The following is a 144,179-nucleotide window of genomic DNA, read 5'->3' as shown; positions in this document are numbered from 1 at the left end:
CACACCGTTCCCCATTGTCATCTGCCGCCACAACCTTCTTTTTCTTCCTACCGAAACCCTATTCCCCCAAAAATCATCGCCAATCCCCTCGGTCTCCCGCATCCACCCACTTAGTAAGGACGAACTAATGGCGAAGAGAGACGCCTAGAAGAAAGGCGGGGTCATGGCGAAGGAATGGTGGAAGTCGCGGAGCAATGAGCAGACCATCGAGGACCTTGTCGCCATGGGAGTGCTCCACAACAAGGCACTTGCGGGATGGCGTGCGCCGGAAGGAGAAAGCTTCCCCGATCCACAACCAGGTGAGATTGTGGTCTTTGAAGACTTCTTCAAACGGGGTTTTGGGATTCCAGTGCACCCTTTCCTTCAGGGTCTCTGCTTGTACTACGAGATTGGGATTTGCAATCTGTATCCCAACTTGATTCTTCTTGTCTCCACCTTCATCCATCTCTGCGAGGCTTATGGTGGCTTCCAGCCCCATTTCGACCTCTTTCGCCACCTGTTCTGTCTTCGGAAGAAAGGGAGCGGTGGCTCGAAGATCGCCGGAGGCGCCTACCTGAACCTGCGTGACGGCATGAAGGCTCAATACCTGCACTGCCCCTGGAACACCTCATTGGATGAGTGGTACAAGAAGTGGTTCTACATCCGTGAAGAGCCAAACACCATCACTCTGTGCGATGTGGGGCTAATTCTAGAGAAGAAGAGTAGCTGGTCGGAGAAGCCCGAGAACTTGGAGCAGATCGCTGAACTGCTCGAGATGATCCCGTGGGGAAGGCTTGATGGCCCGAGCGTGGTCGGCAACTTCATCAGCCGAAGAATTCAGCCCTGCCAGAAAAGGATTCATCCTAGCTTCGAGTACCAAGGAGGCGCTGATCCAACGAGGACCAGGAAGGAGCCGCTCGACAAGATGGAGATCAAGGCCAGGATTAGAGAGCTGTTCAACCTGGCCGATCCCAATTATGTTGCACTGAACGCCATCGAGCACGCCTTCAAGCTGGCTCGACCTCCCCCAAAGGTAAATGACACCTCCTTTTAACTGTAGAGTCATGTTGTATCGAGAAAATAACTGTCTTTTCCTTCATTTTGTGTCTCAGTGTAATGGCCGTGACCAGGCAGAAGTGTTCATGTCGCCTCCCCCCGGTGTAGAATGGCCGCAAGCTACCGGCCCAGCCGCCCAGACCAGCACCAAGACCGACGACATTCACTGGGTGGTTCTCGAGACCGTAGAGGACGCCTCGACCAGAGCCGCTGGCAAGCGTCCGGCTGCCAGCAAACGACGTCAAGCCATCTTCCCCCCTGTCGGATGATGAAGCAGAGGACGCGGACATCTTCCGGCTCATCCCCCAAAAGAGGAGAAGGCAGGTGGCACCGACGGAGCAGGGTGGCTCCTCTAGGCCAGCAGTTGTCACAGCACCGACCACTGCAACACAGAGGACAAACGAAGGAAACATGCCACATCATACTCCGACGCCCGTACCAGAGGTTGAAAAAGTCCCGGTGGAAACTGCCGAGGGAGCGGAGCAGGGGCGGTCGAGGAGACGTTCCTTCGCCACATCCTTCCGCAAGTCGAAACTGTAAGTATCTATGTTTTTAATGTAAGCTTGCATTTTGCATTGGATGCTATTATCTTCTGAATTTGTCTCTGAATGCATTAGATCGGCATCCACCGAAAGCCCCGACCAGCTAGCTGGGTGCAGAACGTCCTCACCAACAACGGCGGGACAAACTGCCCAGCACCCAGCTATGGAGGAGCCCATGGCAGGGACTCCGCCTGGGCCTCAGCAGGCGGACGACCAGACACCAGTCCCCGAGCAGCTGGTCAAGAAGACAACCGAGCAGAATACAAGTGCTCCAAGCACGAACCCTGCTGAGGCGGATACCACGGCGCCAAGGGAGCCGGATCTAGCCGAGGGGCAGTAGCCAGAAGTTGCCCAGAACATGGTTGCCGACGCGATGGCTTGTGGGAAAGCCCTGGTGGTCGTGGAGTCTACGAACTCCAGACCAGTGCCGCCTCCCGAACAGGAGCCTGAAGAGGAAGAAGTGGAAGAAATCCTGGGCCATCCCCAAGATAGGCGACAACATGTATATGTGTCGCGCTATCGGAACGACGAATGGGTCATGCACGAGGAAATCCCAGAGGTCGAAGAGACCTTAAGAGTCGAACGGGCGGCCAAGCGTCTGGTGACGGAAGTCCAGGTATATTTGGCTTGAGTTCTTTGACCCTGTTGTGTAGTCGAACCGTCTGACGTAGCTTGTCTGAATGCAGGACTTGATGAAAACTGCAAGATATCGAAAAAGGTGCTTCGACCAGATAGAAGGAATCACAACGACCAATAAGGAGCTGACGGCTGAAGTGGAATGCCTACGGCACCAACTTGAAGCCGCCGACCAGGAGAGGACAGACCGAGAAGCACAGAACCAAAACCTGGTCGGCCAGCTCAAAAACAAAGAGCGGGAGAGAACAGGTAAGTTTTCACCGTATCATAGCAAGTGCGGGACTTGTGTTATTGTGTTCTTGGCAGTAATAGCTGTAATGCAGGTTTAGAAGCTGAAGTGACCTGCCTCCAGGGGGAGAACAGCCGTGTGCTTGCAGAATGTGGTCGCCTGAAGGAGGACAACGAGAAACTGGCACGCAGCCAGTTGGAACTCCAAGACCACACTAACAGAATGAAGGACGACCTGAAAAGTAAGCACTCCAGACCACCTTTCTCATTCTATTGCCCACCTTGCCTTGTCGTGTCATCACGTTTGATGTCTTGTACTGCTTTCAGTTTTGAAAGTCAATGCCAAGAGGCACCTGGAGGCCGTGATCAAGGAGCGTGACGACTGGAAAGCACAATGCCTTAAGGCCACCGAGGAGCGGGACACGTGGAACAAGCGGTGCCAAGAAATGGCAACTGGCATTGTGCCCGTCCTCGACCTTATCGACCCGGCGCTCACAGAGGAAGAGCTAAGGACGCCCAGCTCGGACTGGTCGAGAGATGCAAGCAAGCATGGGGATGGTTCCAAGACTTCGTAAAGGAGGCGGGTGAGTACATGGGTGCCCATGTGCTAAGCATGGTGCGTGCTCACTACCCCCTGATCGATCTCAAACGCTTGGAGGCTGGGTACCCGAAGGAGATAGGCCTAGACAAGGCCAAAGAGCTTCGGACGGCCCAGCTGGATTTGTCGTCAAAGATAATTGGCGATATTAACCTGTGCGGAGGTGGGACAACACCTGTGCAGGGTATGCCATCGACAAGCTAGCTGGAAATGCCATCAGCTGCAAGCCAACCAACGAAGCCTGCAGTCTCGACCAGCCAGGCACCGGCGGGGCCATCCCCTTCAGCTTGACTAGTTCAAGAGTCCCCGAGACTCGAGTAGGGTATCAGAGGCGGCGAGCAGTAAATGCCATGCGCCCCGACCAGCCAATGTAATAGGCTTAGAGCTGTAGAAGGAGGACATAGTTGTGTTATTGTAAACTTGAGCCTTTTCAGGCAAGCTTGTAATAACGTAACTGTATATCATTATAAGCTTTTTTGTTTTATACAAAACGTACTTTAAGCTTGAAATTTTTTGCTGGTGTAACTAAGTGGGAACGTGTTAACGTTCTGTTTAGTTGTACCGTTTTGCTCGACACGTCATCCTAAAAAGTTTGTGCGGCCCTAGTCTGGCATGTGGTCAGAGTGTGAGGTACTATGACCTGTGCACACGTGGACGCAGACAAGTCAAACCAGGGGGGACCTACCGATCACCCGCAACGTAGAGAGTGGATCCCGTGCACGTGTTGGGAGGAACCGGAGACAGGGCCTGCTCCGAAAACCATAGAAGGAGTGGTGGTCGGCTTGTACTGGCTTAAGTTAGAATAACCATAAAATTCGGAGTGACACATTAGAGTGGTCGAAGAAATCATAGTTGCTTCAGTAAAGTAAATCGAAAATACAAGTAGAGTACATATCTCAGTAGTTAAGCATAGAAACGTCTAAGCTTGTCGATGTGCCATGAGTTCGGTACGTCCGTGCCGTCCAGATGAGCTAACCTGGTTCGTCTTCCACTTCAGGACTAAGTCCCCGACCACGAAGAAACGCTCTTTAACGTTCTTGTTGTAGTACCTGCGCAAAACAGCAAGGTATTTGGCCGTGCGTACGCAAGAGTCAAGCCTTTTCTCTTCTGCGCTGTTGACTTCTAGCTCCCGTACTTCATTGACCTTGCCTTCGTCGAAGTTCTCTACCCGTACTAATTTGAAAGCTATATCTGGTGGGAGGACTGCCTCAGCGCCGTAAACCATAAAATATGGTGAGACGCCGGTGTTACGACTGGGCTGAGGCCCCAGACCACAGCTGGTAACTCCTTGAGCCATCTTCCAGGAGCTTTATCATTTTCTCTGTACATCCTCTTCTTCAATGCGTCCAAGATCATGCCATTTGCCCGCTCGACTTATCCATTAGCTCTAGGATGCGCCACCGAGATGTATTTTACAACTATGCTCTTTTCATCGCAGAAGTCCCAAAAAGCGTTCCCGATGAACTGAGTACCCAGATCAGTAATGATGCTGTTGGGCACGCCGAAACGGTGGATGACCTGGTCGAGGAATGTGACAGCTTTCTCTGAGGATGCCTGTACCAGAGGCATGTATTCTATCCACTTAGAAAACTTATCAATTAGCACGAAGACGCATGTAAATTTCCCAGGAGCTGGTTTGAAAGGCCCGATCATGTCCAGTCCCCAGCATGCAAAGGGCCAAGAGGCTGGAATCATCTGGATCTCATGTGCTGGTACATGGATTCTCTTGGAGAAGAACTGACAACCCTCACAGCGGCGGACTAGCTTCTCTGCGTCGGCCACTGCTGATGGCCAATAGAACCCTGCTCGGAAAGCCTTACCGACTAGTGTTCTTGAGGCCGCGTGGTTGCCGCAGGAGCCAGAGTGGATTTGGTCTAGGAGATGCTCGCCTACCTCCTGGGTTATACACTTCATCAGGATTTCCTCCTTAGCGTTTTTGCGCCATAACTTGCCATCGACGAGCAGATACTGCTTACTACGACGCATCAGGCGCTCATTTTCTATTCGATCGATATAACCGCTACCATCTGTTAAGTACTTGATGAAAGGTGTTCTCCAGTCCTTCTCATGAGTGGTCGGAAGCGGCTCGGTTGTGCTCGGCGCCGGAACCGTAGCCACTAATTGCTGGTCTGAAACTTTGTCGGTCGTTGAATCTTCATCTTCAATGGAGGGCATGAGCAGGTCTTGGACGAATACACCATGTGGGATTTTGGCTTGGGATGATCCTAACTTTGACAACGCATCCGCTGCCTGGTTCTTGTCCCGGACCACGTGTATGTACTCGATGCCATAGAACCTGCCTTCTAGCTTTCTTATCGATTTGCAATATGCGTCCATCTTTTCACTGGTCGTGTCCCAGTCCTTGTTGAGTTGGTTGATGACCAGAGCTGAATCTCCATAGACATAGAGACGTTTAACTCCAAGCTCAACCGCAATGCGTAGACCATGCAGGCATGCTTCATACTCGGCGGCATTATTAGATGCTGGGAAATAAATCCTGAGGACGTACCGGAGCTGCTCCTTGGATGGTGACACGAAAAGAACTCCTGCTCCCGCACCATCAATGTTGAGAGAACCGTCGAAGTACATCGTCCAATATTCGTCGGATCCCAGAGAGGCAGGCGTGCTTAAGTCTGTCCACTCGACGATGAAATCGACGAGTGCCTGGGACTTGATTGTAGTACGGCTTGCAAATTCCAAGGAAAAGGGGCATAGCTCCATTGCCCATTTGACGATGCGCCCGTTCGCATCCTTATTGCGAATGATGTCCCCCAAAGGATACTCGGTCATGACCACCACACGATATCCGTCAAAGTAATGTCTCAACTTTCGGGATGTTATCAGTATGGCGTAGAGCAGTTTCTGAATCTGTGGGTACCTGGTCTTGGATTCATTGAGTACCTCACTAATGAAATAAATTGGCCGCTATACCTTGTAGGCGTGGCCCAGCTTGTCGCGCTCGACCACCATTGTAGTGGAAACCACCCGATCGGTTGCCACAATGTAAAGTAGGAGAGTTTCGTCTTCTCTAGGAGCAGTAAGTACCGGAGGTGATGTGAGGTATTGTTTCAGCTACGTGAAGGTAGCGTCTGCTTCCTCCGACCATTCAAACTTCTCGGACGCTTTGATCAGTTTGAAAAACGGTAGTCCTTTTTCTCCTAATCTTGATATGAAACGGCTTAGAGCAGCCATGCAGCCGGTAAGCTTCTAAACATCCTTCACCTTTTTTGGGGGCTTCATGTCTAAGACAGCTTTGACTTTCTCCAGGTTAGGGCGTATGCCGTCATAACTGACGACGTTGCCGAGCAATATGCCAGAAGGGACACCAAAGATGCACTTCTTTGGGTTTAATTTCCATTGGAACGTATTAAGGGCTGCGAAGGTGCGTTCCAGATTGTCAACAAGGGTATGTGCTTCCTTGGTTTTGACAACTACATCGTCGACGTAAGCCTCGACGAGGCCGTCTTTTATCTCGTCGTTGAGGCAGGCCTGTATAGCGCGTTGGTAGGTAGCACCAGCGTTTTTGAGCCCGAACGACATAGTCGTGTAGCAGTAGGCGCCGAAAGGCGTGATGAAAGATGTCTTGATCTGGTCGTCCTTTTTGAGAGCGATCTGGTGATAACCAGAGTAGCAATCGAGAAAGGAAAGCAGCTCGCAACCGGCGGTTGAATCTACGACCTCGTCTATGCGAGGTAAGCCAAAGGGGTCCTTAGGGCAGTGTTTGTTGAGATCAGTGTAATCAACGCACATTCTCCATTCATTATTCTTTTTGCGTACAAGAACCGGGTTGGCTAACCATTCCGGATGATACACTTCTTTGATAAATCCGGCTACCAAAAGCCGTGTAACTTCTACCCTAATCGCCTCCTTTTTATCGCGAGCAAACCGTCGTAGCTTCTGCTTGATTGGTTTGGCCTTGCTGTTGACATTTAAGGAGTGCTCAATCAAGTTCCGAGGTACACCGGGCATGTCGGAAGGTTTCCATGCAAACACATCCACGTTGCCCCTCAAGAACCTGACGAGCGCGTCTTCCTATTTGGGATCCAGGTCGGCCCCGATGAGGGCCGTTTTGCTGGGATCGCCCTCGACCAGCTAGATCGTCTTGTGCTCCTTGGACCTGATGTTCTTGCGCGGAGCCTCGAGCTCTGGGATCTCCAGGTGATCGGCCGAGGTCTTCTTAGCGTCGACCATGGTCTCGGCCATGCGAATAGAGAGGTCGTGGGCCTCTGCTATTTTGAAGCTGTCGTCCTCGCAGGTGTAAGCTGCGTATACGTTGCCCCTGAGGGTTAAAACTCCTTTCTCAGTAGGCATCTTGAGCACTAGATACCTGTAATGAGGTATGGCCATGAACTTGGTGAGCGCCGGTCGACCAAGAATAGCATGGTAGGTGCCGTCGAAATCAGCGACCACGAAGTTGACGTAGTCGGTGTGAAAGTGGTTCGGAGTCCCAAATTGCACAGGTAGCGTGATCTGCCCGAGAGGTGTGGAGCTCTGTCCAGGGAGAACGCCCCAGAACTGTGCCTCGTACGGCTTTAGGTCCGCCTAGGCTATTTTCAGAGCGGGCAGGCTGTTCTTGAACAGTATATCAATGGAGCTGCCACCGTCTATCAGTACCCTGTCGAATTGAACCTTGTTGATACAAGGATCGAGGACCAGGGGAAAACGCCCTGGCTCGGTTATGGCGGCCCATTGGTCCTTCCTGCTGAAGTAGATTTCACGGTGAGACCACGAAGGAAACCACGGATCGGTGAGAAGGTTGTCGGTGTTTGCCACGTTCAAGCAAGCGCGGGCGAGCAGCTTGCGTTCTCGTTTGGTCTCAATGGACACCTTGCCGCCGATGATGGTGTGCACGCGATTAGTCGGCTTGACGTATTTATGATGAGGGTCTGCATCGTCGTCGTCGTTGTCCTCGTTGCGCTGTTCCCCTGCGTCGTTAGGCTTGTCGGACGTATCCGGAGCCTGTTGACGCGTGTAGATAGTCTTGAGGACACGGCAATTCTCCATGGTGTGGTTTGACTTAGGATGGAGCTGGCAGGGCCCCTTCAATGCTTTGGTGTAGTCGTCCTCGTAGTTACGATGTCCGCTGCCCTTTTTCATGGTATTGACCTCGCCGTCGTCTTCCCGAGCACGCTTGCTCCTGTAATCGTCACGGCGGTTGCACCGCTGATTACGTTGATCATGATGGTCACGGGAGTCATTGCGCTGGTTGCGGCGGTCAAAATTGTCGTTCCGACCACGATTGCCGCGGTAATCGTCGCGGTGTGGAGGGTGGTCGGAGCGTGGAACCCTTGCTGCTTCTTCAACGATTATCTTTTTAGCGTCGTCAGCGTTCGCGTATTTCTTAGCGGTGGCCAAAAGCGCTGTTACTGATTCGGGTCTCTTCCGGAGGAGCTTGTCTCTTAGGGCGTCATGGAACCGGAGGCCGGTGACAAAAGCCTCGATTGCTTCGTTGTCGGAGATTGATGGAACCTTGATGCGCATCTCCGAGAAATGCCGAACGTACTCGCGCAGTGGTTCATCCTTCCGATCTCGGATCCGTTGCAGGTCGTACTTGTTGCCGGGTTGTTCACAAGTAGCGATGAAATTGTCGATGAAGGCCTGCCTGAGCTCCTACCAAGAGTCAAAATAGTTCGCTGGCAAGCTAACCAGCCATTGGTGACCTGCATGACCAACAGCGACTGGGAAGTAGTTAGACATGACGTGCTCGTCAGCCATGGCTGAGCGGCACGCAGTTTCGTAGAGTATGACCCATAATTCGGGGTTTTCCTTGCCATCGTACTTCTGAAGTTTCTCGAGTTTGAAATTCTTGGGCCATATGACTTGGCGAAGGTGTGGAGTGAACTGCTTCAAACCCGGCGGGCCATGGGCAGTGTCATATTCCATACGGCGATAGCTTTCATGGGATGCACGATCGTTGGCCCTCTGGTTGATGCGAGCGCGTAGATCACGTCCGACGAGGTAATGGCGGAGATCGTTATTGCCATCGCGGCGATCTCGATTGCCATCTGGATTAGCCCTGCGACCGTGGTTATCACGGCGATTGTCGCGGTTATCTCGGCGGTTGTCGCCTCGAATGTCGTGGCGGTTATCCTCCCGGCGGCGGTTGTCGTCCCGACCACCATCATGACCACCGTTTCCGCCTTGACGGTTGTCCGATGGATCGTTATTGCGCGAGCCACGTTGGTTGAGTGGCTGTGAGCGACTTGAGTATTGGCGGCTGTGGCTTGATTCGACAGAAACGGATGGAGCCCGGGCTTGATTCATCTCTGCGGTCTGGGCCATGGCAGCTGTCAGATAAGCTTGTATGTCATCATGGATCGCTTGGGTCTCGGGAGTGTTGGGCAGCCGCTGTATTGTCGCCATGGCGATGGCTACATTGGTGCTTGGGGTCTTGAAGACTTGTTTGTCCCCCACCCTGTCGAAAGCATTGTTGAGGTCACGTGGTTGGACCCTTATGCGTCGTGCCTCCTGGTCTGCTTCAGCTTCGATTTGCCGGCGATTAAACCGGTCAATATTGCGTGCTTCGCGTGCAGTCTTTTCTTGTTCTGTTTCGCCAACTGCTGGCGGCTCGTCGTTGCTAACAACATGGATCAAATCCCCTCGTCTTGGCGGGAAAGATGGAAATTGGGGGAAACCCGGGGCGTGGTCTGGTAGATCCAGATCGTATTTGACGCCTTCATCTTCGTGACGCTGAAGCTCGGTGTGGACAGATGCGTTGGATGCGATGCTAGATGAGGAGCTGGAGTCACCCTCTTGGACTGTGTGGATGGATCCTTCTTGATAATCTTCAATCCGGACCATGTTGACGATGTTGCATGGCTTCGGCCGAGATCGGTGTATAGGACACAGATCCGAGCGGCGTCGCAGGTTGTTCGCGTAGCAGGAGGCAGCGTTTTGCAGGCCGTAGGGCTGGACCTGGTGGTTCTCCGTCAGGACTTCGTACTCGCAGAGTCGGAGACCCGTCGCGACGGCTGGCCGGCGACGAGCGAAACGCCCCTCAGGAGTTGATACGACCACAAGATCTGTTCCAAGTCGCGCAGGGCGACTGGTCCGAACTGGTCGGATAGATCTGTTGTGGGGAGCTGTTACCTGCTCGTTAGGTTGGCTTTGAATCGTACTTACCAGAGCCAGGGTTTCAGTGAGTTTGATGCCGACCCGATCGATGGAATCGAGCAGGTCGGTGTCGTCGATCTGCTTTCCTCTGTAGCGGGGAAGCGGATGACGGGTTGTCGGCGTGGCTGTAGGCGTGGTCGGAGCCAGATGTACCGTGGTCGGAGCCAGATCCATCGTGGTCGGAGCCGTGTTCACCGTGGTCGGAGCTGTGTTCACCGTGGTCGGAGCCGTGCTCACCGTGGTCGGAGCCATAGCCGATGTAGGTGAAGTAGTCGTCGGCGCGGGTTGAATCCACGCCTCCTCCGCGGTCATGGCGATGGAGACGTCAGGGCCGATGGTCCAAGTGATCAGTCCGACGGTGAACGTGAGGCCGTTGGGCGTAGCCATGGAGCCGGAGATGATGACCATCTTGTTTGCTTGGAGAGCAGTACGCACACCCCCTACCTGGCGCGCCACTGTCGACGAAATATGGTCGGCAGTCTACCTAGGGGTATGCCCAAGGTAGTAGATTATCGGCAGACAGATGTGCAAGCCCCAAACAAGACGGTGACGCAAGACAGACACGGGGTTTTATCCAGGTTCGGCCGTCAAGAAGGCGTAATACCTACGTCCTGCGTCTTATTTGTATTGCTGTATGTCAATGAGAGATGTTTTTTAGAGGGGTCCCCTGCCCGCCTTATATAGTCCGGGGGGCAGGGTTACAGATCTGGAAACTAATCCTAGTCAGTTATAATTGCCATATGTGGCCGGATAAGGATTCCTATTCTAACCGACCAGGATCCTGCTTGGTCGCCAAATCCGTCTTGACTCTTTGTGCGGGACTCCGATCAGGTTAACTGGGCCGCACGTCGTCTTTCGGGTGGACTGAACCCATCAATCCGGACCAGCCCAAGCTTAGCCATAAGGGTATAGGGGTTAATACCCCCACAAGGGGGAGGGGGCGCTGGGGTTCAGATGCTGAGGAAGACGCGAGAAGAGGGTAAGAAGAAGGGAGGGGTTATGAATTTTTCCGTGTGTGCGAATGTTTTTTTTTCTGTGCGTTTTAAATTAACCGACAGAATAATAATATTTTTTCTGTGCGTGTATATATTTTTTCTGTGCGTTTTTAAAGAACCGATAGAATAAGTTGCATTTTTCTGTGAGTGATGATTTTTTCCGTGTGTGTATTGTCACGCACAGAAAAATTATATAATTATTCTGTGGGTTTTCGTATTTTTCTGTCGGGATATTTTGAAACCGACAGAAAAATCATAATTTTTCTGTGCGTGCCGAAAAAAACACACAGAAAAAATCATCACCCACAGAACAATTCGAGTTTCCAGTAGTGGTTGGAATCAAACCAGTTCCAGCCATACCCAATCATAACCAAACCAGAACCCGGTTAGAACTAGACAAGCTTCAAACTAGCTAGTTCCAACTAGGGTCCAGTTTAGTTGCAAAAAATTTTGCAAAATTTTTTAAGATTTCCCGTCACATCGAATCTTTAGACGCATGCATTAAGCATTAAATATAAATAAAAAATAAAACTAATTACACAATTTAGACGAAATTCACGAGACGAATCTTTTAAGTCTAATTAGACTATGATTGGACACTAATTATCAAATAACAACGAAAAGTGTTACAGTAGCATTTTGCAAAAAATTTCGCCATCTAAACAGGCCCTAGACTTGATTCCAACCAGTCAAAACCTAGTTGAAACCAGATTGATGGGAGTTAACTCTTGTGGGTTTTGCGCGACCTGTGTTCAGTCCCGGTCATCCAACAGCGGCTGGAGCACAAATCATAAAACACAATCCAACGTCTCATCGTAGCTTGAAAAGTGCCATCCTTCCATGCATGAAAACCCGTCCCATCGTCGCTTGAAAACAACCACCACCAACAGAATTGGGTCAAAATCGAAATCGGTAGGCGAGTAATATTTGTAGTAGGTAGTATATATAGCTTGTGGTCAAAATGAGACAAAAGTACGTAGTATTGTATGTAAGGTTGTGTTTAGCTGGATGAAATTTAAGAATTTGGCTACTTAGTATTTTCGTTTTTATTTGGCAATTAGTATTCAATCATGCACTAACTAGGCTCAAAACGTTCTTCTCGTGATTTTCAACCAAACTGTGCAATTAGTTTTTTTTCGTCTACATTTAATGCTCTATGCACGTATCGCAAGATTCGATGTGATGAATATTGTAACACTTTTTTGAAAAACTTTTTAAAACTAAACAAGGCCTAAGAGTTGGGAGGTCAAAATTGGACCATCTAATTATATACGCAAAGAAACATCAAGACTTGTGAAACCACACGCACTACTGTATGCTAGTACTGTATACATAGTGTCCCATTTAGTGCTACTTTTTTTCGTCAACGAATAATATTTTTCTTTCATAATAAATCAGACATAAGTACTTTTAGTTATATCTATCAGCCAAACCAAATGGACATAGAAAGAGAGATCCATTTTCCTCAGATAAGGGGCAGAGTGGAGTGTCTTTTTAGAACCCATCGGGTTATTGATTCCAATTTGGACTGAAACTGGACCGCAGCAGCACAGAGAGGCACCCACCACGACAGCGTGCGTTGGCGCTGACGAATTACCGAGCGACAGCGATCGATGCGTAGTCGTTGGCAATTCAGTGGCTGTGTTTAGATCGTAGGAATTTGGATTTTGGGGCTACTGTAGCACGTTCGTTTTTATTTGATAAATAGTGTTTAAATATGGACCAATTAGGCTCAAAACGTTCGTCTCGCAATTTCCCACCAAACTGTGCAATTAGTTTTTCTTTTCGTCTACATTTAATGCTCCATGCACAGGCCGCAAACATTCGATGTGACAGGTACTATAGCAACTTTTTGGAAGTTGGAGTGGAACTAAACCAGGGCTGTATATGCACTGTGCACTCCACTGTTGCTTTAGCAGGTGTTACTAGACTACTCTCGTAGCAGCAGCTTTATTTGCATCCATGGCCTGCCTAACATGCATGCGTGTGTGGCGCCGAAGCGTGCGTGCCGTGTGCTGTGTGCATGGACAATATGCAACAACGAAGAGATGCATGACAAGGCCTTGTTTATATTTCGTCGCTGTACCTAGTAGCCGGCCTGTAGCTACCTGCTACCTCCGCATGTTGCGTGCATTGTCGGCTACAGTTTTATTGGCATAGCAGTGCATGCGAGTGATGATGATCAGATTCTTCAGGGAAGAAGATGAGATCGATGACGAGAAGCCAATTATTTATTTGGTCGTCGTCGTCATTCCATCGCATCGCCACCGGCCTTTTCCTAGGACAGATCGAGACATGCATATGCATATCGCCATGCATGTTGCATGCCACGCGCTCCCACAGTAGTGTGATACAAAGATGCATGCATGAGCCTTTCCTTCCTTATGACAAGTCGCAATGGCCGCGTGCAAAGATGTAAATCGAGGGTGACAACACATATCCACATACGAATCATGTTTCTTTTCTTTTCTTCAAAAAAATAGAGTGCACGTGTATATAAATCATGCATTCCACACCTACACTGCGGTCCTCGTATACATGCAACAACAGGCCGCCGACGCCTACGCGTACGTACTGCATGCACATGTCAGTACATCATCTTCATCTCTCCTTCCAACATTGGCAACCTTTGTGTTTTTACATGTGGAGGGAATCTTCCTGCTGGTTGTTTTTTTTTCTGATCTACTCCCTCAGTTTCAGTTCACACTGCTATACGTACGTACTACTCCCGTAGCAAGAACCATTTGGTCATTTTCTTCAGGGCAGAGAAAGAGAAGGAAATGCGTGGTGTCCTTGTGACATAGCTAGCTACGAAACGTAGGTGCGCAATGAGCCGAGTGTGCACACAGCATGACAGCATGCAGCGCATAGCGACAAGTCAAACATAAGTATACTGGACATGTACGTACTCTGCACTGTTTGTTCAAACACGCAAGGTAAGGTGAAGGGCTAAAGACCAAAGGTAGCTCTTTGCACGTGCGCAATCTGTTCATACATTATTATACTCCATAGATTCCCAATCCCGGCAGGATGGTCTTATCCACTCCTAGCTAGCTAGTTTAGCTTACCCAGGAAAAAGTCAAATATTCTTGTTCCAACCTACGTGTGGACGAAGAAAATTCGAACTTTGTTTTCATGCATCCATCCTATGAAGGTTAGCCCGTGTTTAGTCAAAAAAAACTTTCCAAAAAGTGCTACACTAGCCATCATATCGAATCTCGCGATACGTGCATAGAGCATTAAATGTAGATAAAAAAAACTAATTGCACAGTTTGGTTGGAAATCGCGAGACGAACGTTTTGATCTTAATTAGTCAATGATTAAACACTAATTGTCAAATAAAAACGAAAGTGCTACAATAGCCAAATTCTAACTTTCCCCCAACTAAAGACGCCCTTAATACAAGGTCCTGTTCGGATGGCCTACTAATAAAGTTTAGATGGATAGCTAAAATTTAGGTTGACCATTTTTAGTTAAGTGGTGTTTAGATACATGGACTAAAAGTGAACTAAAAGATAAAAGATTCTCTAGGCATAGACTCATGGACACCTTTCAGCCCATATTAGTCTATATTTGCCCATTCATAGACTAATTGCTAGCTAGGTGTAGAGCTAAAAACTAGTTCACTTTTAGTTATATGTTTAGATGTTCAGACCTAAACTTGACTAAAATTTAGCTAGTGGTACCCAAACAAGCCCTAAATTTACCCATGGGGCATATGCTTCCGTCTCCATAGCCATTTGATATGCATGGGTTATATTATTTATCTTCTGTAGTGTACTCATCCTATGTACATCTAGCGGTGGCTATATATGGTGATAGAAGCACACAAAAAAGTTGTGTCCATCCATATCCTTTTAAATTTTATTTAGGTTATTGTAGTTTTATACTAAGTTATTAAACCTTTTAAACTTTAATTAAATTTACATTTTAAAAAATACATCAATATCTACATCGTGAAATTGATTCCATCAAATCTGATGGCCCCACCATCACACTACGGGAGAACGCAGATTTGTCGAGTGCCGCCAGCTTTGCCGAGTGCCACAGAGTGCCCGGCACTCGGCAAAGGGCGGCACTCAGCAAAAGCCCTCTTTGCCGAGTGCAACACTCGGCAAAAAAAAATAGCACTTGACGGCCGAGCCCGCCCACGCCGTCAAATTTAAAAAAAAATTCTTTGCCGAGTGCCGGCCCTAGCACTCGGCAAAGAGGGCCTTTGCCGAGTGCCAAGGCCCTACACTCGGTAAAGATCCCTTCTTTGCCGAGTGCTTTGCCGAGTGCTAGGGCCGGCACTCGGCAAAAAAAAATTTGGTTTTTTTTACCCATTTTTTTGTGAGGCCTTCCCACATTATTTAAAACTCCATGTTCAAATTTGGGATAATTTTGACTTTTTTGCTATATTTTGTTAGTTTTTTTTGTTTCGTTGAATTTTATGGAATATTTCAAATTTGAACTGCAGGTGCATGGAATAATCGAATTTGGTCGTTCAAAAAATGATATTCATGATATTTGGTGTATGTTGAGGCCGTATCCAGGAACTCACATGAAATTTCGAGCATCTTGTTGACGTAACATGACGAGGTACCTGCGGGAAAAGTATATTTAAATTATATAAAATCCGAACGAAGTCCAAAAATGACGAAACTTGTCGGGGCATCGTGTTATCGCATGTAGAGTCTATGGTAAAAAATTGAGAAGGTTTCGAGCAAGTTACGACATCGGATGCCTAAAACCCAGACATCTCCACATGTGATCACCAATCCAAGGACTATTATGTCACAGTTGTGATCTCCACATGCCCAATCCAAGGACCACCAATACCGGAGTATTTACGCCCGGAGTAGTTACGCCCGGCGAGGAGCAGGAGGACTATTATGGCACAGTTGAAGAAATATACGAGCTCGAATTCCATGGTGAAAAAGCACCTAAGCCAGTCATATTCAAATGCCAGTGGTTTTATCCTGCAGTATCGAAAAAGTCCCCTAAATTTAGGATAGTCGAAACTAGACATGATTCCTTCTATCTAGGAGATGATGTCTATATTGTGGCTCAACAAGCCAGGCAAGTTTATTATTGTCCATATGCTTGCAAAACCGATCCACGTCTTCAGGGTTGGTATATTGTGCACAAGATATCACCACATGGTAAATGTCCTCCCCAAACGATGATGATTACAACTTGAACCCACCCACGCATGACGGGGAGTTCTATCAACAAGACGAGGGGCTACCAGGGATGCTTGAGATAGACTTAACCAGAGAGATTGAAATGGAAGTAGACGAGGAATGGATTGTTGACAAGGAAGCTGCAGATGAGGTGCATGATCCGAGAGACTTGAAAATGCTTGACGGACTTGTACTTGACAATGATAGCGATGAGGATGAGGTTGTTGATTATTTGGAGGCTCTTGATAGTGATGACGATACCTATCGTCCAGATAATCCCGATCATGAAGAATATTAGAAATACATGTAATACTATGTTATTTTGTAATTACATTTTCTTTATTTTGCATCCCTTGCTAAGTACTTCTCGTTTATCTATACTAATACTGGTTTATTCTTTTTAATTGCAGGTGATGGGGCCCACTAGGAGGTGTCAGTCGACTTACTCGAGACCGAGGGACACGCCACCGGCTGAGGACACAGAGGTGGAGACGTCAGAGAGGCAGAGGAGGTCTAGGGGCAGGCCTAGGCGGGAGCCGTTGACTGACCATGACCTTGGCTCCTCCGCACTTCTAGGGACGACGATGTCCCTCTGCCCACGGTGGGCGAGGATGCGGGTCCGTAGATGTACGACGCCGCCGTTCTGCACACATCTAAGGAGGGGGTTCCGCACATGTCCGAGGAGGAGGGAGGGGGTTCGACTTCCTCTTCAGCCTCGAAACCCTACTTGCGAGGTCCCAGCCAGCTCCCAAAGCGACCGATTGCACCCGAACACCGCCCACTGATTGCACCCGAGGGGGATAAGTAAGTAACTTCATATGTTCTTCATTTGATATGTTGAAAAATCATAATAAGAGCTAATGTCAATGGGATCACTTGTGTAGGAACTGGATGCTTATGGAGGAGGGGGTCCCGGCTCGCAATGTCAATGGGATCCTAGGACTTCTGTGCAGGGAACACTTCCTTGGCCTGGTGTGGACGTCAGAGGATGAGGACCTAGAGGTACCCTCGTTCGACCACTACACCCTCGTCGCCACCGATGCTCCGCACAAAAACTTAGCGAATCGGGTGATTTCGGAGTTGTGGGTAAGCCTCAATTCATTGCATTCATTGGACATTCTTCAAATAAAATAATGGATACATCGTGTCTTTATGCAGGACTTCTTCAGATGCCAGCCGGGCCAGGAGGCAAGGGCGTATCAGGTGGCTTACGCTTCCTGTAAAAGGCGTGTCTCGGACTTGTATTACGAGGCCCGCCTCTAGGCGCACGTTGACTACAACGCCACCTACCGTAAGAGAAGAATCAGCAAAACACAGGCGAGGAGACAGACAGAGATTCTGACAAGGGAGCAGTACCGACAGGTAAATAGAAAACATCTCCTGTTGATTTATTTTAAGATTAACTATGCCTAATTTGATCTTCTAATGGCTTGTAGGCGATTCCAAGCTGGTGCACCACCCACCCCGATTGCTGGGCTGCTATAGTGGACAAATGGCTAGACACGGACTGGCAGAAGGAGCACTAGGAGAAAAGCGACCAGCAAGCGCTGATGCTAGGTGCCCCTCACCATCAGGGCAGTGCCAGCCTTAGCAAGTATGCAAAGACATATGTAAGTCTGCACCATTTGTCTAATCTAGTCGCGCTCAATTCTACATGATTTCTAACCACATGTTGTTGTCTTTCTCGCAGTCGGCGGCGCACGGTGGCCAGCCAATTGGCCAACTCACGACGTATGCTCTGGCCCACATGGGCCCCGCAAGGTCCAACATCGAGTACAACCCGGATGCGGGCCCAGAGGCGTACACCAACTCCAGCGTCCACACCCGTCTCACTTCTTACACGGAGGCGGCAAGGTCAGTCCACGGGCCGGCCTACGATCCGAGGACCGAGGAGCGCCTTGATCCTGAGATCGTGATGCGGGTGGGGGAAGGCAAGAAGCATGGACGGTTCTGGCTTAGCGACGGCGTCCTCAACACAGGCTCTACTCCTCCTCTGAACCGCCTCCGAGCAGCGAGCACGAGCTCTAGCGTGCCCATAAGCCAACGGCCGACAACGGTGGCGGCACTCCAGGTAAGTATTCCAGTTTCATTCGTCGTTCTTTGACTTTTACGTTCCTTAGCTCTGCAATATTGAAACAATGGGGTCAAATGTTGCAGGCCGAGCTGCAGCAACTTCGGGCCTAGCAGGAGGCCCAGGAAGCTGAGCGGGCGGCTGAGCGGGTCGAGCGGGAGGCCGAGTGTCAGAGGCTACAAGCTGTTGAGGCCCAGCAAGAAGGTTTGCTCAGGTTCGTGCAACAACTTGGGGAGCAACAAGATTGGCAGATCCCACTACACCTGCTTGCCCCACAGCCACCACCATAGTCTACTCCGGTGAGTATGTTTTACTTTCTGTGCTCATGCTTAGTGTCAAACCTAGAGATGGCCTTCGTTGTGCTGGGTTAGTTGATGTGTCGGACTTCGTGCTGGAAATGTGGTTGTCGGCCTTCGTGCCAACGTTTTTCTTGTAGGTTTTGAAAACGTCCCTGTGTAGGGGAGGTGCTGCCGAAATTTTCAACTTTTCTTTAAACTCCTTGTATTTTTATCTTGTCACTCATGTGCAATATCTTCTTTTTTGTGCAGCGGACATCGAGGGCGGCGTCGAAGCAGGTCGGAGGGTCGCCGGCATCGCAAGTCGGGCCATCCGCACCCGGACCGTCGCTAGGATCACATGCTGGGGCGCAGTCGCCGTGAGCCGCTTGCGGAGTAGTTTCTATGTATCGAACTTGTGAACTTGTGGACTATGAACTTGTGGTTTGTAATAAATTATGGATTTCGGACAAATTTGGTCGTTTATAATATATAAATGTGGTTTGTAATTTATTGATGTTGAATTGTGGTTTCTATTATATATATATATATATATGCATTGTTGTTTAAATGGAAAAGCACAAAAACAAAAAAAAAGAAATTTAGAGGTGGCTTTGCCGAGTGCAATGACCATCGCACTCGGCAAAGAAAATTTAAAAAAAATAAAAAACACGCTTTCCGAGTGCAATGGTCATTGCACTCGGCAAAGAAAATTAAAAAAAAAACATCCTTTGCCGAGTGCCGGTGTTGTGGCACTCGGCAAAGAGGTTTAAAAAAACAGATTTCTTTGCCGAGTGCCGGAGCTGTGGCACTCGGCAAAGAGTTTTTGTTTAAAAAAAATAGGCCGACGCCGTCAAATCTTTGCCGAGTGCTCGAAATTTGGCACTCGGCAAAGCAGCCTTTACCGGAAGAGGATTCGACGAAGGCTCTTTGCCGAGTGTTGCACTCGGCAAAGGCTTTGCCAAGTACAAAGCTGCCTTTGCCGAGTGCAACAGGCACTCGGCAAAGAGCCCACCTCCGGTAGCGTCAGTCGCCATATTCGCCTGTCCCGTGATTATTTCCAGTAGCTTATATTATGATAATGGGGAGTACGTAGTAGCTCCTTGCATTAATTAATTATTTCCAGTAACATTAATTTTTATAATTTGGACCATATATATGTTGCCAAATAAAGTCAACGCGTGGTGCGACCGGATGATACTAGCTAGCTAAGTAGCTACACACTGCCATTGGTTTTTGTTTGTATCGTGAGTTAGGGTGGGCGTCGGTTCTCGGTTCGGTTTCGGTTCGGTTCCCTCGGTTATTGATGAAATTCGGTTCCTAGAAAACAGGAACCGATCGGTTCCAAAAAATTTTAGGAACTAAGCATTTCGGTTCGGTTTCGGTTCTAACCGAACTAACCGATTTTTTTTCAGAAGACCTCAAGACAATAATAAATATACTTGTTGTAAGACAAATTTATGCAACACTATATTCATTTTTAATAATAATAATATATAAGAAAACAATAGCAATATAGCAACATAAATATATAGCAGTTCAAATATAAAACATTACACATAAACCAAACATAATCCTACAAAATAAAAGTAAGCGAAGTATAATTTATGTAATGCGGTTCTTTCGGTTAATTCGGTTAACCGAGAGTAGGAACCGAATTTTGTTTGGTTATTTTGGTTCCTCAATATCAGGAACCGAATAAGGAACCGAATTTTTTGGTTCCAGTTCTTTCGGTTTCGGTTCCGATTCTTTCGGTTCGGTTTTCAGTTCTCGGTTAAATTTGTCCGGGGCTAATCGTGAGCATCCAGCGCCTCCCACCACCATCAAGGCATCAATGGAGCCAACTAGAGCGGCTTGCCGCGTGATTACCCCAGAGGAGGAGTTGATGCTCTTGGGTCTCCGCTGCCTCGCTATTGGTGCTGCTGGTCGGGCTCATCGCCGTGGAGGTGAGGCGGCGCAAGCTAAGATCGAGGAGGAGCAGACGACTCCATATTCGCAGAATCAATCATCGATGATTAAATTATGTTTACTTTCTTCCATCCTACATTTTGTACCATGTTGCGGATTTTATTGAACTTTTCACCTTATTCAACAATCATAGTGCTGCTGCCGCTCGCACCCGCCTACGCGATCGCCACCATGCGCCTCGTGTGTGTGCGTATCCTCGACACTACGGCCACAAAAACGGTGTATCATATGCCGCGGTAGGTAAGCAGCTTCAACTTCTTCGATTCCCCTAAAAATATATATATATCAACAATGTTATATTATATCTTGCTAATGTAAATATAGATTACTAAATCATGTACTATGTAAAAAAATTGTTGTCATGTTAGGGGGGCACATGGCCCCTACCAGCCCGCCTTGGCTCCGCCCCTGGCAGCCACACACAACGACGTGTACAATGCCTAGGTGAAAGCAGTCGCAGCCGTCATGTTCCTCCATATCATCATGCATGACGTCTTCGAAAAAGTCGCCCAAGCCACAGAACATTGATACAGAGAAAGCAGGCGCCGAGGACCTGATGACATCCTCCCCTTGTTTTACCGCCAGAAGCGTATGTAGCCTCCTTAGTTAGTTTCCTGTCTCTGTGGCGTGGATCGCAGCAAGATGCACAGGGTTAATTTGCTATGCAACTCACAACTTCTCTGGTATAGTAGTGTAGTAATAATAGTAGCAGCAATTTGCTGGGGAACAGAGGAGGTAGTAATAACACGACTCAGCGTGTGTATTGTTGTGTGATTACTAGGAAAATATATTTGCTTGAATAAAAATATTGCATACATGGTTGTGTTCAAACGTCTTATTCATTTTTAAAAGGTTTGTTGCAAGGCTAGGGCTGTGGGATGTACAAGCATTAATTATTTCCAGTAACATTAATTTTGATAATTTGTGTATATATATATATATATATATATATATATATATATATATATATATACAAATTATCAAAATTAATGTTACTGGAAATAATTAATGCTTGTACATCTATCTATATATATATATATATATATATATATATATATATATATATATATATATATATATATATAACTATTGTTCTGCAGCTGGCCAAAGAATAACTTATTCTGTAGCCACTTTAAGTTACGATAGTTACTATGCTAATTTACGAGACTACAGTAACTCCTTACTAAGTGATTCGCTACAGTAACATTATAGTACCTCCTTACGATAGTTAAAGCGTGGTGTGGCCGGATGTTACTACTACCTCTGTTCCAAATTATAAGGTGTTTCAACTTTCCTAGATGCATAGCTTTTGTTATGAATCTAAATACTACGCTACATCTAGATATATTGTAAAAGCTATGTACCTAGAAAAGTCAAAATGACCTGTAATTTGGAACAAAAGGAGAGTAGTTAGCTAGAATGGAATTGTACTTATAATAAATAGTTGGCTTTGTCCCAACCGAGAGAGTGATCGTGAGTGCCCGTAGATGGAGGGCGCCGCACTTACTAGCCAGTTGCAAACTTGCAATGGTCCAACTCCATGGGATCATCGATCTAAACTATTGGTCCCAAAGGAAGGAACGGAGGCGCCAAACTACATACTTTATTTCAGCTTCAGTTTGCATCTTGATCAGCAGCTACCATATGAATTCCTTCAGTTCAGACGACGTTCAATGTTAAACGCCTGCTAATTGTTATTATGTGTGATGCAAATTGATGTCCATCCACACGTGCGTGCCAGCGTGCGTTTTGTGTTTTTTCTATTACAAAAAACAAAAAAAGATGGACAGAAACCCGTACCGTACTGTACGTGTCTGAACGTAGAGTGTGGGCGCAAGAACGTACACTGGTCAAAAGATACTACTACATGCAAAGTCTCGTCTGCGGCCTTCCCAGACTGCAGACTGCAGACTTTGTTGCGTTGTGTTCTACTACATCGTCTGGCACCTACAAAAGACGCGAACAATTTGTTAAAAAACAAAAAGAGACGCAAAAGGTATATACTGATATCGTAGGGCCTTCGGCCTGGGCCAAGCCGGTGGTGTAGTAATCTGGCCCGTGTTGTAGGCTCATGGGCTGCTGCTGCTGGTCATCAGGGCCATCGGGGTACTTCGGCCGGCCTGTCCATCAGGCCTCAGCCCAGCGTCGCAATTATTCGGATGTCAATACCTTTTTATATATCAGAATCCAAATGGAGCGAACATATATACGCCTTTATCTTAGAAAAAAAAACAAGCGTTTCCCTAATAAAAATAACAAAACAGGCGAACATGTACATGTTTAATCGACCTATGGACATGCAAGGGCGGCACGAAGGTGTGTATGACCACGACAGGCTCGTGTGTAAGAGGTTTCGTTTGGTACAGACTTCTTATGTAAGACGACCATTATAGCCGAGATAGAATCGTTTTCGGCTTACTTATCAGTTATGGTATAGTATTTTTCTGTCACAACAAATTAGTGAACAGTATTTTTCAGTCTGTCTTTTCAGCGAAGCGAACAGGACGTTCCCTGTGGTAGTTCTGTAATAATTTATATTATGTTTGTATAAAGAGGAGCTGAGAGAAGTTACCTTTTTAGCTTTGGCTTCTCTATTAAAATTAGCTCCAGCTTCTCTGGGCTCTTTGGAAGATGCCGTTCTTCGTATACTTGTTTGCCAGGGCTTCTTGTAAGGAGTTGCAAGAAGCTGAAGTCCTGACATACGGAGTCTAAGGGCCCGTTTGGTGGAAATCTAGCTTTGGCTAAAACAACTTCAACGGTGGATTCTATGAAGAAACAACTTTTTCTAGCTAACTTATTTGGTTTAAAAACGTTTGGCAAAGCAGCAGCAATTTCTTACAGCAGTGAAAATGATGAAATATTTATAATATTCTTTTTTTCTTTTCTCTTTTTTTATTCCCAGTGTACGGGGCATGTCTTAGGCCTCATTTGATAGGGGGCCTTCTTCCCCCCCAAAGGCTTTTTCAGAGGAGCCGGAGCTGTTTTGGGCTCCGACTTTTCAAATTTTTCAATAAAAAACGGCTCTTTGTCCTACTAAACCGTTTGATAGGGCTCCTCTGGAGTTGGAGCCAGAGAAGAGCCGTACCAAATGGCATCTTATATCTCTTTCTCTGATGCCGCCCTTCATCTTGCCTTCATCGCGTGCACGCGACGGCTCCGGCTCAAGCCCAACAAAAGCTACGGCGCCGGTTCAAGTCCATCAAAAGCTGCGGTGACGGCCATCCAAACGGAAGAAGCAGTGGCAGCCATCCCACACGCTGGCAGAGCGAGCAGCTCGACCTCCTCAACCTCCCCCACGCCACCAACCGAGGTGCGAGGGCTTCCCGGCGTTGCGTTGTCCCTGCCAGCAACGAGGTCGTGAGGTGATCGAGGTCCTTGCCAGCCTTGCGATGTGACCTGAGCACGGAGGCGAACCGTGCGTCATCGAGGTGGCAGATGACAGCCAGGACCCCGGCCACGTCCCGCTTCAGCTCCACCACGGCCTTCCGGAAGAGTCGTGAGCGTCGACGAGGCGGAGGAAGGCGTCGAGCAGGCAGTCGCCGCTGCCGCCGCCGCTACCGCATAGAATCCCTGAGTCCAATCCGGTTTGGACGCCTCTCCCTCTGTCCATGCTTGGGGCAAATTCGCCCTGGGGCCGGGGATATGAAGACGGTGCAGGTTGAAGGCACATTTTTCAGCTCCCTCCCCCACGTTTGCCTTCTCTCAGCGCGTTTCACAGGGCTTCTCTTGTGGAGCTGTAGTGTTTTGTTGGGAAAGTGAAGAGGCTGTTGGAGAAGCGGTTGCTGGAGCCCTACCAAGCGCAGTCTAAGTTTAGGATGGCTTGTGATAAAAACTTGCTCCTATGATACCGGTTAACTGTTGGAGCCTACAAATAGAGGGTCTTATCCACTCCTAGCTGGTTTAGCTTACCAGGGAAATGTCAAATATTCTTGTTGGACCCTATGTACGGAGGGAGATGTATATCATAAATAAAATTGACGAAAACATGATATGCTGAAAGCAAAGTATTCTTGACATACCTTGATAAGTTTAAGGATTAAAATAATACACTTTATGAGTATGAGCATGACAGGTACACCCACACAAGTTTAAGGACTGACCATATATTTTACTAATATAAATGTCGGTGTTTCGGACCGGGGGTCCTCAACCAACTAGTGAATTTGAACTGCGTGCCCCTAATCCCGGATGGTGATGCAAAGAGACACAAGGTTTATACTGGTTCAGGCAATCGATGCCCTACGTCCAGTCTGAGAGATCGATCTTGTATTCCTTGCACCGAAGTGCTTGTAGTAGGGGGTTACAAGCTAGGGGAGAGAGGGAGCTAGTCCCAGGTCTCGGCAAGGTGTCGTGTGGGCCGCTTGAGACGTTGCTCTCAGGCGGCTGGGATGTGTGCGTGTGTGTTACAAGGTGTTCTTCTCTTCGTCGTCCCTCTCCCTCTAAGTGGCCAAGTCCTCTCCTTTTATAGTTGAAGGGAGGGCAAGGACAGTACATGTGCTAACTATACGGCGTCGTGCCAACAGGGGCGGCATGTCCGAGCCTTGTGGCCTGTTCCTGTGGCGGCGTGGTCGTCGGAGTGGTCCATCCTTGGAGCACTGGGGCGGCGTGCCAGTCCCATCCAATCCTGTGCGTCGTGGGAGCCCCGGGACTGCCACGGAGTGGGTGCGGCGGTGGACGTGCAAGCCGCTGTGGACGGACTGTGCGCGAGGCCGAGGCTTGGTCAGTGCCGAGGCTGCACCGCAGTGGGGGGTCTCGGCGGGCACGAACCCTGAGATAGCCGAGACCTTGGTGCACAGTACCGAGGCCCCGAGTGGGCGGCTGATCTGGTGTGCCGGCTTGGAGGCGGTGATGAACCGGGCCAGGCCATCTATGTCGCGTTGTTTTCGAGGCGGGGATCGCGGGGCACAGTGCAGTGTGGGCGCTGATCATGGGCACAGCGTCAGGGTATAGTGACCGGTAATCCCCGCCGTGCCCTGTCTCAGCCGATATGGCGCTGATGTGACCTCAGGTCCCGTCGGCCATTCTGTAGTGTCGAGCCATCGTCCGACTGAGATTGCGGGAGTGGTTGAAGTATTAATGAGACATGACGTGCTGTCGGGAAGACTGGCCGAGGCGGGGGCGACGGACTATGGATAAGCTGGCCTCGCGCGATACGGAGAATGAGGCCTCGCGCGAGATGGAGAGCGGAGCCTCGCGCGAGACGGAGATCGGACTCCTTGCCGAGGCCTTCCATGAGAGGCCTCGCGCGATACGGAGAATGTACCCCCTGCCGAGACCTTCCATGGAGAGCCTCGCGTGAGGCGGAGATTGCGTTCCCTGTCGAGGCCTTCCGTGGAGAGCCTCGCGCGAGGCGGAGATTGCGTCAGGACACCGAGACGGGTGAGGGGCCCACGGCTTACCTTCTAGCTTTGTTTTTTGATGGGACTTTAGTGACCCCTTTGATGTTCGCTCGGGGTACCCCGTTTTAAGGTACCCGAAAGTAGCCCCCGAGCCTCCGGGGGAGTGCGTGCACTCTCCCTGAGGGTTTGCCGAGGCTTGGTTTATACCCGCTCCCGTAGGAATTGGGTTTTGTTTCTTGAGGTTCCGGTGGGTGCGCGTGAGCGCACCCGCCGGGTGTAGCCCCCGAGGCCCTGGAGGAGTGGAGTTACTCCTCCAGGGGCTTTTTTCGTTTTCGCGTTTGAGCGAGTAGTTTTTATCGCATTTGCCGAGCCCATAAGCGCAAGTTTGGGTTGCGGGGGTCTCGGCGAGGCTGTAGAAAAAGCCCTCTAGCCTCCGCACAGAGCGAGAGGTCCGTCAGGGGTCCCCCTAACTTTGGGTATGACCCTCACGCTTCCTTTTCGCTCGGAAGGAGGGGTGGAATGTGCCAGGCTACCCTCGATGGGCACGAGCGTGGGCACTTCCAGTGAGCTGTTATCGGGTGAGTCCGAGTAGAGGCCTGTACCCCGTTCACTAGGGGACGGCTAGTGGTCCAGAGACACACTCCAAGAGTACCAAAGGGTCTCTCTAGTGGGTGCTGAGGCAGTTCGCTGGGCCTCAGTGGCTCGGTGCCTCCCTACGGTGGGATCCCATTCGGAGACTTCCTTGCCGGTCTCGGACACGACTTAGGATGCCTCGAGCGATTGCTCGCTCGGGCCTCGGCCATTCGTAGGCTCGCCCCGAAGTCATCCCTAACTCTGTTGCCCTGGGGCAGCTATCGAAACCTCTGGAGGCCCAACCTTCGAACCCCTAGACCGTAACGGGCTCGGTGCCCTTTAATGTATTTGTAACGAAACTTCCAGCGTGGACTTAGACCGTTTGTCCTTGTCTTGGGTGCAGGAGGAGCCCCCGAGCCTCCGCCAGGAGCAGGAGGGTGGTCAGGGGTCCCCTGGCTTTTTCATCCGACACTCACATATCCTTTTCGTTCAGACGGAGGGTTTGTTTGCTGAGCCTATTCTGGTCTCGGCAAGGTTGCAGGAAGAGCCCCTAGCCTCTGCGTGGAGCGAGAGGGCCGTCGGGAGTTCCCCTGGCTTTTTATACGCCCCTTGCGCGTGAGGGTTTGTTTGCCGAGGCCCCTTTGGGCGCAAGCCTGGGTCATGGGGCCTCGGCGTATCTGCAGGAAGAGCCCCCTAGCCTCTGCATAGGGCGAGAGGGCCATCAAGAGCTCCCCTGTCTTTTTGTATGACCCTCACGCTTCCTTTTCACTCAGAAGGAGAGTTTGTTTTGCCGAGCCCCTTTGAGTGCGAGCCAGGGTCGCTGGGTCTCGGCAAGGTTGCAGGAAGAGCCCCTTAGCCTCTGCATAGAGCGAGAAGGCCGTCGGGGGTTCCCCTGACTTTTTGTGCGACCCTCACGCTTCTTTTAGGAGGGGTGGAATGTGCCTCGCTATCCTCAGTGGGCACGAGCGGTGGCACTTCCGGTGAGCTGTTATCGGGTAGTCCGAGTGGAGGCCCGAACCCCATTCGCTAGGGGACGGCTAGTGGTCTAGAGACACACTCCAAGAGTACCAGAGGATTTCTCTAGTGGGTGCCGAGGCCATTCGCTGGGCCTTGGTGGCTCGGTGCCTCCCTACGGTGGGATCCCATTCAGAGACCTTCCTGCTGGTCTCGGACATGACTTTGGGCGTCCCAAGCGTTTCGCTTGCTTGGGTCTCAGCCCCGTATAGGCTTGCCCATGGTCGTCCCTGACTCTGTTATCCTAGGGCGGCTGTCGAAACCCCTTGGGCCCCAGCCTTCGAACCCCTGGACCATAATAGGCTTAGAGCCTGGTTCCTTCATATGAAAGGAATAGGCTGTGGGGAATATCTTCCCTATTGGCTTGGCAACGGGTGGCGCGCCTTTTGAGGTGGTTTCCTGGGGAGGCGAAACGACGCCTGCTGCCATAGTGGCCGAGCGTGACATGGTGGATGGGACGTAACTGTTTTCGCATTTAATGCGGGAGACGTGGGCGCATGGGCCGGTGAAATCGGCTCGCAGTTAACTGCGCCGGATCGGGGGGGGGGGGGAAACTTCCCCGATTTCGTCGCCCGTTCGTTTCACCTCCTCCCTGCATAAATACCCATAGAGTCTCGCCCCTCCTCGTCTTACCTTGCCTGCATTAGCACTGCCTCCGTTGAGCCGCCGCTAGAGCAGCGGGTGCCGGGAAGAAGAGGGGAGAAGAGCAAGCCTAGGGGGAAAGCAAGAAGAAAGCGAGAGCGTGGGAGAGAGAGAAAAACTCACCGCCGCACTCGATTCCTCCACCGCACTCATGGCCGGCGACATCGTTGTTGTCGAGGCAGACCCCTAGGATCCGTCGGACGTCATCGAGGAGATGCTTCAGTCGCTTGTCGACGGTGGACTCCTTTGCCCGGTGATAGATCCCACCAGGCCAGAGTGGATTGTTCCGTACGGCGAGCCAGAGCCAAGGCCTCGCGACGGCTACGTCGTGAGCTTCGGCTCCTTTCACAAGCGCGGTCTCGGCGTCCCAGCGGATCGGTTCATGCGGGCGCTCCTACACTACTATGGCATGGAGCTTCACAACTTCAATCCCAACTCCATCGCTCAGGCGGCTATCTTTGTTGCCGTCTACGAGGGGTATTTGGGGATTGCTCCCCATTGGGAGTTGTGGCTCCACCTATTCCGGGCGGGGCACACTACCAAGCCGATGGGCACGTCGGGTAAGAGGAAGGCAATGAGGGCCAACGGCTGCACTCTCCAAGTGCGCCAGGACCGCCTGCACCTCTACATCCTGGCCCAACTCGCATCCTCCAATCGCCGGTGGTACACGAGTTGGTTCTACCTTCACAACAACGATGGAGGACTTCCCCCCCTACACTGGGCGGATTATGGGGAGTTGCCCGGAGAGATGGAAGTATGGCATCCCGAAGGACGACCAGCCCAAGCTGCAGCCGCTTCTGGAGGGGCTGGCGAGGCTGCGGGGCCACGGTCTCACCGTGGCTGTGGTCGTGGCCACCTTCCACCACCAGAGGGTGCTGCCGCTGATGGCTCGGCGGCGGTGGTTGTTCGAGATGAAGCTGGGTGAGTCCATTGAGGGCACCCGGATGTCCTCCTCTGCCCTTTCTGATGAGGAAATTCTTCGTCGGGTGGAGGAGACAGTAGAGGCGAAGCTGAGGGGCGGCAACTTGACCCCTATCGCGATGCGGCCACCGCGGGGGTTCCTCTCACTGGTAAGTCGTGTGCCGCTGTAGCCTCCGAGCCTCCTCAATCTCCCCTTATGCCTTGTTTCCTTATGCACGTCCATCGTTCCTACAGGGGATGAGGGACGTACACTCCTCTCCACCGCTTGTTCCTGAGGACGCGAGGCGGTGGGCAATCAACCGCGCGCACGCCGACGCGTAGAAAAAGCGGAAAGATGCCAAGGCGGCGAAGCGCACGAAGCAAATCCTCATGTGCGAGGAGCTGGATAAGTGTCGCCGTCAATAATGGAAGGATGGTCTCCTGTTGGAGGAATCCCCGTCGACATCGCTGTCGATGGAGGCCTCGGATGGGGATGACGGGGGCGAGGTGGGGCGAGGTCCCCTGGACCACCTTCCTGATGTAGTGGAGGTGGTGCCCGGGGCGTTGGCAAGCAGCCCGACATTCCCAGGAGGAGGAGGAGAAGCAGACCCAGGGCCGGCGGTTGCCCGCTCTAGGGCCAAGGCCGACACGCTGAGGCACGGGCGTTGGGCAAACGCGCCGTCAGCCTGGTGGGCTCGGCGGTCGTGGTGGAACAAGTGGTGGTGGAGACGACGCCACCGCCCCCGCAGAGGACCGAAGGGGTGCCAGGGTCCATTGAGGACCGGCCGGCGCCGATGGACATGGAGGCGACACCTCTGCCGCCGCCTCCGCCGTTGCGGACGAGGTTCACCGTGGCAAAGCGGTTGCCGCCCCGTTCAAGGTAAGTGTATTTTTGGCAGGGTCACAGTGTCTTCCGTTCACCTTTTGGTCTTGCGCTGACCCTGTAGGTTATTTTTCCTTAGTCGAAAGCGGCCTGCGGATGAGCTTTCCTTGGTGCCCCTTAAGGCGCTCAAGGCAAGCCCTGGCTCCTCCGTCGACTGGGTGGCGGAGGCACAAGCCGCTATCCGACGTGGCGCGGTGTCGGTGAGGGTCGACCCAAAGGAACCGGCCGCCCAAGGAGGGGCTGCCGAGGCGACCCCTACACAGATGAGGGAGGGAGCGCCTCCACCCCACGAGGGCGAGGCTCACAAGTCGGATGGGGCCGGCGTGCCCTTGGTTGCCGAGGCCCTCGAGGTCTCCGAGGCTGAGGCGATGGAGGCCAGGGCGCCCAAGACCACCGAGACCGCAGTGGCCGCGGTCGGTGTTTCTGCGTCCTCTGAGGCCACGATGGCAGAGGCCGGAGCCCCCGAGACCATCGAGGCCGTCGTACTGGCGGTGAGGCCGTCTGTCTAGGAGGCGGAGATGAAGGCGGCGAAGGCCTTGGTGGCACCCTTGGTTCAGGGGCCGCCGCTGTTGCGAGAGAGCGCCCGGGAGGCGGAGGTCTATCCGATCTCCTCCGATGATACTTCCCAGGCGCGGGAGGTGGTCGACGCCGAGGATGCCGGTGTCGTGGAATAGCCAGCGCCGATCTTGGACAAGGGAAGCTCGGCCCTCGTGCGGGCGCGACCTGAGCCTCGCGGGTGGGATCACCCGCGGGTACTGTGGCGGATCCAAGATGACCCTGAGGGGGAGCCTCTGTTTGCCCTCGAGGACGCAGCCGAGGGCAGGCGCTGGGGCACCTTCGAGCAATACCGCTAGCTAGTGGAGCGGTCACACGGACGGCCCTGTCCGTGGTGGCCGACGAATTGCCCGGAGTCACCCAGGATCGCGTTTTCCTTTCTCGCGCGACATTGTCCTTTTCTAGTTTTGTTGCAATCAATGACCCCCATTCTACTTCCCCAGGAGCTCGAGACCCGGTCCCTTGGGAAGTTGGTCTTTCTTCGGCGGGAGAGGGGCGTCTGGGACCAGCTTCAGTTGCAGAAGGGCCTTCTTGCCAGCGCCAACGAGCTCCTGTCGGTGTGGAGCACGGAGGTAGAGGACCTCCGCCTTCGTTGTGCCGACATGAAGGTCGAGGTGGCCACGGCCCAGACGCAACTCGCCCCTCTGGCAGCACGGGTTAAGGAGTTGGAGGAGGAGCTCACCCGTGTGGTCAGCGATCGGGATGCCTTCAGGGGCTGAGCCATTGAAGCTACAGCCTCGGCCGCGGCTCTCACGGGGCAGCTAGGGGTGGAACAGAGGGCACACCAGCTGATGAAAGGTGCGTTGGATGAGGCCCTTGCTGCAGCTGAGGCCTCGTGGACCGAGGCTGTGGTTTGGAGGGGGACGGTTGAGGGTGAGTTTTAGTCCCCTCATTTTGTTTTCTTTTCCTTATGTTCGCTCCCTAACTCCCTTGTGTGACGTAGAGCTGGGGAGTGAAGCTTTCAGGGTAGCCGAGGCTTCTCGGGTCGAGGCCCAGCGCTTGAAGGAGGAGGCCGAGGATGCCAGGGCCGAGGCCCTGTGCTAGAAGGAGAAAGCCGAGGCCTACCAGGTCGAGACCCGACACTGGGAGCTGAAGGCCAAGGGTGAGTTCCATGGGCTTCCTCTCCTAGTTTAGGTTGTTTTTTCCCTCGCTCAACCTTACTCTGTTCTCCATGGTGCAGAGTTAGAGGCGGAGGTTACTCGGGCAGCCGAGGCTTCCAGCACGGTGCAGACGGTGCTCGAGACCGAGATCAGGGAGCATGAGGCGCTGAAGCATGCTGCCCTTTCCACCTGCGAGGCCTTGGAGGTTGAAGGGGTTCAGTCACGCAGCTCCCTAGGGAGTCGTTTGATTGCGCTGAGCAACCAGATGCATGAGCGGCTCCGAGGAGCGCTGCACATGGGTGTCAAGCGCGCGCTGGCCGTCATCTCTTCCCACTACGTCGGCGTCGACCTCCTGGCCATCAGTGATGGGTATGTCCTGCCCGATGATGACGAGGAGGCTGACGTGGCGGTCATGAAGCTGATGGAGGTGGTGGAAGGCCCTAGCACGGTGCTGGCGATGCTCTTCGAAGAGGAGGTGGTTCCTCCCCTACCATCTGCCGGTGCTGAAGGCCCTGAGCCTTGATCTGGGCCCCGGGGGCTATGTAAAAATAGAGTAGGAGTTATTTTTGTATCGTAACGCTTGTGGCCGTCGAGGCCTTTATTTTTGAAGTATTTGTGTTTCTTAGTTGTTTTTGTTATGTTTCTGAGCCTCTGCCCTCTGTTGCTCCTGATCAGATTTCATTTGCAAAACACCCCCTTGGGGCCTAAGCCGTCCCTTGGGCGAGAGGTAGTGAGGGAGTGCCGTAGCCTAGAGGCGTAGGCCATCTCATGACTCTACCGGCCTCTTGCTTAGGAAATAGAGCTTGGTCCGAGGGGTTTTTTCAACTGATTCGTCAGAGCCTGCTAGAGTCTTGGCGTAGGAATTTTTGCGAAAAACAACTGAAGAATGGTGCATGGGACCTAGGGGGGAGTCCCCCATCTAGCCCCCGAGGGAGGCTTGGTTCTGCCAAGGCAGAGCTGAGTCTCCCTTGCCGTGTTACTGTATTGCCGAGACCTATGATGGGCTCGGGGGGTTTCTCAAAAAATTAGACCAACTAAAGAACGCTTTTTAATTGTATTTCGAGAAACGACATATACAATGCCTGGAAATTTAGGGATAAAAGTGACGTAGCTATTCTATGTTCCAAGCGTTGATGAAGACTTCGCCCTTCTCATTGGCTAGCTTGTAGGTCCCGGGCTTCAGTACTTGGGCGATGATGTACGGTCCTTCCCATGGCGGGGTCAGCTTGTGGTGGCCCTTGTTGCTCTGTGCTAGCCTCAACACCAGGTCACCTACCTTCAAGTCTCGGCCTCGGACGCGTCGGGCCTGATAGCACCGTAGGCTCTGCTGGTATTTGGCCGAGTATAGTAGCGCGACGTCTCAGGCTTCCTCCAGTTGATCAAGGGCGTCCTCTCGGGTGGTGCGGTTACTTTGTTCGTTATAGGCTTGTAGCCTCAGGGAACCATATTCCAAGTCAGTGGGGAGGATGGCCTCGGCCCCATAGACCAGGAAGAAAGGCGTGAACCCCATGGCTCAGCTTGGGGTGTTCCTCAGGCTCCAGATGACCGATGGGAGTTTGGCGAGCCATTTCTTGCCAAACTTTTTCAACCGGTTGTGAATCCTTGGCTTGAGGCCTTGTAGGATCATGTCATTGGCACGCTCTACTTGGCCGTTGGTCCTTGGGTGTCCTACAGCCGACCAGGCCACACGGATGTGGTGGTCATCGCAAAACATCAAGAACTTTTTGCCGGTGAACTATGTCCCGTTGTCGGTGATGATGGTGTTGGGGACCCCAAATCTGTGGATAATGTTAGTGAAGAACAGCACTACCTGCTCGGATTTGATTCGATTGATCGGACGAGCCTTGATCTATTTGGAGAACTTGTCGATTGATACCAGTAGATGGGTGTAGCCCCCGGGGGCCTTTTGTAGAGGCCCGACCATGTCGAGCAACCATACGGCAAATGGCCACGTGATGGGGATGGTTTGGAGGGCCAGGGCCGGGAGATGTGTTTGCCGAGCATAGTATTGACATCCTTTGCAGGAGCGCACTAGCTTGGTGGCGTCGGTGACCGCCGTCGGCTAGTAGAACCCTTGGTGGAAAGCGTTCCCCATGAGCGTCCGAGGCGCCGCATGGTGCCCGCAGGTGCCTGCGTGCAAGTCCCAAAGCAGGGCTCGGCCCGCCTCGGCAGTGATACATCGTTGGAGGACACCTGAGGGACTTCGCCTGTACAATTCATCATTGTAGAGGACGTAGGTCTTGGCTCGGCGCGCAAGCCATCGTGCTTCGGTCCTGTCGCTAGGAAGCTCCCCCCAATCAAGCCAATCGAGGAACGAGATTCACCAATCCGCGTCTTGATCAGTCTGCGGAGGCTCGGTGTTGACTTCCATGACCTCAGGCTCGGTCGAGGGGGTCTCGGCAGTAGAGGGGGCATTGAGCTTTGCCGTGGGTCCCATAGGTGGGCCCACCTCTATCGTCGAGGTGTAGTCAATGGAAGGTTTGTGGAGGTCTCTAGCGAAGACGTTCGGGGGGACTGGGGCCCGTGCCGAGGCCATCTTCGCCAGCTCATCGGCGGCCTCGTTGTACTTCCGCATGACATGGTTTAGTTCAAGACCGTCGAACTTGTCTTCTAGGTGTCGTACCAGCTTGCAGTAAGCCTCCATTTTGGGGTCGAGGCAATTTGACTCCTTCATCACTTGATCTATGATGAGCCGCGAGTCGCCTCGGACGTCGAGGCGCCGTGCCCCAAGTTCGATGGCGACTTGTAAGCCGTTGATGAGGGCCTCATACTCGGCCACGTTGTTGGAGGCGGCGAAGTGGAGCCGCACCATGTAGCGCATGTGTACTCCGAGGGGCGAGATGAACAGCAGACCCGCGCCTACCCCGGTTTTCATCAGGGATCCATCGAAGTACAGGGTCTAGCACTCCATCTGAGTTTGAGCAGGTGGCAGTTGGGTGTCTGTCCACTCAGCCACAAAATCGGCCAAGACCTGAGACTTGATCGCTTTTTGAGGCGCAAAAGTCAAGGTTTCCCCCATAAGCTCGACGGCCCACTTGGCTATCCTGCCCGAGGCCTCCCGGTTATGAACTATCTCCCCTAGGGGAAAAGATGATACCACAGTCACTGGGTGAGACTCGAAGTAGTGACGCAATTTGCGCCAGGCCAGGACCACGGCGTAGACCAGCTTCTGGACGTGGGGGTAGCGTGCTTTGGTCTCGGAGAGCACCTCGCTGATGAAATAAACAGGTCGTTGCGTGGGTAGAGCATGCCCCTCTTCCTGCCTCTCTACTACTATGGCAGCGCTGACCACTTGGGTCGTTGCGGCGACATAGAGTAAGAGGGCCTCGTCCCTGGTCGGGGGTACTAGGACAGGAGGATTTGTGAGCAGCGCTTTGAGCTTGTCGAGGGCTTCTTCGGCCTCGGAGGTCCAAGAAAAACGCTCGGATTTTCTCAAGAGTCGATACAGAGGTAAACCTTTTTTGCCGAGGCACGAGATGAAGTGGCTTAGTGAAGGGTCGAGATGGCGACTAGAGGGGGGTGAATAGTCTTTTCTAAAACTTAATCGCATCGGTAAACCGATACAAATGCGGAATTAAAACTATCGGTCTAGCCAAGACTATATCCCACTATATATGTTCACTAGCACCTTGCAAAGATAACAATTAAGCAACAAAGGTGCTGGGCTAGCTAGAGCTCTCCTAAACAATTCTAGGAGCAAGGTTACACAAACCTATGCCACTAGTACTTTAAGCAACAAGGGAGCTCCTACACATGCTAGTAAGCAAAAGCACAAAGCTAACTAAGCTTACTAGCAATGCTCAATAACAAGGCAACCAATGCCTAATTAGAGAGCGTAAATACTTAGCTACACAAACTAAGTAATGTGACTAACAAGGTTACTAAAACCAAATTAGCCACGCAAGGGAGCAACTTCTATGCTACACAAGCAAGAAGGTAATTAGCAAGCTACACAAGCTATCTAATTACAAGAGCAACTACACAAGCTTACTATGTAAAAAAGTAATTGCAAGCTTGTGTAATGGGGATGCAAACCAACGGGAAGAACAAGGTTGACATGATGGTTTTTCTCCCGAGGTTCACGTGTTTGCCAACACGCTAGTCCCCGTTGTGTCGACCGCTCACTTGGTGGTTCGGCGGCTAATTAGCATCACCCGCTAAGCCCGCACATCGGGCGCCGCAAGAACCTACCCCTTGAGTGAGGGTAGCTCAATGACACGCTTTACTAGAGTTGCTCTTCGCGGCTCCCACGGGGCGAGCACAATGCCCCTCACAAGCACTTCTCCGGAGCGCCGCACAAGCTTCTTGCGCGCTTCGACGGAGACCACCACCAAGCTGTCTAGAAGGTGGCAACCTCCAAGAGTAACAAGCACCATCGGCTTGCAACTCGATCACCTAGTGCCACTCGATGCAACCTCACGATGCAATCGCACTAGAATCCTCACTCACACAATCGGATGATCGCTATCAAGTATGTGTGAGATGGAGGGCTCCTAAGCACTCTCAAGCATGGACACAAAGTCCCCCAAGGTGCTCAACACCAGCCATGGCCGAAGGCCACTTCTATTTATAGCCCCAAGGACTAAACTAGCCATTACCCCTTCACTGGGCAACGGTCGGGCCGACCGGACGCTCCGGTCGTGTTGACCAGACGCTGGACCTCAGCGTTCGGTCGCCCACAGACGGCCATGTGTCCCGACTCCAATGGTCACTTGACCTGACCAGATGCAGCAGCTTCAACTGACCGGACACTGAACCCCCAGCGTCCGATCGTTTCCAGTAAGGTACCGACCTCGACCGGACGCGTCCGGTCACACTAGATCGGACGCAGCCAACGTCCGGTCACACTCCAGCTTCTGTGTCATCGTACGTCAGCCTGACTGGACACAGCCAGCCAGCGTCCGGTGCATTCAGATCCAGTGTCCGGTCAGTTGACCGATGCCAGCATCTTCGCGATCAACTCATTTTCACTTCTAACTTCTTCACCCTTGCTCCAATGTGCTAATCACCAAGAATTTGCATTCGGCGCAATAGAAAATAGGCATTCCATTTTCCCGAAAGCGCCGAATATATGAAAGTAAACGCAAGCTTGTGTAATGGGGATGCAAACCAACGGGAAGAACAAGGTTGACATGATGATTTTTCTCCCGAGGTTCACGTGTTTGCCAACACGCTAGTCCCCGTTGTGTCGACCGCTCACTCGGTGGTTCGGCGGCTAATTGGCATCACCCGCCAAGCCCGCACGTCGGGCGCCGCAAGAACCTACCCCTTGAGTGAGGGTAGCTCAATGACACGCTTTACTAGAGTTGCTCTTCGCGGCTCTCGCGGGGCGAGCACAATGCCCCTCACAAGCACTTCTCCGGAGCGCCACACAAGCTTCTTGCGCGCTTCGACAGAGACCACCACCAAGCCGTCTAGGAGGTGGCAACCTCCAAGAGTAACAAGCACCACCGGCTTGCAACTCGATCACCTAGTGCCACTCGATGCAACCTCACAATGCAATCGCACTAGAATCACTCACTCACACAATCGAATGATCACTAGCAAGTATGTGTGTGATGGAGGGCTCCTAAGCACTCTCAAGCATGGACACAAAGTCCCCCAAGGTGCTCCACACCAGCCATGGCCGAAGGCCACTTCTATTTATAGCCCCAAGGGCTAAACTAGCCGTTACCCCTTCACTGGGCAACGGTCGGGCCGACCGGACGCTCCGGTCGTGTTGACCGAACGCTGGACCTCAGCGTCCGGTCGCCCACAGATGGCCACGTGTCCCGGTTCCAATGGTCACTTGACTTGACCAGACGCAGCAGCTTTCAACTGACCAGACGCTGAACCCCCAGTGTCCGGTCGTTTCCAGTAAGCTCCTGAGCATGACCGGACACGTTCGGTCGAACGCGATCGGACGCAGCACCAGCGTTCGGTCACTCTCCAGCTACTGCTACACTCCATGTCAGCGTGATCGGACGCAGGCAGTCAGCGTCCAGTGCTTTTGGATCTAGCGTCCAGTCACTTGACCGACGCTGGCATCTCCTCCATTCTCTTCACCCTTGCTCAAGTGTGCTAACCACAAGAATTTGCATCCAGCGCAATAGAAAATAGACATTCCATTTTCCCGAAAGCGCCGAATCCCGCCGAGCTTGCTCGGCGGGAGGGAGAGAGGGACCCAAACCCATCTCACCCCTGCAAACACCACCTCCTTTGTAAATGTGCCAACACCACCAAGTGTACACCACCATGTGTATGTGTGTTAGCATTTTCACAATCATTTCCCAAAGGATGTTAGCCACTCAACTTGCCACGCCACTCGATCCTAGCGACAATGCAAAGTTAGATCACTCGAGTAGCACTAGATGACCGATATGCAAACAAGTTTGCCCCTCTTGATAGTACGGCCATCTATCCTAAACCCGGTCATAAACTTCTCTACACACCTATGACCGGTGAAATGAAATGCCCTAGGTTATACCTTTGCCTTGCGCATTCTATTCCATCTCCTCCAATGTCGATGCAACACATGCACCAACATGATCAACAATGATATGATCCATTTCATATCATCACATGATCATATTGGTTCATCGATCTTGACTCTACTTGCTCTTCACCGTTGCCATCGTCCATCAGCGCCAAGTCTTGCTCAAGCTTCACCGCCATGCGGTCCATCACTCCAAAGCCTTCGACTTGCCCTTCACGCTTGCAACCGGTCCATCAAGCCAAGTCTTGTCTTGATCTTCTCCACCTTGATCACATGACTCAATGTCATGTCTCATGTGCAATAAGCTCCTTCATCATCACATGTGTGAGCTTTGCAACATCTCCAAGCCATTTTCACCTCCATGGCATATGTTGCTCATACACATGTACCTGTGGACTAATCACCTGTGTATCTCACATAAACACAATTAGTCCACCTAGGTTGTCACTCAATTACCAAAACCAAACAAGGACCTTTCACTCAGGGCCGCAAGGCATCCCATGATCCTCTATACTCCCTTGAGGTCTCTAATTGGTCCCATGCTGGTTATGGCCGAGACCTTCTCTGGGTTGGCTTCAATGCCACGTTCCAAGACTATGAACCCCAAGAGCATGCCTCAGGGGACCCCAAACACACACTTCTCAGGATTGAGCTTGATGCCCTTCTCTCTAAGGCATTTGAAGGTTATCCTCAAGTCATCGACGAGATCCTTGGCTTTTCTGGTCTTGACCACAATGTCGTCTATGTAGGCCTTGATGGTCCGCCCAATGTTGTCGCCAAAGACCTAGGTCATGCACCGCTGGTACGTGGCACCTGTGTTTCTGAGGCCGAAAGGCATAGTCACGTAGCAGTACATGCCGAATGGTGTGATGAAAGAAGTCGCGAGCTGGTCTGACTCTTTCATCTTGATTTGATGGTAACCAGAATACGCATCAAGGAAAGATAGGGTCTCGCACCCTATAGTGGAATCAACGATTTGATCGATTCAGGGTAATAGAAAGGGGACTTTTGGACAGGCTTTGTTCAAACTGGTGTAGTCTACGCACATCCTCCATTTCCCATTTTTCTTCCTGACTAACACGGGGTTAGCCAACCACTCTAGGTGGGACACTTCCTTGATGAATCCGGCCACCAAGAGTTTCTGTATCTCCTCACCGATGGCCCTATGCTTTTCCTCGTCGAAGTGGCGCAGGCATTGCCTGGCCGATCTAGATCTGGCCCGGATCTCCAGGGCGTGCTCGGTGACCTCCCTCGGTATGCCCAGCATGTTCGAGGGACTCCATGCGAATATGTCGGCATTTGCACAGAGAAAGTCGATGAGCACGGCTTCCTATTTGATGTCGAGGGTGGCGCTGATCCTCAGCGCTCGGTCGTTGGGGCAGGCGGGGTCAACCGGGACGAGTTTGATGGCTTCCGTGGGCTCGAACACCCCCGCGCGATGCTTGGAGTCAGGCGCCTCGCCACTGAGTTGGTCGAGGTGGGCGATGAGGGTCTCGGCCTCTGCAAGAGCCTCGGCGTACTCGATGCACTCAACGTCGCAGTCATATGCATGTTCGTACATGGACTCAATCGTGATGATACTGCTGGGGCCTGGCATCTTGAGCTTGAGGTAGGTATAGTTGGGGACTGCCATGAACTTGGCGTAGCACGGCCGCCCCAGGATGGCATGGTAGGCTCCCCCGAACCCGACTACCTCAAAGGTAAGGACTTCCTTGCGGTAGTTGGAGGGGGTGCCGAAGTAGACGGGAAGGTCAATGCGCCCGATGGGTCACGTGCGCTTCCCTGGCACAATGCCGTGGAAGGGGGCGATGTCACCTTGGAGCCTCGACTGGTCGATCTCCAAGAGCTCCAGGGTATTGACGTAGAGGATGTTGAGGCCGCTGCCTCCGTCCATCAACACCTTGGAGAGTCGGGTGTTGTCGATGATCGGGTCGACAACCAGTGGGTACTGCCTGGGATTTGGAACATGGTCAGGGTGGTCGTCTCAATCGAAGGTGATCGCCTCCTGAGACCAGTCGAGGTACTGGGGGGTGGCCACCTTGATCGAGAAGACCTCTCGGTGTTCCCTCTTGCGCTGCCGCGCCGTAAGGCACGCCGAGGGTCCACCGAAGATCATGAAGGCATTGCGTACCTCGGGGAACCCATCGTCCTTGTCCTCATCCCGGTCGCTGGCGCCCTTCTGCTTGGCGTCATCGTCGGGGAGCCCGAGCCTGGCGTAGTAACATCACAGCATGGAGCAATCCTTGAGGGCGTGCTTGACCAAGCCTTGGTGGTAAGGGCAGGGTTTCTTAAGCATGTCGTCGAAAGGCCTAGGGCCTCTGGGGCCTCAGGGATTCTTGCGCTCTGCGGCCGCGACCAGATCAGCCTCCAGGACCTCCTGCTTCCCTAGGTGCCCCTTTTTCTTTCTCTTGGGGAGGTGGGAGGCCAAGGACTCGGGGGCCTTGTCCCTCTGCTTTCCTTTGGTGTCGCTGTCGGGGAAGATGGCTCCGACAGCCTCCTCACCTGAGGTGAAGTTGGTGGCGATGTCGAGGAGCGCAGCAGCGGAGCACGGTACGTTCCGACCTAACTCTCGAACCCAGTCTTGGTAGGTGGTGCCAGAGAGGAAAGCCTAGACGATCTCCGAGTCACCGACGCTGGGCAACTCGGTGCACTGTTTGGAGAAGCACCAGATGAAGTCTCGGAGAGACTCGTCCGGCTTCTGGCGACAGCTTTTAAGGTCCCAGGAGTTCCCAGGGCGCACATATGTGCCTTGGAAGTTCCCAACGAAGATCCTAACCAAGTCGCGCCAGTCGTGGATTTGTGAGGGAGGAAGGTGCTCGAGCCAGGCTCGCGCTGAGTCTGACAAGAGCAAGGGGAGGTTGCGGATGATGAGCAGGTCATCGTCCGTGCCACCTAGCTAGCAGGCCAGGCGGTAATCGGCAAGCCAGAGTTCAGGGTTGGTCTCGCCGCTATATTTCGCGAGATTGGCTGGTTACCAAAACCGGGCCAGGAAAAGGGCAGCGCGGATGGCCCTACTGAAGACCCGAGGGCCTAGCGGTTCAGGAGAAGGACTACGGTCTTCCTCACTGTCATAGCGGCCGCCTCGGTGCGGGTGGTAACCCCAAGCGGGCCCTTCGTTGTCGTGGCATCGTCGCCTGCTGACCACCTCATGGTCTCCCTGCGCCTCGCGTCGATGGCCGAGGCAGTCCAGAAGCACGGGGGCCCTATGGGCTATTGGTGCTCGAGCGGGTTCGGGACGAACCGAGGCTTCCCTATCCTACCGAGGCGGGGCTGCGGGCAAGTTCGAGGCGCCCCCGTGCTATCAGGAGGCGGAACTTTCGACCTGCTGTACCGCGGCGGTCTCTAGGAGATCCCGGAGCTCGCCGCGAACCCGCCGCCCCTCCGTGGTAGAAGGCTCGGGCATTGCGTGGACCAGCATTGCCGCAGCTACGACGTTCTGGCTAGCGCGATTGAAGACTGGGGTTGTTCACTCCCTTCGTCGTCATGGATGCGGTGATGCACATCGCGGGCCCTTCGTCGGGCTCCTCCGCCTTCGCTGCGACCTCGCTGCTCCTGTTCGAGAGAGTCTCGAAGCTACTGTAGAAGAAGTCGGTCTTGTTCAACCTTGGCCTGGAGCTCACGGAGTTGTTCCAGGTCTGGGCGCTGAGGTCACGCAAGAGCGGCGTTCTCATTTCGTGCGGCCGGCAGGACAATGCGTGGAGGTGTGGCGGCGCCCGTACCTGGGCGAAGCGGGGAACGGCTACCTGCCCCCTCGTCCTCCTCGCCCGCCATCGGCATCCCGAGCCCGATGTGAAAACACTCGCGAGTGGGGTCGTAGGTGCCCTCGTCGTCGGAGTCGGAGTAGCCGAAGCAGTAGTCGCTTGAGGCCAGGAAACGGCGCATAGCTCCAGGGTCGTGGAGCCTAGAGAAATCCATTCCGGGACATGCCTCGTCCTCCTCCGGAGAGTCGGCGTGGGCGTCCAGGTCAAGAGCGAAGCGCTGGCGGCGTCCCAAGGCATCCTCGTGAGCGGCAGTGTAAGCATAGGCATAAGAGGCGGCGGCATTTCTCAACCCAAAGGGGTATGGGGATGGTGCCGTCGCCAGACTCTGCTCCGCCGGGATTGGCTCCTCAGGGAGTGGTGGAGCGGAGCTTGATGACTGGGCATCGCCATGTGCCACCGGCGATTTTCCTTTGTCCAAGCTCAGGCTAGACAGGTCCCCAGCCAGTGACCCTGTGCCAACAGCTGGTCATAGGATATAGGCGGGGAGCGGCGTGCCGCCTCGGATTCGCGTAGCGTCGGGGTGGTCTTGCTCGCGTTGTGCCTGGCGAGCGCGGCGAGAGCGGCTGCCCGGGCGCCGCCTGTGCCTGGGCTGCCGGTGCATGACTTCATCATCGATTGGTGGGGCTCGAGGAGTGAGGAGTACCATGTCGTACTCATGCCCTAGAGACATGAACTCTAGGCTCCCAAACCAAACCACCGTGCCGAGACGCAATGGTCGTACGGGGTCTGCCATCCGGAACTTGCTGGGATGACGAAGCTGACATGCAGAGGCCCCTACCTGGCGCGCCAACTGTCGGTGTTTCGGACCGGGGGGTCCTCAACCAACCAGTGAATTTGAACTGCGTGCCCCTAATCCCGGATGGTGATGCAAAGAGACACAAGGTTTATACTGGTTCAGGCAATCGATGCCCTACGTCCAGTCTGAGAGATCGATCTTGTATTCCTTGCACCGAAGTGCTTGTAGTAGGGGGTTACAAGCTAGGGGAGAGAGGGAGCTAGTCCTAGGTCTCGGCAAGGTGTCGTGTGGGCCGCTTGAGACGTTGCTCTCAGGCGGCTGGGATGTGTGCGTGTGTGTTACAAGGTGTTCTTCTCTTCGTCGTCCCTCTCCCTCTAAGTGGCCAAGTCCTCTCCTTTTATAGTTGAAGGGAGGGCAAGGACAGTACATGTGCTAACTATACGGCGTCGTGCCAACAGGGGCGGCATGTCCGAGCCCTGTGGCCTGTTCCTGTGGCGGCGTGGTCGTTGGAGTGGTCCATCCTTGGAGCACTGGCGCGGCGTGCCAGTCCCATCCGATCCTGTGCGTCGTGGGAGCCCCGGGACTGCCACGGAGTGGGTGCGGCGGTGGACGTGCAAGCCGCTGTGGACGGACTGTGCGCGAGGCCGAGGCTTGGTCAGTGCCGAGGCTGCACCGCAGTGGGGGGTCTCGGCGGGCACGGACCCCGAGATAGCCGAGACCTTGGTGCATAGTGCCGAGGCCCCGAGTGGGCGGCTGATCTGGTGTGCCGGCTTGGAGGCGGTGATGAACCGGGCCAGGCCGTCCATGTCGCGTTGTTTTCGAGGCGGGGATCGCGGGGCACAGTGCAGTGTGGGCGCTGATCATGGGCACAGCGTCAGGGTATAGTGACCGGTAATCCCCGCTGTGCCCTGTCTCAGCCGGTATGGCGCTGATGTGACCTCAGGTCCCGTCGGCCATTCTGTGGCGTCGAGCCATCGTCCGGCTGAGATTGCGAGAGTGGTTGAAGTATTAATGAGACATGACGTGCTGTCGGGAAGACTGGACGAGGCGGGGGCGACGGACTATGGATAAGCTGGCCTCGCGCGATACGGAGAATGAGGCCTCGCGCGAGACGAAGATCGGACTCCTTGCCGAGGCCTTCCATGAGAGGCCTCGTGCGATACGGAGAATGTACCCCCTGCCGAGACCTTCCGTGGAGAGCCTCGCGCGAGGCGGAGATTGCATTCCCTGTCGAGGCCTTCCGTGGAGAGCCTCGCGCGAGGCGGAGATTGCGTCAGGACGCCGAGACCTCCTGCGCGAGGCTCGAGGCGAGGCGGAGGGCCTGATGGGCTCGGACGTGGCGGGTGAGGGGCCCACGGCTTACCTTCTAGCTTTGTTTTTTGATGGGACTTTAGCGACCCCTTTGATGTTCGCTCGGGGTACTCCGTTCTAAGGTACCCGACAATAAAATTCTGATGAATATGGATATACATATAGGTGGGTGATACTAGTCAGCCATCAGGTATAAATATAAACCCATTATCATCCCTAACAACGACAGAGAGATAAATTAAGGTCCCTATTTATTTTATTCTTCAATTGCTATTTTTTATTGATTTAACAAATACTCCCTATGTTCTGTAATATAGTGTATTTTAGGAATTTTAAAACAAATTAAGAGAGAACATAAAAGACACATGTACCCTTATTTTATTTCCTAATAACACTATCATTAACGTGATTAATAATGATTGATTGATAAATAAAAAGTATTTAATGCAAAACCGGTTTTTGTCCTCTAAAATGCATTATATTTAAGGACAACTTTTAAATGCTAGAATGCACTGTATTATAGGACGGAGGGAGTAAATTATACAGAACTCGTAGAGTTGCTATTGCTATTGTTGCGCCCTAAATTTTGCTATTGTTGCGCCCTAAATTTTGGTTGTATCCTAATTAACTCCAGCTTCGGCGAGAAGCTTATCTCGATCAGCTAGTGATCGGCATCAAACTCTGAGTCTCTGACTTCATTCAAACCTGCCACGACGCGCAATGACGGGGACCGTGCAGATCGCTAGACTAGTATGTTAGAAACGATACACAATATAAACGACGAAGAACAGAAATGATAGGCAATATAAACGATAAAGAACAGTAGATTAAACATAGGGGATACGAGATTTTAACGTGGAAAACCCTTCCAAGGAAGGAGGAAAAAAACTACAAGCACCAGCCAGCAAATCTTCACTATATCGGATGAGGTTACAAATGTTGGGGATTTACAACTTTTCTTATACCAAGACGACGGCTTACCGAAAATATATATAGATGGAAAATCCGACTATCCGAGGTTGCAGAACTCCATTGCGAGGGAAGCCATGGCTTTGTCGAGGAGCTCTTTCGCATGGACACGGTCATGGATGTCGCTGGATGCCGTGTCAGAGGGCACCTGCCGCTGAAGCATCAGCATCAACTTTGCAGCAGCCAGGTATCTGTTGAGCCGTAGCGTGTCGTCCTCGAGTAAGCCCCCAGAGACAAAGGATCACAACTCAACATAGTAGAGAGAGAAGAGCACAGAGAAACCTTCTTCCAACTCGGAGGTTAACCGTAGACAACCGCGCCGGGGCAGCGGCCGTCGGCGGCAAGCCACCGATCCAAGACTTGCAGGAGACAAGAACTGATCACGATGACGAGTTTCCCTCTCCCGGGGGAGTGGGACGCTTGCGTTCGCGGCGAGTGGCTCGCAGCGGCTTCCCTCGGCGTCGTCGGCGACCTGGAGGGTCGCGTCCATGGAGGCCATCCTTCCGGTGTGATCTCTCCCTTCTTTACGGGCTCATCGATGCCATTACTCAGCAGGTTTGCTTTGTTACTCTAGATCTGCCTTCATACTCATTCTGGAATTCATTGAGCAGTTGACAAACGACTGTTTCTTCCCCTGCCATGGCTGCCAATGGACTCTGGTGTGAACTGTGAAGTAAGGAGGCATCGAGTTCTCTCCTCGGCGACATGGAGACATATCTGAACCCTGTCTCTGGGGGCTTACTCGAGGACGACACGCTACGGCTCAACAGATACCTGGCTGCTGCAAAGTTGATGCTGATGCTTCAGCGGCAGGTGCCCTCTGACACGGCATCCAGCGACATCCATGACCGTGTCCATGCGAAAGAGCTCCTCGACAAAGCCATGGCTTCCCTCGCAATGTAGTTCTGCCACCTCCGAATCTGGCGACATGATCATCACCTGGATGTCTCGCCTGTGTCCATCTGGGAGTCTGTTAGGCGCAGCTGCCGCGACAGTTCCAAAGCCTCATGGTCGAGTTCCTCTGCTTCCTTCACTGGCAGCACTAGTGGCAGCTCAAGTGGATTCCTCTCGGCTCTATTTGAGGGCATGTCCGTCCGAAGTGACAAGGCATTCCGACGCATGCATCTTAATCTTACCGACAGAAAGGAGTTGTCCACTCTCAATGACATCGCAGGCATCATGATCGAAGGCGGATATCAAGAAATGCTCCGCCGGGCAATCCATCGAGACTCTGCTCAACTTGCCAGGTATGTGTTGCGTATGTACTGTACTTCATTAAGAGTCATCACAAATTCACAATCAATCATGCTAGCTCTGGATAATTTTTAGTTTCACATTTTCCAAGGATTTGTAAAGAGAAAGATACTTCCTCCGTTCCAAATTGCAAATCATTCTGCCTAGAAAAAGTTACCAAAACTAACTTACAATTTGAGATGGATGAGAGTATTTAATTGATATTACAATTACAACTAAGGTACTGAGACGGCGACTAGAAGTAGTGAATGAGAGCCAATCAAAATCCTTTTTCTAAGAACTTGACCTATATCCCAAAACTTTCCAAAATCTCCTCTCTTCTAGCAATGATAAGGCTATAGAACTTGAAGTACTAGGAAGCCCAAAAGATCAAGCAGAAGCAAGAACAAATCAAGGAAACACCTCGGAACCCCCATAAGTCGATTTTCAGCCTGTAGATCATGGAAGTTCTGCGTTTGCCCGCGAAAGTTCCGCGTTCATGTGCACGTTCCGCACTAAACGCTTTGAGCAGACTGAACCAATAAGGAAAAGGAGCAAAACTCGATCAAACGAAGTCCAAATGGCCTTCCTTAGGATGTTTTAAAGGTGTTCACAAAGTTTCACCTGAAAAAGATTAAAGCTTGGATGGCAGATTGAAAAACAAGCTCTCAAATTGAGGTTTTCACGATTTTCTTGAAACAAAGAAGGTGGGGTGCACGTGGGAAATCTGGTTGACGAAAAGCCTGGTCATGTTCTCCAAACTTCATAGCACCTAGGAAGCACAAGAAATCAACCCAAAAACCTTAGCTCGAAGATCCTTAAGAAATTCACCAAAGAGCAAGAATTGGTGAGATTTGGGGCCTGGGAACAAGAGCTTTGAAACTGGGCTTCATGATATAGATAAGTTCTAAGGGTCCCAAAGACTCACCAAAACGTGTCAAACAATCAACCAAAGTTGTATTTCAAAAATCTCGCAAAAATGGCCACGAAAATCACCGAAAAATGGAAAATTGGAGGAAAAGGATGAACTCGAGATTTCAGCAAACCTTTTAATTAATCAACTATGAATTCATCTATACAAGACTAGGTCTAACCTCCTTCCTTCATCCCCCCTCTAAAGATGGAAAATTAGAGCAAGGGGTGCCTTTCTACTTCTAATATCCCTAGAGATGAACACTTGGCCTGCCTAAGCAAAATGAGATGTGGATTCAAGGGATACCTCTCCACCAGTCATCTACCTTATTAATAGGCGTTTGGAATACCCCAAACTCCCCCTAGACTAATACTAAGACTACCAACCCACTTAGGGCAATATGGTCCATATTACACAAAAACACACCCGATACACATCCGACAGCCACGATTGCTCCTCCCATTTGTTTAGCCTTGACGCTAACTCAGAGATGTCTCCACGTGCCACCCAGAATCCTCCACCAGGTTTTGAGGCCCAACCCGATGTCGTCCTCGATCAGTAGATGACCAGGTGCTTGCATGCCCGCCTTGACTTGGCCCGGTCTCCATCTTGACTTTGGTCATCCCGCGTCCAAAATCTACTTATATGGTTAGCTTCGCAGGTGGAACGGGCCTGCATATGCGTAGCACCTCGCTTATATTTTCGTCCTCGCTTCGTGTAAAAGGGTTAACCTAGAGGTGCTACTTTTAGAACAACAAGGATTATAAGGCCCTCACCTTCCTAAACTTCCAAGAAGATACTAAACCCACCACCACCAACTCCTCATGTGCCACAGGGCCAACAACACAACTACAACAGGCTTCTAACTGGCTGGTGTGCTACATTGACACTCCCCTTAAGGGTTGACGCCCTCAACAACTCACCACAAATGCATCAGATGCCTAGAACCACCCGTTGGTACACCACTCACGGGCACATACAATAAGGGTTGATGCTCCGAATACCATCTATAACACCCAACATCCAAAATCTGAATACGCGTAGCATCTCGCTTACACTTTCGTCCTCACTTCATATAAAAGGGTTAACCCGGAGGTGCTACATTTGGAGCAGCAAGGATTATAAGCTGGCCCTCACCCTCCTAAACTTCCAAGGTGGTACTAAACCCATCACCAACAACTTCTCATGTGCCAAATGAGCCAACAACACAACTACAACAGGCTTCTAATGGGCTAGGGTGTTACAACCGTCTTCACCACCATCCTCGCATGTACACTTACTTGCCAATGTGTCCAAATGCTAGTCATCCATGGTTCATCCTCTGGCCCTCGGGTTCCTTGGTCCAAGCTTTTGTTCATTGCTCCCAATCCATCGCGCACAGACTCCTCGCTTGACCTTCTCCATTGCCATCGATTGTCTCACGCTCAACACCTACACATCACAAGCCAAGAGGCACATTGCATACACGCACTCATGCCTCATTTCATCTCACGCATGGTTAGCCAAAGCTCTAACCACCTCATTGACAATCACTCATCACTCACATTGGTGGTGGAGCAGGAGGAACACTCGAAGAAGGGGAAATATTCGTTGGTCCTGTCATTGTCATCTTGGGCGCGAAGGAATTGCTAAAGTTGTTTTGGCTTATTTGACATCCCTGCAATTCTTTTTCTGCAAGAATAGCAATCTAAAACAAGCGATTGATAGTCGTAAATTCTTTATAATCAACAATATCCTGAATTTCACTTCTCAATCCACCATAGAAATGACACACTTTATCCTCTAGATCCTCTTCTACCCTTTTGAACCCCTGCATAATATTTCTGGATAGACATATTTCCTCGCTCTAAGCGTTGTAATTTTTTACGCAAATCACATTTATAAGGAGGAATAAAACGATCACACATTGCTTCTTTTAGTCTATCCCATGACTCAGTTTGTAGATGCAAAGTAGCTAATTCTTGCCACTAGATTATAGCAAAGCTTTTTTAAACTCACTAATAGCTTTCTAAACTTGTGATGATCAGGAACAATGTGGGAAGCAAATTTTTGTTCTGTTATCTCTCAATCAAGATATTCCTTAACATCATATTACCATAAAAAGGTGCTATGGTGAATTTAATTTTAGCATAAGGGTCATTATTGCAAACAATGCCACGATTGTGCTCATTATTAACATTACCTCCCATACCTATACGATTGCTTTGAAGGCATCGATGCGGGTTCCGCTCGCGTGTCACCCTATCATCAATCATACCATCGTCTCTGTACACAAAATCATCGTCAAGGATCCCTTCGTCTTCGTCTTTGTCATCTTTGTTCTTGTCGTTGGTCTTTGGACGGTTGGTCTCTAGCTGCTGAACTCTTCCGGTCAGTGCGCTAAAAAATTGATAAAAAGCTTTCAAGCTTAGAAAGACGATCTTTCAGGTTGTTTGATGAAAAAATAAGTTCGCCAAACCCACTGAAGGGGGGCACACGTATGCCAATTTTTTTCCAATTCTAAAAAATGTATGGTTTTCTAAAAATGGAGTCACTATGCAAAAGTTATGTCATTTTTACGAACATACTCCGAATCAGAGGACAAAACTAGGAAAAAGTGCGGAATATTGGTGGCGGGTAGGGTTTGAAAGAAACGATGGGCAGAAACACGCTGGGCTCAAACACAATCTAACCAGTAACAAAATTTTGACCTAGGACACAAACTCAACATGGTGGACTCTGAGACTGAATTATGCAAATGCTATGACGCGGAAGGTTCTAGGACATGACAAATAAGTATGGCAGTGGACTATGGGACGAAGGTGAAACACTTGAATTAGCATTTAAGATGTGAACCTAATGGTATGCCTGAAGCTCTGATTATCACTAAGAAGAAACTCAATTGAATTGACAAATTGCAGATCTATTTTCATGCACTTGAAGTTGGCGTTTCACTACCGATGACGGCAACTGTTCGAAGACAAAATGATCTAATGCAAAACCCAAACCCTAACTTTGGCGATGATGACTCATTATAATGTCTTTAGGGCATGTGAACCCCATGGACACACCCCCTAATTAATGTGCCCTAAGATGATACACGGCCCAATAGAACAAAAGAAGATGACACAATACCCTAGCAGATTCTAGACGTTGACTTGTTTCGACGATTTTCATTGACTCTGGTAGAATTTTGATGTCAAACCAAAGCCATTTGTTATCTTATGAAAGTATCTTTCCACACATATGTGGATTGTCGAAAATGGAGTGCGTATGTGCCTGGGGTGTCTATTTTACTGCATGTTGGTCCTAAAGGCCGAGGTAGACTCGAACTCGAGTTGACTGGACCTTTGGATTGACTTGGACGTCCTTGTTGGTCTTCTCCACCTCTGCACCTCTCTCCATGTTCTTCATGATCCTCTTCAATGTTCCTAGGCTTGATAACATCATTACGTACTAATCTATTCTCAAAACTATAAAAAAGATCGGTTAAGAACGGTCTCACCTCTAGTTTCGATTGTCGCATTCGAGCTCTAGTCATTGGACTTTGCATAACGGTTGGAGGATCAATGGGTGCATCCAAAGGAGTGATGTCCTTATCACACTTATTACATGGCGCATACCAACCATGTGTTCGCAACAAACATAAAAAGAATGCATGTTTCGTAAAAGGATCCTATTTTAATTATTTTTTCTCTTAGACACTTTCTAAGTATTGCGGTCCCTTTAGTGCAAATTAAACATATTAGTCTACTTATTAGGCTAAAGCACACTTTTTAACCTCGAAATTAGACGACAATTCGATTTTCAACCTTAAACTACAAAACAAGGTAACGAGCAGTCAAAAACGGCAAATTCAGTCCTATCGTAGGTTTCGAAGGTGGTTTTCTATTTCCTAAAAGTAATAAAATTCTGTTTTGATCTTTATAAATTCATAATTGATTTATTTTAAATCATAAAAATGTGGAACTAGTACTAGTTTTATTCTCAAAGTGTTATCTATTTGTTGGTGGTCTATTTAGAGTTATTTGGATCTTAATTAATCGTTTTAAATAAATAATGAGCATGACTATGAGTTATAAAGCAATAGGAACCAAAATAAATCAATTCCATATAGCTATATATAGATCATAAACATGTAAATAATATTTCTAGAAAAAATGGTACTAGGTTTATATTTTTTGGATTCAAAATAAATTATTTATGGATTTGTAGCAGCAAATTAGATTTTTTATTATTTTTATAAAATAGCAAATCACCTTTGAAACAAGCAAGAGAACCAAATTTGTCTGATTTTTGACAGTCAGAGGGCATCCATTACACGGTTCTGTACAAGATTAAAATTCCGTAGTTCAAGATTAAAAATCGGACTACCAAACAAGTTAGAGATTGAAAACTATGCATTACCCTTCTACTTTTTTTTTGCGACGTACCCTTCTACTTATTAGGAATGACTTACTGACACATGTCCAACAGTTACCCGGAAATCCTTGACATCAATAACATTTTGGGCGGTCACAAGGAAGAATCCAAAGAAATTCTACTGAAGGTTTGGACAACAGCGATGCACATCATCGTTGGTGTCTTGAGTGAGATGCAAAGACAATTGAATGGACGGGATCTTGGTTACTTCAATATACTCAAGGAGGATTATTTCTTAGCAATTGCAAAACAATCTATCAGGAAGTTGCTTAGAGCAGCTGATTCTACGTGCATTCAGGGTGCACCACCAATTGACCCAGTTTACATGGATACCTATACAGCACCTAAGCCTGATCTATCCAAAATGGTAAATCTGGTGATGGTGTACCAAGCACTGAATTATAGCATGCCGACAATATTAGCATTGCTGTCAGGTCAAACTAAGGAGTCCATCCTTGCAGAGGGTGAAGGGATAATACACCGATTGTCAGACATGTTTGTCAAGCTATCTGTTGAGCAAACCGATCTGGTGATAGCGCGGCGTTTGGACATCTCTGACACTGGTGTTCATCCCTTCACAAGGCATATCATGGATCATGTGCGGATGCTGGTTCAACACAAGAGCACAGTCTGTCTAATGCTGAAGGGTGACCTGAAAGCATTCCATGAACTGGTTGCGCAGCTGATCTCCTCTTTGGAGTCTATGCTGGATAGGAACTCAAAAGGTTTGCACCTCCCAGGGCAGCAACAAATGTTCCTGCTGAACAACGTACACTTCATGCTTCAGGAAGCCAAGATAGAGAAAGATTTGGGACGGATCCTTGGAGAAGGGTGGCTGTTGCAGCGCAATGACCAACTCGACATGTTCATTGCAGGATATGTAGATGCCTCATGGACACCTGTCATATCTTGTGTGCTAAGACGGACCCTAGTACGGGAGATCTTGTGGCCATTATTTGACAAGTTCACTTCACTTTTCGAGACGACCTACCGGGTGCATAAAACATGGAAAGTTAGTAATCCTCTGATCCGGAATAAGGTGCGGGAGGCAATATTTCATAAGGTTATCCCAGTGTACCGAATGCATATGGAGAATTGCTCGGAGAAGCAGCAAAAATCTGCAAGATACAGCATTCAGCAACTGGAGTCACAGCTGCAGGAATTGTTCGAGGGGTAACTTTTCGGACGCGGGTATATATGGTTTACCCAATGTCTGTACTTGTAAAGTTGTAATGCTATTAAGTGCTGTAGCGAAATCTCATTAAAAGTTGTTTGCTGACTGTTAGTGAGGAAAAAAAAGTGAAAAGCTAGTAGATAGATACTGATGTCCCACCCCGCTCCCTTCTTTGGCTTTGAACCTATGGAAGGAAATGGTGTGCTTTGGGCATATTGTGTTTTTGTCAATTCTATGTTGTACATCTTCATAAATGTTTAATTGTATATATACTATGAGAAATTTTATTCAATTATTAACAGTAATAAGGTAATTGTTGCTGGGACACCCCCTCCGATGTGTATTCTAAAGTATTTTTTTGAAAGGTCACCGGGGATGTACTGTCCCCACGTGAATTTCATTACCACAGATTTCTGACCAAAGCCGGTGATGGTAGTTATAAAGTTGGGTCATGAATCTAGAGATACAAAGCAGGAATGGAAAGACTAGCGCCCGGACGTCCGGACGCCCGCGCTTACTGCTTGCCCATGCGCCTGACGCGCTCCGTCTGCATGCGGCAGGAAATGACGCAGGCAATGCACTTCCCTGCGCACTGCATCTCCGCCTCCCACTTTGCCTAGGCGGGACCCACAACGCATGCATCTAGCTCCTGCCGCCCGCAGGCACGCTGCTGCCGCACCTGTGACCTGTCTGCACACTGCTGCTACGCATGCACCTGTGCATGCATGTGGGGGCTGTCGCGCCCGCGGGGACGCTGCGCCCGACGGGACCACCTCTGTCTGCACCCACTTCTCACGCCTGGTCATGCAATACTTGCAACATAAAGCATTTGCTGCAACATACGTCTAAAACAGATGAAACATTTACAATATACGCTTGGAACATATGTGTATGGCAACATATGCAACATCTGGATAAAACATTTGCAACATATGTTTGAAATAGCTGAAACATTTGAAACATGCGTGCATAGTTAGTGCAACATATGCAACATCTAGATAAAGCACTTGCAACATACGTTTGAAATAACTAAAACATTTGAAACATGTACTTACAAAATACGTGTATAGTCATTGCAACATATGCAACATACGTTTGAAAGAGCTGAAACATTTGAAACATACACTTGCAAAATACGTGTATAGCCATTGCAACATATGCAATAATAGATATACTTTTAAAACATTCAGATGAAACATATGCAACATATATCTAAAACGCATAAAACATACGGTTGCAACATGTGCTCATCTACTTGTTGCCCTCCAATGGAAGCTCGTTGACGCGGAGCTCAAGGTCGCCCACAGTCGGCAAGCATATGGATCGCGGCCGTGGCAGGAGGCGTGAGGCAGGCGGATTGGTCCCGTTCATAAAAGGACGAACGCCCTGAGGGTATCGTTATCAAAGTAGGAAAGACAAGAAAGAGAGAACAAACACCACAACAACACCACCGAAAACAACCATCACCAATGGCTACAGAGAGAAACAACAAAGCTGCACCTCCCGTGAAAATATGTCAATAAGGCATGACGTCATGATGATGTCATCAAGCTAGGAACGAGAGGGCGGTTGTGGACTTGTGGAGGCTCCGTAGAAGAAGGAAGCGGCGTAGGGTATGATGACGAGAGGCCGGTTGTGGAAGTTGTGGTGGCTTTGCGCTGACAAGTTCAGCGCTTGTCGGTGCCGCTGCCACGCCACACGTCGTCAATGGAATATGAATTTACTTACCCTTAGGTATAAACAATAAAGCTATAGAGACGTTAACTATAATTTGGGACGGAGCAAGTAGAAAAAAATTCAAATACTTAAATACAAGACTTTGAACTCCACCAAGAAGCTACCATTGTTTTATGACTTTGGTGCCCAAGTCATATACTCTTTCATCTTTGAGCCAGCCGTGTAACTAGCATAACCAAACTAATGTAATCGCTAAGCGAGAACTTAAGCTATTCTTTTATCTATTCATGCGCCAATGCCATCTCCACCAAAGATTGCAACGTGTGGAGAATGGAAAAAGATAGTCTCGAACAAGATAGGTAGATATATGCTTGCAAGCATAGTTCGAGGTTTTTTCATGGTGTCCAGGTCTGACCATGAAAAGAAAATGCTTTGGATACGTTTCCAAATATGACCTATATTTTCTAAAAGGATAGTATATATTTTTAATATTTATTAGGCTATAGCAATTTCATCCCGTTGCAATGCAAGAACATGTTACCTATAAGATACTACATGATATATATAGTAAATAAGATAGGGCTACAAGACTATCAACATAATGTTAGGAACATCACACTCAAAATCTTTTTCTAAAAAAACACTCAAAATATGGTTTTTTTTATAATAGTATAATAAACATTTTATTATGATATTATTTTTTTTCCCTTGCAATGCATAGGCATTTTTGCTAGTATTGATATAAAGTTAAAGTTATAAGTTGTTTTGACAACTATTTATACAGACATGTTTTTTGAAGATGTCGCACTCTTAAAAGGCCCACCTCTAAAAACATTACATAGATGTTTTTTTTTTGAACTATAAACATTGGACAGTCAGAAAATCACTAGTATTTTTAGAGACAGACACTTTTTGGCCATTTTTATAAATAAAATGGACTATCTTTAAAATCTTTTTTTATTGTAGTGATAATAAACCTGTACCTCTGACTTCTTTTCTTTTGTTACCCCTGTACTTTGCTCCCAACACTTTTAATATATGTTCAGTAGGGGCTAAAAACCCCTCCTGTTTTATCAAAAAAATAGTAGTGATAATAGATATTTTCAGTTACTAATTTAAGGAAACTTAATTGTCCTACCATACTTTCAGTGGCGGATGTGATACTTTGTATTCCAAAAAAATCATATTTCAAAGCAGCAGCAAGTGACACGACAAAGTGAAAGTGGTCCCTTGTTTCCCAAAGGAATAATGCTTCAAAGCAGCACCAACACTAACAGGACAACGAACACCAGAATCATCTTTTTTTTAAGTTAAATGCATCAGTAGCACTCGAACTTATAAGCGTATGTCATTTAGGTCCGTGAACTTTGAAAATACATTTCTAGATCCCTAAACTTGTTAGGTGATGCACCACAGGGCCATGTCAGCCACGTGGATATATTTTTTTTCCCTTATGTTACATGCTAGCTTGGCATGCATTTTTTTTATTTAAATCCTCGCTTTTATTTTTCTCAAAAAAATAGACCCTTTTCTACTCTCTCGTCCCCACGGCGGCAGGGGCATGTCGATGCACACCGACAGCTTCCGAGCCGTCTCGCCGCCCTCTACGTCCTCCGGCATACACGCCGCATCAATGAGGCCACATGCCGCACGGGGCGCATGCGGCTGGCGTCGCCACCGTCGTGGGCAGCGCAAGAGCCGCCGCTCAATCTGCCGCGCACTATGAGAGACGCAGCCAGCGGGGCTGAACACTATACCACTGCGACTGCGCCGTCGAGGGCGCAGGCCTTGACAATGGCTACAGCTACTACTAGTACGTACGTTACAGTTCCAACTTCAAACCTGGAACTGGAAGGATTGACTGCATGCAGGCGTTCCCACACATGGAGCGGCTCGTCGTCAAGGCCTCTGCGCCCTCGCCCTCGCGGTGGTGGTGTTCAGTCCCACTGGCTGCGTCTCCCGGCGGTCAGCGGCATTTGGAGCGGCTCCGTGCGCTGCCCACGACGGTGGTGACGCCGCCAACCGCACGTGCCCGCACGGTGTATGGCCTCGTTGACGCGGTGTGTATGACTGGAGGACGGACGTAGGGGCCGGCGAGAGGGTGCGGCCGTCGCCGGCGTGTCCGCGTGTGGGCGCGGCCTGTTCCCTGCGGAGCGCACAGACATGGCCACTATGTGAAAAAGAGTTCGTAGCAACAGGACATTTTTTCTTGGGAAATTTTGCTCACTGAAGAAAGGCTTTATTTGCTGCCGGACACTGCCAACTCGTGTATTTGCTGAGTACCATTATGAATCGCTGTTTTTTTTTACCAGAAGACACCACGGCCATTATTTTAATCTTTTCTATCATTTGGGAGAGAACAAGCAGTGGATGGACAAAGTTGCCCCTAGCTCGGTTGGGCTCTGCCAATATGGTTCGGTTGAACCAGGTTGTCCGACTGTCGATGTTTTACCACCGGCAACCCGCCACGGGATACCCGGGGCGGTGATTTGTTCGGAGGGGTATCGGCGTTTGCAGGAACTCGATGGTAAACGCAGGGAGACAACGATTTATACTGGTTCGGCACGCCGGAAAGTCACGGCGCCCTACGTCCAGTTTGGTGTGGATAGTATATTGCGCCCTGCGCTATTTGTTGTGGTTGTGAGTTCTGTCGGTTATGTCTGTCGCCCATGTGTGTGTTAGCTGCCGATCTAGGGACCTCTGTCCTCCTTTATATAGTTCAGGAGAGGCGGGAGTCCTAGTCGGTTACAAAGTAGAGATCCTAGTAGGATTACGTATAACTAGTCCTAATAGGATTACATGTAGGGAATTCTAGTTGCACTATGTCTTCTTTTCTCTTCTCCGTGGGGAACCTTATGAGTCCCGCATCGACAAGCCCCCGAGCATTTCATGATTGAGCTTCAAGGGCCGGGTTGTTTGTAGACTTGTTCCGGGTTCTTTCTTGAAGTGAAATCTTGAGATGGTCTTCTTTGTCTTTTCTCCGGCTGATGTGCACTTTTGAACAAAAGTGCACTCAGTGAGTGTAGCCCCCGAACCTCTTGCTTGTTGGGACAAGAAGCCAGAGGGTCCCTTTAGTCTTCTTGGTTGCTTTGAGTTCTTTTTGGGTGGGTGCAATTTTTCGTAAAAATTACACTCACTGAGTGTAGCCCCCGAGCCTCTTGCTTTTGCTTGCAAAAGTTGGAGGGTCCAGATTCTTGTCTTCAAAAAATTTTTGGGGTTATGTATCCCGCAGCCCCCGAGCCTTCTCCGAGTACTTTTCTTTAGAATAGAAATCGGATGAAGGGTCTTGATGTGTTGTCTTTGTTGTAGTCTTGAGTACTTGAGCCCCCGAGCTTAGTGTTTGACTAAGCCGTGATGCTCTTCCGAGTTGTTTTTATTCATCCAGGTCATTTCTAGACTTCTCTGGTTCTTGATGTACCTCTTCCAGGTTGTTTGCACTTCGTCCAGGTTCTTTCTGAACTTGTATGTACCTTATCCGGGTTGTTTTCTGATCAATCCAAGTTCTTTTTTGTCTTGATTTCTGTTCCCAACTTATCTGTGTTGTTTTTCTTCAGTCCGGGTTCTTTCTGATCTTGTCTTGGTCCTTGCCGCACTTTGTCGGGGTTCTTTTTTGATTAATCCGGGTTCTTTCTGATCTTGTGTTGGTCCTTGCCGCACCTTGTCGGGGTTCTTTTTTGATCAATCCGGGTTCTTTCTGATCTTGTCTGAGTAAAATAGCTCTCAGGAGCGTGTTTTTCCCGATCTCATGGTATAGATGTAGCTCCCCTGCCTTGGTTTATGGACGAGTCGTTGATCACTGCAGCCGGGTGGTCGATCAGTGCGACGTGCGGCCGAGTAGGTAGAGTAGACTTGATAGCTCTCTTGTCGCTTGGTAGCCGGACAGTTTGGCCGAGTAGTTTGTTGATGGGGTAAACCAGTCGAGTGGCCGGTATGTCGAGTATTCGGAACAACTCGGAACCTGTCATCATGTACTCTGAAGCCTTTGTCGTGGTCGTTGCCGACAGTGTGCGTACGGTGCATCCATCCATCTTGACGTGTGTGATGAAGTTGTCGCGGGTGCCGGATGAAAGTTGATCTTTGTCTGTGTGTGTGTGTACTAGTTCACATATCCATCTTGTAGTCTTGTATGTGTCCAGTAATCAATTTGGATGGCTTCTGGTCTTGCTTGTACGTATATATACACATACGCCTTCCTTGTATTTGTTTGTTGTTGTGGCGATGTAGTCAGATGTCTCCGGATATACAGAGTTGAATTCGGATGTCGCGTTCTTGGAGTTGAACTCGGATGTTCTCGGATAAATCCCAGTTGTCCTCCGATCCAGCTGCATCCATGAGCCCTCGAGGTGTTCGAGTTGGAGTCAAACTCAGTTGTCTTCTTGTCGAGGTGAAATCCGGGGCTGGTTGTCGGACGTAGCATATACACCATACGTGTTCGTGCGTGTATATACATATATATGCTGTCCTTTTTTTTTGGTAGGCTGTGCGTCTTCTATCTGGTCATACCTCCGTATCCGAGTTGATAATGCTGGGACGTACTCCTTGCCGAAGTTGATGTTAGCTGATCCAACATGTGGTGATGTCGGACTCTTCGTCGTGGCCGAGTAGTTCACTGACTCCTGACTGGTGCCTTGAGTCTTCTGCAAATTTGAACGTGCGGCTTTACTTGCTTGCTTGTTGAATCAGGACGCCTTGGCCTGTCGAGGATGTTGCCGTGATTAGCCGAGTTGTTGTTGATGATGGTCGGCGAGAGTTGTCACGGCGAGTTGTCGACGAGTGCCGTGCGCAGAGATCCGTAGCGAGTTGTTGATCGTGGTTGACGGGAATTGCAGTGTCTTGTTGACAAGGGCCGACGAGAACCACGGCGAATTTTGATCTGAGGTCCACCGAGAGTACCATGGAGATAGCCTGTTAGAATCGATCCACCGGCAGCGGACATATGCTCGAACCCGGGAGGCGCAACCTGCGGCTGCTTTCAATAGAACTCAGCAATTTGTAGGCTTAGTTCAAGACTGCTCTGTTTTGTAGTTGATATATATGCTGCCGTGCTGCACATGCATTTGTAGATGCAAGTCAGAATGGATCTCTGTCTCCGTGCGTGCTCATATTTGCACTTATCTTGCTGATGTAACAATATATAGATCTTTGTTCCCTTGTCACATGTGGCTGTAGCTGATGTGCGGAGCGTAGATCGTCGTGTCCGTGTGATCATCCACGTCTTGATTGACTTAGGACGAGTCGATTTTTTGGTGACCGCCCTATCCCAAGTTGTTTGACGACTCTTGCCTTGAAGAAAAAACTGGAAAATCTCTCTTGAGGATATGTACTCTGCAGCAGCCTCTTACCGGGTTCTTTTTTTAGTGGAAAGAACTCGGATGAAGGGTCCGTTAGAAAATACTCAGGTAGCTGTAGCTTTTTATGCTATTTCTGACTTGTCAGAGGTTGGTGGTGGTTGGCCGTTGAAGAGTAAAGGCATCGTGCTCACAAGTTGCACAGTGATTGGATATTCCTTTGGATATGCTGTCAGGGTGCCCTTTGCTCCATGTGAAGCATTTTGGCAGTCTTGAGTAGTCACGTCTTGTCTGTGTCCTCTTTCTTAGGCGCTGCCGGGTTGTTTAGTTTGTGCACTTGGTCCATGTACACTGCTCCTTGGCTTATAAATACCCTCCTGGCGATCATGTTTGCAGTCCAGTGTAGTTGAAGTGTTGAGCTTGAAATTCCTAGCCATGGATATGTTGGTTTGCGAGGTTGGAATGAGTAGCAAATCTTGTAGGCTTTGAAGTCGGTGCAGGATCTGACCGCCAAGTTGTCTGTTGCTGAGGAGAACTGGAAAAATTTGTGTCGATCCTCCCAATGGATAGCCAATCTTCTTCGGATGCCAGAGGATGAAGGGAAATCGTGGGGTCAATTTGCCTCATTGATCCCCGTTCGTCTCCAGGATTTCCTCAAAGAAGCTGCCCACGCCTGTGTCAAGAACACATTTTTTTTTCATATCCGGGTTCTTGCTCCATCGACTCCTCTCGAAAAGCTTGTTGAAGAAGCTTGAGAGCCAAGAATACTTGGACAAGGTCGAGCAGGTGGAGTCTGAAGTTGAAGGCTTGAACATTGTTGTACCTTTGTGTGGTCTGGTTGTAACAAACAATGTTTTTTTGATTTGTGTATATATGTCTAGGCTTCGTGCTAGCTTTTGCTTCTTCGTGGCTCCTTTTTGCCTTGTCTTTTTGTCCATTTGGTCAAAATCAGTAGCCGGCTGTGTACGGTTTTTCCGAGTTCTTTCTCCTTGATTCTGCGTGTAGCTTAGCATTTTTAGCTAAGTACGGCGCGTAGAATGCTGGATGTGAGCCAGTCCTTTCTTTCGGCGTATCCTTGGCTTGCGTTGGCTTGATAACCGTATTCGAGTTTTGCAACTCGGGACGATGTGTTTTAGCTATCTTGTAGACGTACTCAGGCGAGTTGTGACTATCTTGTAGTCGCATTCTCATCCGTGGTTGAAGAACCTGAAAAGGTGAGTGTTAGCTATCTTGTAGCTGTACTCGGGCGAGTTGGGACTATCTTGTAGCCGCACTCTCATCCATGGCTGAGAAACCTAGGAAAGGTGAGTGTTAGCTATCTTGTAGCTATACTCGGGCGAGTTGGGACTATCTTATAGCCGCACTCTCATCCATGGTTGAAGAACCTGGGAAAGGTGAGTGTTAGCTATCTTGTAGCTGTACTCGGGCGAGTTGGGACTATCTTGTAGCCGCACTCTCATCCATGGCTGAGAAACCTGGGAAAGGTGAGTGTTAGCTATCTTGTAGCTGTACTCGGGTGAGTTGGGACTATCTTATAGCCGCACTCTCATCCATGGTTGAAGAACCTGGGAAATGTGAGTGTTAGCTATCTTGTAGCTGTACTCGGGCGAGTTGGGACTATCTTATAGCCGCACTCTCATCCATGGTTGAAGAACCTGGGAAAGGTGAGTGTTAGCTATCTTGTAGCTGTACTCGGGCGAGTTGGGACTATCTTATAGCCGCACTCTCATCCATGGTTGAAGAACCTGGGAAAGGGCGAGCGTTTGTGTGCTCTGATGTGTAGAAGTGGCTTGCACCCGTGAAGTCTGAGTAGGCCATGGAGGTTCCGGTGTGCGCCGTCTTGCATGTCTCAGGCATATTCACGTACTTGCAGGTCGAAGTTGCATATGTTAGCTTGCATGGCCTTTGGTCTTGCATGCACGCATGGTCTAAATATTAGAAAGCCATGCATGTATCGTTTTTGGTGCTTGAGTGGATAGCTTCTCTCTGAGACTTGTTGTAGCACTCTCGGATAGTACCCGGTTTGAAGACTAAGTAGTACTCGGTTTGGATAGTACTCACTCGGTTTGTTCGCTGCTTGTTTGATGATTTAATAAAACTTACACACGACAACAGCCGTGCCGCTCTCCAAGCGGGTTGATTTCTGATCATCACTGTCCCGTTGCAGATTTGAGATAAGATTTGTAGTCGAATTCTGACTTGATGCAACCGAGTTCTTCGCGGACTCATCAATCCGATGCGCTTTCCGATGAATCGTTGTGTAGTTGACGGCGAGGGCTGAAGCCATTTCCTGTTGACGTTTTGAAGGTTGGAGCTGGGAGTTCAGAGGTTACCGCACCGGGTTGTTTGATAGAGGAAACTGACAACTCTTCTACGAACACTTTAGGTGGGACCTTTGCCCTGTCCGATCCGAGCTTTGCAAGGATGTCTGCTGCAACTTTTGAGTCTTTCTAGGTATTGAAATTGTTGCTTGAGCTTGCGTTCTTCGGCGCGATAAGCGTCCATGTTATCTTCGTCGAGGTATTCGAAATTCATCCCCGGCTTGGTGCGTTGAGGCACTCGGGATTCATCTCTGACTGGTGCTTCAGGTGCAATTAGTAGTCGAAGTAGTTTATTGAGGATCTCGGCGAACTAGCTGAGTTGTCGCCGTGGCCATTGCTGACGGTTTGATGTGGTACTCAGATGAGTATTCAGATGTTTTGATGGCTCCAGAATTTTGCAGAGTAGTTGATCTTGCGTGAAGGAGAGTCGGTACTTGTGGACGGTCGCCTGTACGTACGTGTATCTCATTGATAGAGTGTTGTACGTGAAAGCTCCATTAATTATCTGGCTTGCGTCATCTTCATGGTGCTTTAGTTGTACAGCTCCAAGGCTTGTAATATTAGTATGCTTGAAAGATGCGTACGTGCTCATGCCCACGCAAATATCTTAGTTGACTTCCATGTAGATGTACGCCCTCCTGTTGGCTTGTATGTATCTTGGCTCTGTATGAGTATAGGATCCTCTCGTCGTTCGTGCTGGTCATTTGTTAGCTTGTTCTCTCGATTTGGCTCGACGCAGTTGAATGCTCCATGAGGACGTATCGGGTTCAGGAGCCCGGCTGGAATCCTATCCGCCGGGTGCTGATCCGAGTAGTAGTCAACAATCACCATGTCTGAGTTGCTACGGAGCCTGATCGAGTCGGATTCTGAAACCTTATAGATGCAGGCCACATGTATATGACTTACACGCAAGTTTATTTGCTTCCATGGGCCAATCATGCATGGCTTTTGTTTCTTGGCAGTGCGTGTGCACACATGCATGATATTGCATGGTCTTGTAGATTTGTGCGTACGCGGATCTCTTGTTTGCTTGTTATTGATTAGCGAAGTTTGTGGCAGTAGCAGCCGAAGCCGAGCTTTAGGGACTCTCGTATGGGCCGCTCGATGTGCCGCAGAGGCTTCGGCGAGCCGCTGCTCGCTAGGGTCGCTGCATGACTTGGTACATCATGATGTGTCTGTCACCGGAAACTGGCTTCATGACGTTGATTCTCGTTGCAGGTAGCCAAAAGACATCATCGTGACGTCCCATCGTAGACCGCCGTCGTGTGAATTCGAGTTGTTGTAGATGAATCTTGATCTTGAGGTCCACCGGTAAGTTGATCGGTGGTAGTGGGCGAAATAGAAAATTCTTCATGGTGAACCGAATCTTCGAGGAGACGGCTCTAGAGCTTGCCATCGTCGCCTGCCTCGCAGATCCATGAACTGAAGATGAGGGTTGATCCCGTCGAGAAGTTCATGTTGTCGAGGTCCGTCGAGCTCTCGGATGCAAATTCACCGAAAGCCCCTACCTAGCGCGCCAGCTATCGATGTTTTACCACCGGCAACCCGTCACGGGGTACTCGGGACGGTGATTTGTTCGGAGGGGTATCGGCGTTTGCAGGAACTCGATGGTAAACGTAGGGAGACAATGATTTATACTGGTTCGGTACACCGGAAAATCACGGCGCCCTACGTCCAGTGTGGGGTGGATAGTATATTGCGCCCTGCGCTATTTGTTGTGGTTGTGAGTTCTGTCGGTTATGTCTGTCGCCCATGTGTGTGTTAGCTGCCGATCTAGGGACCCCTATCCTCCTTTATATAGATCAGGAGAGGCGGGAGTCCTAGTCGGTTACAAAGTAGAGATCCTAGTAGGATTACGTGTAACTAGTCCTAATAGGATTACATGTAGGGAATCCTAGTTGGACTAGGTCTTCTTTTCTCTTCTCCGTGGGGAACCTTATGGGTCCCGCATCGACACCGACCCACCGGTCGTCTTCCTCCTCCAGACATCCCCAGCCATTCCTCTTCCCCTTCTTTCCCACTCCCAAACCAAGTGGTGCTGGAACCCTAGATCCCTTATCTGACGATGGCATCCAGTTCGCACTCTGCGGCGGCGTCTGCCCCCACTCCCGAGCTTGACCCCTTTAGGGATGCATCTGGGTTCTTGCCCTTCGTTTCCTGCTCCAAGTGCGGGACGAAGCTCATCGGCCGGGTGTCGCAGAAGACAGGCAGCAAGGGGAAGAGGTTCTACAAGTGCCCTCTGCTAGAGCATGTAAGTGATTCTAGTTCCGTGGATCTCCAATTTTGTTTGCAATGGTGGTTTGAGATTTGGAATTCGGCTTTTGCAGACTGATTTTGCATGCAAGGTGTACATGTTTGAAGAAGACTATGTCGAGTACTTGGTGGTTGGAGGCCACCTTCCTCGCTATTGCAGTCGGTTTAGAAGTGCGAAGGTTTCAGTGGGTGCAGTCAAGGCGAAGGATGGCCATGACATGTTGATAGCAGCCGTAGAAGGTGTTCAGACCTTCACTGGTTTGTTGCAGAGCACAATCGCCTCTCTGAATGATGTGGAGGCAAAACTGAAGGCTCCATCTCAAACTGAAGCCAAGATGGATAGGATTGGAGAGCGTCTGCTTATTCTTGGTGTGGCAAACTTGGTAGTTGTAGCGTTGGTTCTGATGGTTTTGATTTGCAAGTAAGGCAAGCGATGTGTTGGTGCTCATGTATCTCAGTCCTTATGTAACTGTTGTAGGCACATGATGCATTGTAATGTAATGGGTTGACATGTGAACTCAGAGATATGACATGAGCTATTATCCTTCAATATCACTATGTGCATTGTCAACCAAGTAACACTGAGCAAAGCAAAGACAGTAGACATAACATCTTAAAGCATGATAATCTTAGAGGTAGCTGATAGTAATTAATATAACATCTTGAAGGTACATGCCTTCACATGTCACAGTACACCTTAAACAGCACAAATCGAGTGTCACATGACATCACATGTCAACAAAAGCAATTGTTTTGGACACTTCAGTACTTAAACTACTTGTGCTTATCCATGACTAGTTTCTTCTTGGCTGCCATGCCAGTAGTGTTCTTCCTCTTTGGTGTCCTCTTGGTCGTCACCTTGATCTTCTTGGGAGGGGATGAACTTCCATCTGTCATGGCCAACATCCTTTTGTGGCTACAGGTGCAGAATTAAAATGTTAGTATGTAGTCTTTGGATATCATAGTTATGTCAAGGCAATAAGGCAAACAGGTATAGGTACCTTCTAGTGTTGGCTGCAGGGCTAGAAGGTGCTGCTGCAGCACTTGCAGTGCTTCCTCCAACCTGAGACTGCTAGGTAGAAACTGTAGAAGCTGGCTTGCTTTTCTTTCCCTTGCTTCTTTTGGGCTTAGCTGCTGCAGGAGGAGGTGCATCTGAGTCATACACTGTCTCATTGCAAGTCTTCATCATGTGCCCAAATTGACCACATCTTTTGCACTGCATCTGTCTACGAGTTCCCTTGCCACCTTCTTCAGCTCCCTTCAACCTTCTTGTCCTTGGTCGTCCTGCTGATCTTTTAAAAGCTGGAGGCCAAAGTTTAAAGCCTATCTCAACCTTAGGCCATTGGCTTCTATCTGTCATGGGATGCACAACCCCTTCATAAGCCTTCTTGAACATGGCTACAGAATAGTACTCATGTACATAATCTTCCACATTCTTGTTCCTCAATGCATTGATCAAGCAAAGTGGATGAGTACATGGCAACCCAGTTATCTGCCACCTTTGGCAGCTGCATGATGTGTTGTCCAAATCAACAGTGTGTCTCCAAGTTTTCAATTCCTTAGTAGTACCCTGAATCTCTGCTGTGTTGTTAGGTCCTCTTCTGGAAGTTCTTCACCAAATGCCTCATGCACTCTCTATGCTCAACTCCATTTGAAAAAACCGAAGTCACGGCACTGTCAATTCCTTTACCAGCATCTGTAGAGATTACAAGTCCTGGTGGGGAGCCAATTGCAGTCTATAGCTTCTCAAAGAACCATTTCCAACTATCAGCGGATTCTGAACCAAACACACCATAAGCAACTGGAAACAACCAGTTGTTTCCATCTACTGCTAATGCAAAGGCTAGCTGTCCTCTCCACCTCCCTGTTAGCACTGTTGAATCAACTCCCAAGAAGGGTCTGCATCCATTCAAGAATCCATCAACACATGACTTTAGTGCCACAAACATCCTTGAGAATCTCATCTTCTTTCCCACATTTTCCCATTCAATTTCCACAATGCTACCAGGATTGGTTCTCTCAACCTCTGCCTTGAAACTGAAGGCATCATCGAAACTGTCATTCCACTTGCCATTAATTTCTTCTAGAGCCATCCGTCTTCCATCAAAGACCACATAGTATGACAAAGTAATGTTATACTTCTTCTCCAGGTCTTTCTTCAATGCTGCTGCCCCTATTGTCGGTTCCTCTCTAAGGATGTCAATTATCCTGTCCCTCACCCAGGCATTGTTAGCCATACAATTTTGATGTAGTTTGGATGTGCTTGGACAAATATGCTTCTCATGCATCTTCTTTATCTGCAAAGCAGTTAAACAACAAAAACAAACATGTTCACAAAATTCACATTTAGTAACCTATCCTATCAGTTCAATAACAAAAATAATTCAATAGCATACCTGCCAAGTTTTGCCATCTTGCAGCTGAGATGCATGAATCCTCCACTTACACCTCTTATTCTTGCTCTTTGAACCCTTGCAGATCTCTCTGTACCTTGTTGACTCACTGTAAAGAGCTGTGGTTTCAAACTCATTTAGTACTGCAAATTGCCTAATTGCTCTCTTAAAGGTATCCCCATCCTCAAATGTGACCCCACAAGCTATGGTTGGGTTTTCTAAGTTAGTGACATGTTCAAAAACTTCATAACCAGCTTCATCATCAACATAAAGATCATCCTTACCACTACCGTCAGAGTCATAAGCATCAACATCTAGACCTGCATTATCATCATTAAGGCCAGACATGTAACGGTTTTCATCATTCACCCCCACATATTCTTCTTCATCTTCTTCCCAAGACACATCATCATCAGCTACCTCCTTTCTTTTCTTCTTTGACCTTGGAACACTTTTCATCTCTCCATCAGTATCAGTGCCACCATCACAAACATCATCACAAGGATCTAGCTCTGCATCATCATGGTCACCTGCTTGAACAGGGGGTTCAAGAGCAGGTACTGCCTCATCAGCAGAAACACTCTGACTATATGCAACTGCAACCGTGTCATACACCCCCACATACACAACCAGCTTCCTTAGATCCCAATACATGTCAATAGCATCCATCAGCATGGAGTCAGTACTAAGAGTGGAGTAACATTTTCTTGGCTTGTTGTAAAAACATAGATTCAAGCCCTGATTAGCTCCGCAAGTGACCTTAGCTGCTACATCGTTAGTAAGATCCTTCAAATTCGTAGTGTCCCTATCAACCACTAGTTGGAAATCAGCTATAAGAGGATTAAGATTCGGAGTGGCCCGCACATCAATCCGGCAGGCGGTACTAATGTCCATCCTAAAAATGGACAACAAGAAACCATGAAATTCCTAGATTCGGCCCAACAAATACTAAGATGAGCAAGACAAATCCAACCACAACAAGCAAACGGGGAAAAAGGAAACAAGAGAAAAGGGGAAGAACAGGGCGTACCCTTCAGGAACCCATGCTAGATTGAGCCCCTTCGAAGGGGAATCTACACTTGGCCGCAAGCGCTTCACTTTTCCCGACGACACCATCCTCAGACGTCCATCAAACAACGGGCGCGAGCCATGCCGGAGGAGGCGGCAGAAGCCAGGTCATCGCTGGAGCTTCGTGGATGCGATAAGAGATGCGACAGCGCCTGTGGCTGAGTGCGAAGGGGTTAGGGTTTAACAAAGGGGATGTGTGCCTTTGACCGACGTAGTCTGGTTCAACCAGGGGCATCGAGCGTCATTTTCAAAATTTTCTCTCTCCAAAATGACAGAAAAGAGTAAAGTAATGACTGCGGTGTCTTCTGCCAAATAAACCGTGATTCATAATGGTACTGAGCCAATAAGCGAGTTGGCGGTGTCCGACGGCAAATAACGCCATTCTTCAGTGTCCCTGAGCAAAATTCCCCTTTTTTATTTAGGGGTGGCTGACATTGGAGCCGCCCTTACAGTGACGTGTTTGGGCTCCAGCAAAGCAGCCGCCCCTACAAATAGCACAGCAGGGGCGGTTGGTAATACGAGCCGCCCCTACAAATGCATTGATTTGTAGGGGCCTGCTGTGTCCATTTGTAGGGGCGGCTGAATCACCGATCGCCCCTACAAATGCCCGCTGTATATATAGCGTCCAGAAAATTCTCTCCCCCTCCTCCTCCTCTTCTCTCTCTCTCAGTCTCTCTCCTCTTCGCTCCCTCTCTCCCTCGACGCGGACAGGGCGGCGGCGGAGCCTAGCGCGGCGGCTGCGGCCGCCTTTTTCCACCTCCTCCCCCATCGCACCATTTCCTTTCTTGGCTCCTCCCCTCTTTGCCCGAGTCGCTAGCCTCCTCCCTGACCCGCCTCCTCCCGTCCTCGCCGTGGACCGCTTCCTCCACCTCCGCTTCCACAGCAGCCGAGCGAGGTCAACTCTTCCGCCGGTGGAGAGAGAGAGCGAGGGCGGGAGCAGGGAAGAGACGGGAGGGTCCCGGATCTTAGCCGAGCTGCGCTCTCCGCGCGCCCATCACCACCCACCGCCTAGGTCTTGTCGCCCCGTGCAGATCTGCTGCTGCTCCTGAGGTAAATCGTCGATTGCTTGAACCGTACCCGGTAGATCCGGTATCTCCTCCTCCCCATCCCCTTCTCACGCGACGCAACTCAGGTGCCTCCCCATCGGAACCCTAATCCTCTCTTTTCCTACTCGCGGAAGCCACCACCTCCGGCAGGGAAAGCGGAAGGGAAGCACCTCGGCCCCGGCAAGATGGTGCTCGCGCAGCTGGGCGGGATCTCGCCACGGTGATCGATGAGAAGGTGCTCGATGACTGCCTCAACGAGATCTCGCGCGCGCTCCTACAGGCCGATGTCCAGTTCAAGATGGTCCGCGACATGCAGGCCAACATCAAGCTCATCGTCAACCTCGAGGCGCTTGCCGCAGGCACCAACAAGCGCCGCATCATGCAGCAGGTAAGGGGCGTACTGGTTCGTCGCCTCATCTGCGCAATCCGCGCCCAATCCGTCAAGAGCTTGGAGGGATTTCTGTGTAATTTGGGGTTAATCTATTCATCTCGTTGATTGCGTTAATTGATCTCTGTTGTTATTGCTGTAGGCTGTCTTCACGGAACTCTGCAACATGCTAGATCCCGGGAAGCCATCTTTCACTCCCAAAAAGGGCAAGCCAAGCGTAGTCATGTTCGTTGGTCTGCAAGGTCAGTCTTCCTGTCGCTACGTTATGTCTCATGCTATGGTAGCTGCACATTTGCTCGAGTGACGTTTGGCAGATGGTTTTCTTTGTTCAAGAAGATCCTGAATTATTAAAACTTGATTTATTACGATCTAGCCTAATTTGATATGTTTTTTACTTTGTCTATTCTTTTTTCTTATACAATAAACAGGCCACTCCCCTGCAACGATATTAATTTAAATGAAACCGTTCAAATCATTTTACAGCTCATAATGATGTCCACAGTGAGATTTATTACCTCCAATAATCCAACTCATAAACTTCAATCACTTAAGCTCTTACATATATTAGTAATTTTTTTGTTGAACACACAAGAGACCTGTGTATAGTTATATTATAAGAAAAAAAGGAGGAAGGGATCTTACAAACACATAAATCACACACACCCAGATCAGGAATTTAAAACATTCGTGCCTTTGTACAAAGAGAACTCCACCACGACCATGACCAAATATCAACCTACAAGTTGGCACAAGCCACTAGGGCTGTGAGGTAAGAAATTCCTTGAAGCCAGCCAGCATCCATAGATGAAGATCCTCACTAGCAAAGTAGCAAGTAGAATCATTTTGCTTGAGTACATACATCTTAAAGTCCAAGGTTTAGTTGAACATATGGGCTGTTTGAAATTTGAAAAACAGAAAGATGGATGCTGTGAATCTATGATGTGTGAGACATAATGATAAAGCATCACATATCTTCATTTTGGCTAAGCTTCATTGCACAGCAAGTGGTGCTGGGAGCGTAACTGATGTAGTAGACCTATCTAATATCTATGGCATGAGCAATGCTACCAGAAGAGTTAGCAGATGTTGTATCATTTTGTTCGAATGTTAACAAAGTTGTCATACCACCAGTAGTTCTGTGCTATTAGAAGAGTTGGGGAAAAAATCTGCACATTTGATAGCAAAGATAAAGAGATCTACAAAGTCTATAATTTAACTGTCCCAGTGTGAAACAAAGGTGCCGTATCACAAATTTCAGACATGGAAATCTTTAAGTTTCTGTATGGGGAGCTTGCATAAAATAGAAATTGAACACATCTCCCATGACACTACTGGACAGAGCATCTTTGCCGAGGGCATGTCCCTTTGCCGAGGGCCAGACCCTCGGCAAAGACAAGCACACGGCAACAACGGCAAAGGGCCGGCCCTCGGCAACACCGCCTGACACGATGTCCGTCTTCTACCGTCAATCTTTGCCGAGGGCATCACCGTTAGGCCCTCGGCAAAGACTTTTTAACCGTTTTTGCAAATTTTTTTTAAAAATCCTTTGCCGAGCGCCCTGTGACCTGGCGCTCGGCAAAGACAGTCTTTGCCGAGTGTCAAGGTTGGCACTCGGCAAATTAAAAAAAAATTTGTTTTTTTCTCCCCATTTTTTCCTGGGTCTTGCTACAGTAATTGAAACTCCATTTCAAAATTTGGGACAATTTTGAGTTTTTTTACTATATTTCCTTAATTATTTTTGTTTCGTTGAATTTTTTCGACTATTTCAAATTTGAACTGCATGTACATGAAATAATGGAATTTGGTCATTCAAAAAATGGTATTCATGATGTTTGGCGTATGTTGAGGCCGTATCCAGAAACTCGCATGAAATTACGAGCATCTTGTTGTCGTAACATGGCGATGTACTTGCGGTAAAAGTGTATTTAAATTATATAAAATCCAAACGAAGTCCGAAAATCACGAAACTTGTCGAGGTGTCTTGTTATCGCATGTGGAGGCCGTGGTAAAAAATTGAGAAAGTTTGAAGTAAGTTATGACATCGGATGCCTAAAAGCCAAATATCTCCACATGTGATATCAGATCTCACATGTAGAGATGTCCTCCTTTGTAAGTATCGTACATGATAATATGCACGAAATCTTTTGAAATTTTTATCATAGCCTCCATATATGATATCACGATATCTCAACAAGTTTCATGATTTTCGGACTTCGTTTGCTTTTTATAGAATTTAAAAACACTTCGCACGCAAGTTCGTGATCATGTTTTGTGAACAAGATGTCTGAAATTTTTGGTCCGTTCCTGGATACGGCCTCACACTACACTCAGTAACATGACTATCATTTTTTTGAATCATTAAATTCCATTATTCGTACCACGTGCAGTTCAAAATTATATTTTTCAAAAAAATTTAAGTAAATGAAATAAAGTAACTAAATATATCAAAAAGCCATAAAAAATCACCAAATTCTAACTAGGAGTTCCTGGTGCTTTAAAAGGGCTGCACAAAAAATTTAGAGGTAAAAAACAAAAAAAAATAAAAAAAACTTTGCCGAGTGCCGCAGCATGGCACTCGGCAAAGGGGGTCTTTGCCGAGTGCCATGGATAAGGCACTCGGCAAAGAGGGTTTTAATTTTTTTTTAAAATTTCCTCTTTGCCAAGTGCCTCCACAGGGCACTCGGCAAAGACATTTTTTAAAAAAAAATTAAATCTTTGCCGAGTGCCGTACCAGGGGCACTCGGCAAAGTATTTTTCCAAAAAAAAGACATTTTTTTAAAAAATCTTTGCCGAGTGTCGTGCCAGGAGCACTCGGCAAAGTATTTTTCAAAAAAAAAAATTACCGAGTGACAGATCTAGGACACTCGGCAAAGAATTTTTTTTTTTAAAAAAAAGGGTAAAGTCCAATTTACAACCTTCAATTCTCGCCAAAGTCCGGATTTCAACCTCGAACTCCAAAACCGGATAACTTTGGCCCTTAAACTCTTGAAACCGTTCACTTTTCAACCCTGAGCCGTTTTTGGGCGGTTTTGGCGGATAAACAGTAACTTTTGATATTTTCGGGAGGCGTCGAAATTTTATATTATTTTTTTGAGCATCTTAACGTCCTCAAATGAAAAAACTCAAAACTATAAAGTTGTAGATCTCATTGAGAGCTACAACTTTGGTATAAAAAGCATTTTCATTTAACTCCATACAAATAATATATTAGTGCTCTAATGTGGCAAGCGCTAGTAAGCGATTATTATGGTGCTGAAATTTTATATTATTTTTTCGAGCATCTTACTGTCCTCAAATGGAAAAAATTAAAACTATAAAGTTGTAGATCTCATCGAGGTCTACAATTTATATATTAAAATTATCTTCATCTGACATCGTATTGAAGGGTTTTCTATTTTTTAAAAGTTGAGTCTCGTCACGCGACAAAACAATACTATGGCGTGACGAGACTTAAATTTCAAAAAATAGAAAACCCTTTAATACGATGTCGGATGAAGATAATTTTTATATGTAAATTGTAGACCTTGATGTGATCTACAACTTTATAGTTTTAATTTTTTTTCATTTGAGGACAGTAAGATGCTCGAAAAAATAATATAAAATTTCAGCACCATAATAATCGTCTACTAGCGCTTGCCGCATTAGAGCACTAATATATTATTTGTATGGAGTTAAATGAAAATACTTTTTGCACCAAAGTTGTAGCTCTCAATGAGATCTACAACTTTGTAGTTTTGAGTTTTTTCATTTGAGGATGTTAAGATGCTCAAAAAAATAATATAAAATTCCAACACCTCCCAAAAATATCAAAAGTTATTGTTCATCCACCAAAACCGCCGAAACCGGCCCAGGGTTGAAAAGTAAACGGTTTCAAGAGTTCGAGGACCAAAGTTATCCGGTTTTGGAGTTTGAGGTTAAAATCTAGACTTTGGCGAGAGTTGAAGGTTGTAAATTAGACTTTACCTAGAAAAAAAATTATTTGCCGAGTGTGTCCTGGTCCGGCACTCGATGAAGAGCCGGTTCTGGGACTTAAGCAACTTCGGCCGGCCGGGCAGTCAAACAGACAGCCAGCCAGCCCAAGCGCCCACGCCCACGCCCGCGCCGCCCCCGCCACCGCCCGCGCGCCCGAGCCGCCCGCGCTGCCCGACCGAGCGCTGCTTTGACCGAGCGGGGAAAAAGGCCCTATGGAGGAGGGCGCCGCCGCCGCCGGCTAGGGGCCGCAGCCGGCGTGTCTGCCGCCGGATCCACGAATCCACGACTGGACGGCCCCCCTGCCATCCTCGGCCGGCGTCCTTCGCGAGGGGAAGGCGCCGCCGCCCGCCTGGTCCAGCGCGCGCGACCGGGGTTGGTCCGGCGCGGCAACAGGCGGCCCCTCTCGCGCCCATCCCGGCCTTTGCAGCGGCCATCGTGGCCTTTCCAGCGGCGCGGAGGAGGAGCCCGGCGCGGCCGACCTTTCGAGCGACACGGAGGGGCAGCCCGGCGCGGATGGCGCCTCCAGCTGCTCGCGTCGTAAGGTTCTCCATTCATTATGTAAAAAGCAGTGCACATCAAACAGAAGCTCGTAGATTTACATTTTTGTACGATTCACAGTTCACCTGATATCTTGATGTAGATGATTTTCTAAAATTTGCATCGGGCCATTACGAAACTATGTTTGTGGAGTTAGTACGGCATGTCTGTGACCATGTTGTTCTAGACAATTTTATCTATTTCTCAGAAAACTGCATGACGGACAACTGTTGCCTATTATTTCAGAAAAAATGCATGCCGTTGCAGTTCTGAAAATGCTGCTGACAATTGAGTGTGCAGGAGTGCTTACCAGTGTTTGTAAAACTCTAGCATGGTGAATTTTACTTGCTGTTTTCTTTTCAGTAATATTCCTGTTAGTTAGCTAAGAATTTTACCATGTCTGTTTTCTTTCTTGTCTGAACCCAGCAACCTGCTATACTAGCCACTATTATAGTGCTAATGTTCATTATACTTGTGCTATACTGACCACTATTCTAAAAGCTCTTGTTAACTGACTAGTGTGGATCAGGTAGTGTTAATGTGCTATTATACTTGTGCTTGAGATATCATCGTTCATACTGATTCTATGGGTCCTTTCTGAACTCCTCAAGTAGTATAGGAGGAAGTTGTATTGCAGTTTTCATCGGGGCAGAGTTAGAGCTTGTGCAGTATGGTGCACACATACATTCTGCTGCGAGTACAATGTACAACAATAAATGCAGTTCTCTAGTCAAGCCTAAGATTTGTCTTGCTTTAAATTTTTGATCTGCTGCTGCACTGCAAGTTTTAAGTCGATCTTGTTCTGGCATGTATAAGGTAGTGTTGGATGACCTAGGTGTACAATTCATATTTTTATGTTCCTGTCTTGTTCACCGTGGAGAATTTTAAATTGCTTATGAGAATTCAGATTATATCTTTTGCTCTTTCTATTTGTATACATGATTTCCTTATGACCACTTAATTTTTGCAGTAAAAGGATGATAGGTTCTATTCTAAAGCAGCAGGCACCTGACAACCATAGAGCTGTGTCCGTAGCGGTGGCAAGCTCCTGCAAGTGCCAAAAACCAAGCTACTATTGAGTAAGTTCTTCAATATGATGTACATAATATTCTGAACTTGACTTAATTTTTTATACCCAAATGTCTGACCAGCTGCACTTATCTTCAGTGGCCATTTATAATGGTTTTGCAGAATGTCAAGAACATGCCTTACTCAATGTAGTCACCTATAGTATGATAACAGTTGCACTTATCCTCAGCTGCAAGTACCTATAGTATGATAATTGTTCTAAAAAATATTGTCTGATCATAAAAAATTAAATATTAGTGAACTGATAGTAAATTCAGACCACTCTAACTCTTAAAATTATCTTGCAAAAGCAATGATATTTAAGATAGTAGCTGTAATCTGGAGACTACAACACAGAAAAATTAAGAATACACCTTCCATGCAAACTTCTGTACAAAAGAAGGAACTCTATGTTACTTGCTTGCTACCAATAGTGCTAGGGACATTCTGATTCAGATTATCATCGGGTTCTAATTATTGGCCTGAGCCAGATTGGTTTTTTTGGTGCCAAATTTGACAGAGGGACATAAATACGGTAACATATACCTGATTACTAACTGGCGAGCCAATATATGTTCTATTCCAGAAAACATCTCTTCTCTGGAATTGAGATCTCTTGGTCCAATTATTATTATTAATCCAGTAAACATGCATCCTTAGAAAGATCTATATAAATATTTGTGTACTTTACTCACTGTTTCTATTATATAAAAAAATCATCAGTTCAGTTTGTTTCTTCTTATTTCACTAACTTTATATGTGTATATATCAGGTGCTTTCTTGACCACTCTGAATACGCAACTGGGCTATCAAAGATTGCTAAAGAAAATATCCTGGTTGGCAGGTAAACTTTCTTTTTTCTCGCAAAAAAATCACACAGTGTTTGTCCTTCTAGTGCCAATGCAGGCCGTGGGTTTCACATATTGAAGAACCTTGAAATCTTGCATATTCTACTGCCAGCTTTGTGTGCAGCAGTGGTTCTGACCACAAGTTGCAGGTTGAAATTTAAGCATACTTTTTGATAAATGAGCACCCTAGAACTTTCTCAATCATGATTTATGCCCCTCTTTTGGCAAAAAACAAAAGATCACGTACTATTTACTGACACAGTGTATCACTTTGACACTTTCAATTGCATTTAGATTGTAATTGAATTTTTATTCAGGATAAATCTCATGTGTGAGTTGACACAGAGCAAGAACTATTGTTCTGTACATGCGAATTTGTGTAGGATACAATCCAAATGGAACCAGTTTATATATCAATTGTATTTCATTTTGTAATACTTTTTTGTATAGAGTGGCCTTCTATGTTAGAAAGGCCACATTTTGGATTGCATACCAAATTGTTATTTTCTATATCGAGTAAGGTAGGTCTTATTCCTTGCATTTCAGGTATGATTGAGCATGTTGGCTGAGACCTGGTGCCTTAAATATCTTAGGATGCGCTGCTGCTTCACTCTCTATGTCTAAGTAAGTTTGGTTGATTGATGGTGCAAGAGAGCTGCTGCATACTGCCCTTCTTTCTAAACATTGCCAGCTGCAAACCTTATTGCCTATTACAGTATTCTCTGTTGTTGGCACTTTTAAATTTGTACTTTGGTTTATAATGGTTTTGCAGGATCTCAAGAACAACCCTCATACTCAATGTAGTCACAGCTTATGTAGTGTTAAAAATCTTCTATGTTGCTGCTCATGTATTTGTCATGATGAAATGTAAAAAAAATTACATTTTTCCAGCTTTGCCGAGTGCTGTGACCATGGCACTCGACAAAGAATTTTTTTTAAAAAAAAATTCAAACTTTGCCGAGTGCCGGCCAGAGGGCACTTGGCAAAGAATTTTTTTTAAAAAAAAATCCAAACTTTGCCGAGCGCCGGACAGGGGGCACTCGGCAAATAATTTTTTTTTAAAAAAAATAAAAAATCTTTGCCAAGTGTCTGAAGAGTTGGCACTCGGCAAAGAAATTTTGTAAAACAAATAAAAAATCTTTGCCGAGTGCCTGCAGTGTTGGCACTCGGCAAAGAATTTTTTTAAAAAAAAATAAAAAATCTTTGCCGAGTGCCTGCAGGGTTGGCACTCGGCAAAGATTTTTTTTTTAAAAAAAATAAAAAATCTTTGCCGAGTGCCTACAGGGTTGGCACTCGGCAAAGATTTTTTTTAAAAAAATAAAAAATCTTTGCCGAGTGCCTGTAGGGTTGGCACTCGGCAAAGAAAATTTTAAAATAAAAATAAAAAAATCTTTGCCGAGTGCCTGCAGGGTTGGCACTCGGCAAAGCCACCGTCAACGGGGCCGGCGTCGTGATGGTCGTTTTTCTTTGCTGAGTGCCCGATAAAAGACACTCGGCAAAGAAGGCTTTGCCGGTCAATTTTTTTCCGTGTGTTCTTTGCCGAGTGCCGCACTCGGCAAAGGCTTTGCCAAGTGCAATTAGGCCTTTGCCGAGTGCCTCAAGCATTCGGCAAAGAACCTGAATCCAGTTTATGAAGGACATTAAATGATTGATCATCCGATGTCTTCTTTTTTTTCTCGATCGGACCTAGCGTCCCGTTTTTCATTAAGAGGAGAGAAATTCCAACCTTTACAAAGGCCAAGCAGTAACGGTGGCGAGGAGCCATCAGAAGCTGCTAACCAGAACCCCGGCCTAGCTACTGAAATTAGTACTGAATATTACATTTGAGACAAATTTTGCGACCAAAAGGGGCACAACGCCGCTAGGGTAGAGAAGCCTGCATCAATCCAGTCTGTGGCTTCGTGAGTGACTGCCGCAGCAAGCCCCTCAATCCCCGCCGTAGCCCGCTGGAAAGTTCGGTTGTTTCTCTCCTTCCATGTGCACCAGGAAACAAGCAACATCAACGAATCAAATGGTGGCCTAGCGTCTCCCTGGACCCGTTTCCTTTGCCGTAGCCACCAGGTTGCCAGAAGGTCATCCCCAACCGGTCCTAGTGCAGCAAGGCCAACCGGCGCTAGCAGCCTATACCAGAGCTGCCTTACCATGACACAACCAAGGAACAAGTGATTAGCAGACTCCGGCTCTTGACCACACATGATGCAGTCGTCAGTATCCTGCAGACCATGCCTTTTACGACGTTCGGCAGTCCAAAGCCTACCATGAAGGGCCAACCAGAAGAAGAATTTCACTTTGGGCGGCGCCTTCGTCTTCCAAAGCTCCTTGGCTCCCAATAGCGACGTCGAGCCGGCGAAGAAGGCTCGATATGCTGACGACGCCGAATATTGGCCGTCCGCCGACCATTTCCACACAAAAGCGGGCAGCTTGGAGCGGATTCAGCTGCACCGAGCGCAATAGTTGCCAGACATCCAGGTACTGGCAAAGCACCTGCGTTGTCGATGCACCGACGATGTCCCGCGCCCATCTGTTCTAAAACAGGCCGTCCTTGACCGTCCTCTTCTTGCCGGTCCTGCTCAACGCCCTGTATAGCGCTGGGGCAATACGATGGAGAGGACCAACAGTAGCCCAACTGTCCGTCCAAAGCAAAGTGGAGGAGCCGTCTCCCAATCTCGCCGTCATGGCAGCGACTCGCTTTTCCATCTTTGCGGGTAGCGCAGCCCAGCAACGCCCAGGCACAGCTCTTCGCAGCCATTCCCATCGCAACCCGGATCCAGAAACGGAGGTCAAGAATGCCAAGGCCCCCCAATTCCGTCGGTCGGCAGACTACAGGCCAGGCCACCTTGCATGATTGCATCTACCGCCCGACGTCGTCTCAGTACCGGACCAGAAGAAGGCCCTTCGTCGTTTGTCGATCTGTGCAATCGCCCACGCCGACAGGCAGTAGGCAATGCTCATGTGCACCGGAATTGCCGAGAGGGTCACTTTAGTGAGCAGCACACGTCCCGCGTGTGTAAGAAGATTGGATTTCCAGGTTGGAATCCTTGCCGCGACAGTGTCCACTAACGCCTGCTCTTCAGACCGCCTCAGTCTCCTCAGCGATAGCGGTATTCCCAGATACTTGCACGGGAACGGGGCGACGACACATGGGAACGCTTCCTGGACAGCAGCAATAATCATCGCGTCCGTACAACGGATCGGAGTGGTGACGCACTTGTCAATGTTGGTGATAAGACCAGACGCCCCAGCAAATAGGCTCAGGATCTGCTGCACACAGTTGAGATCATCAGACGTTGGTGTTGGGCTAATCCAGCATATGCACTGGTATGGTGAGGGGACTGGAGAAGCCAAGTCAGCAAGTCACGTGGGAGATTCAAAGTTTGAAGTCGAATCAAGGCGTCGCGCGGTGAGCGCGCCCACGACGTCGCGGTGGAGCGGCAGTTACGCTGAAGGCGCATTGTATCCATGTTTTAGCAGTTTATTCGTATGTGTGAGTGTTTTCGTAATGGCTGGGATATAAAGCCAAGAGTTAAGACTTGTTAGCAGTTAGCTAGTCCAGAATTGACGTGCATTGTAATCGAACTTATCAATAGTGAAAAGGGGCACTGTCTCCCTGTTGATAGTTGCCAGTTCGTGGTGCACACAGTGTTCTTGATCAATTTCATCGATTGATTTCTCGTGTTCTAGGCTAGACACCGATCAAAGCTCGTGATTGCTGGTCCTAATTCCTACATTTTGGTATCGGAGCCGCATTCAACGAAGCAACCACCACATAGTTCTCATCCATGGGGTCGACTAGCGGAGATGGAGACGGCGGTCGGGGTGACGGTGGGCGTGGGCACCAGCAGGTGTTCCCAAATCTGTCATCGACAAACTTCACCAGTTGGAGCATCAGGGTGCAGGCGATCATGGAGGAGAAGGGGTGGTGGGAAGTTGTGGAAACGTCAGAGGGCACATCGACGAGGCCACAATCAGAGACGGTGGCCGGCAAAGATAGGAAGGTGCGGGCGCATCTGTTCCAGTGCTTGCCGGATGACTTGCTCATGCAAGTAGCCAAGAAGAAAACGGGAAAAGAAGTCTGGGACTGCCTGAAAGCGAGATTTGTGGGCGCAGATCGGGTGAAGGATGCGCGCCTGCAAACGCTTAAGGTGGAATTTGACGCGATGAAGATGAAGGACGAGGAGCCCCTGGACCAGTACGCTGGAAAATTGACAGCTATGTCAGTCAAGTACGGTAACTTGGGGGGAACGCTAGATGATGCAGATCTAGTCAAGAAACTGTTTGATACTGTGCCAGATCGCTTCATCAACGTGGTTGCAGGCATTGAACAGTTTTATGACTTGAAAACACTACCGTTCGAGGAGGCGATCGGGCGGTTGAAGGCATTTGAGGAGAGAATTCAGCGGGGAGCTGGAGGATTAGGAGCCAAAACTGGTAGCAGTGGCCAACTTCTCACTCAGGCGGAGTGGGACTCACGATAGAAAAGATTCGGCGGTGAATCCTCGGGAAGAGGAGGGAGATCGTCGGATGGGGGGAGTCGTGGTCGTGGATGTGGCCGAGGGAGAGGCCGTGGCCGTGGCGGGTGCGGGGAGGCGCAGGGCGAGGCGAAGAGAGACAAGGGGCACATTCAGTGCTTCAACTGCAAAGACTATGGACACTATGCTAACAGGTGTCCAAAGGAGAGGAAGGGCAAGGAGGCTCATAACGCAAAGGTGGAGAATGTGGAGCCGATGCTGTTGCTCACGGTCGCGGAGGTGCCGAAGCCGCTTGAGCACGCATCATGTCTGCACCAAGCTTCAGGAGGGCGGCGAGCAGTGATCCTGAACGAGCAACGCGTGTTCCCGGAGCTACATCTCACTGGCAGTGGGGCCAGCACTGGTAATATCTGGTACTTAGATAACGGTGCTAGTAATCATATGACTGGGGATCCAGAAAAGTTTAAGGAGCTTGATTGGAAAATTACTAGGAAGGTTAGGTTTGGGGATGGTTCAGCAGTAGATATTGTCAGAAAAGGTTCAGTCTTATTTCAGTGTAAGAACAGTGCTGATCAATGGTTGCTGCATGATGTGTTTTACATTCCCAAGTTAAAAACCAATCTAATAAGCTTAGGTTAGCTCACTGAGACAGGTCATAGAATTAATCTTGATGATGATTGGCTTGAAGTGGTAGACAAAATGTTAGGGAAAGTGATAATGAAGGTACAGAGAACAGTGAATCGTCTGTACAAGATAGAATTGTAGTTAGCAAAGCCAGTTGTAACACCTCTGGTGTTTTAAACACTAAAATATGCCATGTCATCATATGCATTGCACATGATCCTTGTGTTAGTGAAAACTTTGATATGCATTCACTAAAACAAGTTTACTTTTATGATTATATGTGTTGACTTGTATGGGATGAATCAAGTTCATAACTTTAGTGTTAAATTGTAATTCCAAAACCCTAATTTCCAGCATTTAAATTCTACCCTGGAAAACCTAATTCAAAATCTAAGCACATTTTGGGGTTGAGAATAAAAGGAAAAGTGTAGAGCTTGTCAATGTGTACAAAGTTGGTTTTTAGAGTTTTCAAAGTTCTTATATAAAATTTGAAGTAATTTGAAAGGGGATAAAGTCTTAAAGTGTCCCCTTTTGATTTTAAACTTGCATTTTCAAATGTAGATAGAATTTGGGTATAGTTATTAAAGAAAAGTTGTAGAACTTTGAATTTGGAGCAACTTTTATTTTTGGAGATTTTTGAGTTACCATACAAATTTGAAAGTAATTTGAAAAATAAAGTGAGTGGCAATTCGGTAAATAGCTTGAACATGCAAGCAGGCAGCTCTCGCCGCTGGCCAGCTTCCACGTGCGTCCGCGAGCGACACCTCCTGCTTTGACGTGTTCGCGTTGCCGTTGCGTGTCAAGCGCGCCTGTTCCGCCGCTCTTCGCTAGCCTATTAATGCTGGAAAACCGTCCAGTCGCCTTCTCCCGTCCTCTGTTAGCCGTCGCCGTCGCCCGCTCTTGCCGACAAAATTCGCTGCCTCTGCTCAATCCCAGCTTGATTGCATGCTCTGACAGCTCCTCAATCACCTTGCGAAGCCCCTTGACCAGCTCTATCCGCTTGATTTCACCGGAGTCGGCCGAACATCGTCGTCTCCTTCACTACCGGTCGTAGCGCCGCCGCGTGGCTCTTAACCGTGGCCAGCAAATTCTGGTAATGCTCCCTCCTTACCCGATGTTGTTTGAGACTACTTGTCGTGCCGTAGTGCTCAGAAGCTTAACCGTTGAAGCTCTAGTGACCTGCAGACGTCGGAGAGCCGCCGTTGACGCCAGCTTGCGCCACCGTATCTGCCTTGATCGTCGACAAGCTTCTCTGTTGCTCCTCCGGTTCAACCAATATCTCGAGCGAGTTTGGGGTGAGCTACTGAGTCTTCCCAAGCCTTTAGTTTAACTGCTAACGACCTTACTTCACCGGCGTAACGCTGCCGCACCGCCGTGGCCGACGTCGAGCTCGGTTTGAGCCGTTACTGGTTCAATTAATACCACCACTAGGTGCACCTTGCCGTGGCGATCATGCCGGTACCTCGGTCGTGGCCGGAGACCTCGCCGGCGGCGAGAAATCGCCGGTCATCGCCGTCGCCCGCGGGGGTACTGTGCCGACATGGATGACCCACATGTCAGTGACAGCGTGTGAGAGAGAGAGTGAAACAGTGTGTTTTCGGTTTATTCTTTTTCTAGAAATAATTAAAATGACCAGCTATTTGTTTATTTTGTGTAGAAATAAATAGATCTCCAAAATAATAAAAATTTTTGTGTGACTTCTCTGAGCTGTGAACTATTTAGGAAAAATATTAAATGTTACTTTTCAGTACCTTTTGAATGTGATAAAAATTGCTCAAATTAATTAATAAATGGGATTCCATGATTTTTCTAGGCTTAAATAATTATCCAAAAATTATGAAAATTGTTTTTCCACTTAGCTATCATGTGATGAGCATTCCCAAAAATTTGGAGTTCATTTGGAAAAAGTTGATTTATATCATAATGTTGAATTAATTAATCAATTAATTAAAACAAATAGTAAACCTTAATGACTTAGGTTTTGTTTGAATTTGGGACTGAGTGATGACCTTGGGTCATTAGCATAAAATGATCCTTGGCACTTTAAGTAAGTGTTTGAGTTTATGATCAAGTTGTGATTAAGAAATGTTAATTAGTATAACCTCACTAAAGTCATTAGTGTAATCTAAGTAAACCCTAGAGAAGGTTTAGTTAGTTGTTAGTTTGTAACTATACCGTGAAGGAAAGTTGTATTCAAGTTATTAACTTTTGCATCCATAGTCAAGCATCATGTTTTATATCTCGCATCATATTAAACATGGCATTGTTACTACGTGTAGTGAACGAAACTGAGAACTTGGTTGTCAACCAAGTTGTTGAGGAAGTCAACCCACCGGTTGAGGTCGGGTTTGATATCTGTGGAACATCTCCGGAACCTGACTTTTCTGATAATCAAGGCAAGCCCCGAATGCATTTAAACCTACCTTGTGTTTTATAAATTTATATCACTTTTATTATTAAATTTTGCATTAAGTGATTAGGAGTTGAGTGGAAACCTAATTGGTGCATTACCAACCTTGTTTTTCCATATCAACCTTGTTACCAGTTTTAATTCGAGAATGCCTAATTATGCTTAGCCATGCTTAGACCGATAAAAGTCGGGTGATTACCTGTCACCTGCGAGATATAAATGGATTTTTGGTTACGATTGGTTATTTATGTTATCATGAGATATAATCATGTGGAGTAATAAATTTAGACCGGGCGAACTCGGTGTATGAGAGCCACAAGACATGGATGTCTTATGAGCGGGTTCTTTCCGCCTATGTCGGTTAAGAACCGTCCGTTGTTGAATTGCATGAGGTGAGACTTTGTAGTACTAGCCACATACTCCGGTAAGCCTAGACTCGTTTATTCTATTACGAGAATGGCTACTCGCGTACTGGCAGTGGAGAGATGGCAAGAGTAGCATGTACCCACATGGTAATGGGCTGGATTGGTGGAGTACTGTGCTCTCGGGTGGTGCGGACCCGTTCTTATTTTAGAGAATCTGAGGGTAGGTTGGTATATGTTGGTCAGGAACCTGCATATGTCGTGTCGTTGGGAATCCCCAGCTGGGTTATAATTGGTTCGAATCATTGTTGCTCCTTGGTTATGGAGACTCAACTCACTGTTCAACATCGTAGTTAACAAATGAAACTTGAGTAGGATTTGAGAAAGAGTTTGATATGAAGTTCATGATCTCAATATGGATCATGTCAGCTTTATATATGATCCATATGAAGATTTAAATGTTGAAAGAAAGAATCTTGTTAGAGAGCTTTTACGCAAAAGAACTTTGATTCTTGCTAAAGCCTTACCTTGAATCCCCGAGCCTGCATTCCTGAGTCTTCTCTGTTTTTACGTCGGTTAAGTCTTGTTGAGTACTTTTGTACTTAGGGTTCTTTAACCCTTGTTGCAGGTGAGCCTCATGAGCAGGTCTGCCTTGGACCATGCTGCATGATGGTTGTTCAAATCAAAGATGACAAGTAAATGTGTGGCCCTTGGGCAGGGCACTTTAATTGTGCATTTTGTTTTATGCTACTTAGGCTATTCCACTACTTTGGTTTGTAATAATAATCATACTTGGTTTGTGAAACAACTATTTTGTAACTAAGTTATTGTAAGACTTCCGCTATTTTACTCTGATGTAAATTAATGAATAAACTGTTATAATACTGCAATGACTCTGTAATGGATCCTGCTCAGAAGAAATCATGGATGATTTGGGTTTCCCGAGAACACCCAACAGACTTCTTAAGTTACCGGGAACATATGCATAGTCATCAGAAGTCGTTGGACAATGACAGGTACATGTGGGCCCTATAATTTAGGAGGTTCTACCACAGACTGGTATCAGAGCGACCATTACAAAGATTTTTGTAGTATTGTTTTACAAAAACTTCAAAATGATTTGAGGCAAATAAATTTAACCTGTTAATTTTGTCCAAATTGCTTCTGACTTATCTTAATTCATTCTCGCAATTCCTTATTTGATTAAAAAGGCTTTATATGGTGGAGTGGTAATCTTATTATGCCCTATATAATAAGAACTATTGTTTATGTACTTTAGGAGCTTTGATGTTTAAGTTTCATAAGGACGATTCATGCATCATGATTAATCCACTTGTTAATTACTTTCCCTCTTAGTTTGGGTTGAGTAGTATAAATCCCATTCTTGCTACTCTTTAGACTTTTCTCAGATTGTCTTACTGTTATTAAATCTTGCTTTCTATAGTATGGCTTGTACCAAGATAACGCCCCGTAAGTCCGTTGGACCCAAAGGAGTTCCTCGTCACCAGCTTGCCCTTAGGAGTGATGGTGCTAGCAGTAGCTGCTTTAGGCCTGATCCCCAGGCTGAGGTATAGAGGCTTTCAGTAGAATTAGCATAGGCTACTAGAGATAGGGCCTTGGATGCCATCTAGGTGGACAAGTTACAAGATCAATTGAGGCGTCTCACCACCGCTCATAAGAACTATGAGCGTATGTTAGTTCGTATGGTGGAAGGAAGAAATGAGGCTTGGCATAGAGAAGATATAGCTAGAGCCTAAGTTCATGAGTTAGAGTTCTATGTAGAAAACTTAATAGAATATTATACCAATCTACATGAAGAAGTCCATAGGCTGAACAATCTCCTGAATCCAAATCATGAACCTCAAGCAGATGCAATGGGCCCAGGTGTCATCATAGCAGATGATGATGAACCTGAAGAGGAAGAAGAAGAGGATCCAGAAGAAGTGGTGGTCAATGAAAGTGATGATGAAGGCGGAAATGTTTCTGGAATGGATACCGATCGTGAGGTTTGATGTGATCAAGGAGAAGAGTAGAGTTGTAATATAGTGAGTTCTAGTCAAGTTGGGTAGTCTTGCTTAAGTGCAGACTTATGTATAAATAAGTGAACCCAATGTAATGTGTGTAGTATGCTCTTTTAATAGTTCAATAAATGCTTGTGAGTAAAGTTTGGTTTATTATGAACAGATGCCTCGTACTCGGGCTTCGGATATTCCTGGTTCTTCGCAAGACGAGGGTGGTGTTCCTGATCCACCACCAGTTCTGCCAACTTTGGCTGATGCTATCGTGGCACTGGTCCATGTGACCGTAGATAATGCTCGATTGCTTCGGGAGTTAGCTCAAAGCAATCAAAATATGATGCAAGGGAATCATGGTTGTAATCATCTAAGGCAAGAAGCTACGTATGTTGACTTCACGGATACACAACCACCAGTATTTTCCAAGGCTGACGAACCACTCGAAGCTAATGATTGGCTCCATACCATAGAGCAGAAGTTCAACCTCATTCCATGCACTGAGTTCCAGAAGCCTGTTTTTGCTGCCCAACAGCTTAGAGGTGCAGTAGGTGCTTGGTGGCCGAGTTCCGCACTACTTTTCATGCCCATTATATTCCAGATGGAGTTATGGCCATGAAGCTTGATGTGTTTCTTGCTTTGAAGCAAGGTGATCAAACAGTCATGCAGTATGTGGGCAAGTTCAATCACCTTTCATAGTATGCACCTGAGCCTGTTAACACAGATGCCAAGAAGAAGAAGTGGTTCATGCATGGTCTTAATACCAAACTTCAGACCATGATGACTACCTGCACAAATGTCACGTATCATGAGGCAGTTAACATTGCTATTTCTTCAGAGGAGAAATATCGACAGCATAAGGAAATTAAGAAGAAAAAGAGCATGCCATCTAGTTCTTTTGGTGGCAATCAAAAGAGACAGAAGATAATTTATCATCCGGTGAATCACTACCGTCCTCCTTATCGTCCGCCGTAGTTCCAAGCCGGGCAACGACCAAATGTCCATCCTGCCATAACTTACCTGAACTCACAACAGACAAATATTCCTAGTGTTCGTGCTACAACACCCCAAGACCACAATTACCCATGTTTCAATTGTGGGAAGTCAGGTAATTTCTCTAGGGAATGTCCGTATCCTAAGCAGTACAATCCAAATTTTCAGAAGGCTTCCGGAAATCAACAACAGGGTCAATCTCAGGACAAGAACAACAACCAAAATGCTCAGAAGGGCAGAAATGAAAAGAAGACGGGGCAGGTTTTCTATACTCAAGCTAGGGAGATTCCAGAAGGGGAACCCGTGATGCTGGGTATGTTTCTTGTCGCCGATCATCTTGCAGTTATGTTTTTCGATTCTGGTGCATCTCATACATTCATCAATAGAACCTTTGTCATAAAGCATGAAATTCCAATTGGGGAAACAAAGGAAAATATCTATATACAGTCGCCCGGGGGACGTCTCTGTACTAAGGAAATGGTGTACCAGGTACCCATAAACCTGGGTGGGCACATTTTTCCCACTTCCATGATTATTTTAAAAGATCAAGATATAGATGTGATCCTGGGTATGAACTGGATGCATCAGCATAAGGCTGTTGTAGATACTTTGAATAGGACAATAAGGTTGAGTTTGCTAGCCAGTAATTCTCAACTTCTTATCCAACTTCCAATCTTAAAGAGATCAGTGGAAAAAGTTTGTGCAACTTTCGTCAAAGAGATTAGAGATATCCCTATAGTTTGTGAATTTCTAGATGTTTTTCCTAAAGATTTACCCGGTCTACCACCTGATAGAGATGTTCAGTTTAGAATAGATCTAAAGCCTGGAACAACTCCAATCTCTAGGAGAGCTTATAGGATGCCTCCTAAGGAATTAGCTGAGTTGAAGACTCAATTGCAAGAGTTGATTGATAAAGGTTTTATCCAACCTAGTTCATCACCTTGGGGATGTCCTGCAATTTTTGTGAAAAAGAAAGATGAGACTCTGAGATTGTGTGTTGACTATCGTCCATTGAATGAAGTGACAATTAAAAATAAATATCCCTTACCTCGGATAGATTTACTTTTTGATCAACTGGCTGGAGCCAAGGTTTTCTCTAAGATTGATTTGAGGTCAGGTTATCATCAAATCAAAATTAAGCCTGAAGATATTCCCAAAACGGCATTTACCACCAGATATGGATTATATGAATACCTGGTAATGTCTTTTGGTTTGACGAATGCCCCAGCTCACTTCATGTATCTGATGAATTCAGTGTTCATGCCTAAGTTAGACAAGTTTGTAGTGGTCTTCATTGATGACATCTTAATATATTCCAAGAACAAGAAAGAACATGCTGAACATCTCAAAGTTGTTCTACAACGCCTAAAAGAACATCAGTTATATGCCAAGTTCAGTAAGTGTGACTTCTGGCCAAAGGAAGTACAGTTTTAGATGTCTTGTCAGCTGAAGGAGTTGCGGTAGATCCAAGCAAAGTTAAGGATATACTAGATTGGAAACCATCAACCACTGTTCATCAGGTTCGAAGTTTTCTGGGAATGGCGGGTTATTATCGTCGTTTTATTCTAGATTTCTCTAGAATATCCAAGTCCATCACTGGATTGTTGAAAAACCAAGCTAAGTTTGTCTGGTCACCTAACTGTGAAGAAGCTTTCCAGACTGAAGAGATTATTAACCATTGCACCAGTGTTAGCACAGCCAGATATTGAGAAGTCGTTCGACATTTATTGTGATGCTTTTGGTATTGGTATTAGATGTGTATTGATGCAAGAAGGTCGAGTCATCATCTATGCTTCTAGACAACTTAAGCGACATGAAGAACATTATCCAACTCATGATCTAGAGTTAGCAGTGGTTGTCCATGCTTTGAAGATATGATGGCATTATCTGCTTGGTAATACTTGTCATATTTATACAGATCACAAGAGTTTAAAGTATATCTTTACTCAATCAGAATTGAACATGTGGCAAAGAAGATGGTTGGAATTGATGGAAGATTATGACTTGGAGGTGCATTACCACCCTGGTAAGGCAAATGTGGTTGCAGATGCACTCAGTCGTAAGAGTCATTGCAATTGCATGACCATGAAGACAATGGATCTAACTTTATGTCATGAGATGGAAAAGTTGAATATAGAGATAATTCAACAAGGTAGTTTGACCAATATAACTGTTGAATCAACTATTCGAGACCAAATTATTGCCGCTCAGAAAGAAAACAAGGGTATAGCCCATATCAAAGAAAGAGGCAGGAATGGAAAAGCGGCATGCTTTAGAATAGATGATGTAGGTGTGCTATGGTTCAAGAATCACCTTGTGGTACCAAAGGTTCCTATGTTGCGACAGTCGATTCTTGAAGAGGCACATACCACCAGGTTCTCAATTCATCCAGGAAGTAATAAAATGTACTATGACTTGAAACAGAGATTCTGGTGGACCAAAATGAAGATAGAGATTGCTCGATATATAGCCAAGTGTGATACTTGTCAAAAAGTAAAAGCTATACATTTGAAGTCCGCTAGAGAGTTACAGCCATTGCCTATTCCAGCTTGGAAGTGGGAGGATATTAGTATGGTACCCAAGACATCAAAAGGTTTTGACTCAATATGGGTTATTGTAGATCAACTAACTAAGTCAGCACATTTTCTTCCAGTCAAGAGTATATATCCGGCTATCCAATATGCTAAGTTGTATTTAGCATGAATCATGAGCTTACAAGGTGTACCAAACACCATTGTGTCGAATAGAGGTACACAGTTTGTCTCCAACTTTTGGAAACATTTGCATGCTTCATTGGGTACCAAACTTCTACATAGTACCGCTTATCATCCACAGACTGATGGTCAGACTGAAAGGGTAAATCAAGTACTTGAAGATATGTTAAGGTGTTGTGTCCTTAACTATTCTAATAAGTGGGATGAATGTTTGCCTTTGGCTGAGTTCTCATACAACAATAGTTATCAAGAGAGCATTAAGATGGCTCCATTTGAAGCACTCTATGGTCATAGGTGCAGAACCTTGCTAAATTGGTCTGAACCCGGGGAAAGATGGTTCTTTGGAGTTGACCTTGTGAAAGAAACAGAAGAGAAGGTTAGACAGATACAAAATAATTTGAAGATAGCTCAGTCCTGACAAAAGAGTTATGCAGATAAACGACGTCGACCATTGGTATTTAACAAGGGAGATTATGTATATCTGAAGGTATCACCAATGAAGGGAGTCAACCATTTCGGTGTTAAAGGCAAGTTGGCACCTCGGTATATTGGACCATTTCAAATTTTGGAGAGGTGTGGAAAGGTGGCATATCACTTGAAGTTACCAGAACATCTCTCAGCTGTACATGATGTGTTCCATGTTTCCCAATTAAAGAAATGTCTTCGAGTGCCTGATCAAAATGTTGATATTGAAGGAGTAGAACTTGAACCTGATTTGACCTATTCCGAATATCCTATCCGAGTTCTGGATCAGAAAGACCATGTCACTCGAAGGAGGACAATCAAGTTCTACAAGATACAATAGAATCAACATTCCAAAGAAGAAGCTACATGGGAATCCAAAGATTACTTGCTAGAACAGTTTCCGGAGTTCCTTGCTTCTATATAAAATACTATTTGTTGTACTCTATCTTTACGAACCATGTTTTATGAAAGGACCTTAGCTCTTTTATGGTCAAGTTTAGAATGTTTTTGCTTGACACATTTCCTTTTCCATTACTTTATCCTAGGACTTTAAATCTCAGGACGAGATTTCTTTTAGGGGGAAAGGTTGTAACACCTCTGGTGTTTTAAACACTAAAATATGCCATGTCATCATATGCATTACATATCATCCTTGTGTTAGTGAAAACTTTGATATGCATTCACTAAAACAAGTTTACTTTTATGATTATATGTGTTGACTTGGATGGGATGAATCAAGTTCATAACTTTAGTGTTAAATTGGAATTCCAAAACCCTAATTTTCAGCATTTAAATTCTACCATGGAAAACCTAATTCAAAATCTAAGCACATTTTGGGGTTGAGCCTAAAAGGAAAAGTGTAGAGCTTGTCAATGTGTACAAAGTTGGTTTTTAGAGTTTTCAAAGTTGTTATATAAAATTTGAAGTAATTTGAAAGGGGATAAAGTCTTAAAGTGTCCCCTTTTGATTTTAAACTTGCATTTTCAAATGTAGACAGAATTTGGGTATGGTTATTAAAGCAAAGTTGTAGAACTATGAATTTGGAGCAACTTTATTTTTGGAGATTTTTGAGTTACCATACAAATTTGAAAGTAATTTGAAAAATGAAGCGAGTGGCAATTCAGTAAATAGCTTGAACAGTGCAAGCAGGCAGCTCTCGCCGCCGGCCAGCTTCCACCGGCTTTCACGCGCGTTCGCGAGCGACACCTCCTACTTCGACGTGTTCACGTTGCCGTTGCATGTCAAGTGTGCCTGTTCCGCCGCTCTTCGCTCGCCTATTAAGGCTGAAACACCGTCCAGTCGCCTTCTCCCGTCCTCTATTAGCCGTCGCCGTCGCCCGCTCTTGTCGACAAAATTCATTGCCTCTGCTCAATCCCAGCTCGATTGTATGCTCTAGCAGCTCCTTAATCACCTTGCGAAGCCCCTTGACTAGCTCTGTCCACTTGATTTCACCGGAGTTGGCCGAACGCCGTCGTCTCCTTCACTGTCGGCCGCAGCGCCGCCACGCGGCTCTTCACCGTGGCCAGCAAATTCTGGTAATGCTCCCTCCTTACCCAATGTTGTTTAAGACTACTTGCCGTGCTGTAGTGCTCAGAAGCTTAATAGTTGAAGCTCTAGTGACCTACAGACACCGGAGCGCCGCCGTCGACGCCAGCTTGCGCCGCCGTATCTGCCTTGATCGCCGACAAGCTTCTCTGTTGCTCCTCCGGTTCAACCATCAGCTCAAGCAAGTTTGGAGTGAGCTACTGAGTCTTCCCAAGCCTTTAGTTTCACCGCTAATGGCCTTACTTCATCGGCGTAACGCAGCCGCGCTGCCGTGGCTGCCATGGCTGGCGTCAAGCTTGGATTGAGCCGTTACTAGTTCAATTAATACCACCACTAGGTGCGCCTTGGCGTGGCGATCACGCCGGTACCTCGGTCATGGCCAGAGACCTCGTCGGCGACGAGAAATCGCCGGTCAAAGTGTCGGTCGTCGCCCGTGGGGGTACTATGCCGACATGGGTGACCCAAATGTCAGTGACAGTGTGAGAGAGAGAGAGTGAAACAGTGTGTTTTTGGTTTATTCTTTTTCTTGAAATAATTAAAATGACAAGTTATTTGTTTATTTTGTGTAGAAATAAATAGAGCTCCAAAAATTATGAAAGTTTTTGTGTGACTTCTCTGAGATGTGAACTATTTAGTAAAAATACTAAATGTTACTTTTTAGTACTTTTTGAATGTGATAAAAATTGCTCAAATTAATTAGTAAATGGGATTCCATGATTTTTCTAGGCTAAAATAATTATCCAAAAATTATGAAAATTGTTTTTCTACTTAGTTATCATGTGATGAGTATTCTCAAAAATTTGGAGCTCATTTGGAATAAGTTGATTTATATCATAATGTTGAATTAATTAATTAATTAAAATAAACAAATAGTAAACCTTAATGACTTAGGTTTTGTTTGAATTTGGGATTGAGTGATGACCTTGGGTCATTAGCATAAAATGATCCTTGGCACTTTAAGTAAGTGTTTGAGTTTATGATGAAGTTATGATTAAGAAATGTTAATTAGTATAACCTCACTAAAGTCATTAGTGTAATCTAAGTAAACCCTAGAGAAGGTTTAGTTAGTTGTTAGTTTGTAACTATACCATGAAGGAAAGTTGTATTCAAATTATTAAATTTTGCATCCATAGATAAGCATCATGTTTTATATCTCGCATCATATTAAACATGGCATTGTTACTATGTGTAGTGAATGAAAGTGAGAACTTGGTTGTCAACCAAGTTGTTGAGGAAGTCAACCCACATGTTGGGTTTGATATCTGTGGAACATCTCTGGAACCTGAGTTTTCTGACAATCAAGATAAGCCCTGGATGCATTTAAACCTACCTTGTGTTTTATAAATTTATATTAGTTTTATTATTAAATTTTGCATTATGTGATTAGGAGTTGAGTGGAAACCTAATTGGTGCATTACCAACCTTGTTTTTCCATATCAACCTTGTTACCAGTTTTAATTCAAGAATGCCTAATTATACTTAGCCATGCTTAGACCGATAAAAGTTGGGTGATTACCTGTCACCTGTGAGATATAAATGGATTTTTGGTTACGATTGGTTATTTATGTTATCATGAGATATAATCATGTGGAGTAATAAATTTAGACCGGGCGGACTCGGTGTATGAGAGCCACAAGACATGGATGTCTTGTGAGCGGGTTCTTTCCACCTGTGTCGGTTAAGAACCGTCCGTTGTTGAATTGCATGAGGTGAGACTTTGTAGTACTGGCCACATACTCCGGTAAGCCTAGACTCGGCTATTCTATTACGAGAATGGCTACTCGCGCACTAGGAGTGGAGAGATGGCAAGAGTAGCATGTACCCACGTGGCAATGGGCTAGATTGGTGGAGTACTGTGCTCTCAAGTGGTGCGGACCCATTCTTGTTTTAGAGAATCTGAGGGTAGGTTGGTATATGTAGGTTAGGTACCTACATATGTCGTGTGGTTGGGAATCCCCAGCTGGGTTATAATTGGTTCGAATCATCGTTGCTCCTCAGTTATGGAGACTCAACTCATTATTCATCATCGTAGTTAACAAATGGAACTTGAGTAGGATTTGAGAAAGAGTTTGATATGAAGTTCATGATCTCAATATAGATCATGTCAGCTTTATATATGATCCGTATGAAGATTTAAATGTTGAAAGAAAGAATCTTGTTAGAGAGCTTTTACACAAAAGAACTTTGATTCTTGCTAAAGCCTTACCTTGAATCCCCGAGCCTGCATTCCTGAGTCTTCTCTGTTTTTACGTCGGTTAAGTTTTGTTGAGTACTTTTGTACTCAGGGTTCTTTAACCCTTGTTGCAGGTGAGCCTCATGAGCAGGTTTGCCTTGGACCATACTGCATGACGGTTGTTCAAATCGAAGATGACAAGTAAATGTGTGGCCCTTGGGTAGGGCACTTTAATTGTGTGTTTTGTTTTATGTTACTTAGGCTACTCCACTACTATGGTTTGTAATAATAATCATACTTGGTTTGTGAAACAACTATTTTGTAACTAAGTTATTGTAAGACTTCCGCTATTTTACTCTGATGTAAATTAATGAATAAACTGTTGTAATACTGCAATGACTCTATAATAGATCCTGCTCGGAGGAAATCGTGGATGATTCGGGTTTCCCGAGGACACCTGACATGCTTCTTAAGTTACCGAGAACATATGCATAGTCATCAGAAGTCATTGGACAATGACAGGTGCATGTGGGCCCTATAATTTAGGAGGTTCTGCTACACCAGTCTGTCTGATGGGGAGTTTAGAAGAACCTGCATGGTTGTGGCATGCTAGGTTGGGTCATGTCAATTTCAAGGCTATGAAATTGTTGGTGGAAAATAGAGTGGCTGCTGGAGTGCCAGAGATTTCACACCCTGAACAACTATGTCATGGGTGCTTGGCTGGGAAGCAGACTAGAAAAGCTTTTCCAAATGCTACCACATTCAGGGCTGATAAACCACTTTAGTTGGTGTATGTTGATTTGTGTGGGCCCATTACTCCAGCTACATCAGCTGGGAATAAATATTTCATGCTCTTGGTGGATGATTATAGTAGATGGATGAATGTGTTTATGCTGAAATGTAAAGATCAAGCAATTGATGCTTTTGTGAAATACAAGGTAGAAACTAAAAATCAAACAGGGCATAAGATCAAAATGCTCAGATCAGATAGGGGTGGGGAATTCCTATCAAGCATATTTGCAGGTGTATGTGAGGATGCTGGGATCAAGAGACAACTGACAACCCCATATTCACCACAATAGAATGGTGTTGTGGAGAGAAGAAATAGAACAGTAATTGAAATGGCAAGATGCATGAGGAATGAAAATTCCAGGGAGGTTTTGGGGTGAGGCTATCAGACATGCAGTATATTTACTAAATAGGCTGCCATCAAAACCAATGGGTGAGCAAACTCCATTTGAAGCATGGAATGAAAAAACCACACCTTGGACATCTCAAGGTGTTTGGCTGTCTATCACATGTGAAATAGACAGTGCCAAATCCCAAGAAGCTGGATGACAGAAGTCACAAAATGGTGTATTTTGGTGTGGCAGAAGAAAGCAAGGCTCATAGGTTATATGATCCTGTGCAAAAGAAAATTGTTGTGAGTAGAGATGTGATATTTGAAGGAGTAGAATGGAAGTGGAGTGGAGACTCAGTAGATAACCTGATGGAGTTTCAGGCTAAAGATGAAATTGGTGTCGACAACAGACACTGGGAAATAGTTGGTGTTGATGAAGAACCAATTTAGGCACAACAAGAGCAAGGGGGAGCACAGGGTACAGAAAGCTCAGGTAGTGTGCCAAATGATCCACAGTCTCCTAGAATTGTGTCAGGAAATGATGCAACAGAAGAATTTCCATTGCAAGAAATTTTAGAGTCACATAATGATGCATAGTTAAACCCAGAGTTGCTAAAGAATGATCTATCAGATGAGGAACCAGTGCATTTCAGGAGTTTGAATGAAATCTACCAAAACACAGATATAGTGGAATTGGCAGATTCAGATAGTGAGGCTTTACTTGCTAAAACAGATGAGCCAACTAGCTATAGTGAAGCAGCAACAGATCCTGAGTGGGTGAAAGCCACGAATAGTGAATTCCAATCTATTCAGAAGAATAAGACTTGGGAGTTGTCAGATCTGCCTGTAGGTCACAAAGCTATTGGATTGAAATGGGTATTCAAACTAAAAAGAAATGCAGATGGTGAGATTATTAAACATAAAGCCAGGCTGGTGGCCAAGGGCTATGTGCAACAGCAAGGAATTGACTATGAGCAAACAGAGGGTGGAAAGTGCATCATCTAGATGTGAAGACAACCTTCCTTAATGGTGAATTAGAGGAAGAGGTCTATGTGGCTCAACCAGAAGGTTTTGTCACAAAAGGGAAGGAACAGTGTGTTCTGAAATTAAGCAAAGCCTTATATGGACTGAAACAAGCTCCAAGAGCTTGGAACATCAAACTGGACAAAAGTTTGAGGAAACTGGGGTTTGTGAAATGCCCAAGTGAATCAACAGTTTATAAGAGAGGAACTAGAAGAGATGCTGTAATTTTGGGAGTCTATGTAGATGATTTGCTGATCATAGGAAGTGAATCAAGGGAAATTGAGAAATTCAAGCAATAAATGGCAGTTGAGTTTGAAATGAGTGATCTAGGACTGTTGTCCTACTATCTAGGAATAGAAGTGGAACAGCATGAAGACTTTATCACTCTGAAACAGGCAGGTTATGCCAAGAAGATTCTCACCAAGTTTGGGATGGAGGATTGTAACTCTAGCAGAGTACCTATGAATCCAGGGGCTAAGCTGGATGAAGATAAGAAGGGGAAAAGAGTAGATGTTACTAACTATAGAAGTGTCATTGGTTGTTTGAGGTATCTGATACAAACAAGGCCTGATCTTGCATTCTCAGTTGGTATTGCAAGCAGGTATATGGAAAAACCTACTGTCATGCACCTGAAGGCAGTAAAGCAAATTCTCAGGTATGTGAAAGGGAGTGTAAACCATGGGCTTGTGTACACCAAAGGAGGAGATCCAGAGGTGTTGACTAGTTATTCAGACAGTGACCATGTAGCAGATGTTGTGGGAAGGAGAAGCACTGCAGGGATGGCCTTTTATCTCAATGGTTGTCTAATAACATGGAACTCATAGAAGCAAAAGACAATGGCATTGTCTATGTGTGAGTCCGAGTTCATGGTAGCCACAGTGGCAGCAATGCAAGCACTTTGGCTTAGAAGCTTGTTGTCAACATTGACCTCAACACCACGTAGAACAGTGACGATGTTTGTTGATAACAATTCAGCCACTGCCTTGATGAAGAACCTGGTGTTTCACGGGCGTAGCAAACACATTGATACAAAGTATCACTTTATCAGGGAATGTATTGAAAGGGGACAGATAGTGGTGAAGAGGGTGAACACTGATGAACAGAAAGCAGATTTGCTGACAAAACCTCTAGCAGCTAGTAATCTTGAGGTGATGAAAGACTTGATTGGTGTTCGCGATGTGAGTACACAGCAGGATTAGGGGGAGTATGTTGGGCTAATCCAGCATATGCACTGGTATGGTGAGTGGACTGGAGAAGCCAAGTCAGCAAGTCACGTGGGAGATTCAAAGTTTGAAGTCGAATCAAGGCGGCGCATGGTGAGCGTGCCCACGACATCGCGGTGGAGCGGTAGTTGCGTTGAGGGCGCATTGTATCCATGTTTTAGCAGTTTATTCATATGTGTGAGTGCTTTTGTAATGGCTGGGATATAAAGCTAAGAGTTAAGACTTGTTAGCAGTTAGCTAGTCCAGAATTGTCATGCATTGTAATCGAACTTATCAATAGTGAAAAGGGGCACTGTCTCCCTATTGCCAGTTGCCAGTTCATGGTGCACACAGTGTTCTTGATCAATTTCATCGATTGATTTCTTGTGTTCTAGGCTAGACACCGATCAAAGCTCGTGATTGCTGGTCCTAATTCCTACAGTTGGGGCGACGAGGATCACAAAGTCATCGACATATAGCGATGCACAGTGCGAGATTGCACGGCCAGGCAGCGGCGTTAGTGCCGCTCGATGGTCTGCCTCATGGATCAAAGAGTTTAGAGCCTCCATGACGATGACAAATAACATAGGTGAAATCGGGTCAACCTGTCTTAAGCCACACGGGCATGGGTAATTCTTCTTCCCGGCCTACCATTTAGGAGAACCTTCGTGCTTGCTATTGAAAGAAGGATGGAGATCTAGTTGTTCCAGCGACCTAGGAAGCTGATGTTCTGCAAGACTTGTAGCAAGAAAGGCCAAGCAACAGAATCAAATGCCTTTGCAATGTCCACTTTCAGTAGTACTGATGGGAATTTCTTGCTGTGGAGCCAGTGACACACCAGCTGTACCGCCATGAAGTTATCATGGATGGATCGGTCCTTGATGAAAGCACTTTGGTTAGGCGCGACAATCTCCTTGAGCCTAGGTGCTAATCACTTTGCCAGGCATTTAGCGAAAAGCTTGCTGAAACTGTGCATCAGACTAATCGGTCTATAGTCCTTCATCCTTGACGGATCCTCCTTCTTACGCAATAGTATCATCAGTGCATCATTTAGGAGGTGGAAACTCCTGCTATCCAATGCCCACAAAGCATTGAATGTGTTGATGACGTCAAGCTTGATAATTCCCCAAGTAACTTTGTAGAAAGAACCAGTGAACCCATCCGGCCCTGGTGCGCGATCAGGAGGGAATTCTTTGATGGTTGCCCAAATCTCCTCCTTCAAGAAGCACGCATCAATTCTGGTTAGGTCAAGCTGCGGGAAGATATCATCAAGGCGCAGCTAATGTAGCCATTGGAATGGTGTGCCCAGGATCCCCTTGTAATAATTGTAGATGAGGTCTTCCTTTTCATCTTCGGTAGAAAAATTTCTGCCTTCATGGAGGAATGATGGTATGTAGCTCTTCTGATTCCTATGGCAGGCTTGTAAGTGGAAGAACTTAGTATTTGCATCCTCCTTAAGGTAGTGGATGCGCGAGTGGTGTCGCGCAATTGTCTGAGCTAACGATGCAAGCCCCAGACTGTGACATTTCAGTTCTCCTCGCAGCGATAGCTCCTCGTCAAAGAGCGATGGATTCTTGGGCAGCATCAAACTAGGCTATGAGTTCCTTGGCCATTAATAGTTGCATACGAATGCTTCCAATGTTACGCATGCTCCAGGTTTGCAATGCCTCAGCAGTGCGTCTGAGCTTGAAGTCTAGGACCCATTAGATAATCTACTATTTCCTTGTGTGAACACACAGCAAGGGAAGGCGGCACCAAAAAGGCTCCCTACTGCTGTAGCCACTTTAGAGGCAGGCGTCAAACAACTCACCTACCGCATTGTAGCCACAGCAGAGATAGGCGCAGAAGTCAGTCACGCTGTGTAATCTAGTCACTGTAGCAGCATGACAGTTGTACTAGAACTATATGGATAGAGTTGTATATATAGTTTGTCACTGCAACTCAGTAATGAGAGTTTAGATTTGCCATCTCCTATACAGAGCTTTGGCCAACGCTGATGCTTATCCTCTGTGTGTGCTCTATTCTCCCTCTCTTCTTCTACCTCTGTCTATAGTGTGTGGTTGGACAACGTCTGTCGTACTCAGACGTGGTCGGTAAGACAGGTGAGTGGAGGACTTGGGCGCATGGTTTGTCGAGGTTGACAACCTTTAGGGCCTTCCCGGGTCCTTCCACCATCGTCACATCTTCCTTCTCCTTGGCCTCAACGTCGTGCAGTGCACAGAACATCGCCATTAAGATAGTGGCCTCATCATCATCATCAGCTTACGTCAGATGAGCCTTAATCTTCTTCTCCTACTTGTAATTTGGGCACTCCCATGCCCAATGGCCCATCTTCCTGTAGTGCCAGCAGGCGTTGGGGTCGACTTGCTTCTTCTTCTCTGAAGAAGCCTTGCCGCGACGCTTGCCATCGCCACCGCAGCTGAAGGAGGCTACCCCGGAGTTCCTCCGAGCAGCCCACTCCTCCTCTATTAGCAGTAGTTTGCCACTGTCCTTCGTTGCTATCACCTATTCTAGGCACTCGTCCACCGCCCGTAGATGGCCTGTCACATCCTCGATGGTGAGGGTGGACAAGTCCAGCATCGTCTCTATGGAGAGAGCGATCTGGATGTACTTTGTCGGCATGGAGTGGAGGTACTTAGAGACCACCTCCTCTTCATCGATAGTGACGCCATGGCTCTTTAGCTTGCTGATAAGCATCTATAGGTGGAGGGAGAAGTCCTCCACAATTTCACCATCCTTGAACTTGAGGTTAGCATACTCCTGCTTCAGAAGCTAGACCGTCGCCTTCTTTGCGCGGTCAGAACCAGCGCGCATCGTTGCAATAGCCTCCCACGCCTCCTTAGTAGAGCTCTTCACCCCCAACAGCTCCTTGTACTCCATTGGTACAGTAGTAAGGATAGCCTCCAACGCTGACATATCATCTTCCTCATTGTCGGTGCCCTTGTCAACAGCATTCTAGAGCCATCGGGCTCTGAGCTTGACCTTCATGGTCACCGATCAGTCTCCATAGTTGGTGCGAATCAGCGTTGGCCAACTAGTGCCGCTGACCTTCCTCACCATACGAACAACGACCTCCTATCATGGCTTGGCAGCCATAGCAATGCCACTGCTGTCGCCCATCTCTGAACCATTCATCATCGCCAGTGGTTAGTCCGGTGACGGCGCTTATACGGCTCTGATACCACTTGTTAGCCCACAAGATCACCGACTCAGATGAGTCGACCACTCACCAGTCTTACTAACCATGGCCGAGCACGATAGATGTTGTTACTGATATGGTGAAGTTTGGTGATGGCTCAAGGGTGGCAATCCAAGGGCACGACACCATCATCTTCAGGTGCCAGAACAGGGACCACCATGTGCTAACGGATGTATATTACATCTCGTAGCTACATTCAAGCATCATTAGCATTGGTCAGCTGGATGAGCATGGTAGCGAGGTACTGATCAAGGACGGAGTCCTTAGGATCAGGGACCGAGAGTAGTGACTTCTCGCCAAGGTGAAGAGGTCCTAGAAGCAGTTGTACCTGCTCGACCTAAAGGTAGAGCAGCCGGTGTGCCTAACGACAAGGCACACCAAGGAGCCATGGCTATGGCATGCCCAATTCGAACATCTCAGCTTCGACGTGCTTGGTCAGCTAGAGAAGATGGTCCGAGGGCTACCCCACATCAAGCACGGAGGCGAGCTATGTGACAGCTCCCTAGCTAAAAAGCAGAGGAGGCTACCATTCCCAAAGGTGGCCAAGTATTACACGAGGACGATCTTGAGCTCATCTACGGCGACCTCTGCAGGCCAATCACACCAGCTACAAATGGTGGTTGGCGGTACTTCCTCCTGCTCATGGATGATTGCAGTCGCTACATGTGGCTGCAACTCCTGACGAGCAAGGACGAAGCGGCAGTGGCGATCAAGAAGTTTAAGATGCGCACGGAGGCCGAGAGCAGCAAGAAGCTCCACGTGCTAAGGACTGTTCACGGTGGCAAATTCACTTCGGTAGAGTTCACTGCATATTGCATGGATCAGGGTGTGGTGTGCCACCACACCACGCCATACTCGCCACAACAGAATGGAGTGGTGGAGAGGTGGAACCAGACGGTGGTCGGCATGGCTCGATCTATGATGAAGGCCAAAGGCATGCCGACAAGGTTCAAGGGTGAGGCGGTGACCATAGCGGTGTTCATGCTCAACCGCGCTTCGACCAAGGCCCTGATGGGCAAGATGCCGTTTGAAGCTTGGTATGGGCACAAGCTGAGCGTGTCCTTCCTCTGGACATTCGGCTGCATCGGCCACGTCAGGAAGACGAAGCCGATCCTCACCAAGCTAGAGGACTGGAGCACACTGATGGTGTTCCTAGGCTATGTGGAGGGTACCAAGGCATACCGGCTCTATGACCCACGTGGAGACAAGGTATGTGTCTCGTGCGATGTCATGTTCGATGAGAAGATGGCTTGGGACTAGAACAGTCCGAGCATGGGGGAAGCCGGCGGCTTCACCAGCACCTTCATCGTCAAGCACCTGATCATCGATGGTGGTGGAGACGTTGGGGAAGAGGTGTCGAGCACTCCGAGAGGGGTGCCAAGCACTCCAGCAATAGAGCCGAGCACTCCTGGGTCAGTACCGAGCACATTGGGAGGGATGCTGAGCACTCAGGGAGGAGTGCCAAGCACTCCTAGAGGGATGCCGAGCACGCTAGGAGTGGTGCCGGGAGGTTCTGCAGTGGTGGCAACCACTCCAGGACAGGTGACGAGCACTCTCATAGCAGAGCTGAGGGGTTTTGTAGTGGTGCTGACCACTGCAAAGACGTGTGCCGAGCACTACAACTGGGGTGCCGAGCACTCCAGTGGAATAGGGAACTCCATCGATGCTGATCGAGTTCGCCTCACCTCCAAGTGACATCACTAAGTTTGTGGATGCCTTCCATGAAGGTGAGGAGGTGCAGTTCCGTAGGCTAGATGACATCGTCGGTGGCACAGGGCCCTCAGGACTGGTTGGTCGGCTGGTCAATGACCAAGAGCTACTACTCGTCAGTGCAAAGGAACCACCCATGTTCAAGCTAGTGGAGCGTGATGGAAACTAGTGATGGGCGATGCTGGAATAGATGAAGGCGATCGTGGAAAACGAGACATGGGAGCTCATCGATCCACCTCCAGGATGTCGTCCGATCAGCCTGAAGTGGGTGTATAAGGTCAAACGGGACAAGCTCGATGCCATTGTCAAGCACAAGGAGCACCTCATTGTCTGAGGCTTTGTTTAGCGTGAGGGCATCGACTTTGAGGAAGTCTTTGCACTAGTAGCGCGCATGGAGTCTATTCATTTGCTACTAGCCTTGGCAGCAGCAAAGGACTAGTGCGTCCATCACTTGGACATTAAATTGGCCTTGCTCAATGGTGAGCTGGCGGAGACGGTCTTCATCAAGCAACCTCCAGGTTTTGCCATCAAGGGAGAGGAGCATAGGGTGCTCCGACTGCGCAAGGCACTCTATGAGCTATGGTAGGCCCCACGAGCATGGAACGCCAAGCTTGACGCCATGCTGGGTGAGCTTGGGTTCCAGTGGTGCGCAACTGAGCATGCGCTCTACGCATGATGACGGGGGAAGGAGGAGCTCATCATCGGCATGTATGTGGATGACTTGATCATCACCGGTGCATGTATGGAGGACATCAACAACTTCAAGCGCGAGATGGCGGCTTGTTTCCGAATGAGTGATCTTGGCGCACTCTCCTACTACCTCGGCATCGAGGTGAGACAAGGGAAAGACTAACTCATGCTCGGTCAGAGCATGTATGCCTCGTAGCTACTGGAGTGGAGCGACATGGCTGAGTGCAAGCCATGCATGACTCTGATGGAGGAGCGACTAAAGCTGACGAAGGCCAGCACCACGGCGAAGGTGGATGTATCACTCTACCGGAGTATCATCGGTGGTCTATGCTACCTAGTCCACACGAGGCCGGACATTGTATTCACCATGGGCTATGTCAGTCACTTCATGGAGAATCCTAGAAAGGATCACTGGGCTGTGGTGAAGAGGCTACTATGCTACATCAAGGGGATGGTGGATCAAGGGATTATCTTCCCCAAGACCAGTGGGAGTAGGCTACAGCTCACTATGTTCAGCGATGTAGACATGGCAGGGGACATCGATGGATGGTGGAGCACCTCTAGAGTGCTCGTCTTTCTTAGGTCGGCTCCAATTTCATGGCTGTCGCTGAAACAGAAGGTGGTGGCGCTATCTATGTGCGAGACAAAGTACATAGCGGTGGCCACAATGGCGTGCCAAGTTGTGTGGCTACGCTGGCTACTGGGTGAGCTGACCGGTGTGGAAGCTCATCCACCACCACTGATGGTGGACAACCAACCTGCCATCGCCCTTGTGAAGAATTTGGTTCTCCACGACCAGACCAAGCAGTTCCACTTCCTCAAGGACTGTGTTGAGGAAGGGCAGATCATCATCAAGTTAATCAAAACTAGTTGGCAACTCATGGACGTCCTCACCAAGCCACTCAGATGTCTTTGACTCATGGAGCTAAAGGAGATGATTGACATGGAGGGGTACAAGGGATAGCAGTAGGATTAGGGGAAGAATTGTTAGATAATCTACTACTTCCTTGTGTGAACACACAGCAAGGGAAGGCAACACCGAAAAGGCTCCCTGCTATGGTACTGTAGCCACTTCAGAGGCAGGCGCCGAACGACTCACCTGTCGCACTATAGCCACAGCAGGGTTAGTCGTAGAAGTCAGTCCTTCTATGTTATCTAGTCACTATAGCAGCATAGTAGCTGTACTAGGACTAGATGGATAGAGTTGTATATATAGTTTGCCACTACAATTCAGTAATGAGAGTTCAGATTTGCCATCTCCTATATAGAGCTCTGGCCAACGTGGGTGCTTGTACTGTGTGTGCTATGTTCTCCCTCTCTTCTTCTACCTCTGTCCATAGTGTGTGGTCAGACAACGTCTGTCGTGCTCGACCATGGTCGGCAAGACTGGTGAGTGGTCGACACACCTAAGCCGTTGATCTTGTGGGCTAACAGACCCTACACGTGTCAATGTTTGACAGCGAGCAATCCCAAGCCTCGCAAATGACATCTTCAAAGCCATCAAGGCACACCTAAAAGGTCTCAAAATGAAGGCATGGCTTAGCCCATGGCTCTGTGCATAGCTATAGAAGGAGTGGAGCATGGTTGGAGCAGTCAGACGACATCGACCGTAGATGGTGGTTAGGGAACGCATCTAGCCACTGCACGATCGCGAACGCGCGATCAATGCGTTCCAAGGTCAGGCGGCATCGCTCGTTACTCCAAGTGTATAGCCTACCATGTAGGTATAGTTCGTCGATGGCCATGTGGTCTAGGGCACAACGGAAATGATGCATTGATCTGACGTTCAAGCGATCATTGTTTTTGTCTGCTGCCTGATAAATCAGGTTGAAATCACCGCAGATCAACAGCGGCCCAGGGTAGGCCGCATGCACCTCCTTAAGTTCATCCAGGAACCCTGGTTTGAGACGATCATCAACCAGGCCATATACCATAGTTAGCGACCACGACAATGTCGATTATGAGGTCTGTTGCAAACGTACCATCATAGAGAAACGGCGGCAATCATGGCCAGAAGACGACCATACATCATGACACCAAGCGACTATGATACCTCCAGAGGCACCAGCAGTAGGCAAGCAAACATAGTCAAAAGTTGTACCCATTAGATCAGAGACCATGAGTGGTCGTAGTACATCAATTTTTGTCTCAATAAGACAAACGATAGACATGCGTTCTTGGACAAAGAACTAGCGCACAACATCACGACAGGCCTTTGAATTCAAGCTGTGAACATTACAAATAAAAAGTATCTGATCTAACATGGGTAACAGGTTGGAGATAGCTTAGGCAGTGTGAACGGTATGAGAGACCTGATGCTTCCTGCCTGGGAAAAGCACTTGCATTGCCTCCCGCGTTGAAGATGAAAGGGGCAGCTTGAAGGCTGTCTGGAACTCTTCAAAGGATGCATCATCAGGAAGTTCTGTCTTGACCTCCACACCAAGACGCTTCATCATGACTTTCCTCGCTTGTGCCTCCGGCCGTGTTGCTCTATATTTGCTCTTGGCCGCCAAGCGTGCACTCCTCTTTGGGACTAGCTCGTCATCCTCTAGTACCCATGCCTTCTCAACCCTAGTCATCCTCAGCCTTGGTGTCGACAGTAGCACTGGCTATGAAAGAGGCAGCCTAAAAGTGGAGATGAACTCCTCGATCGGCATCATCGCTACTTGCAGCACCGCCTCATACATCCATCGTGATGTCATCAATGACCACGCGCGGAGAAGAGTCTATGAACATCTTAGACCCATCAAAATGAGGAGACCTAGGTGACTAGATTAGAGGGCCGACCTGCTGTGGTTGTGAGTACCCCAATTGCATCTGGACAAGTCCTAGCGAACATGGGCCAGATCCACCATCTTCAGGTCTAGATAAACAAATGTCCACAGCCTCCCCAACATCCCCGCATAACCCTTTACCTGATACCTCCTCATAGTACAACCCAAAGAGGCAGTCAGGACCATCAGCAGGCCCAACAAGAAAGTGGGTGAGCCAGCCCGCAAGCAACTCAAATCCCTCCTCTAAGGTAGCGCCCATGATGCCCTGATGATGACTGTGAGACTACAGGGCGCCGCGTGGGCAAAGGTCGATGGAGTGGGCACACCTATTGTAGGAGTTGGCACCTTTCCGCAATGTGCACATTGCCACCTCAGAGAGCATCGAGTCCAATGCCATCAGCTTGATAGGAGAGGGTGAGTAGTAGCGTGTGGGCTAAAAGTCAAACTGTTGAGCCAAGGCATCATCGACACGTGTTGCCTGCACCGCATGCGGCGCACTGACGCCTGCACGATAGGGTATGGTGCCACATGGCTCCAGAAAGAGGCACGCCACATCACCGATGACAATGCCCCCCTCAATTACCACGCCCAAAAAGCCAGGCCGAAGCCATGGCCCAGCCAGGGGTCATTGTTGTTGCCGAACCGCATCATCCTCGAGCACAACCCGCCACTACCACTGCCGCTGAAGCTAGGGTGATAACCATTGTAATTGATATCCCTGCTATCACTGTCCTCACCACCAAAGTCCATGCCATCGTCCGACGATGGCGGTGGTGTATGCTAGTCTTGGTACTCAATCAGCCAAAGATGAACGAGGTATCAGAGTGCGGGCACTTCATCATGGATGATTTCGTGCAGACATAGGAAGAGCGGCGGCCCACTATCATGTTCCTCCTTTGGCTCAAGCATAGCCATAATCTTCTCAATAGGGATGAGATCAGGGTGCGCACACCATGCCACGATGAAGAGCTCACAATCATCGTTACAGTCCACAACGGCTTCTGGATTGGCGATGTCAACATTGATGCAAGAGGACCTGAGGATGACCTGTGCGGTCTCCTTGGAATGAGCGTGCGACAGGATACCTTTGAGGCCTACAAGCACCCTGAATTGGAACGCTCTCATCGAGCCCATAATCGGTCAACTCTAAAAGCATCTAGGCCCCTAGTTGGGTTTTGGTGATTAATGACAATACGAGATTACTATGACTAACGTGTATTTTGCAGAGGCAATTAAGTTAGGTCATGGTAATGGCAATTGATTGGGCAATTATGGTTGTCATGCCCATACGATGGAAATCATTTTGGTTTTCAAAGGATGGACGACAAGGTTAAGGATGGACTAGTTCTAAGTGTCGTTTGGTGTTGAAGAGACACTTAGAGTAGTTTAGGACTTTGTTTTTCCTTTAGCCGTACTATTAAGGGGGTATGGACTAGTAGCTTGACCTAGGTGAGTATAGTGGGTTAGGTGTGGTGCACACTTATCAAATCTAGCACTAGGTAGCTCAGGAGTAGCCCTAAGATCAATTGGAGCAAACTTCATTCACATATGATTTCGAGTTGGAAGTGAATGGAGGGTCAAATGACTGACTGGACGTTGGTCTGGTTATGACCAGACGCTGAAGGGTGAGTACGGTCAGTTCATTTGATCAACTGGAGCCATCTGGTTGCGACCGGATGCTGAGTAAAAAGTGATCAGATGCTAGGTGCTAGAGTCTGGTCAACTCCAGAGAGGTTCCAAAGAGGGAAATTCCTGGTCGGACGTGTCCAGTTAGTGCTGACTGGACATTGGTCAGGATCCAGTAACTGACCGGACATTGAACAGTGAAGTGACTAGACTCTAGACACCAGCGTCCAATCAACATCAGTAAGGTTGCAGAGAGTAGTTTTCATGACTGGACGCAGGTTAGAGTACGGTCATAACTTAACGGCTTTATGGCGGGATAACTGACCGGAGTGTCCGGACACCCCACAGAGCGCTGATGCAACCTTCTAACGGTTCGTTTTGAATCAAGGGGTATAAATACTTCCTCTATTCATTCAAGGGAGGTCTCTTGCCCATTCGATCAGCTAAGAAACACACTTGAGAGTGATTTGGAGAGCAAGAGCCTAGTGAGGTGATTGAGATTTGAGAATCCAAGATTAAGGCCTCATTAGTGCAAGGAGAGTAGCAAGTGTGCATCCACCCTTCTCATTAGGCTTGTTGTGGTCAAGTGAGAGTTTGTGCTTATTACTCTTGGTGATCACCATCACCTAGACGGCTTGGTGGTGATTGAGAGTTTGGTGATCATCCGATGGAGCTTGTGGATGACCTAACTCAAGTTGTGAGCGGTTGTGGGCGATTCACCATGACAAAGTGTCAAAGAATTAGCCCATAGAGAGCACTTGATCCTTGCGCGGATCAAGGGGGAGCTACACCCTTGCGTGGGTTCTCCAACGAGGACTAGTGGAGAGTGGTGACTCTCCGATACCTTGGCAAAATATCACCGCATTTCTTCTCCTCTCTTTACTTTAAGCATTTATATTTGAGTAATTCAATTCTTGTCTTTACATTCTTAGAATTGCCATGCTAGAGTAGGATTGAACCTAGGGTGCAAAACTTTTGTGCGGTAGATCAATAGGAACACATTCTAGGCACAAGGGGTGAAGTGGGCTAAGTGTAGGGTTTAATTATTGCAAAGAATTTTAGAATTAGCCCAATTCACCCCCCCTCTTGGGCATCTTGATCCTTTCAATTGGTATCGGAGCCTCGTGCTCACGTATTTAGGCTTAACCACCTAGAGAAAGATATCCCACGGGGATGGACCTTCTCCTATCTTTGAGGAAGATGATTTTCCTTATTGGAAAATCCACAAGGAGGCTTATTTAGAAGCTCTAGATGTTGGAATTCTTAGAGCCGCCTCTCAAGGCTTCCTAAAACCTAGGGATCACATACACCTTTAAGGTGATGAGGTCAATTATGAGAAATGGAATGCAAAGGCTAGAAACATCATCTTTAGAGGCCTTTGCACAAGATATTCACCTCTACTACAAGCTCATCCACAAGATCTCATCATAGGGAGTCCTTCAAAGGGTATAATGGCTCGATCTCAAAAACTTGCTTTATTTATTGAACATCACTCTTTTGTCTCTTGTGTTGAACCTAAGAATGTAGAAGCTCTTTAAGATTTGGATTGGATAAATGCCATGCATGAAGAGTTAAACAACTTCACTCGTAATGAAGTTTGGACTCTTGAAGAGCGACCACAAGGTGCAAGAGTCATTGGAACAAAGTGGGTGTTCCGCAACAAGCAAGATGATCAAGGCGTTATTGTGAGGAACAAGGCAAGACTAGTTGCAAAGGGGTTCTCTCAAGTTGAAGGATTGGATTTTGGAGAGATCTTTGCACCAGTTGCAAGACTTGAAGCCATTCGTATCCTCCTTGCATATGCATCACATCATGAAATGAAATTATATCAAATAGATGTTAAAAGTGCATTTTTAAATGGCTTCATAAATGAACTAGTCCATGTTCATCAACCTCCCGGGTTTAAAGACCCTAGATATCCTAATCATGTTTATAGGTTATCCAAGGTGCTATATGGGCTTAAGCAAGCCCCAAGAGCTTGGTATGAACACCTTTGAGATTTTCTCATTGAGAAGGGCTTCACCATTGGCAAGGTCGACACCACACTATTCACCAAGAAGCTTGATGGAGAAATCTTTATTTGTCAAGTATATGTTGATGATATCATCTTTGGATCATCAAATGAAGATTATTGCAAAGAGTTTGGTGAATTGATGTTGAAGGACTTTGAGATCTCAATGATTGGAGAGCTTACATTCTTTCTTGGTTTTCCAGTCAAGCAAATGAGAGAAGGGATTTTTATCTCTCAAGAAAAGTATACCAAGGATCTTCTCAAGAGGTTTAATATGGATGAATATAAGCCAATCAAGACACTAATGCCATCTAATGGACATCTTGACCTAGATGAGGGAGGTAAAATGGTTGATCAAACTCTCTACCGCTCTATGATTGGTAGCTTGTTATATTTAACCGCATCTAGGCCCGACATCATGTTTAGTGTGTGTATGTGTGATATATTCCAAGCTAATCCTAAGGAAGCTCATTTGGTAGCCATTAAAAGAATCCTTAGGTACCTTAAGCACATACCAAGCATTGGTATTTGGTATCCCAAAGGAGCTAGATTTCAATTAGTTGGCTATTCTGATTCGGATTATGCCGGTTGCAAAGTTGATAGGAAAAGCATATCCATAGGGTGCCATTTGCTTGGTAGATCACTTGTGTCTTGGTCCTCCAAGAAGCAAAATAGTGTGGCTTTGTCCACCGCTAAAGCGAAATACATTGCCCCAGGTGCTTGTTGTGCACCAATACTTTACATGAAGCAAACTTTGCTAAACTATGGTGTAGTTCTAGAAAAAGTACCTCTTTTGTGTGACAATGAGAGTGCGGTAAAGCTTGTTAATAATCCGGTTCAACATTCTCGCACCAAGCACATAGATATCCACCATCACTTTCTTAGAGATCATGTTGCTAAAAATGATATATCACTAGAAGGTGTAAGGATCGAGAATCAATTGGTAGAATCTTCACTTAACCGCTAGATGAGGTGACATTTAGTCGGTTGAGAAATGAGCTTAATGTGCTTGATTTTAGTAACTTCACTAGAAAATGAGCTTGTGTTGTCCCTTGCATTGCATTGTAATATACAACATTGTCTAACATGGTTAAGATAACCGTTGAAAAGCATGTGAAGAAGCTTAACCTTGGATCAAACTTGACAAGCAACTAGAATTAATTTCAAGTATTGCATTGCATATGCATGTGTGTTGTTTTGTCGTTTCCTTTCGATTACCCTTTTATTGCCTATTTTCTTAAAAAGAATTATAGCCTAAGGCAAAATACTTTGAAAAAAATTGAGGGTTTGAGAGAGGTCACTCACATCAGTCCTAATTGGTGTTTATTTGGGTCTTATTGAAGTTGGGACTTGATTGGGAATAGGCAGCATGAAGGAACATTGAAGATTTGCTGAAAAAAGTGTGACCGGACGCTGCACCGGACTCTGAATTCCAGCGTTCGGTCAGTTCACAGGAGGTGAACAGAAGCCCAAAGGTGTGATCGGATGTTGAAATAGTGATCTTCCTATGTCTGGTCAAATGGAGGTCCAGTGTCTGGTCAAGCGAAGAAGATGAATATAGGACCAACTGAACTCTAGATGCGTCCGGTCGAGGGTAACTGGACGCGTCCAGTCATGACTTGAGGGGATTTGGACCTCTCTATAGTTGACCAGACTCTGGTTGGCAGCGTCCGGTCGTTGCCACCAGAGCGTCCGGATAGTAGAAATTATATGGGTCTTCAACTCTTCCTCCTTTTATTATCCGTCATGTGGGGGCCACCATATAACCGTGCCACGCCTTGACCTAATTCCATCCACCTGTGGTGACTTTGTCGTCATAGCTTTCCTCACCCTAGCCACGTGCCTTTGCCCTAGCCACCGCTTGCAGCGTCGTTGTCCCACGCCGTTGAAAGGATCAAGATGCCCAAGAGGGGTGGTGAATTGGGCTAATTCTAAACTTCTTTGCAATAATTAAACCCTACACTTAGCTCACTTCACCCCTTGTGCCTAAAAAGTGTTTCTAATGTTCTACCGCACAAAAATTTTGCAACCTAAGTTCCAATCCTACTCTAGCATGGCAATTCTATGAATGTAAAGACAAGAATTCAATTGCTCAAAGTAAATGCTTAAAGTAAAGAGAGATGGAGGAACGCGGCGATGTTTTACCGAGGTATCGAAGAGTCGCCACTCCCTACTAGTCCTCGTTGGAGCACTAGCGCAAGGGTGTAGCTCCCCCTTGATCCACGCAATGATCAAGTGCTCTCTATGGGTTGATTCTTTGATACTCCATCGCGGTGAATCACCCACAATAACTCACAACTTGAGTTGGGTCATCCACTAGCTCTGCCAGATGATCACCAAACTCCCAATCACCACCAAGTCGTCTAGGTGATGGCAATCACCAAGAGTAATAAGCATGAACTCTCACTTGACCACGACAAGCCTAATGAGAAGGGTGAATGCACACTTTGCTACTCTTGCTTTCACTAATGAGGCCTCTCTCTTAGATTCTCAAATCTCAATCACCTCACTAGGACCTTGCTCTCCTTGGCACTCTCAAGGGTGTTTCTCAGCTGTTGAAATGAGCAAAAGTGATCCCTCAAGTGAATAGAGGAAGTATTTATACACCCTCATTCAAAATAAACCATTATGTGGCACTGCGGGGTGACCGGACCGGTCAAGGTGACCGAACACTCTAGTCAATTCTCCTCGCCACCGAGTAGTTAAGTTGTGACCGGAGCTGACCAGCGTCCGGTCAGCACTAACCGGACACATCCAGTCATGAAAACTACCCTCTAGAACCTTACTAATATTGACCGGACTCTGGCACCCAGTATCTGGTGACTTTGCTGCTCAGCATCTGGTCAGTAGCCAGAACCTGACCAGCATCTGGTTAGCACTAACCGGACGCATCTGATCAGGATTCTTCCTCTCTAGAACCTTACTGGAGTTGATCAGACTCTAGCACCTAGCGTTCGGTCACATTTCACTTAGTGTCTGGTCGCATCCAGATGACTTCACCTTGATCAAATGAACTGACCGGACTCTACGTCAGCGTCCGGTCAACATTTGACCCTCCCTTCACTTCCAACTCAGAATCATATGTGAATGAAGTTTGCTCCAATTGATCTAAGGTCAACTTCGGAGCTACCTAGTGCTAGATTTGACAAGTGTGCACCACACCTAACCCACTAGACTCACCTAGGTCAAGCTACCTATTCATACCCCCCTTAATAGTATGGCCAAAGGAAAAACAAAGTCCTAAACTACTCTAAGTGTCTCTTCAACACCAAACGACACTTAGAACTAGTCCATCCTTAACCTTGTCGTCCATCCTTTAAAAACTAAAATGATTTCCATCGTAGGGGCATGACAACCATGATTTCCCAATCAATTGTCATTACTATGACCTAACTTAATTGCATCTACAAAACACACGTTATTCACAGTAATATCGTATTGTCATTAATCACCGAAACCCAACAAGGGGCCTAGATGCTTTCAATCTCTTTCTTTTTGGTGATTGATGACAATACAACCTTGAGTATGTAAAAGAGATGAGGTTTTCAACATGCTTGGTTCATATAAGCTTTTGACAATAAGAACAAAAGAGTTAGGCAAGCTTATATGACCCAAGTCAATATGATGTACTCAATAGATGTGAAATAAGCATGAGTACAAGTAATAAAGCTCATTTGCATCGGAGTAAAAATGCAGAAGGAAAACAAATGAGCATAACCAAGTGATATGACATGACATACATAAAGATCAAAGTAGAGAGCACACATGTCACATATCACATAAATATCACGATCACATAAATATCACGATTATGATCACACTTATGTAGTTCAATGCATAAAAGTGGACATGAATGCATAGTAAGTATCACACATAAAAAGCCAAATGTAATAGATAAGCTCCCCCTAGATATGTCACTCCCCCTAAGTCTAACATACTCGATCCCTCTCCCCCTTTGGCATCAAACACCAAAACTTAAGGGTCGATCGGCGGGGCTGCAGTGGACGAGTCAGGCACTGAGGTGCGATGAGTGATCTAGAACTGTGCAGCATCATCATCTGATCCTAAGCTCTGAGCTGTATGACCCTCTATCACTGGAAGTGATGCTGAAGCGGTCTAGGTCGGATCTGGTACTAGTGCGACCTATGACTCTGCAGGTATCACTGAAGTAGGCGGCTCTGATGATGCAACTGAAGAAGGGAGCGTCTCTATAGTCCCAGTGATAGGAGCAACTATGGAAGGACCAGGGACATGTAGATCAGGTTGAGTACACTGCCCTATCAACTCACTGAATGTCACACCAAGGCTCTTAGAGACCAGGGTATCTAGCACAAGCATCAAGGAAGTCTGAGCTAGTGTGAAGCTTGTATGAAGAGGTGTGAACTGCAGGACTAGCATAGGTGAGGCAAACCACTGGGACACCTACTCTATAGGTGAATGAAACTGTGTCGCTGGCTGTCCCTGACTCTAAAGCCCACTAGGCTATAAAGTTGGAGTCATAGAAGTGGTGGCAGACTGGTCGATCTAGGGTGAAGGCTGTGGTGGTGGAGCCCCAATAGCAGTAACTACAAGCTACATAAATCCAAGTAACTGCTGCTGCATGAGAAGCTACTGCTGCTGCATGGCCTGCTGCTACTACTGTATAGCCTGTTGTGTCGCTAGAACTTGTCTTGTCTAGCCTAAAACTATGCAAATGTAGCTGCAGTCTCCTGGGCCTAGTGAGCCTGATCCTGCCTCATCCGCTCAAGTATAGCAAGTAGAGCGGGGTCTGTCTGTGGTGTAGGTGGAGCCGAACTAGAGCTACCGGCCTCATGGTCATGTCGTCAAGGAGGCATCTGAGGGATATCCTGATAGTCATCATCTGAACTATCGCTAGGGTCGCTCTTGACCATACCCACCTGCTAAGCATCTAACTGCTCCTCCTCTATAGCTATAATGCCCCTGATAGTCTCATCCTACTGGGCTATAGTCTTAAGCACCTCTAGGTGATGGCGCGGCTGGCTAGGTGCACTTGGCCTGCTGTGATGGAGCATCTAGGTTATGTTATATGCAGGGAACTCGGTAGTAGCACCAGAATACTCTACCAACATCTCTGGAGACCTCATTGTAACTGCCCTGTGAATCAGAAATGTAATCTAGTGAGCATAAGGCAGCTGACGATGACCCCTAAACCCCTCTACAAGAGTATCCTCCATCTCTGATAGTATGAGATCCCAAATATCAAACATAGTCTGCTACATCAGAGAGTTCAATAGCCATAACTGAATGCATGTCAAGCCCTCATGATATCCCATCCTCAAAAGCAGGGTCCTCCTCATGATAGCATCAAGTAGTCTAGCTATAGGAGTGAGGTCTCTAGGTGTCCTGCTCGACCCCTCACTGAAAGGCTCTATGAAGCAATGGTGGACCAGATCTATAGGAGGTACAAGACCGCTGTGAGGATGTCTAGGAGGCTTTGTCTAACCATAGCACACCTCATGTAGCCAGATGGGTTGCTCCTAAAGCCTGAGAATCTCTCTAACCCTGAAGCTCATCAGCCTATAGTCACGGCCTCTAAATGCAAAGTGAATGAATCTATTCTGCAGGTCAATCCAGAGTGTAGCATAGAACTCACAGACCCATGATAGTACATATATGCCTATCCATCCAAGTAAATCTGCCAGCCCTGGTAGGTAAGATAGGTAAGGGTGAATCTGCTCTCCTGCTATTGCAACAATGGCCTCAATGGAACAAACCCTATGAGATCTAAAAGCAACCCCACTGTTAAGATATGCATTATAGAAATCTTCCTGCAATGGTGTATAGAAGCCCTTAGAAGCACGCTCATCCCTCTTAGGCGAGAACCACTCCTCAAAATGCACAAATCTAAGCTGCTGCACCTGCTTGGCCATAGCAGCCCTCAAATCTAGATGAGTCACTCGAGGCGGACCCTATGGTCTAGGAGGCAGATGAGAACCCCTCCGCTGTGCCTCTACCCTCAGTGTCACCTGGGTACGGGTACAACTAGAGCGGCGAAGCTGAGGCTGAGATGTCAGCTCTGTCTCCTTGGTCTGCTCTGCCTCTTGTGCCTTCTCTGTCTACTGCTGTGACTCCCCCTAAGGCTGAGTCTCCTCCAACACAACACAGCATCCCTCAAGCATGACAGTCTCAGCTAGACTACCATGACGACGCTCAACCTACTCAATAGCAGCCCTCCATGCTGGTGAAAGCTGATCAGCAATCTAGACATCACTCCTAGCACCTCCTCTCTCTACACACTCTACGGTGGCTACCACTGCTGCTGCTCTCTCTATGTCAGCATCTGCATACTTCCTCTTCTTTGTCGCAAGCTTCTTCATCGCCTTGCCTTTCACATCAGTAGGCAAGCGAGGCGGAGGCCTTGGATCCTCATCACCTGGACCACCTCCGACGTTCTTGACACGTGTCATCTGGAATGAACTACTACCTCGGTCAAGAAACAACTGTCAACTATCCCTTCTAAGGCTTGGCCTCAATCCGTACTCGCAAGCTTGGCCCTGAGTTGACTGACAACTATAAAAGTGACCTCAGAAACACTGACTCGCTGCACATGATGGAATAGATTGGATATATGAATATTTTCAATATATATCTAGAGATATGAAACCCTAAGAAGCAAGCAATAGATACGAAATTGGAAGCGAGGCCTTACTTCCTGATGAACCGGCGAACCGAATAGCAGAGGAACAAAGCGCGGGGAACCACCATGTTGACAATGCGAGGCTAGGGTTACGGTTCATGTGAGGCAATGCGGCGCATCAATTGGGGCTGGTTGCTATAGGGGAGGCGCTATTGCAGGTGGCTAGGGCACCGGCGGTGCTGTTGCTTGCATAAGGTGAGCACAGGCGAGGTTGGTGTGGCACTATGGCACAGCTACGGCTAGCGGTGGCATGGAGTGCTACGGGAGGCATGGCACTGTGGCTCAGGAGGTGGTGCTGATGTCGGGCATGGGCGCAGGATGAGGTCACGGCAATGCAATGCGGCGTGGTCAGGCGACGCGGGAGCGGGAGCAGGGCAGCATGGTGAGCGGTGGAGCATGGCAAGGGCACATGGCTCGGCGATGTTGGCACGGATGTGGGTTAGGTTAGGTGGCGCGTACGACAGTTGGGTTATATGGTGGCCCCCGAAGGATTAGAAAAGGAAATGAGATAAGAGTTGGAATCCCGCACGATTTCTACTGACCGGACGCTCTGGTGGTAACGATCGGACACTGCAACCTAGAGTCCGGTCAACTCCAAAGAGGTCCAAATCCCCTCGAGTCGCGACCGGATATGTCCGATCACCACTGACCAGACATAGCCAGAGTCCGGTCGATCCTGTCTTCATCATCTTCGCTTGACCAGACACAGGGAGAACATTGTTTTAGCGTCCGGACACTCCTTCACAGCAACGGTTCACCTCCTATGAAGTGACCGGACACTGGACTTCAGAGTCTGATGCCGCAACTGATCACTCTTTTTAGCAGATCTTTAAAGTTCCTTCATGCTGCTGGTTCCCAATCAAGTCCCAACTTCAATAAGACCCAAATAAACACCAGTTGGAACTGATGTGAGTGACCTCTCTCAAACCCTCAAAATTTTCAAAGTATTTTGCCTTAGGCTATAATTCTTTTTAAGAAAATAGGCAATAAAAGGGTGATTGAAGAGAAACCACAAAACAACATTCATGCATATGCAATGCAATACTAGAAAGTAATTCTAGTTGCTTGTCAAGTTTGATCCAAAGCTAAGCTTCTTCACATGCTTTTCAGCGGTTATCTTAACCATGTTAGACAAGCCCTAAATGCATTACCAAATGTTAAACATGTTGTATATTACAATGCAATGCAAGGGACAACACAAGCTCATTTTCTTGTGAAGTTGCTCAAATCAAGCACATTGAGTTCATTCCTCAACCGACAAAATGTTGCCTTATCTAGCGGTTTAGTGAAGATATCTGCCAATTGATCCTCGGTCCTTACACCTTCTAGTAAAATATCATTCTTAGCAACATGATCTCTAAGAAAGTGATGGCAGATATCTATGTGCTTGGTGTGAGAGTGTTGAACCGGATTATTAGCAAGTTTTACCATACTCTCATTGTCATGCAAAAGATGTACCTTTTCTAGAACTACACCATAGTCTAGCAAAGTTTGCTTCATGTAAAGAATTTGTGCACAACAAGCACCCGTGGCAATGTATTCCGCTTCGGTGGTGGACAAAGCCACACTATTTTGCTTCTTGGAGGACCAAGACACAAGTGATCTACCAAGCAAATGGCACCCTCCGGATGTGCTTTTTCTATCAACTTTGCAACCGGCATAATCCGAACCGGCATAATCCGAATCCGAATTTGGATACCAAAGGACAATGCTTGGTGTGTGCTTAAGATACCAAAGGATTATTTTAATGGCAATCAAATGAGCTTATTTAGGATTAGCTTGAAATCTAGCACACTTACATACACTAAACATGATGTCGGGCCTAGATGCGGTTAAATATAACAAGCTACCAATCATAGAGTGGTAGAGAGTTTGATCAACCATTTTACCTCCCTCATCTAGGTCGAGATGTCCATTAGATGGCATTGGTGTCTTGATTGGCTTACATTCATCCATATTGAACCTCTTGAGAAGATCCTTGGTATACTTTTCTTGAGAGATGAAAATCCCTTCTCTCATTTGCTTGACTTAAAAACCAAGAAAGAATGTAAGCTCTCCAATCATAGACATCTTGAATTCCTTCGACATCAATTCACCAAATTCTTTGCAAGAATCTTCATTTGATGATCCAAATATGATATCATCAACATATACTTGACAAATGAAGATGTATCCATCAAGCTTCTTGGTGAATAGTATGGTATCGATCTTCCCAATGGTGAAGCCCTTCTCAATGAGGAAATCCCGAAGATGCTCATACCAAGCTCTTGGGGCTTGCTTAAGCCCATATAGCACCTTGGACAACCTATAAACATGATTTAGATATCTAGGGTCTTCAAACTCAGTAGGTTGATCAGCATAGACTAGTTCATTAATAAAGCCATTTAAAATGCACTTTTTACATCCATTTGATATAGTTTCATATCATGATGTGATGCATATGCAAGGAGGATATGAATGGCTTCTAGTCTTGCAACCGGTGCAAAGGTCTCTCCAAAATCCAACCCTTCAACTTGAGAGAACCCCTTTGCAACTAGTCTTGCCTTGTTCCTCACAACAATGCCTTGATCATCTTGCTTATTGCGGAACACCCACTTTGTTCCAATGACTCTTGCACCTTGTGGTCGCTCTTCAAGAGTCCAAACTTCATTGTGGGCGAAGTTGTTCAACTCTTCATGCATGGCATTTATCCAATCTAGATCTTGAAGAGCTTCTTCTACCTTGGTAGGCTCAAAGCAAAAGACAAAAGAGTGATGTTCAATAAATGAAGCAAGTTTTTGAGATCGAGTCATTACACCCTTTGATGGACTCCCTATGCTGATATCTTGTGGATGAGCTTGTAGTAGAGGTTAATTTCTTCTATCAACCACTTGAGGGGGAGGTTGTGGAGCATCAACATCTAGAGCTTGTGCCACCATTTGATCATGGGAGACATGAGTATCTTCATTTTCTACTCTCCCATCTTTATTACCATCTTGTGGCACATTTGATAAAGAGAGTGGATTAATCACTTGTACATCATCTTCATCATCTTGTGGCTTGATGTCTCCAACCGGAATGTTCTTCATAGCCTTCCTCAATAGTTCATCACCTACATCATCAAGATTCTCATATGCTCCTTAGGAGCCATTAGATTCATCGAATGACACATCATATGTTTCTTCAACCAAGCCAGTGGCATGATTAAATACTCTATATGATTTAGACTTTGATGAGTAACCAACAAGAAAACCAATATCACAATGTATTTGAAACTTCTCTAGGTGTTGCCGCTTCTTGTAGATGTAGCATTGGCAACCAAACACCCTAAAGAAGGAGACGTCTTCTTCCCATTGAGCAACTCATAAGGTGTCTTGCCAAAAAACTTTTGAAGGAATAGGTAGTTGGATGCATAACATGCGGTGTTGATATCTTCCACCCATAGAGCTTCGGGTGTGTTGTACTCATCAAGTATTGTTCTTGCAAGTGTGATTAGTGACCGGTTCTTTCTCTCAACTACACCATTTTGTTGAGGAGTATATGTTGTGGAGACCTCATGCTTGATCCCAACTTCATCACAATAAGCTTCAATGTTTGTGTTGTCCAATTCTTTCCCATTATCACTTCTAATCTTTTTGAGCTTCATCTCAAACTCATTTTGTGCTCTCTTGGCAAACTTCTTGAAGCATGATGCAACTTCAAATTTGTTATGAAGGAAGAACACCCATGTATATCTTGAGTAGTCATCAACAATCATAAGACAATAAAGATTTCCTCCCAAACTCTTGTATGTTGTTGATCCAAATAAGTCCATGTGAAGGAGCTCTAGCACTCTTGTGGTTGACATAAAAGCTTTTGTAGGATGAGTGTTTGCAACTTGTTTGCCGGCTTGACATGCACTACAAAGCTTGTCCTTCTCAAACTTCACATCCTTTAACCCTCTCACCAAATCATTCTTCATTAGATTCTTGAGTGAGCTCATCCCAACATGAGCAAGTCTTCTATGCCATAGCCACCCAAGTGTTGTTTCGGTGAATAGGCATGTCTTCAAGTTAGCATCTTTGAAGGTGAAGTCCACTAGATATAGGTTGTTGTATCTAAATCCCTTGAATATCACTTGACCATCACCTTTCTTGGATACAACCACTTCCTTCTTGGTAAATAGGCATTGAAAGCCAAGATCATACAATTGACCAAAAGATAGCACGTTGAAGCTCAATGAAGCAACATATAGCACATTTGAGATTGAATGATCATTTGATATTGCCACTTTGCCCTTTGAATTATCTCCAAATGTGATTTTTTCTTGTCCATCTACTTCTTCATCTAGTGAGGTGAACATACGAGAATCACCGGTCATATGTTGTGTGCAACCACTATCAATTACCCAGTGACTTCCACCGGTCTTGTAGTTTACCTACACACAAGAGATCAAGCTTGTTTAGGAACCCAAACTTGTTGAGGGCCCTTCACTTTCTCAACAAGTGACTTTGCTACCCAAATTTTCTTAGGCCTATTCTTGTTGGGAGGTCCTAAGAACATAACTTTCATCTTTCCACTAGAGTTCGTTCTAAGCATGTAATGAGCATTGAAAGCAAAGGGTCTAGCATGCTTGGGCAAGGGTTGTGGTGGTGGAGTTTGACACTCATGGGCAAAGTAACCTTCTTGTCCACACTCAAAACACCTTTCGCTTTGGCTTTGACTTGTGTTGTTATTGTTGAGCTTGAGCCTTCTTCTCTTGGTTTGCTAAGTACCCAATGCCACTTCTATCCATCTTCATGATGGTGTTCATTAGTAGCTCACTTTGAAGATGATTTCCTCTTGTGAACTTGCTCAATCCAATCTTGAGATGCTCTTTCTCCAACTTGAACTTCTTGTTCTCTTCTTTGAGTGCATCATCATTTTTCTCTTCCTTGAGTCTCTTGTTCTCTTCTTTGAGCTTCTCATTCTCAAGAATCAAATCACCATCATGATCAAGAGTTTCTAACACTATAGTGTTGGTGGTTTTGAGCTCTTCAAGATCTTTCTTGAGCTTTTCATTATCATGCTTGAGCTTGACATACTCATCATAGTTGTCGGTTTCAACCACTTGCTTGCCTTTGCCACTAGATCCTTACTCAATGATCTCAACAATTAAATCATCATATGATGTAGCTATATCAATCTTAACAACATCATTAGTAGCATCATGTGGCTCATTGGATAAAAATTCTTGAGCGATAACAAGATTATCGTGATTGATCTTGAGAGTTGTATATTCTTCTTTTAGCATATTGTGGCTAGTGATGAGCTCATTATGTATCCTCTCAAGTTTATCATGTTTTTCTTTAAGCTCTTTCTTAGAAGATTTGAGCTCCTTGAGTTTGGATGACATAGCATCATTTGCTTCTCTAAGCTCAACACTAGCCTTTTTCGCTATGTCACATTTAGCTAAAAGAGAGTCATTCTTAATTTCAAGCTTTTCATTTTTAGCTCTTGACTTTCTAACAATCTTAGTGTATTGATTTAGCAATTTAACAAGATCATCATATGAAGTTGATTCAAATTCATCATCATCACTATCACTATCATCATTGTTAGCATGATCATCACCACTACTATCATCATCATTTGATACCTTTCGTTCACCCTTGGCCATAAGGCATAGGTGTGTAGAGGATGATGGCGGTGGTGTCGGTGAAGATGATGAAGAGTCAATCACAATGGCGGCCACCTTCTCATTGTTACTATCATCATCGGATCAGCAACTAGATGAATCAATGTCCGTGAGCCAATCACCGACGAAGTATGCCATCCTATTTTTCTTCTTCTTGTAGAAGTCCTTCTTCTTGCCATCTTTCTTATTATATGGCTTGTTTTTGTTCTTCTTATCTTCATCTTCATCACTTGAGTCATCTTTCTTGCCCTTGTACTTCTTCTTGTACTTGTCTTTCTTGGGCTTGGTGCATTGAAGAGCTAGATGACCAAGTTCGCCACAATTGTAGCAATCCATCTCAGATATTGGCTTTCTTCTTGTGCTAGTGAAGAACTTCTTTTTCTTGCCATCAAACTTGACGCCATTCTTGTTGAGCTTCTTTAGCATCTTGGCGGTTCTTCTCACCATGAGAACAAGACTTGCATCATCAACTTCATCATCACTTGAGCTCTCATACTCAATTCTTGCTTTGCCTTTCTCTTGGCTAGCCTCGAATGCTAAGTATTTGTCTTTCTTCTTGGTAGAGGATGAGCCATCTTGTGGTGTGATGTGCATGTACATCTCATGATCATTGATCTTTCCCAAGATTTGAGTCGATGTAGTGGTGGAAAGATCACCTTGATGAAGCACGGTCACAATTTGCCCATATTTATTAATGGGGAGGACATTCAAGATTTTTCTTACAACATTGGATGGTTGCATTTGAGTGAGTTCAAGCCCATTGACTTCCTCTACAAGAATATTCAAGCATGAGTACATTTCATTAGCACTCTCTTTAGGAAGTATCTCAAAAGAATTAAGCTTTTTCATTACAAGATGAAAGCGTTTCTCACGCTCGCTCTTAGTTCCCTCATGGAGCGTACAAATGTCCGACCATAGTGCATGGGCGTCCTTGTGGTTCCTCACCCGGTTAAACACATCTTTGTAAATGTCTCTACAGATGGTGTTTCTAGCCTTTGCATTCCATTTTTCGTAGTTCACTTCATCACCTTGAAGGTGTGTGGGATCTTGAGGTTTTGGGAATCCTTGTGAGGCAGATCTAAGTATTCCAACATCTAGAGCATCTAAATACGCCTCCATGCGGATTTTCCAATAAGGAAAATCATCTCCCTCAAAGATAGGAGGAGGACATACCTGTGAGACATCTTTCTCTAGGCGGTTAAGCCTAAATCATGAGCATGAGGCTCCAATACCAATTGAAAGGATCAAGATGCCCAAGAGGAGGGGTGAATTGGACTAATTCTAAAATTTTTTGCAATAATTAAACCCTACACTTAGCCCACTTCACCCCTTGTGCCTAGAAAGTGTTTCTAATGTTCTACTACACAAAAGTTTTGCAACCTAAGTTCCAATCCTACTCTAGCATGGCTATTTTATGAATGTAAAGATAAGAATTAAATTGCTCAAAGTAAATGCTTAAAGTAAATAGAGAAGGAGGAACGCAATGATATTTTGCCAAGGTATTGGAGAGTCGCCACTCCCCACTAGTCCTCGTTGGAGCACCCATATAAGGGTGTAGCTCCCCCTTGATTCATGCAAGGATCAAGTGCTCTCTACGGGTTGATTCTTCGACACTCCGTCACGATGAATCACCCACAACTGCTCGCAACTTGAGTTGGGTCATCCACATGCTTCGCCGGATGATCACCAAACTCCCAATCACCACCAAGCCGTCTAGGTGATGGCGATCACCAAGAGGTAACAAGCACAAACTCTCACTTGACCATGACAAGCCTAATGAGAAGGGTGGATGCACACTTTGCTACTCTTGCTTTCACTAATGAGGCCTCTCTCTTGGATTCTCAAATCTCAATCACCTCACTAGGACCTTGCTCTCCTTGGCACTCTCAAGGGTGTTTCTCAACTATTGAAATGAGCAAAAGTGATCCCTCAAGTGAATAGAGGAAGTATTTATACACCCTCATTCAAAATGAACTGTTATGTGCCACTGCAGGGTGATCGGACGCTCTGGTCAGTTCTCCCTACCACCAAGCAGTTAAGTTGTGACTGGACACTGACCAGCATCCGATCAGCACTGACCGGATGCGTTTGGTCATGAAAACTGCCCACAGGAACCTTACTGATGTTGACCGGACTCTGGCACCTAGCGTTCGGTCACTTTGCTGGTCAGCGTCCGATTAGTAGCTGGAACCTAACTAGCGTCCGGTCCGCACTAACTGGATGCGTCCAATCAGGATTCTCCCTCTCTAGAACCTTACTGGAGTTGATCGGACTCTAGGTGCGTCCGGTCACATTTCACTCAGCGTTCGGTCGCATCTAGATGACTTCACCTTGATCAAATGAATTGATCGGACTCTGCGCCAGCGTTTGATCACACCGAAACCAGCGTTCAGTCAATATTTGACCCTCCATTCACTTCCAACTCATAATCATATGTGAATGAAGTTTTCTCCAATTGATCTAAGGGCTACTTCAGAGCTACCTAGTGCTAGATTTGACAAGTGTGCACCACACCTAACCCACAAGACTCACCTAGGTCAAGCTACCCATCCATACCCACCTTAATAGTACGGCCAAAGGAAAAACAAAGTCCTAAACTACTCCAAGTGTCTCTTCAACACCAAACGACACTTAGAACTAGTCCATCCTTAACCTTGTCGTCTATCCTTTAAAAACCAAAATGATTTCTATCATAGGGTCATGACAACCATGATTGCCCAATCAATTGTCATTACCATGACCTAACTTAATTGCATCTGCAAAACACACGTTAGTCACAGTAATCTTGTATTATCATTAATCACTGAAACCCAACAAGGGGCCTAGATGCTTTCAGCTGCACTGCGCCTCCCTGTGCCCGTGCACTGCCGCACACCTCGTGCACCACCCGCGCCGCTCCCCGCACAGCCGTGTCCTAGCGCCACCACACCACCACGTATCTGCTCCGAACATCACCACGCCTATGCCTCTGCTTTGCGCGCCTGTGCCAGCACCGACATTACCAGCGCCTCCATCGTCGTGCCTACATTGCGTTGATCGGCCGCTGCACTACTTTGAACCCTAACCCTAGCCGATTCCTAGTGGTTTCCCATAATTCGTTCCTCTGCTGTTGGGTTTTTTGTGAGCCTTGCCAAGCTTCTCATGGGCTTCCTCTAGCCTCTCATGAGATGCATTGAGCTCATCAAAGGCTTACTTAAGGGCTTTTAGTTCCTTACGCAAGCTTTTGCATTCCCTTCTCTTGTTGTCAAAGTGTTCTTTAGCGTCTTCTAGCATGTCAAATAGTTCATCCTTAGTAGGTTCATCATCATCACTATCACTTTCATTTTCATTATCATGTTCCTCATCACTTCCATCATCATAAATTTGTACCTTAGTGGCCTTAGCCATGAAGCATGATGGAGTGTCAAAGAGAGAAGGTTTCTCATTGATTGTAATGCTTGCAAGTGCCTTCTTCTTGGTGGTCTTGTCATCATCACTATCATCATCATCACTTGAGGAAGCATCACTATCCCAAGTGACCACATATGAACCACCCTTCTTCTTCTTGAAGGTCATCTTGTCCTTCTTCTCTTTCTTTTCCTTCTTGTCCTTCTTCTTGTTCTTCTTGTTGTCATCATCATTGTCGCTATTGTATGGGCATTGAGCAACAAGATGATCTTTGCTTCCACATTTGAAGCACCTTCTTGACTCTTCCTTGTTCTTGGATGAAGATTTCTTTCTTCTAGCATGGTACCCTTTCTTCATCATGAACTTGCCAAACTTCTTGACAAAGAGAGCCATCTTCTCATCATCATCATCATCCCATGAACCATCATCTTCACTTGATGTATCTTGCTTTGCCTTGCCCTTGGATGATGTGACCTTGAATGCCACGCTCTTCTTTTACTCATCCTTCTTCTCATCTTTCTTCTCCTTCTTTTCTTCCTTCTCATCATCATCTCTATATGTATCATCAGTCATTATATCTCCCAACACTTGGTTTGGTGTCATGGTGTCCAAACCACTCCTCACTAGAATAGTGACCAATGTGCCAAATCTTGAAGGCAAACATCTCAAAAACTTGTGGGAGAAGTCCTTGTCCTTCACCTCTTCTCCAAGTGCTTTGAGATCATTGACAAGCACTTGAAGTCTATGGAACATCTCCGACACACTCTCATCCTCCATCTTGAAGCTTGCAAACTTTTCTTTGAGAATGTATGCCTTTGCACCCTTCACGGCTTGAGTGCCCTCAAATGATTCCTCCAACTTCTTCCATGCCTCATGAGCTCTCTCAATGTTCTTGATTTGCTCAAATGTTCTCTCATCCAAAGCATCATGGATGGCACTAAGAGCAATGTCATTATTTTGGAGTAGTATTTCTTCAGCAGCGGTGGGAGCGTCTTCATCTTCAATCTCAATCTTTGTCTCTACCACCTTCCAAACCTTTCTATTGATTGACTTGATATAAGTTATTATCTTAGCTTTCCAATAGGGATAATTTGAGCCATCAAATTGGGGTAGCTTCTTGGTGTTGTTGATTTAAGCTATTTTTACACCGAAGGTTGTTAAGCCTCAAATCACAGTAACCTCGGCTCCGATACCACTTGAAAGGTCCTAATGGCTAGAGGGGGGGTGAATAGCCTATTAAAAATTTCTACAACAACACTTAGCAAACCGGTTAGACAATTATGAGGCGAAGCAAGTGTTGCGCTAGCCTACTAAAAATGCAAGCCATATACCACAATTCTAGTTTCTATAGATTCTAACCACACAATGACTATGGCACTACACTAAGTTAGTGTGCTCTCAAAGGCTAACTAAAGAGCCACACTAACTAAACTAACAAGCTCTCATGACTAGCTACACTAAAGAGCTTGATAACTAGTCTGCGGTAATATAAAGAGAGTGAGCAAGAATGTTATACCACCATGTCGAGGAAGGAGCCAAACAATCAAAAGAATGAATAACAATGAAGACCAATCACCTCGGAATCAAATGATGGCACAATGATTTTTTACCGAGGTTCACTTGCTTGCCGGCAAGCTAGTCCTCGTTGTGGTGATTCACTCACTTGGAGGTTCACGTGCTAATTGGCATCACATGCCAAACCCTCAATAGGGTACCGCACAACCAACACAAGATGAGGATCACACAAGCCATGAGCAATCCACTAGAGTACCTTTTGGCTCTCCACTGGGGAAAGGTCAAGAACCCCTCACAATCACCATGATCGGAGCCAGAGACAATCACCAACCTCCGCTTGATGATCCTCGCTGCTCCAAGCCATCTAGGTGGCGGAACCACCAAGAGTAACAAGCAAATCTCACAGCGAAACACGAACATCAAGTGCCTCTAGATGCAAACACTCAAGCAATGCACTTGGATTCACTCCCAATCTCACAAAGATGATGAATCAATGATAGAGATGAGTGGGAGGGCTTCGGCTAAGCTCACAAGGTTGCTATGTCAATGCAAATGGCCAAGAGAGTGAGCTTGAGCTGGCCACGGGGCTTAAATAGAAGCCCCCACGAAATAGAGCCGTTGTACCCCTTCACTGGGCACAACACGGGGTGACTGAACGCTCCGGTCATATTGACCGAACGTAGGACTCCAACGTCTGGTCGTGCGATGCTCACCACGTGTCCCCTCTCTTCAAATATTGATCGCTCAATCTCAACGGTCAAGTGAAGACTGGACACAGCCGCTTAAAGTGACCAGACGCTAGACCTCAGTGTCCGGTCGTTTACACTAAGCATCTAGAAATGATTTTTCACGACCGGACGCGTCCGGTCATGCTCGACTGGACACACCCAGTGTCCTATCACACAGTGACTCTTCTATGCGCTGCCACATCAGTCAGACCAGACGCACCTTGTCAACATCCTATCACCAAGTGACCCAACGTCCGGTCGAAGACCGACACCAGCGTCTTTGCTATATCATTGACCGGACTCATCGGTCCTACTGAGACCAGCGTCCGGTCATAGCGTGACCAGTATGACTAACTCCTTTTCAACTCTATCTTCTTCACCCTTGCTCAAATGTGCCAACCACCAAGTGTATCACCTTGTGCACATGTGTTAGCATATTTTCACAAACATTTTCAAGGGTGTTAGCACTCCACTAGATCCTAAATGCATATGCAATGAGTTAGAGCATCTAGTGGCACTTTAACAACCGCATTTTGATACGAGTTTCACCCCTCTTGATAGTACAGCTATCAATCCTAAATGTGATTACACTCACTAAGTGTCTTGATCACCAAAACAAAATAGCTCCTACCATTTATACCTTTGCCTTGAGCCTTTTGTTTTTCTCTTTCTTCTTTTCAAGTCCAAGCACTTGATCATCACCATGGCATCACCATCATCATGTCATGGTCTTCATTTGCTTCACCACTTGGAATGTGCTACCTATCTTATGATCACTTGATAAACTAGGTTAGCACTTAGGGTTTCATCAATTCACCAAAACCAAACTAGAGCTTTCATCCTACCCCGTCGATAGACCCTTAGGTTTTGGTGCTTGACACCAAAGGGGGAGAGGGACCGAGTATGTTAGATCTAGGGGGAGCGATATATCTAGGGGGAGCTTATGATTTATTACTTTTGGTTTTTTATGTGTGATACATTACTATGTATTCATGTTTACTTTCATGCATTGAACTACATACGTGTGATTGTGATATTTATGTGATATGTGTGATACTTATGTGATATGTGATATGTGTGCTCTCTACTTTGATCTTTATATATGCCATGTCACTTCATTATGCTCATTTGGTTTGCTTCCGTGTTTTACTCCAATTCAAATGAGCTTTATTTCTTATACTCATGCTTATTTCATATCTATTGAGTACATCATATTGGCTTGGGTCACATAAGCATGCCTAACTCTTTTGTTCTTATTGTCAAAAGCTTATATGAACCAAGCATCTTGAAAATCTCATCTCTTTTATATACTCAAGGTTGTATTGTCATCAATCACCAAAAAGGGGGAGATTGAAAGCATCTAGGCCCCTAGTTGGGTTTCAGTGATTAATGATAATATGAGATTACTATGACTAACGTGTGTTTTGAAAAGGCAATTAAGTTAGTTCATAGTAATGGTAATTGATTGGGCAATCATGGTTGTCATGCCCCTACGATGGAAATCGTTTCGATTTTCAAAGGATGGATGACAAGGTTAAGGATGGACTAGTTCTAAGTGTTGTTTGGTGTTGAAGAGACACTTAGAGTAGTTTAGGACTTTGTTTTTCCTTTGGTCATACTATTAAGGGGGGTATGGACTAGTAGCTTGACCTAGGTGAGTCTAGTGGGTTAGGTGTGGTGCACACTTGTCAAATCTAGCACTAGGTAGCTCAGGAGTAGCCCTAAGATCAATTGGAGCAAACTTCATTCACATATGATTTTGAGTTGGAAGTGAATGGAGAGCCAAATGACTGATCGGACGCTGGTCTGGTTGTGACCAGACGCTGAAGGGTGAGTCTGGTCAGTTCATTTGATCAACTGTAGTCGTTTGGTTGCGACCGGACGCTGAGTGAAAAGTGACCGGATGCTAGGTGCCAGAGTCCAGTCAACTCCAGAGAGGTTCCAGATAGGGAAATCCATGATCGAATGCGCCTGGTTAGTGCTAACCGGATGCTGGTCAGGATCCGGTAACTAACCGGATGCTGAACAGCGAAGTGACCGAACTCTGGATGCCAGCGTCTGGTCAATATCAGTAAGGTTCTAGAGAGCAGTTTTCATAACCGGACACGTCCGGTCAGTGCTGACCGGACACAGGTCAGAGTCCGGTCACAACTTAATGGCTCTATGGCAGGGATAACTGATCGGAGCATCCGGTCACCTTGATTGGAGCGTCTGGTCACCCCGTAGAGCGCTGACACAACCTCCTAATGGTTTGTTTTGAATGAGGAGGTATAAATACTTCCTCTATTCATTCAAGGGAGGTCTCTTGCCCATTTGATCAGCTGAGAAACACCCTTGAGAGTGCTTTGGAGAGCAAGAGCCTAGTGAGGTGATTGAGATTTGAGAATCCAAGATTAAGGCCTCATTAGTGTAAGGAGAGTAGCAAGTGTGCATCTACCCTTCTCATTAGGCTTGTTGTGGTCAAGTGAGAGTTCGTGCTTGTTACTCTTGGTGATCGCCATCACCTAGATGGCTTGGTGGTGATCGGGAGTTTGATGCTCATTTGGTGGAGCTTGTGGATGACCCAACTCAAGTTGTGAGTGGTTGTGAGCGATTCACCATGATGGAGTGTCAAAGAATCAGCCCGTAGAGAGTACTTGATCCTTGCACGGATCAAGGGGAGCTACACCCTTGCGCGGGTGCTCCAACAAGGACTAGTGGGGAGTGATGACTCTCCGATACCTCGGCAAAACATCACCATGTTCCTTCTCCTCTCTTTACTTTAAGCATTTACATTTGAGCAATTCAATTCTTGTCTTTACATTCTTAGAATTGCTATGCTAGAGTAGGATTGGAACCTAGGGTACAAAACTTTTGTGCGGTAGATCAATAGGAACATATTCTAGGCACAAGGGGTGAAGTGGGCTAAGTGTAGGGTTTAATTATTGCAAAGAATTTTAGAATTAGCCTAATTCACCCCCCTCTTGGGCTTCTTGATCCTTTCAGACTCCACCTCCGCCAACGAAGGATGAAGGGAGCACCCTTCGGCGCCAGGGAATGAAGGACCATCTCTAGGTCCTCGCGACGACTGAAGCGAATGATGAAGTCGTCTAGCCTCATACGGCGCACGGTGACCTGGTCATCCATCATGCCATAATGCTTAATGAGATGAGCTAGAATCATGGCCAGAGTGACCGTCGGTTTGATGCCAACCACAAGTGCCAGCAGAACCAGGGGAAGCGCATCCTCCGCCGCTTGGATGGCCGGAGTCTAGGGGATGACAACAAGCTTGAGCAGAGTCCTCCTTGCCCGCAACCTCGGTGAAGCCGGCGGTGACTGGCCTCACCACACCGGGGAGCACAGCGCTCGATGGGGCTAGTCTGACTCAAGGGACTCTAGGTGATCTAGAGCACCACCTGTAGTAGTGTTGTGGCCACCAATATTGTCCATGACTGGTGCCCCTGGTCCTACGCACCACGAGCTCTGTCCACCGGCTCAATGACCTTCGGCTCCGCCATCTAGGGTTAAGGTGTGGGAGGCTAGCACATAGGAGGAACCAAAGGCTCCCTTCTAGTGGATGCCGAATGCGCTGAAGTTGTATCCACTGGTGACTATGAGAGGACTAATGACATTAAGCACCCCCATGAGTACTGGACGTATGTGGTAGAGAGCATCCACGCTTGCCATCCCAGCGACTAGTGGAGGGAGGGCGAGGGCAGTCCCTCGCTTGGTGCCCGACATCCCTATAGTTGTAGCACTTCGCCAGAAAAGTGCAATCGGCATGCACGTGATCACCAGCAAGGCAATTGAAGCACTTCCCGATGAGGTTCGATGGGACCGGCCGATGTGGTGATGGGGCATGACGCCAACACCTCCTGCTCTGAACCTGCAGGAAACCCTTGGTGTCTGGCGTGAAGGACATATGCAGAGGGTGCATGACGATGGATGCGAGCCGAGGGGGACTAAGGTGCCTAAGACCCAGCATCCCTCCACACGTTGACCATGAAGCCCCTATGATATGGTCGGCGGCAATGGCATCGATGCTGCAGCTGAGGCCAACACACCACCTTGCCACGACCCGATGAAGGAGGCGCGTTGGAGTCATTGAGAGAGGCCTCTGAGTCGGTGAAGTGGAGCCTCCCCCTGAACTGTCTAGAGATGCCATGAATGGCTCTACCTAAGGGTCGAACAAGCTCGTGTGAAGGACAAACTCGGCGTGCATAGCCGTGGCTAGAGGCGGTAGCTCCAGGAACACAGATCTACCATTGCTCTGAGCGGACTCATCCTCTTCAACCTCGTCCACCCAAGAACGACGAGAGCAAGAGCTGGGCTCCATGGTTGACTTGGGCAGCGTGACCACGTGGTCAGCGGTGATGTGCTTGGTGGACGCGGGGGCCGGAGTGGCCACTATTGAAAAATAACCTATTGCGTTGCATATTTCTATTCTTAGTTTGTCTAGCGGTGAGCATGGTGTCGTTTGCGTCATGCGCGTTTCCTTTCATGCAGAGCGTGTGTGTGTGTGGCGAAGCTTGGCCCAGCAATGGCGCCCATGTTCCGTGGCTGTGGGATGGTGCAGCTAAAATGGGGCGTGGGCGGATGTGCTCATGGCCTTGCCAACCGTGTAATCATGTGACTCAATAAAAGGAGAAAGAAAACAGAAAAGCAACAGTTCTGTGCGCTACGCAAAAATCCCTGAGTTCCATCTATTCGTTGCGAGTTCATCGAACGAGAGAGAGAGAGGGAAAGTGAGCGTTCCAGCAAGAATTGATCATGATCTAGTTTCTACAAGTGGTATCAGAGCCCATTTCCATCACTGGGATTGTCACCGAGCGATTACCACAGCATTCATGCCGAGAAATTCGAGATCACCGGGGTGGCGGCGGTCTTGGTCTCCAACTAGTGGCCGCGTAGGAGGCAGCGGTGGGAGTGACCGTGGGCTGGTGCTTCACCGCACGATCAAGGAGGTCGGCAATGCTGGGTGGCCGATGCTGATAAGGACAAACTACACCGACTGGGCAGCGTTGATGCGTGTCATGCTGCAGGGCAGGTACTTGTGGGATGCTATCAATGTTGGCACCACCAACTTCATCGACGACCGCAACGCCCTCGAGGCACTGTGCAAGTCGGTGCCGATGGAGCTCTAGGGGAGCATGGCCAACAAGACCACGGCCAAGGCGGTGTGGGGCGCATTGAAGACGTGCCACATCGGTGTTGAGCGCGTGCGGAAGGCCAGGGCGTAGACACTGTGCCAGGAGTTCGACGCGCTCACCTTCAAGGAAGGGGAGTCCGTTGATGATTTCTCGTTCTGCATCACCAAGATCACTGACCAGCTCATGATTTTGGGTGATGTCTATGAAGAGGAAGCGATCGTTCTTAAGTTTCTTCATGCCCTACCGGATCACTTTCATCAGATTGCGGTGGCCATCGAGACCCTCCTCAATCTCGAGGCGGTTTCTCTAGAGGAACTGGTTGGGCATCTGAAGGCGATGGAGGAGCGATTCGATCGTGGGAAAGGCAAAGGCAAAGGCGGATTAGGCAGCAGCGGCATCGGCAAGGAGATCGACGATAAGTTGTACTTCACCGAAGAGCTGGTGATCGCCCATCTCGCGTCCCGCCTCAACATTAACCCTAATGGGTCGGTGGCACGAGGCAAGGCGCCGGTCGGCTCTGGTAAGCATCGCGGCGGACGTGGTCGCGGCAAGGAGCGCGTTAAGGAGACGCGCTCAGGACCTCCCAAGGAGGGCCACGGCGGCGAAGTCGACAACGACACCTGCCGCTACTACGGGAAGATTGAACATTGGATCCAAGAGTGCCACAAGAAGAAGCGTGATGAGGCGGCGCAAGCATAGGCAAACCTCACCTAGGTGGAGAAAGAGTCACCATCGCTGTTCATGGCGGTGGTGGCACCTACCGAGGAAATCGTCCACGGCGCGCACAGTGTCAAACAGGTCTTCCTCAACGAACGCAAGGTCATGGTGGACATCGATAATGGCAACGACCGGGGAGAGTTGAAGTGGTACCTCGACATAGGAGCATCGAACCACATGACCGGTGATGCGTCCATCTTCTCCGAGCTGAACCGCGGCATCATTGGCTTAGTATGGTTTGGCGACGGATCATTGGTGGAGATCGTAGGGCATGGCACCATCCTATTCGAGTCGAAGGACGGCGGCCGCCGTGCATTCCACGACGTGTACCACATCCCATGGCTCCAGAGCAGCATCCTGAGCATCGGTCAACTCGACGAGAATGACTGCAAGATCAACATCGACGATGGCATTCTTTGGATGTGAGATCATGGCAGCCAGGAGCTGCTCGCCAAGGTAAAGCACTTGATGAACCACCTCTACATCCTCTTGCTCAAGCTGATGAGGCCCGTGTGCCTAGTAGCCAGCTATGACGACGACGAGTGGAGATGGCATGCTCGGTTTGGCCATCTCGGGTTCCAGGCCCCGCAGAAGATGAGCCACGGCGGCATGGTTCGCGGACTGCCTTCGATTAAGCATGTCGAACAAGTCTATGATGTGTGTGTGGTGGGGAAACAACGTCGAGCACCTTTCCTATAGGTAGCCAAGTACCACGCCTCCAAACCACTCGAGCTTCTTCACGGTGACCTGTGCGGCGCGGTGACTCCACCAACACCCGGCGGCAAGCGTTATATATTGCTCGTCGTCGATGACATGTCTAGGTACATGTGGGCAGTACTTCTCGCCAACAAGTTCGACGCCAAGGACGCGTTCAAGAAGCTACGCGCCGGTGTCGAGAACAAAGTAGGGAGGCAGATCAAGGCATTCCGCACTGACCATGGGGGGCAGTTCACGTCGATGAGCTTCCTCGAGTACTGCTCCGACCACGGCATCAAGCAGCATCTCACTGCGTCATACAGTCCTTAGCAAAACGGCGTGGTGGAACACTGGAATCAGTCTATGCTCGCCATGGCATGGAGCATGATGAAGGCCAAGAACATTCCGGTCAGGCTTTGGGGGGAGGCCGTGATGACGGCCGTCTTCCTATTGAATCACGCCCCAACGCGGAGCCTAGTGGGGTGGACTCCATACGAAGCCTGGTACGGCGATGACCGACCGTCCACTTTCTACGCGTGTTTGGCTGCGTGGCTCATGTCAAGGTCACGAAGCCGAACACCAAGAAGCTGGATGACCAGAGTAAGAAGTTGGTGATGACCGGCTACAAAGCAGGCTCAAAAGGCTACCGGGTGTTTGACCCCGTCGTGAACCACGTGCATGTCATGCGTGACGCGGTGTTTGAGGAGGGTGCTGCCTAGGACTGGAGCGCGTCCGACAATAGCGGCGTGGAAGAGAACGACTACAGTGGTGGCCAGGCCTCGTTTGTCATCGAGGAGTCCTAGGTTGAACTAGACGCAGGTGAGCCAGACACCACTTCGTCAGCTGGACACAGGTCCGCAACGTCGACACCAAGGGGCGCGTCTCCATCGTCTACAGCACCAGCATCGCCCTCTCGGCTTTCATCACAAACGACACAACCGACATCGGTGCCAGGCTCAGCAACGTCAGCGGCATCCACTGCAACCTCATCACCATGAACTCCATATGTCCAAGGTAGACCCATACCGTGGCAAGGTAACCTGCCACCGAAGGGCATGATCCTCGTCGAGTTCGTTTCCCCAACATCAGGCGTGCTGGAGACACTAGACGCCGATGACGATAGCGGCCTCCCTCACCACTTCAGGGTCGTTGACAACCTGTTGTACGATGACGACGAGCTCATGGCAGATGGCGATCTGCTCCTCACCGTCGATGAAGAACCCACTACCTACAACGATGCTGTGAACCGCAAGGAGTGGAAGCAGGCGATGGTGGAAGAGCTCAAGTCCATCATAGACAACAAGACTTGGACACTCACCGATGCACCGCCCGGCAAGAAACCCATTGGGCTCAAATGGGTGTTCAAGATCAAGCGCGATGCCGACGGCAACATCACCAGCCACAAGGCTCGTCTAGTGGTGAAGGGATACGTGCAACGCGCCAGCATCGACTTTGAGGAGGTTTTCGTGCCAGTGGCGTGACTGGAGTCGGTGCGCTTTCTCCTCGCCATCGCCGCGCACCATGGGTGGACGGTGCACCATCTCGACATCAAGTTCGCGTTCTTGAACGGCGACCTGGTGGAGGAGGTCTACGTCGAGCAGCCACCGGGTTTCACAATCCAGGGCAAGGAGGGCAAGGTGTACAGGCTCCACAAGGCGTTGTATGGTCTCCGACAAGCGCCTAGAGCATGGAACGCCAAGCTAGACAGCTCATTGTTGTCCCTTGGGTTTAGATGCAACGTGATGGAATACGTTGTGTATGTGTGTGGCACTGGCGACAACCTGTTGCTCGTTGGTGTCTACGTCGATGATCTCATCGTGGTTGGAGCAAACCAGACGGAGGTCACCCGCTTCAAGGAGGAGATGGCGAGGCTCTTCAAGATGAGCGACCTCGGCCCACTCCACTACTAACTACCTCAGCATAGAGGTACACTAGGGCGAGAAGGAGATCATGCTGTGCCAAAGCTCCTATGCTGATAAGATCATCGCCAAGGCCGGGCTCGCGGGCTGCAACCCTTGCAGCACACCGATGGAACCGAGGCTCAAGCTGAGCAAGGTGAGCTCCAATCCGCCTGTTGATGCAATGTTGTACTACAGCATCGTGGGGAGCCTGCGGTATCTGGTTCAGACCCGACCAGACATTACGTTTGCGGTGGGTATGGTGAGCCGGTTCATGGAGGCGCCTACGATGGAACACTGGAGTGCCGTCAAACACCTCCTCAGGTACATAGCTGGTACGCGCTCTCATGGCTGTGTCTATAGACGCGGTGAGGGTGCTCTGGAGTTGATCGGCTACAGCGACGCCGATTTGGCCAGGGACTGCGACGATCGAAAGAGCACTTCAGGTGCCTTCTTCTTCCTCGGCCAGAGCCCAGTGAGCTGGCAATCGCAGAAGCAGCGCGTGGTGGTGTTATCGTCGTGCGAAGCGGAGTACATTGCCGGCACCACCGCGGCGTGCCAAGGACTCTGGCTTTCGTGTCTACTAGCCGATCTGGTGAACGCGAAGGTCCTCGTGCCATTGCTCTACATCGACAACAAGTCCGCGCTCTCTCGCCAAGGATCCGGTGCTTCACGATCGAAGTAAGCACATTGACGTTCGTTTCCAGTTCATTCGAGACTGCATCAACAATGGATCGTTGGAGACGGACTATGTCAGGACCGGTGATCAACCGGCGGACTTGCTCACGAAACCGCTTCCACGCGAACGTCTCCAGGAGCTACGCATTCGGAGCGGCATCATTAACGTTGGTGCAGCGCAACATGATTAGGGGGAGTTTGTTGAAAAATAACCTGTTGTGTTGCATATTTCTATTCTTAGTTTGTCTAGCGGTGAGCACGGCATCGTCCGCGTCGTGCGCGTTTCCTTTCATGCAGAGCGTGTGTGTGTGGCGAAGCTTGGCCCGGCAATGGCGCCCACGTTCCATGGCTGTGGGATGGCGCAGCTAAAATGGGGCATGGGCGGATGTGCTCATGGCCTTGCCAACCGTGTAATCGTGTGACTCGATAAAAGGAGAAAGAAAACAGAAAAGCAACAGTTATATGCGCTGCGCAAAAATCCCTGAGTTCCATCTGTTCGTCACGTTCGTCGCGAGTTCATCGAACGAGAGAGAGAGAGAGGGAAAGCGAGCGTTCCAGCCTTCCAGCGAGAATTGATCCTGATCCAGTTTCTACGGCCACTGGCGGTGGAGCGGGGCGAGCAGACTCTCTCTCGCACTGCACAAGTGTCTTCTTTGAAACGAATTGTTCAGCCGATGTCAAATCCATGTAAAAACTGAATCATGAAACTCAAGATGAATGGGCACCAAAATGATCTGCATTATTATTCTCTTAGAAGAGCTTCTCGTCATCAGTCTTAGCTCCTATAAAGTTTATCCTCATGAACTAGACTGAAATTATTTCAGAACATCGGCACGACAGAGTGATTTCTCATCAGAGATTATTACAAAAGACTACCTTATGCATCCTGGTTCATCTTCTTGGGTGCAACAGCTTCAATGGCAGTGCCTAGAGGCCATGCTGCCTCAACGTAGAACTCCTCATACTTCACTCTAGACACCAAAGTAATCTCCCTCGTTGGAGCCAAACCTGTGTAAACCACATATAATGAATTGGTTTGTTCCAAACACCTGAGTGTCAATTGTTGAGCGAATATCCACCATCCGACATGGAGATTTTCCTGATATCTAAACATGTATTTTATCTGCACTTACCAAAGCCATCTACAAGCAATGTGTACTGGTAGATGAGATCCATGCATATGTATGGCACATCATAGAGATCAGGGTACCCTGCTTTGGCTTCATCGGCGCTCAGCAAACAAACTTTCTCTGCAGCAGCTTTGAATGCCGATGGGGTGGACTTCACGCTGGGTGCCTCACTGTCAATGAAGCCAACCTGCAAAGTGATTCATGTGAATCATTGGATGATGCTCAAACTCCATTTTCAACATCTCTGGTAGTTGTGAAGGTTTATATATACATGATCAGGAGTTGCTAACTTATATTATATATACCTGTGAAACCTTGTCAAAGAAGAAAGATGCAACGTAGAGATCGTCCTGGCCAGCTCCACCGCCTCCGTTCCAGATGCCGTTAAAGGTGCAGTTCTTTGCTTTACATGGTGCACTCAGGTTTAGTGCCTTTACTATCTCTTCTCTGCACTTATCATACACTGCGCCTTCAGGTGATGCCGTTGCGTCATAGTCCTTCCCATTGTAGCTGTATGTACCTTAATGAATGATATGATAGCAAAGTCTGCTAGTTACTGGAAAAACGATGAATTGATAAACAAGGAGGCTGATTATGCATGTATGCCAGCATACCACTGAACCCACGCAATACACATTGGCTAAATGGCCCATTCTTTGCCTTCAGGATCTCTACTCGAACAGCAGACATGCCATAGTACAAGTAACTGCAGAGGTAAACAAGGAAGATTACTTGCATTGGTCACAAACCAGAGCATACATGATTAGTTCATGATTTGATACAGAAAACCTTCATCATGGTTTAATAATTCTTTTACTGAATCGTCATGGTTTGATGATTATTACTGTAATGTAAAAAAACTGCAAACACTAAACGATGTAGTAAGTGCCATCATAGTTTACTCTTTCCAACAAAATGTAAAAGTTATTGAAAGGCTAGGTAAGTTAAAGTTTAAACATAATGTTTGCTAAACCTGTGAACATAGAGGTTATAATCTTTTCCCTTGAGGTACTCTTTTGTAATATATGGATCCTTCCCATCAGGCACAGCTGGAGCATTTGCAGCAGCACTGGTGGAAATGGCATATGCCATTTGCACTGATCCACCTCCCAAATCGATCACACCAACCGTCTTCGAGTAGTCCCCTCCCAATTTACCTAGCAGATAATTCAGAGCAACCTACAACACATACATGTGCCACATGCATCATACTTTACAAGCTGAGTACACGAGATATATTACACATTTTTTTCTGACAAAAAAAAACAAGGAAATTAGTAGATAACACAGAAGTTAGGAATAATGTACATACCCATAGGTAAGATCCTTCTTGAGTTCCCTCGAGAACAGTGATCCATTTGGGATTGTACTGGAATTTGCTCTTGGTGTGGACAAGATCTCGGACCTGCATTTAGAAAAAAATTAAGAAAAAAGAAAACTTTGTATATATCTAGAATACACACAAGGCATAATTTGGTTAGTAAGATGGTAAGCTACCGCTTCAAGAATCTCCTCTGCCTTCTCGTCTCCAATTAGTCTTGACCAGCTGTTGCCTGCAATTTTTGATGGAAACACTTCAGTTCGAGACCGAACAGGACTTTCAATAGAGTGACAGGTCGATTGAAACATGGACAGCTACAAATGTATATGGAGGAGGTCCTGAGATTTTCTTTTCACTAGATGATGAACTTAGATGAAGAAAACAATTCATTACCCCAAGTTTGAGTGGAGTATTTTTCTGAAGCCTGGGAGGGACAATCTCCTTAGCCTGCTCAAGAAGGGGGAGTATAGAGTTTGCAGCCTCTTGAGGTTTCCCCGCAAATGAGCTCAGCCCAGGCTTTATCTGCATCATCAACAAGTCACAAACATGGATACGTAGTAATTCATCAATAATCCACTCAGTAACTTGCTTTGCATATAAAGAGGGCAAATGAAAGAAATGTTGTTTCCAATTTATTTTCCGTCTTTCTTATTCTTATCTGTTATTGCTAAAGTGTACACTAGCATCCAAATTTGAGGACCATGTGAGGAGCCCAACAGGTCACATGCTGTGTGAGCCCATTGTATATCGGCGTTGAGCATAATATGGATAAGGTCCACAACCAACAGGTTACAAGCTTTTACTGGTGTGTTGGCTCGTTTTCGGGATGCCATATACGGTCATCATGCACTGTTCGTGTTCTTCCGTTGCATTATTGTCACTTGTTTTTTTAAAGTCAAATATTGTTCACTCTTGTTGAGTCTATATTTCCTTTCTGAAGCTGAAGTGAAGTGGTAAGTGGTAACTACAACTGAGCACCAACATACCTTGGAGAAGAACTCGATGTCGTCGCCGATGGGGACGAGGTCGAGCTCCTTGTCGAACTTGAAGACGTGAACACGGCTGCCCGTGCTCCCGGCGTCGAAGATGACGGCGTACCTCCCCGCTGGTTGTCCCCTCGAGACCGCCTCCTCCACCGCCGGCGACTGCTCGGCGGCGGCGATGCTGCCCTTTCGCCCAAGAACGACGCTGCTGCTTCCAGAGGCAGCGGAGACGACGAGGTGGAAGACGAGAAGAAAGGCAGCAACGCTGCCGGCGAGGCGAGCCATTGCCACTGCCACTGCAATGGTCAGTGGATGGAGCAACCGCAGGGAGGAGCCGGCCACTCACTTGTCAGCTGTCACTTCACTGTTCACTCGTGTCTGGACTCTGAGCTGCAAGACGTATGGCTTTATTCTTGATGGGGAGGAGATTTGCAGGCTAGTACCTCAGGTATCATACATTTTCTTTTTCCGCGGAGCAAACTCTTCTCAAGATCTGGCGTAGTACCTACTGTGACAAATTTCACAAGGGGTAGGGTGCTAATCGAATAACTAGTGCTGCCAGTGGAGTCTCGGAGAGCTGTCGGTTGTTTGTCCAATTCTTGCACGTGCACACACGTGTGTGTATATATATATATATCTATATATATCTTTATTCGAACAATACGTGCACGTATATAAACCACTAGTCTTGTATGGGAGGTTCGTATTATATAAGTTTCACTCACGTATATAAAATTGTGCTACTTTAAGTCGTGTTTGGCACATCTTCGCTTTACCGGTTAAGTTATTTTTTCTTAAGCAGTTTTGATAAAACGTATGACAAACAGTACTATATGTGAAACTCTTTAAAACATGCTCGTATAAAATCCCACACGGTGCCCCCAACGAAGCAAGGTGGAGCTAGGTAAAGCTACTATTTCAGCTCTACCCCATATCTATCCTTTGTGAGAGCAGATTTTAAGGGACACTTTGGGTGGAATTGTTTTTGTTTTATCCCGTTTGGCACAAAACGACTCCAAACAATTCTAGGAGGTAGTGATAGAGCTATATCAAACAGATCCTATTACGGTACAGTAGAGATAACTCTCGATTTAGTGGACACTTGACACAGTCCAACTTCCAGTCATAAAGACATCAACCTTGCAATCGCAGCACCCCGTCATTTCTAGTTACCAACCGTGCGCTGCTCGATTAACCGCGATATAAAGGCTAACCTCTATCCGTGAATCAAGAACACAAGTGAGAAGTTTTGACTTGTCATTTCTTCAATGGGTCATGACGGTGGTCGTAGACAAATAAAAGGTTTGGGCAAGAGAGTAAATATAAATGAGAACATACCAAACAATGGCCTTTTGGATTTCACCGAACTGAAACCAACAAAATAAAAAAAAATAAACTCCATGACACAAGATACCAGATATGCTTGTTACCATATATATAGTGTCGGTGTAAAAAGTGACTAACAAGTAAATATTTATAGTTTTACTGTACGTTGTGATCGGATGTGGCCTAGCACTCAATAACACAGGATTTATACTAGTTCAGGCAACGTGTCATACGTCCAGTTTCAGTCGATTGGTGACTTTATCCCTGAGCTCAGATGCTCGAAGTTTATTGTGGGGTTCCAAACGAGTGTGAATAAGAATGGGGTGCTAAAGGCCCTATCGGAATCTAAACCGAAAGGTCGAGAGTGATGAGGGCTCTAACGTGCGCTAAGTGTTGGAGCATATGCTTTGCGTAGCTTTAGAGTTCTAGAGCTATTGAGCTATTCGAGTTCTCTTTTTTGAGAAGAGCCAGAGAGAACGTCCTCCAGAGAGGAGAGAGCGCATCCCTTTTATATTTGAAGGGGATGGCCTTACAAGTTAGAGAAAAAGAGAATGAATACATGTACTACCTAATCTTGTTGCCCACGCTGTCGGGTACGAGACGATCGTCGACGTCCACAATACTGTTTATGTCAGACGCATGTGGCAGGCTCTACCGTGTTTGCCTGGTACGGTAAACGTCGGCGCCTACAATACTGTTTGTACTCTGACACGCCTGAAAGGTTGCATAGTGTCCGTCTGGCATGGCCTAATGGCACCGTCCTGAAGGTGCGCAGGGCATGGTAGGGTACGGTCCTCGGTACTGCGGTTGACTTGAGCGCCTTATCTTACTGAAAGGATCAAGATGTCTAAGAGGAGGAGTGAATTGGGCTAATTCTAAATTTCTTTGCAATAATTAAGTCCTACGGTTAGCCCAATTAACCCCTTGTGCCTAGAAAGTGTTTCTATTTATCTAACGCATAAAAGTTTAGCAACCTATGTTCTAATTCTACTCTAGCATGGCAATTCTATGAATGTGAAAGACAAGAATTGAATTGCTCAAAGTAAAAAGAGAAGGAGGAAAGCGGCGATGTTTTGCCAAGGTATCGGAGAATCGTCACTCTCCACTAGTCCTCGTTGGAGCACCCATGCAAGGGTGTTGCTCCCCCTTGATCCACACAAGGATCAAGTGCTCTATACAGGTTGATTCTTTGACACTCTATCACGGTGAATCACCCACAACTGCTCACAACTTGAGTTGGGTCATCCACAAGCTCCGCCGGATGATCACCAAGCTCATAATCACCACCAAGCCGTCTAGGTGATGGCGATCACCAAGAGTAATAAGCATGAACTCTCACTTAACCATGACAAGCCTAATGAGAAGGGTGGATGCACACTTTGCTACTCTTGATCTTACTAATAAGGGCTCTCTTTGGGATTCTCAAATCTTAATCACCTCACTAGGACCTTGCTCTTCTTGGCACTCTCAAAGGTGTTTCTCAGCTGTTGGAATGAGCAAAAGTACCCACACACACGAATGGAGGAAGTATTTATAAGCATGTCTGAAAAACGAACCATTATGTACCTCTGTAGGGTGACCGGACGCTCCGGTCATGTTGACCGGACGCACCGGTCAGTTCTCCCCGAACTCCAGTGTTTAAGTGGTGACCGGACGCATCCGGTCGTGATTTTCCCTCTCTGGAACCTTACTGGAGTCGACCGAACGCTGGGAGTCAGCGTTCGTTCACTTCACCTCTCAGCGTCCGGTCACTTCCAGACGACTTCACCTTGATCAAATGAACTGACCGGACTCTGCACCAGCGTCCGGTCAGTATTTGAGCCTCCATTCACTTCCAACTCTCGATCATACATGAATGAAGTTGCTCCAATGGATCTAAGGGCTATTTTGGAGCTACCTAGTGCTAGATTTGGCAAGTCTACATCACACCTAACTCACTAGACTCACCTAGGTCAAGCTACCTGTCCATACCCCCTTAATAGTACGGCCAAAGGAAAAACAAAGTCCTAAACTACTCTAAGTGTCTCTTCAACTCCAATCGACACTTAGAACTAGTCCATCCTTAACCTTGTCGTCCATCCTTTGAAAACTGAAATGATTTCCATCATAGGGGCATGACCACCATGATAGCCCAATCGATCTCCATTACCATGACCTAACTTAATTGCCTCTACAAAATACACGTTAGTCATAGTAATCACGTATTGTCATTAATCACCGAAACCCAACTAGGGGCCTAAAAGCTTTCAATCTCCTCCTTTTTGGTGATTGATGACAATACCACCTCGAGTATATAAAAGAGTTGAGATTTTTAACATGCTTGGTTCATATAAGCTTTTGACAATAAGAACAAAAGAGTTAGGCAAGCTTATATGACCCAAGCCAACATGATGTACTCAAAAGATATGAAATAAGCATGAGTACAAGTAATAAAGCTCATTTGCATCGGAGTAAAATGTAGAAGCAAAGCAAATGAGCATAACACTAGTGATATGACATATAAGAGATTCAAAGTAGAGAGCACACATGTCACATATCACGATCGCGTAGATATCACTATCACATAAATATAGTTTGATGCATAAAAGTAAACACACGAATGCATAATAGTGTATCACACATAAACACCAAATATAATAGAATACTAAGCTCCCCCTAAGTCGCTCCTCCTAAATCTAACATACTCAATCCCTCTTCCCCTTTAGCGTTAAACACTAAAACCTAAGGGTCGATCGGTAGGGCTACAGCGGGCGAGTTGGGCGCTGAGGTATGAGGAGCAAGCTAGAACTGTGTGCCATCATCATCTGACCCTGAGCTCTGAGTTGTCTAACCCTATGTAGCTAGAAGCGATGTTGAAGCAGTCTAGGCCGGATCAGAGACTGGAGCGGCCGTAGACTGTGCATGTATCACTGAAGCAGGCGGCTCTGATGATGCAACAGAAGAAGGGAGCGTCTCTATAGTCCCGATAATAGATGCAACTGTAGAAGGACCTGAGACATGCAAATATGGCAGAGTAGGCTGCCCTGTCAACTCACTGAAAGTCGCTCCAAGACTTCTAGAGACTGAGGTATCTAGCACTAGTAGTGAGGAAGTCTAAGCTGGTGTGAAGCCCGTCTGAAGAGGTGTGAACTATGGGGCTAACAATGGCGAGGTAAACCACTAGGACACCTGCTCTATAGGTGAAGCAAACTATGCTGGTGGCTATCCCTAACTTTGAAGCCCACTAGGCTATAAAGCTAGAGTCATAGAAGTGGTGGCAGGCTGACCTAGCTGGGCAAAGACTGTGGCAGTGGAGCCCTAATAGCTGTCACAACATGCTGTATAAATCCAAGGAGCTGCTGCTGCATGAGGAGCTGCTGCTGATGCATGGCCTATTGCTGCTGCTGTATAGCCTGCTGCTGCTATTGGATCACCTATTGCTATCGCTGGAACTCATCCTACCTAGTCTAAAACTGAGCAAAAGTGGTAGCTGTCTCCTAAGCCTGGCGAGCCTGATTCTACCTCATCCGCTCAAGTATGACAAGGATAGCGGGGTTAGTCTATGGTGCAGATAGAGCTGAACTGGAGCTACCAAACTCATGGTCATGTCGTCGTGGAGGCATCTGAGGAATAGGCTGGTAGTCATCATTTGAGCTGTCACTGGGATCGCTCACAATAATCCCCTCCTGCTAAGTATCAAGCTGCTCCTCCTCTATAGCTGCTATGCTCCTGATGGTCTCATCCTACTGAGCTGCAGTCTCTGGCACCTCTGGACATCGGCTCGGCTGGCTGGGTATCCTTACTGCACTATGT

At 47.4% G+C, this 144,179-nt stretch overlaps 3 protein-coding genes, 1 long non-coding RNA gene and 3 pseudogenes across 5 annotated transcripts; 4 read left to right on the top strand and 3 right to left on the bottom strand.

The window, feature by feature from the left end:
- Positions 1-45,172: 45,172 nt before the first annotated feature.
- On the top strand, positions 45,173-52,756 carry LOC136502564 (exocyst complex component EXO70B1-like). Its single transcript, XM_066497822.1, has 2 exons — positions 45,173-46,131; positions 51,486-52,756. Exons 1-2 carry the CDS (start codon positions 45,971-45,973, stop codon positions 52,606-52,608), a joined length of 1,284 nt encoding a protein of 427 aa, XP_066353919.1. The 5' UTR covers positions 45,173-45,970; the 3' UTR covers positions 52,609-52,756.
- A 12,977-nt stretch (positions 52,757-65,733) lies between these two features.
- Positions 65,734-67,212, bottom strand: LOC136503025 (uncharacterized; annotated as a pseudogene).
- A 1,578-nt stretch (positions 67,213-68,790) lies between these two features.
- Positions 68,791-69,531, top strand: LOC136504105 (signal recognition particle subunit SRP54 2-like). Its single transcript, XM_066498968.1, has 2 exons — positions 68,791-69,039; positions 69,182-69,531. Exons 1-2 carry the CDS (start codon positions 68,950-68,952, stop codon positions 69,341-69,343), a joined length of 252 nt encoding a protein of 83 aa, XP_066355065.1. The 5' UTR covers positions 68,791-68,949; the 3' UTR covers positions 69,344-69,531.
- A 3,571-nt stretch (positions 69,532-73,102) lies between these two features.
- On the top strand, positions 73,103-76,354 carry LOC136505750 (uncharacterized). Of its 2 annotated transcripts, none has more exons than XR_010771302.1 (5): positions 73,103-73,548; positions 74,519-74,627; positions 75,389-75,460; positions 76,011-76,088; positions 76,237-76,354. It is a non-coding gene; the product is annotated as an uncharacterized lncRNA (long non-coding RNA). The 2 variants fall into 2 exon arrangements; XR_010771301.1 differs by having other exon boundaries at positions 73,103-73,553.
- Positions 76,355-102,389: 26,035 nt separating this feature from the next.
- On the top strand, positions 102,390-103,091 carry LOC136503024 (secreted RxLR effector protein 161-like). The gene has a single exon (XM_066498238.1). The coding sequence runs from the start codon at positions 102,390-102,392 to the stop codon at positions 103,089-103,091; it is 702 nt and encodes a 233-aa protein (XP_066354335.1).
- Positions 103,092-105,768: 2,677 nt separating this feature from the next.
- On the bottom strand, positions 105,769-130,006 carry LOC136503023 (uncharacterized; annotated as a pseudogene).
- Positions 130,007-136,353: 6,347 nt separating this feature from the next.
- LOC136504875 (probable apyrase 3) lies at positions 136,354-139,430 on the bottom strand (annotated as a pseudogene).
- Positions 139,431-144,179: the final 4,749 nt, after the last annotated feature.

This window comes from Miscanthus floridulus, chromosome 14 (genome assembly GCF_019320115.1).
Source record: "Miscanthus floridulus cultivar M001 chromosome 14, ASM1932011v1, whole genome shotgun sequence".
NCBI lineage: Eukaryota > Viridiplantae > Streptophyta > Magnoliopsida > Poales > Poaceae > Miscanthus > Miscanthus floridulus.
This window is presented reverse-complemented; position numbering and strand designations above follow the sequence as displayed.

Excerpts from the sequence above, each read along its gene's own strand:
- LOC136503024 (XM_066498238.1), top strand. The coding sequence starts at position 102,390 with ATGGCTGAGTGCAAGCCATGCATGACTCTGATGGAGGAGCGACTAAAG.
- LOC136504105 (XM_066498968.1), top strand. The coding sequence starts at position 68,950 with ATGGTCCGCGACATGCAGGCCAACATCAAGCTCATCGTCAACCTCGAG. Across the intron at positions 69,040-69,181 it reads AGCGCCGCATCATGCAGCAG|GCTGTCTTCACGGAACTCTG; the intron begins GTAAGGGGCGTA and ends TTATTGCTGTAG.
- LOC136502564 (XM_066497822.1), top strand. The coding sequence starts at position 45,971 with ATGTCCGTCCGAAGTGACAAGGCATTCCGACGCATGCATCTTAATCTT. Across the intron at positions 46,132-51,485 it reads GACTCTGCTCAACTTGCCAG|TTACCCGGAAATCCTTGACA; the intron begins GTATGTGTTGCG and ends CATGTCCAACAG.